The sequence below is a fragment of the Hippopotamus amphibius genome, chromosome 2 (genome assembly GCF_030028045.1).
Source record: "Hippopotamus amphibius kiboko isolate mHipAmp2 chromosome 2, mHipAmp2.hap2, whole genome shotgun sequence".
Taxonomy (NCBI): domain Eukaryota; kingdom Metazoa; phylum Chordata; class Mammalia; order Artiodactyla; family Hippopotamidae; genus Hippopotamus; species Hippopotamus amphibius.
This window is the reverse complement of record NC_080187.1, coordinates 62,508,931-62,653,109: the sequence shown is the minus strand read 5'-3', so window position 1 is coordinate 62,653,109 and position 144,179 is coordinate 62,508,931. Positions and strand designations below refer to the sequence as shown.

Genomic DNA, 144,179 nt, shown 5'->3' with positions numbered 1-144,179 from the left:
TGGGTCTTAGCTGTGGCACGCGGGATCTCCTTTGTGGTACACAGGCTTCTCTCTAGTTGTGGTGCAGGCTCTGTAGTTGTGGCATACAGGCTCAGTAGTTATGGAGCACGGGCTTAGTTCCCCATGGCATGTGGGATCTTAGCTCCCCGACCAGGGATCGAACCCACATCCCCTGCATTGGAAGGTAGATTCTTTACCACTGGAGCACCAGGGGTGTCCCTGTTCCCTGTAGAGGGTGGCTACCTTCTCATGTACAGTACCTGCCTGGTCCTAGAAGCATTTGAGTGTGTGATTCCATCACCTGTAGAAGACTTTCTGTGGTCAGTGTAAAATCGACTGAAATAGTAATGACATTACAGTAAGATTTCTACCATGCTGGGCAAATCTACTTATTGATTTCTTTCATCTATCAGATAACACCTAAAAAATAGATTAGGCACTATTCTTGGCACTGGGAATACAATTTGAGCAAATACACCTGTCCTTATGGAGGCTACTGCCTAGTGAGAAATGGGAGATGTGAATCACACAAGTAAGTAAAAAGAATAATTATGCTCAGTCTTACAAATGAGAGGTCATGGTGCTAAGAAGATAAAAAGGGGAGTTAGGGAAGGCCAAGAATGAGGGATGAGGGATTTACCTAGACAAAGGAAAGAGAAAATCCATGCATAAGAAACAGTATGTACAAACGTCCTGGGGCTGGAGGGACCATTATATGTAGTGAGAGTAAAGGAAGAAGCATGTCGTTGAAGTGGGAGGAAAGTGCGGTAGAAAATGAAGGAGAGAGGCAGCAACCGGACCACGCAGAACCTTGTCAACCGTGCTGAGTTTGTTTTTATCCTAAGAGCAATGGGAAGTTGTTAACACGTTTAAAGAAACAGAGTATGCGACATCCCTGGCAATACAGTGGTTAAGAATCCATCTTCCAGTGCAGCAGACGTGAGTTCTATCCCTGGTCAGGGAACTAAGATCCCACATGCCGAGGGGCAACTAAGCCTGTGTGCTGCAACTACTGAGCACACGAGCACAACTAGAGAGCCCATGTAACACAACTACAGAGCCCACACACTGCAGCTACTGAGAGCTTCGCATCACAGCTAGAAAGAGAACCCCACGCGTCGCAATGAAGGGCCCAAGTGCCACAACTAAGACCCAACACAGCCAAAAATATAAAAACAAATAAATATTTTTTTTAAAAAGAGTATGTTCAGATTTGCCTTATTAAGGAGATTACCCTGGATGCAATTTGTAAAATGGATTTAAGGGGTGTGAGGGTAGATGGGGGCAGGCCAATTAAGAGGGTTCTGCTAAAATCTAAGTGAGAAGTGATGGTATTTGGGATTAAGGATGTCTGATGGAGATGGAGAAATATGGCTAGATTTGAGAGAGGAGGTAAAATTTTGGTGATGGTTTGAAAATGGGGAGCTAGGAGAGCTAGGGAGAAGGAAGAGTCCAGGGTAAGTCCTAGGTCCAGGAAGTATAAATAGATGCTGTTGTCTGAGGTAGGGAGCACTGGTCTGAAATGGGGAAGGAGAGGCAAGCATCTGATTTGCTTTAGGACTTGTTGGACTCAAGGTGCCGCTGAAACACTCAAGAGGAGGTATTGAAATGGGGGATGGTGATTTGAGTCTGGAGCTCAGAGAAGTTTTGTTAAATTAGATCACATGAAATGCTTAGCTCAGGGACTTCCCTGGTGGTCCAGTTGTTAGGACTCTGTGCTCCCAGTGTAGGAGGCACGGGTTCGATTCCTGGTCAGGGAACTAAGATCCCTCATGCCACGTAGCGTGGCCCAAAAGAAAAAAAAAAATTGCTTAGCTCAGCATCTGTTTATAAGTGCTAGCCAATGCTTATTATTTTCCTATAATATCTTTATTGTGGTTGAAACGAACATGATAAAATGTATATGATTAAATGGGTTAGCACATTTTAAAGTACTTAAAACAATGCCTAGCACATAGGAAGAGTTTAATCAAAGTTAGGGAGGAAAGAGAAGAGATCATATCTCTGAAAATGCTTTTGATTTCTGTGCATCAGTATAAGAAATCATGATGTATTCAAAGTTTGACCCAGGTTTGGGAACTTCACAGAAAAGGGATGAGTATCTATTCTCATTACTTAGAAAAGCTTATTTCGCTTTTCAGATAGAAATTTCACATTTCTGAAAGCGGCCCTTCATACCTTTGCCAGTAAAAGCACTGAAGAGAGACAGGTGACCTGTTCTAATTCTTAGCCCAACTTTCCCTACTTGTGTGACCTCCCTTAGGCATCCTGAAGGAATTGTATCAAATGGCCCTTTTCAGTTCTAAAATTCCATATCTGATTTCTAAACCTCTTTGCAAAAGACTGCCTCTCACCTCCTGGGATGGGGAGCCCACAGGAGGGTCACAGAGAAACTGGAGCCCAGCAGAGAGCCTGGCCCTCGTGCTCTGTTACTACATCTGCAACTGGATGGTCATACAGAGCAGGCGTGATCATTGGATTAACAGGCATCTCGGCAGCCTGGCTCAGGATTTCCTTTTAAGTTAAAGGTCAATGATTTCCCCACTTTCTGCCCCTGAGACAGACAGAGGAAGACAAGAAACACAGAAGCAGCAGGGTTCAGGACGCTGGTGCCTGGAGACACATCAGTTTAGGGAGCAAAGACGTGGGTGTATTGAGTTTCTAAACCCTTGGGACCCTTGAGCCCTGGGAAACAGAGGAGGCAGCTGAGTGAACTGCTGAACACAGATCTAACTGAAGATCACCCCCACAGGAAGACCCTTTCCAAGAAAAAGCAAACACTTAGAAAGATGCTGTGAGCAGTTGCTCCGAGCAACTACTGTGTTTTAGGGCAAAGTTGTAGGTCACAGAACTTAGGAGAGACGAAAAATCTGTTTGAGGAGGAGGTGAGTTTAAACCCCGGCTCCGCCACCAAGTCTGTGGCCGTAGACAAGTCGCTTTCTGAGCCTTAGCTTCCTCATCTGTAAAATCTTCATTACTTACCTGACCTACCTCACGGGATTGTCATAAACACATTACAGGTGAGAGAACAAAGCACAATACCTAGCACACAGTATGGACAAATTTCTCAATGTACTTTCTAGGTTCTTCCCAAAGCAGACATAAACCAGGTTTTGCCCCGTTGCACTCAACAAGAAACTTCACCATGGAAGGGGAAGCGGAGACGAAGCAAGAGAGTAGCACAGACATATATATACTACCAACTGTAAAGTAGATAGTCAGTGGGAAGTTGTTGTATAACAAAGGGAGTTCAACTCGAGGATGGAAGATGCCTTAGAGGACTGGGAGGGGGAGGGTGGGGGGGACTCGAGGGAGGGTGGCGGGGCAGTCGAGGGAGGGAGAGAATACGGGGATATGTGTATAAAAACAGATGATTGAACTTGGCGTACCCCCCCAAAAATAATAAATAAATAAATAAAATTAAAACAAACAAACAAACAAAAAAAACAGATGATTGAACTTGGTGTACCCCCCCAAAAAAAATAAATAAATAAATAAAATAAAATAAAAAAGAAAGTAAAAAAAGCTGGGGTTGAATTTCAATGCTATTAGTTTTAACTTCTGTGAACCTCAATCTCCTTGCCATTAAAGTGGGCATAACAAATCCTTTCCTAACAGCAATGTTCTGAGAAAGAAGTGATGACACTTATGCCCTGAACGAGGTGACTAATTACATGTGTAAGCCTATCCAGCTGCATGCCTAGTGAATAAATCTTAGAAATTTTAGAACATAAAGGTATTTAAAAAAAAAGAAAAGAAAAGAAACTTCACCGTGTGAGGCACTCATCAGAGCGAATGTAGGACACGTTCTTCTCATGGTCCTCATTCCCATAAAGTGATCCTCTCACGGAATCCTGCTGGGATCAATTATGGAAAAGGAAGAAAGGAAAGAGGCAGAGAGAGACAAGTTCTGAACCAGTAAACCCCAAACTCAGGAGAACTCAAAATATTTGAGCTCAGTGGAAAGTTTCTTTGTGTGTTCTGCTTGTGTTTTCAGCCAAGCAGAGCCCCAGAAATGTTTTCTGAATCATGGGTCTTTGGGAATGGTTTCGTAGGAAACTTTTTGCTCTACACAGAGCTAGTCTGAGATGGTGCCAAATCACAGAATCTGTCCAGGGCCCCAAGAGATTCAGGAAAATATATCTGATGGGTAAACAGTGATTTTGTCAATTGCATATAATCTTTGAAGACAATTTCTTACGCTGATACACATGGGGGAAAAAAGTGTTTTCAAAGACATCTATTAAAAAAATTTTCTCCTTAACCTTGATTAGGCTCTTAGTATGTGCAAGGTACTGTTTTAAGTACCTTAAATGTGTTATGTATTCATCAAGTACATTAAATCCTGTCTGTTTTCATAACCATACTCCCTCTCCCATTATTATTCAAGGAAAAGGGTGAAATATTTCCACTTTCCTCACGTCCTCTGCTGGTTGATCTGATGGAGAGCACTCCTCAAGCTCCCTGAACTTCCCTTGCCAACCTCACAGCTGTGAGAGCGGCTTAGGGAAAGATCTAGAGAGCTCCGTCCACTTCTTTCAAGACCCCCACTCCCTCCCCAGCACCCACAGCCAAAAGATCACCAGAGCTAATCTCCTCACAGCTCATATGGTCAGCCTGCAAAAATGCCGAATCACTTCTCACCACCATACCCCATGTCCAGATGACCCTCACACCCCCAGTCTGGCCCAATGCCCTCTGCAGCTGGCTGTCACGCATGAGAAAGATGCCATTTAATCTTCAGCCCCTCCTGAACTTTCCTTTTACTTTCTTGATTTTACTCAGTGGTTTTCATCCCTGACTCCACATTAGAATTGCCTGTAAAGGGTAAAAACAAAAAAAATCTAATTTAAAAATCCATGCTTTCTTCCCCAATAATTAAGTCAAAATTGGTGAGGGGTTGGGATGAGGTGGAATTAAGGCATTTTTTTAAAGTTCAAACAGGAAGGGGTTTATCAACAAATATTAGGTAGTATACAGGGCCTCTAGGAGAGTGATATAATATAGCTTATATGTGGAATCTAAAAAATGATACAAATGAACTTATTTACAAAACAGATGCAGACTCACAGACTTTGAAAACAAACGTATGGTTACCAAAGGGGAAAGGTGCTGGGGAGGGATATATTAGGAGGTTGGGATTAACATATCCACACTACAATATATAAAACAGATAATCAACAAGGACCTACTGTATAGCACAGGGAACCCTACTCAATATTCTGTAATAACCTAAATGGGAAAATAATCTGAAAAAGAACAGATACATGTGTATGTATAACTGAATCACTTTGCTGTACACCAGAAACTAACACAACATTGTAAATCAACTATACTGCAATGTAAAATAAAAATTTTTAAAAAAAGATCTATTGTATAGTACATGGAACTATATTTAATATCTTGTAATAGCTTATAATGGAAAAAAAGCTGAAAAAGAATATATATGCATATATATATATACACATGCATATTATAACTGAATCACTTTGCTGTATACCAGAAACTAACACAGCACTGTAAATCAACTACACTTTAATAAAAAAAAGTTCCCCCCCCTCCAAAAAAAAACATACTCTTTTTCCAAACAATTAACTCAGAATTGGTGGGGGGTGAGGTGGGATGGAGTTAATGCTTTTATTTAAGGTCAAACAGGAAGGAGTTTATTAACAAATATTTGGTAATGTACAGGGTCTCTAGGAGAGGCAGAAGACCAGCTGGGTCAGCTGAGCAGCCAGAATAAACCTCAACCCTCCTTCCAGGGGGCTGTCCTGGATAGAGGGATGTCTCCACTGCCACTTTTACTAGAAAATGGTGTCTGTTCACCACACATTTCCCCATGTGGTCTTCACTACCAGTAAGAGGTTTCTGTTTTGTTTTTGATAATTAACCTACAGTAAAATTGGCTTTTCTATTATGTACAATTGTATGTGTTTAACACATATAGCAGAACTGCTCCATCACTCCATATAACTCAGGCATCCCTCTATAGTCAAACCCTCCTCTCACAGCCACCACTGGCAACCAGTCATCTGCTCCCCATCACTGTAATTTTGCCTTTGGGACAATGTGATGTGAATGGAATAATACAACATGTAACATCTTGAGACTGGAGTTTTTCACTCAGCCTAATGCCCTTGAGATCAAACCAAGTCAATGTATCTACAGTTTGTTCCTTTTCTGGTTGAGTAGTGGTCCACTGTATGCATGGACCAGTTTATATATCTACTTGTCTGTTGAAGGGATATTTGGATTGTTTCTGGTCTTTGGTTCCAGTAATGGAACTGCTATGTCTAGGTTTCAGTGTGAAGATAGATTTTTCCTTCTCTTGGGTCAATACCTTGGAGTGTTTGCTGATTTTCCAAAGTGGCTGTCCAATCTCACCAGCCGTGTGTGCTAGTTTCTATTGTTCTACATTCTCTCCAGAACTTGGTATTGTCATTATGTTTCATCTTAGCCGTTCTCACAAGTGTGTAGTTGTATCTTTTTGTGGTCTTAATTTGCATTTCTCATTGTTATTTATTATTAGTATTATTATTTATTTTTTTTTTTGACCATGCTGTGTTGCTTGCGGATCTTAGTTCCCTGACCGGGGATTGAACCCAGGTCCTAGACAGTGAAATCACGGAGTCCAAACCACTGGACTGCTAGGGAATTCTCTCATTGGTATTTTATAATGTCCCTATATGACTCTAATAAGTAGTTAGAGTTGCAAACCATTGAAAAAACTGAAGCTTGGCTACCCAACAAGGCCAGGCCTCTGCCACTAAGTCTACTAATGTATCTGCATATAGATGCTGTGTTTCCAGCTAACCTCCATGGTCGCACCAACTGTTCTATCTGTGTTCTGATTCCACACTGCATTTTGCCCCCTCTTCCCTTCCCACTGGAATTATTTGTGGAATTTGTTCCTTCTCTTTCTTGGCATCATTATTTTTCCTTCCACTGGATCATATTATCAACACCATACAAATATGCTGTAGTAAAAAAAAAAAAAAAATCCCTTTAGCACACATCCTTCTCTAGCTATCACCATTTCTCTGCTCCTCCTTCAACAAAAATCTTGAAAAGCTGTCTATGTTTACTATCTCCACATCCTTCACCCTCTGCATCTTTTCACCTCCCCATCTTCTTTTATATTTACTTCAATCAGACTTTCACCTTCACCAGTCCATGAACACTGTCCTTGTCAAATTCACCAATTGGCTTCGCATGTCAAATCCAAATCCACTATAATCCACAGAATTGATCACTACCTCGCTTTCTTAATTTTCTTTTGACCTAGCCTCAAGGTTATCCTCCCACCTCCGAAGCTACTCTGTCTCAGCTTCCCTTGCTGGCTCCTCCTCATCTTTCTGATTCTACAACTTGGAGTGGTCCTGGGCTCTGTCCTCAGATGAATTCTTTTTACGCTCACTTCCTGCATGACCTTATTCTATTCTAGAGCCCCAAATACCATCTACAGATTAGTGACTTCCAGCTTTCTACCTTTAGGCTAGCCCTCTCTACTAAACTCCAGACTCTTCTGCAAACTTTCCACTTGTGCTCTGCATTTGCAAGTCTAATAGGCATCGAAAACCATGTGTGCATAACTGAATGCTTGAATAATCTCCCAATTATCTGTTACCCATCTGATCTTCTTCTCAGAAAACAGCAATCCCATTCTTCCAGCTCTTTAGGCTAAAAACCTTGGAATCATGTTTGATTTCTCTTTCTCTCAGACCCTATGTCCATTCAACCAGCAAGTCTTGTTGGCTGTTTCTTTGAATATATCCAGAAGGCAAATAATGCCCTCAGTTTCCGCTGTTACAAACTAATACAAGTCACAGTCAACTCTCATTGAATTATTGCAATATCTTCTAAATGTCTCCCTGCTCCCACCTTCCACCAGTTTATTCTTCACACAGCTCAAGAGTAAATATTTAAAGTGTTCAAACTTAGAAAAACATTAAAATTTATCACTCCTCTGCTTAAGAAGCTCCAGTGGCTCTCCCACCTCATTGTGAAAAAAAATTTGAAGCCTTTTATGGTGACATTTCCATTGATCTTTCCCTGATTGCCTGGCTGACCTCATTTTTAAAAAAAAATTATTAAAGTATTGCTGATTTATGATGTTGTGTTTAATTTCTGCTGTACAGCAAAGTAACTCAGTTTTATACACATACAGATATATATATATATATATATATATTATATATATATATATATATATTCTTTTCCACATTCTTTTCCATTATGGTTTATCACAGGATATTGAATACAATTCCATGTGCTTCACAATAGGACCTTATTGTTTATCCATTCTACATAGAATAGTTTGAATCTGCTAATCCCAAACTCTCAATCAATCCCTCCCCCACCCCACCGCCTTGGCAACCACAAGTCTGTTCTCTATGTCTGTGAGTCTGTTTCTGTTTCGTAGATGTGTTCATTTGTGTCATATTTTACATTCCACATATAAGTGATATCATATGGTATTTGTCTTTGTCTTTCTGACTTACTTCAGTTAGTATGATAATCTCTGGGTCCACCCATGTTGCTGCAAATGGCATTATTTCATTCTTTTCACGGCTGAGTAATAGTCAATTTTATATATATACACCGCATCTTCTTTACTCATTCATCTGCTTGCTGACCTCATTTCTGCCTTTCATCCACCTTGTGCTCATCCCGCACCACTCATAAGCAATTACTATGGCTGGTAGCTTACAACAGACAGAACTGAGTGGAGTTCTTAGCAGGCTTGATTTGGGAGAGCAGGCATGAAATTAGTGTAGTCATTGGCCATTCGGAGCAAGCTCCCACTTTGGAGGCCCTACCCTCGTTCTTCCCTCTGCCCAGATGCCCTTCCTTTGGACATCTGCTTGACCCTCCCTCCCTTTATCCAGGTCTCTGCTACTCTTTCTAAAATAGCATCTCTCCCTGTCACTGTCACCCAGCTTAATTTTTCTTCAAGTCACATGTCACCACCTAACATAGAAACAACTCATTTATTTATTGCAGGTTCCCCCCTCCACTTCACACTGGAACGTGAGACCCATGAGGCAGGATCTTTCACTGTATTCCTTGATGTATCCGTGTCGCCAGAGTAGTGCCTATAGCACATGGAAGGGGTTCAATAGGGGTTGAATGAATAAATAAATAAATCTTCCCTCACATAGACATTAGTGACAATTTTTTCGTCCTAAAGCTTTCCAATGTATCTTTTGAGCTGGGTTTCCTCTGGATAATAACCCTTGGAGGGCCCCAGTATGATGTGTTTTTCCTAACCACATTTCCTAGCGATGACTCGGAGACCATGAGGGCCTCTAGGGATGCCCTGCTCTAAATCAGTTTACACTGGCATCACTTCAAAGGAGAATCCTGTTTGGAAAAGTCATGCGAGTGGAATTTAACTGTAGTGGAGTGCCCTGGGGAAAAGGTTCACACACAAACGTATACATAAATATTCACACACACTTGCGTGCACCCATACAAAATTACACACACTCAAACATAAACAATTTGGCTTCTTTCGTATATTTTCTCACCAACTCAAAAATATGTTCTATTTATCTTCTGGAACCTGTCTTTTAGCTTTTAAAATGTTTTAAATCAAAGCCAAAAAAGTTCAACTCTGTAGGGTTCCTCACTGCTGATGTTTTCCTTCGATCTTTAAAACTAGTTCATCCACAGTGTAGAAATGACTAAACACAAAATAAAACAGGACAAGACCCAAAATGTATGCATCTGTGTAACAAATTTGTAAGTTTAGGATATAACGATAAAATTTTCATTATCTTGATTTTTAAAATTTTCAAAGTCCTAAGATGATGTTACAAGTTTAAAGTTTCGAACATACGGTATGTAGGTAACAACGCCATAACTCAACTGATGCTATCATTTTGACATATTTCTACATGGAGTGATATTTTATAAACCAAACCCATCTTGGAACTCCTCATTTACTCCATCACTCAGGGAGTTTATTCCAGATATAATCATAGTTGTGTCTATAGTAAATATTTATGTTTTAGAAGAATGGAGGTAAAAGTAAATTCACGTGAACATTTACACTTCTGAGTTTTTTGGTTTTTTTTTTTTTGCTAAATTGTTAAAGTGTCCTTAATTAAGACTTTGACACCATTCCAATAACTTTATTCCTTCCTGCGGCCACTCAACAAATATTTATTGAAGACCTACTATGTATCCACCCTAGGAGTTTAGGATACATCAGGAAACATAACCAGAAAAGATCTCTGCCCTTATGGAACTTGCTTTTTGTTAGGGCGAAACACATAATAAAGTGTCCACATTTCCTACTGTTGAGTAACAAATAGCACAAATTTAGCAGCTTAAGCCGCACACATTTATTATCTCACCACTTCTGTGTCTCAGGAGTCATGCATAGTCCTTGTTTTTTAGATTTCAATCTAGCTGCAGAAAAGAGACACGTGAAAAGATTACTAACTATTCAAGACATTATATACTGAAAACAACAACTGAGAAAAAACCTAAAAACTTTAAAAAATAGGTATGTTAACTTAACGTCATTTAATTTTAGTCTAGGGACAAAAAGATCATCTCTATAATTTCAAAGTACTTCCTCAGGCCCTGACTGGAATCACTGTTGACACAGCAACTTACCAGGATGGATATTTCTGGTGACAATCGTTCGTTATAGGAAAAAGGTCAAGGGTGTTTCATGTAGTCTGTACAAAAGACTGCAAAGATATATTTTAAGTTAATTTCTAACACATTTTATAGAATGTGTTCATATTTTGGTGTTTAAATGTACACTCACTCACTTATTAAAATAAAAATCGGCCCTCAGAAATGGCTAGTTTCCAGACGGAAGGGATAAATTAGGAGCTTGGGATTAACAGATACACAGGACTGTCTATGAAATAGATAACCAGCAAGGACCTACTGTGTAGCACAAGGAACTATACTCAATATCTTGTAATAATCTATAAAGGAAAAGAATCAAAAAAAGTATATTACATATATGTATATATAACTGAATATATATAACTGAATGTATATAACTGAATTACTTTGCCATACACAAAGCTCATACAACATTGTAAATCAACTACACCTTAATAAAAAAAAGGAAAAAAATACCTAGATTACGAAAGAAAAGAAATGGCTAATTTCCTAATGTTCTTAGGAAATACTAAATACTTGAGTATTAAATATTTAGCTACACTTTGAAATTGGGGAGGAAAGGCCCTGAAAGTGTCCTTGGAGGAATGAACAGAGGGGAATTTCCTCCAGTTCAGGTAATCCTGATCAAGTTTAGCCTGTCACCTCTGTCCCAGTTTCTGATGGGCGTGTATAGGTTCGAGGCACTACTTCCTCTTTTCTCCTTAAATTCTTTGTCACCTTTTTTTTTTGTAAGACAAGTGGTAGCATGACTCATGCAATTATTTCTTCCTCCCACAATGTCTTAGAAAAGGCCTTCTAGATGAGAAAAAAATGCTTCCTACAGCAATTTAGTGACAGGCCAGAATTAGCTTGCTGACTTGCAAAACTTTCCCCTTCTCCTCTTCATTCCATGTTTTTACTCTAAAATGGAAACAAGTGGGTGGAATTTATGTAAGCATTTATATTCTGCTACATATCCACCCCCAATTGTTTTCCTTCCTTGTGACTTAACACAGTTTTATCCAGTGTTACTGTGATGAGTGGCAACTTTAATTAGGATGTGGATATTCTAGCATTTGTAAAATATTTTCCTTTCTAACTGCTGAAAATGAATAATGATCATGAGTTAGACTGAAAAAGAGAAAAAGATATATCAATAGTAAAAGAAATGTTGGATGTCCATCAACAGATGAATGGATAAAGAAGATGTGGTACATATACACAATGGAATATTACTCAGCCGTAAAAAAGTAATGAAATAATGCCATTTGTAGTATCACGGATGGGCTGAGAGATTATCATACTAAGTGAAGTAAGTCAGAGAGAGAAAGACAAATATCATGTGATATCCTTATACATGGAATCTAAAAACATGATACAAATGAATTTACTTACAAAACAGAAATAGACTCACAGATATAGAAAACAAACTTATGGTTACCAAAGGGGAAAGGTGAGGAGGAGGAATAAGTAGTAGTTTGAGATTAAAATGTGCACACTACTATATATAAAACAGATAACCAACAAATACCTACTATATAGCACAGGGAACTACAGTCAATATCTTGTAATAACCTACATGGGCAAATAATCTAAAAAAGAACATATATATGTGTGTATGTAAGTATATGTATGTATGTATAACTGAATCACTTTGCTGTACACCTGAAACTAAAACAACATTGTAAATCAACTATATTTCAATAATAATTTTAAGAAAGACATAATGCCCCCCCAATAAACAATATTGAACAACAACAACAAAAGAAATGTTGGAGCTCAGAAATATTACTCTATGATTAAGGGAAAGTCACCTAAACTCAGTGAGTTTCCTCATCAGTAAATTTTTTACAGGCTTATTTTGAGGGTGGAGTGAAAAGTATTTTTAAGGGTTCTTTATAAGAATTACTTTAGTTGTTTATTTAAAAAAATTCTGATTACCCAGATTCCTGTTTTTTTCAGAGAAGTAAATAATTCTTATCAGCAGATAAGTTTGGGAAACAGTGAGATAACATAAATAGATATACTCTACAAGCTAGAGGAGATTAAAGAAATATAGGACAATTGCTTTTCTGTTAGTATCTTACACAATTTTAAAAATCCTTTTAAAATTATTTTGTTATATATTATTTTTAAATTATTTTTCTTTGTCTATCTTTTCAGAGTAGAGATTGGTTTGCTGCTGTTATTGTTGTTGTTTGAGACCTGGGTCCTAGTCATAACCCTACTACTAACTAGTTGAGTAATTTGGGTAACTTGTTTATTTTCCCTGGGACTCAGTTTTTTATCTGCAAAGTGATGAGATGGTTTCCATGTCTGGTGTTCTATTTCTCCTTGATAATCTTTTTAATTCCAAGTATCTAGTATTGCGAGGTATTTGAGTACTTTAGAGTTTATCATCTTTATTAATAAGGGGTCATAATCTGTCAAACATCTCATTTCAGGAATTATTTTGAAGAGTCTACATCAGTATCACAGAGAATGGAAAGGAGTTAAAGACATTCAACAATTTAACTGGGGAGAATAGAGGTGTATAACTAATTATATGTGAAGTCACAAGAGGACACTTGCTTATTAAAATTGAGAGATGTAAGTGAATGTGCTATAAACACAGAAGAGAGAGGCACCACCTTGGGCAAAAGCAGTCACAAAAAGCTTTATAAAGGTTTTATTTTCATTCTTTTTTAATTATGTTTAATGACAAAAGTTTTATTATTTTAAAGAAAATAAAACATGCGTATTTTAAAAATCAATAGAACCCAAGAGTAAGCAATGAAAAGTGAATTTTCCTCCCCTACTAGATTCCTAATCATTCTTTTTCTAGAAGTCAACTTAGTGAAAATCCTGCAGCTCATTTTTCAGAAACATTCTATGCGCACAAGTGCACACACATATGCAAACACACATACACACAGGTGAATGCTCTATGCTTTCCTTTTTCCTTAATATATTTCATTAATATATCTTGTAAATCAACCCATTTCAGCACAAATAAACTACATTGTATTTGACATCTGTAGAGTCTTCCATACTGTTATACCATGATTTACTTTATCATCCCTCATACTGATGAACATTTGGAGATCTCTTGAGTTTTTTGGTTTTGTTTTTTGTTTTTGGACATTCTAGGTGACATGTAAGATCTTAGTTCCCAGACCAGGGAGCAAACTCGTGACACCTGCAGTGGAAGCTCAGAATTTTAACCACTGGACCGCCAGGGAAGTCCCAGTCTCTTGGTTTTCGCTATTGACTAATCACTAAACAGTTCTTCAGTGACTATCCTTGCACAGATGTCTTTGCTTGTATCATATGTGTTATCTGTCGAATAAGTTCCTGTAAATGAAATGACTGGGTATGTGCACAAAATTTTAAAAAATATTGCCAAATTGTTCTCCCTTGAAGTTGTAGCAAGGTAAGCGTGTGCTATGTCCCTACGCTCACAAAAATTCTATTTATTCACGACCTTTTGACTATTGACATTTTGGTAGATAAAAATGGAGCCTCGCTGTTTTCCTTCATGTTTCTTATAATAAGGCTGATTTTTTGAAACTGTTCTGAGATTTTTACTTCCTTGTTTTCTGCAATTCAAGCCTATTGGTCATTTTTCTATTTGATTTGATTCTTATTTAATCATAAACTCCATATTTTAAGGAATTAACCCTTTGTTCAAGCACACGCCTTACAAGTATCACTGCTGGGTTTTGTTTTGTTTTGTTTTTAAGGCTTCACCATGTGGCTTGCGGGATCTTAGTTCCCCGCCCAGGGATTGAACCTCCGCCCCCTGCAGTGGAAGCACTGAGTCTTCACCACTGGACAACCAGGAAAGTCCCACTACTGGTAGTATTTGTCTTTTAACTTTGTTATGTTGTTTTTTGGTGAAGCACAAAACTTTAATAAATAAAATTACCAATATGTTTCTTTCATGACTCTTGGGTTTTGCTTCTTACTTAGAAATTCCTAACAAAACAATAGTATTTTTTTCTTAGATGTCTATGGGTGTTTTTTTTAATGCTTACATTTATGAACTACCTGGGAAATAATTTAAGGTAAGAAGTAAGGTAGAGATTTATTTTTTCCAGATGGTTAGCTTGTTGCCCCTAAACCATTTATTGAATAATCCATCATTCCTCCAATGACTTGAAATGCCTTCTTTATCAAATATTAAATTCACACTTATACTTGGTGATATTTCTGGAATATCTTTATTATTTTACTTTATTATTTTATTAACTCTTCTGTAATTATACATCACACCATAATTGTTTCAATTGCTATAACTTTATATTATATTTTAATAACTAGTAGAATTTGTACCTCGACATTCTTCAAAATTTTTCTAGTTATTCTCATGTTTATTTTCAACACTGAAATTTAGAAAAAGCTAGTCTAGCTTCTCAAAATATTTCTCTTGGCATTTTTACTGAGATCATATTAATTATAAATTGTCTTAAAGAGACCTGATCTCTACAATATTGAGTTTTTCTATCTAAAACCAGGTTATATCTTTCCACTTATTAAAATCTTTCTTGGGTGGTTGTGATCTTGGGTGACCTTGGCCTTCTGTGGCTTGAAGCAGGATTTCGGGTCCTGGCCAGAGGTTGAAGTCAGGCCACAGCAATGACAGCACTGAATCCTAGCATTAGACCACTAGGGACCAGTGGCCAGTGGCCAGTAACAAGGCCCTGGCCTGTCAGCCATGTAGAAGTGAATTTCCACATAGAGATGGAAAATAGTGAAGCAAGTAAAGCATTTATTAGGAGGAAAAGGAGTACAGTACATATGGATAGACACACGGGCAGGCTCAGAAGGAGAGTCGCACCCTCGTGGTAGTTTGAATCGCTTTTATGAGGCATTTATTCTGGGTTTCCGCTGAGCAATTGTCTTGCTTTGCCTGGTTTATCTCAGGGTCCTCCCATGTGTGCGTGCGCATCTCTTAGCCAAGGTGGATTCTGGCAAAGAGTCCTATGGGTAGCTGACATCAATTACTATGGGGTGGCGCCCACTTCCTTTTGGACCTCCAAGGAGCCTTTCTGCACATGTGTAGTCAGGAAGATCTCCTTGACTTCGAGAATGAGGAATATGTGGTTTTTTATCGCTTATCTGGGCAGGGCCCAACCGCCTCTCTCTCTCCTGCTGTTATGGAGTTTCTGTCCACAGGGAAGAAACTTCAGCTGTTCAGCCTGGGGCCCATCTATCTCTTGCCTCAGTTGGATTGGAGAGAAATGGAAATTTAAGGACAGAAAAGTGGTAAGATTGAAGAACCATGAAGCAAACACTTTGGGAACCCTGGGCAGATACATCGGCGTCAAAGGGAAGGTGAGTAAGACTAGGAGGTGTAGGGGGAGTCAGGCTGTTGAAATCTTGAGAACTATGTTAAAGAATGTGTATTCAGGCTGTAAAATACTTGCTTCAGCAAGAATCTTAAGGGCTATCAGTGGTCCTTAACCAGGGGTAATTTTGCACCCAGGGGACATTGACAACTTCTGTAGACATTTTTGTCAGAATTGGGTAGGGGAGGTGGGGGGGTGCTCCTGGCATCCAGTGAGTATTGGTCAGGAATGCTGCTCAGCACCTTACAATTCACAGGACAGCGGCCACAGCAAAGAATTATCTGACCCCAAAAGCCGATAGTGCCAAAGCTGAGAATCCTTTCACTAGAAGGTTTGAAGGGCAAAGAGGCCACAGTCAAGGAAACAATGTAAGAGGCCAGCATAGGCACAGTGGACCCTGAGCATGCCTTAATGTAGCTCCAGTTGTCTCCCCTCCCAGCATCTGCTGTGCAAAAGCAGAATGAAGCCAGTGAAGCCCACTGGGTCCTGAGTTGGCTTTCATACCCCCTCCTTGCAAAGGAATTGTTATTTAGTGGTTTGCATACATCATACTTGACTACATTACTTAAAACAAGCATGTAGAAAAACCTCAATCCTCTCATCCAGAAAATATTTTGAGAAATTCTCCTGCAAAAATTTCTTTGAACATAAAATCTTGTTTAGTAGTTAAATGGTCAGAATTACGGAAACCACATTGTGCTGATTTTAGAAAAGCCATAATTCAAGTGAATATGGATGCCTTTTCTTCTCTTGAGAAAAACGAACAGCATTTCCTTCCGAGGAACCACATCCCTGAAAATGTTATATCTCCCACTTCTGCAAGTGGTCTCTGTCCCTGGGCATCTGAAGCAACACTCGGCATAATGCCTGCAAATAGTAAGCGCTCCATAAATAAAAGTAAGTGAATACATAGTAAGGGGAAAGTAACATGTAACTATTTTATTTGAAGTAACTTAATAATATGTGTGAATAACCACAACAGCTAACATTTATTTTGCACTTAATGTGTGCAAACGCTCAGAATGGATTACCACATTGACTCCTCAAGATAATGAGGTGGTGAGGCAGGTGTTATCAATACACATAAGGAAATAAGGCCCAGAGGTAAGTGGGTTGCCCATGGCCACCCAGCTAGTAAGTGGACAGCACCGATTCAGGCAGTCAGTTACAGAACCCGTCATTTTAACCCATCATGTTGATGCTGCTACTCCTTTTACTAAAGATACACAATTTCCATCCTCTATCTTATTTAATCCTCACAATGACCTTGGGGTATAAGCATAGTGAACCCCATTTTGTAGCCGTGGAATTTGAGGCTCAGAGAGTGGGACATGCCTGGAGCCCCATGGCCAGTGAGTCGCAGTGCTGGATCTAGAGCCCGATAGTTCTTGTAATATGTCAAGGTCTGTGTCAGCTATCAATTTATGGCCTCAGCTCAAAATCCACCCCTCATTGCTCTGTGTAAATGGAGCTGGATCCCATACATCTTTCTCTTCTGCCTGCTGGCACAATGTTAAGCTTTGTTAGTAGAGAATGCTGGAGGGACGCTGACAGGGGAAGGGTTTTTCTCCTTCTGGTTCCAGAGCACTCACTTCTCCAGGCTCAGGCAGTGCATGGTCTATCCAACACCCGACTCCTGCAGTGAACGGCCTCTGCAGCCTCTGCAGGGCCCAGTGACCAGCTTTGTTCCTTAGGAAGCTTTACAGTGAGTTCTGAGGCCTAGTACCTCCCTGTGAACGGCTCTCCCCAGCCTCCTTGAGGGCAGGTTTCTAGCAAGTTCTGCCAGTTACCTAGCAACTTCAGAGCCATCCAGTCAGCCATGACTGTGCCCTCCAGGAGATCCAGAGCTCAGCCTTAGGGGAGGTGCCTGCTCTCCGTATCTGTAAATCCTATACTTTCTAGGGCCCTCTTTCCTCCTTACTAACCAATTCCCCATAATTTGTGTCCTGCTATAAGTAACTATTCTTTATTTTAAACTTTTCCTGTTCACATGACTTTGTGGTTTTCTGTCTCCTGGTTGATCCCTGACTGATACAATTTGCTTCCCTTCAGAGCACCTTACTGAAGGAATTAAAACTTGAAAATTACCTGACACCCCATAAACACAAGCAAGAGAATCCTGAAGCTAAGAGCCAAGGGAAATTTGCTCCAATCTTCTTTTCTTTGTCTGTTATCTAAGTTCTGTGGAATGTAGGAGGAAATGATCAACTGTATTGCACTTTTTATAAGTGATAGCTACTAAATACACAAATGTTGTTTTACATTCTAAAAACCAGTCAAAAGGTTCTTTTAAATTTCTAAGTTAGGTTTCAAACATATGTCTAAGATCTTAATCATCTTTAATGTCAGTATGTTCCCTCTTTTAGGAATAAGTGTATTTGATCATCAGCTCTCATGATGAAGACATCTCCTCACATGCCACAGTAGCTTCACACGTTAGTTCATTAAAACATCAAAGCAGCTCCTGGGGCATCTACACCAAGTTTACTGTCCTTTTAGACAAGCAAAACCTGTCACTGGAAGAGTTAAATGACTCTCAAAAAAGGCAAGTGAGGGTCTTCCTAGGTGGCACAGTGGTTAGGAATCCACCTGCCAATGCAGGGGATATGGGTTCGATCCCTGCTCCGGGAAGATCCCACATGCTGCGAAGCAACTAAGCCCATGCGCCACAACTATTGAGCCTGCACTCTAGAGCCCGTGAGCCACAACTATTGAGCCCATGTGCCACAACTACTGAAGCCCACGAACCTAGAGCCCTGTTCTGCAACAAGAGAAGCCACTGCAACGAGGAGCCTGTGCACCACAATGAAGAGTAGCCCCCGCTTGCCACAACTAGAAAAAGCCCATGTACAGCAACAAAGACCCAACACAGCCAATAAATAAATAAATAAACAAATAAATTTATTTTTTTAAAAAAAGGCAAGTGATAGATAGCAAAGCTGCAAGTTAAGACTAAAATCCAAATCTTCCAAGTTCATTTTTCTTTTTCCATTGCTTCTCCCATGTCTCTGTTTCCTGGACAGAAGATTTATCACCTGCTAAGGAATTTCTAAGATCAGCAAATAGTGTGTGGGGGACTGTTTGGGGGACATCAGAGCTCTTCTAGCACCTCTCATATCACTGTTGAGCAGAAGGCATCTCACGCACAGAACTAGCTCCACTCTTAGCCCAAAACAGAGGCAGGAACTGAGGGTAGTCAGGGCTGGGTGTGGGAGGGACCATGGAAATGCTGTTGCACAATCTGACAAAAGGACTCACTTATAAGACCCTTCCCCAGCAAGAAGCCACAGCTGCACAGAGAGGGAAGTGTGTGTGCAGGGGCAGGAGGAAGGGAGTATGTGTGTTGACATTCTGTCCGTACTGCTCGGATGCTAGCAAAGCTCTGTGGGCGAGGTTGTCTGCCATCTGAGGGTGGGTGTGTGCTGGTGGCCCTCACATGGTGGCTGATGACTTGTACACTAGCAGAGAACTAACCCCACAGCATCCCTTTATAGATAAGGCGGTGTGTCATGCTTTGCACCAGGCTAACTAGGTTCATGCCTACTCTAGAGCAATCAATTTCTGCTAATTATTTTAGCACCTCTTTCACTGTCAAAGTTAATGATATGGTCATCTTTTTTAGGTCTACTACAGACAACAGACACTGGAACACAGGACTGAGGGCCATCTAATGATGCCTCCACTTTGAATGTGAATGTTTGTTCTGTGTAGAGAAGCACATTTTGGGTAGTATGAGTTGATGTTCTTTGAGTTTCCCTCATTTTGTGGAAAAATTCTCTCCTCCTCTAATCTAGTAAGAACTCACTAACGTAACTTTCTGGTCCAAGATCCAGTCCAGGATCACATATTTCATTTTGTTGTCATTTCTCCTTAGTCACCTTTAATCTGACCCAATTCCTCAGTCTCTCTTTGACTTTCACTATCCTGGTATCTTTGAAGGGTACTGCTTTTATACAGTGTTCCTCAGTTTGGGGTTATCTGATGTTTCCTCATGAATTAAGTTCAGGTTACACATCTGGGGCAAGAACAGCACAGAGTGATGCTGTGTTCTTCTCAGTGCATCATATCAGGTGGTACATGATGGCATTTGTCCCTCCACAGGTGATGTTAACTTCGACTGCTTACTAAGGTGGTTAGTTTCTCCATAGTAAAGTTACTATTCTTCCTTTTGTGCTTAATACGCATTTTGTGGGGAGATACTTTGAGAACATGTAAACACCACGCTTTCATCACACCTTTGCCAATTAAGTTTAGCCCACATTGATGGTTCTTGCCTGTAGCAATAGCCATTACTGTGTGTGCCAAATGGCAATGTTCTATTTCTAGTAGCCCTTTAACATTTATTAGTTGAAATTCTACACGAAGAAAAAGTTTTCTCTTCTCTCCCATTTATTAAATGATTCTTTATATCAGTGTGGACTCAGGATTCTTATTTTATTCCAGTGGTTCTAATCATCTCAGGTTTCGACATTGGGAACCCTTTCAAGTTGGCTCCAATAGGTTCAAGTTCTCTCGAGATTGTTTCCATGTGGAGGTCTGTGTCTGAGAAGCCACTTTTGGCAGGAGGCCCTGGGCCATGCTGCTACCTGAAAATACTACTTCTCAAAGTCTGCATGCTGCTGCCGGCTCCTGCTCCTGCTCCTGCTGCTTTGCTTGTCTTCTGAGGGCCGCTGGCTGCTCTGTGTTCCAGGGCAACAAAGAGACATTGCTCAGCTCTGTGTGCTCCTGTGTCAGCTGGCCTCCAGCAGCACTGCCCATACGTAACCCAGACTCACACATCAAATGTGTGTGTTTTCATCGAGTGACTTTCTCTAGTTTCTAACTTTTCTATCTTGTGCAGAGAATTTTAGGAGTCCTACGAGGAAAGAATGTGGTAAGTCTGGGGACTTTGGAACAGCTGACTGCCACAGACAAGAATCATAGAAAATTGAGTAATAAACTGTGGTGGAGGGATAGTCTCCAAAATCAGATATATTAGGACCCTCTATTGGAGAAGTAATCATTTTATCAGTATCTTTCTAGTAGAGCAACAGTAAGCATCCCTGATACCATGTGTATATAATTTTTCCCCTCAAAGAGCCCCTCAAATACCTTTTACATCCATTATCTATCTTGATCTCAATGGGCAAAAAGTAAAATAGGTGTGTGATTGTTTTTAAATCCAATTCTTAGATGAGAAAACTCAGGCCATTTTTTTTTTTTTAATTTGGCTGCATTGGGTCTTAGTTGCAGCACACGGGATCTTCTTTGAGGCATGTGGGATCTTTTGTTGCACCATGCAGGCTTCTCTTTAGTTCTGGCATGCAGGCTCCAGAGCACACGGACTCAGTTGTTGTGGTGTGCAGCCTCTAGTTGCAGTGCTTAGATGCCCTGCAACATGTGGGTTCTTAGTTCCCCGATCAGGGATTGCACCCGCATCCCCTGCATTGAAAGGTGCGTTCTTAACCACTGGACCACCAGGGAAGTCCCCGAGAAAACTCAGGCCTTTATAAGGTCATACTGGGTAATGTGAGCATCTGTACCTGATTCAAGTGTCTGATTTTCCAATTGAGGTCTCTCTTGGCTCACACTGCACACCAAGTCAGTTTCCTTCTCTTGGTTGGTTTCCTTTACTATACAAAGCTGTGCTTGGATTAGGAATTGTGTTATTCTGAGAGGCATATCAAAATTGGTGGGGAGATGATGATATGAGATTTGAAAACAAAGTGAAACGTTGACCTATTGCTTTGTTTGGTTTTGGTTTTTTAATATGTTTTCAATGACAACACTTTTTAAATTTCAACGAACATAGACTCAGGCTATGAGATCTTTATGTTTGTGAAAAGGGATCTGGACAGAAAATACTGTGTCACGTTAGACCAGCTAGTCTGCAAGCTCTTATTCAGCTCTGCTGGTCACTGATTCTAATTCCATTTACTTAGTAGAACCAGCTAGAATTTCATTTGCATATTTTGACCCACATTCCCAACAACACTCAGAAATGTTTGTTAGATTTTCTAAAATTTCATTTGTGTGTGTATGTACGTGCACATATGTACATATCAATGCTAAGATAACTCAAAAAAGAGGGTTACATGATTCAAGAGAGAATCTAGTCCAGAGGTAAAATGATTTGAAGATTTTATGAGGTTCTTCCCACTGTAGATTCTAAAAAAATAATAGATACCCCCCACCCCCGCCAAATACAGTGTTATTGTGACAATCTAGAATATCTATGGTTTGTTTGGTAGAAGTTCATTCTAAAGAATGTGTTGCTAGAACTGTATTTCCAGGCTGGAAATGGAGCAGAGCCTCTCTGCAGAGAACTGGTAAGAGAAACAAATTCTATGAACTCTGTAAGAGAAATAAAAAGCATGGCTATGCATTCTACCTGCCAGCCCCTTCTTCCTCCAGTCTCTGGGATGTTGAGGGGGCATGTGAGTCAGCTTTATTTAGGTAAACGATTTAGGGATGGTTCCAGGTATGATTTGAACGTTTGAGGTAAATATATGGGAGTCGAAGGATAATTATGATAGAAAATAGAACAGTAAAGTAATGAAAGAGCTTGGCTACACTCAGAGCTTCTCTTCTTTCCTTCCTCTCCTGCCAGCATTGAAAGGAGCAGAAAATCTGGTGGTTCTTTTAGTCATAAATGATGATTGTCAACCAGATAAAAATCAGGTTAAACATTTATTATAAATGACTTATAACCACCATTGTTACAGATCATCTACTCAGAAAATGAAATAGGTTCACTTTATAGAGCCTTTTTGTTACTGTTCAGAAAGCCCTGTGGACAGAAGTCGAGAGACCTAGATTCGCCTTCTGACTCTGCCATCCACTTGTTAAGTGACCTGGGCATGACACTGAACCGCACGTAATGTCTGTGTCTCCACCTACCAAGCAGAGCGAATAATACCTGCCCTATTCATATAGGATCAAATGAGGGGATTTCTATACTTTGTAAGATGCCATGTAAATTTAAGATGATATTATTATTATTACTATTATTTACCATTAGGGGCTTTCACCTATATATCCTATGCTAAGTTTTCATCTCTCCCAAGACCAGAGGAGATCCTTTCTGTGGTTTCAAGTTTGTCTCAGACCCACGAGGAGGTAGGTGGTTGCCATAATGTGCTATGTCTACCCCCCACCACACACCCCAGACTGAACGTGCTGTGTGGATTAAGACACTTCAGCAGAGATGGCCAGAAACAGAACCTGTGATCGGTCTGAACACAGCTTGACACATGATAGGACATAATATTGTAATGTTCTTTCTCTGACAGACCCAGTTTCAGGCCAGGTGGCTTGTCAGCCGACTTCCTGTCCTGCGGCTCTGCAGAGCAAGGCTGATTTGATCACCGATCACACTCTCCAGGAGCCACTAGGTTTAGTGGCAGGAATGATGGTAACTTTTTTTTTCTTTAATCTTCATTCAGGGTTTTTATCGGTTTATTTTTTTATTGGAGTATAATTGCTTTTCAATGTTGTGTTAGTTTCTGTTGTATAATGAAGTGAATCAGTTATATGCATACATATATCCTCTCCCTCTTGGACTTCCTTCGCACACCCCCTGTCCCATCCCACCCAGCTAGGTTGTCACAGAGCACCAAGCTGAGCTTCCTGTGCTTTATAGCATGTTCCCGCTAGCTATCTATTCCATGCATGGCAGTGCATATATGTCAATCCCAATCTCCAAATTCACCCCACCCTCCCCTTCCACTCTGTGTCCACATGTCCATTCTCTACATCTACGTCTCTATTCCTGCCCTGTGAATAGGTTCATCTGTATCATTTTTCTAGGACACATGTACCCCAATGTTCATCACAGCACTATTTACAACAGCCAGGACATGGAAACAACCTAAATGTCCAATGACAAATGAATGGATAAAGAAGATGTGGTACATATACACAATGGAATATTACTCAGCCATAAAAAGGAACGAAATTGGGTCATTTGTAGGGATGTGGATGGACCTGGAATCTGTCATACAGAATGAAGTAAGCCAGAAAGAGAGAAAGGAAAGACAGTATCTTGACCATACCCAGGGCACTGAAGTAATAGACTCGTGGGATCAATCCAGGCAGATACTGCACGCTGTTGGCTTGGAATTTTTCCTTGATTTGAGCTTATGGACCTTCATGGAGAATCTGACTGATACAGTTTTATCATGTTCTCTTTCCCCTAAAAGGATATGTCTCTAGCTTCTTTTTGCCAAATATAATGAAATTCCTATACCAGGTCTCTCAGGGGAGAAATGCTCATATACTTTAGGAGCATTTGACCCAGCAATGTGAATTGTGAAATGATTTTCAGAGAACTATTCAGTGATATCATGTTTGGATAGAAACTGAATATCTGTTGTTGCATTGGGTCTTTTTCATTGTTATTTTTTAGAGGAAAAGTGAATCTTACAAAATCAGGCCTATTCCCTGTGCCTTCTCTAGTTCACTTCCGCTGTGCATAGGGGAGAAGGCATAGGAATACTGTGTGTCTTTGTGCTTCCTAATGGACACGAGAAAATAGATTTTTACCCATGAGTGCTTTGACGTGTGATCCCACAGTAATCCCTCTAATTCAACATATCTCATCAGGATGGCATGTCTCTAACAACTTGAAGTATTTGCTCACGGTGTCTCCGGGCTGGAATATTCTTCTTGGCACTGCTCCCTCTCATTTCCTTCGTCCAAATAAGACAAAGATTTTGAAAGTCCCTTGAGCTTCTGCACACTCCATCAGATTGTGCAAGCTCATAACTTTGATAGAGCCAGGAATCGCCAGCGGCAACACGGCAAGAGGAATGCAAGGCCCGAGACCCTGGTTCAGGCTCTGCACCTCTCAGGTTTGGGGCACTCCTGCAGCCTCCTCACCAGCCTGCCTGTCATCTGTTGCCCCTGCCACCAACCCTGCACAGCCCGGCCAGAGTCTTCCTCCTGGATCACCATTTGCATTGAACCCCCTTCTCTACTACCAGGAAGATGAAAGCCGGCTCCCCCAACCTAGCCTCTGAGGTTCCTTGTAACCCGGGCCCAGGGGGCCTCTGTTTCTTTGCTCTCATTTCTGCTGAACATGAAACGGCTTTCCTATCCCACAGTCACTGTGCTTTGCTCAAGGTGTCTGTTTCTGAGCTTCTTTGCCCAGCTGACCATCAGCTCCTTCTCTGGAGCGCAGCTCAAACTTTACAGCTGCCGCCACCTCCCCTCACACATAGTGTTCTCTCCCTCCTTAGAACTGCTTCAGGAATTCTCTGTATTTTTCATTTTAATCAGTTCATCTTCCACGAATGTGATCTTCAATAATGTTATGACTGAATGTTTGTGTCCCTCCAAAATTCATATGTTGAAGACTTAACCCTCGATGTGATGGTATGTGGAGTTGGAGCCTTGGGAAATAATTAGGGTTAGATGAGTTCACAGAGGCAGAGGCCCTGGTCTGATGAGATTAGTGCCCTTATAAGATAAGACACCAGAGCATTCTCTCTCTCTCTCTCTCTCTCTCTCTCTCTCTCTATCTCTCTCTCTCTCCCTCCACACAGGCAGGCATTGAGCAAGGGCCATGTGAGAACAAGGAGAGATGGTGACCATCAGAAAACCAAGGAGAGAACCCTCATCAGAACCCAACCACACTGGCACCCTGATCTCAGACTTCCAGCCTCCAGAACTGTGAGAAAATAAATGTCCACTGTTTAAGCCACCTGGTTTATAGTATTTTGTTATGGCAGCTTGAGTTGACTAAGATAGATAATATTTTAGGTCTTTTGCTGGGTAATTTTTCTTTCTTGTGTTACTTTCTACCTTCCCAACAGGTTAGCTCACCTTCCTGGAGATTAAGGTCTTAAACACCTCAGCATCCCCTCAGGGCTTGATAGTCAAAATATAAAAGAGTCTCATTTGAATTCAATTTAGCTGTTCAGGTCACTTGAAGAAAGATGTGTCAACATTTATGGAAGTATGTCTTTTGGAAATAAATCAAGAGATCCAGTGTTTATATCTTCAAGATCATATGCTCACTAACAAAATGCTTCCTAAAAATATTGTTCAAGAGAACGCCTTTTGAGAGAGTTAATATAAATAGATTTTTTTGATTCCCTTACTAATTGGATAAATGGGTATTCCTTACTCTTAACAAAGCTTAAAATTAATTTTTCATCCTCTTGACATAGTTTGAACCCCCAGCCTGCCATCTCGTTGACATGATTTCTTCACAGCAAGAGCCTTTTCTTTGTAACTTTCTTTATAATCATTTACCTTTACAAGGTAAATGTCAGCCTATCCTTCACCCTGGAAAATCGTTGTTGATTTTCCGGGAAGCCAAATCAGCATTGGTGAGGTTTAACAATATATGCATTTTATAAACTAAGTTCTCTCCTTCAATCAGTCCACATTTTGCAAAGACTTTATCTTTTCTTAGCGCACTCACTACTATGTGGGGAAGAAAAAAAAAAGCCAAAAAAAAGAAGTTTCTGAGGACTGATTTCCTACTTCTCCCCTACATCTGAGATGGGGTTCTGACTCTTTCTCTGAAATGTGTCCTGAACAGTTCTAAGAAGAGCAGGAAGGAGGGACTAACTTCTGGGACCTCACTCCACCTCCATCTAGAAATTAAGGAAGGCTGCATGGCCCAGAGATCACAGCAGCTGATGATGGGTGGTGTGTGAACCTGTTACACAAGGGACGTATTCAGTAGGGCTGCTGTATCCTCATAGGGAAAAAAAGGATCACTGTACATTTCCTGTTCTCAGGTGGACGTTAGTTTGTCAGATATTATCCATAGAAAGTGTATTATTAACACATAGTCTATTAACCCCAAGGAGCCTGGCTGGATTAGGAGTGCTCGCTCGTTCTTCCGGCTCCATTGCAGTGGCTGCTCTCTGGTTATCCTGTTTCCTGCTTCATCCTCTCTGACTAGTGCTCCCTCCTGTCCCTGGAGTAATTGACCCCAAAGGACTGTGCTCAGAATCCCTGTTCAGAAACATTCCGTGGTCCCCTACATGGCGACAACGTTAATTCCAAATATCTCTAGAATAATATTAAAAGTGCTCCACAACTTCTCTTCTTTCTAAACTTTTCAGCTCTCTCCCTTATTACCACTTTTCATGCATGATATTCATAGCCCCTGTGGGTCTGAACATACTCTGGTGCTTCCTTCCTTTGCTCAAACTCTTCCCCTCCTTTGCCACGTGATCTCCCCTCCTTCCCAACCTGGCCAGTGCTGAGCTGTGTCAAGCCACACTGGAGCTGAGGCTAAAGGAAAACTACACGCCTCCATATACACTTATCAAAATATGCTCTTGTATTTGGAATCACATGTAAAAGTTAATAAAAACTCTCCAATCAAAAAACATGATTATCTATAAAGCTCTGTGTTAGGGGACTTCCCTGGTGGTCCAGTGGCTAAGACTCCACGCTCCCAATGCAGGGGTCCTGGGTTCTATCCCTGATCAGGGAACTAGATCCCACATGCTACAGCTAAGAGTTTGCATACCACAACTAAAATTCCTGCATGTTGCAACTAAAAAAGATCCCACATGCCACAACTAAAAAAAAAAAAAAAGTTCCCACTCCCCCCAACCCCCCCTAAAAAGCTCTGTGTTGCTCAGTCTGTTCTCAGCTCACTGTCAACCCTCATAAACTCTCCTGAAAGGGGACTAGGAACTGAGAACTGATTGAAAACAACTGTTCCCATTGTACAAGAATGCAGGGTCACGAGACAAACATCCTGTCTTTGTCGAAATTCTATGTTCTGTTCACCATAGGCCTTTTTTTGAGTTTACTTTTATTTTTAAAGCTATTTCATTAAAATATTAATTAATATTTATATCAATATGATTATCAATACATTAATGTCAATGCATTAATACATTAATGTTAACCGTGGGTATAACTATTTATTTATTATTTATTATATTAATATTAATGTCTTGATTACTGAGGGGTTTTTTAAGCACTTTTTTACATTTTGCATCTTTGTCAAAAGCCTCACTTGCCTCACCCTCACCCCTGCCCTGAATCTGGCAAAACAGCATGTTGAGAGTCCTGTTTAAATGCTATTTCCTCTAAGCCTTAACAGATCTCCCTAATTAGGTCGATCTCTCCATGTCTCCTACATCCACAGCATACTGCTTCGGCTGGACCTTGGTCTTAACTACTCTGCTCTTTACCAGGGTATTGATGTGTGAGTCTTGCGGTTTTACCAGTTGAGGGCTCCTGGGGAGCAAGGTTCATACCTCCTTCCTCTCCATGTTCCTTGCCGTGCTTAGCACAGTGCTCTGCATCCACAAATGTGCCACGAGGTATTGGTTCAACGAGTCTTGGCTTGACTGCATGACAGTTCAAAGCCCCCGCCACTCACTCAGATGTTATTTGTTGTAAAATAAAACAGGACAAATTCTTCTATTGCCTCTGGGGGCGGTTTGGTTCTTGGAGTTCTGAGGGTACTAGTTAAAAAGGAGCCCATTATATGGAGGCTGGAGTGCAGACATACAGCACTGAAATGCCTCAAAGCCTGTCATCAGTGACCTCCTGATCTTCTCCTTCAGTGTCTCTTTCAAATGAGCCTCTTCCCGTTTCCGCTGTTGGATCAGCGAGCACTTCCCCCACAAATTCCTTACCCTCCTTGATATAGGACCAGGCATGGGGTTCAATGCTTCCAATGTTTCTCATATTAACACTTATGCCTGACTCTTCCCATCAATCTCTCTCTTTCCGGGCAATACATCTCGTGTGGGTTAGGCCACTGTCTCCACAGATCACTGAGGAAAAAGGGAGTTCCTGATAGTTCTTACTGAGGCTCATTGAGCTTCTGCCTGGAACTCACTCTGCTGCAGAAAGGGCTCTGGGTTCCTAATGATGGGACTTGGGTCTACTGACATTTTCCCTTGGTAATTTGAAGACATTTCTCCATGCATTTAATGGCACACTTTTATTGATACATGTTCAAAGAAAGCTGCTATATGTAAGAATTAAAGCAACTCGTAACAGTGAGAACAAATTTCTAACCCAGGAGGATGAATTAACAACTGAGAAAGTCAACACCAAGAGACCTCAGTGACCTCTCTACCTCCTTGAGGGTAAAATATTCCTAGATTCTGGGAAGGAAAGGAAGGGAAAGTGGGCCCTGTTCTTTCCAGGGTACAGGGCTTTGCAGCTACTTCTGAAAAATCTCAATGGGTCAAGGCTACAGAAGAACAAAATTGAGGATGAATTCCCCAAAATCAGGGACTCTGACTGGCCTGATTCTCCTGGGAGCCCAAGAAGCCCACTAGCTCTTTGGATGCTCCTTCTAAACTCCGGGACCTGTTTGCAGCAGACACTTACCACAGACTCTCTTCACTGCATGGCACAGCTTCCTGGCGGCCTCCACTGATCCAGAGCCCAAACATGCAAGCCAGCCCACTGAGCTGAGCCTGGAAATGTCTCAAGGAAGACAAACCACAGCCCCATAAATGGATTACAGTAGCTTTTGACTTGAGTTAACACCATACTTGCTCTATTCAACCTTTGCAACAGTCAATTCTGTAGACTCCCAAAGCCTGTCACCAGGATGCTCTCATTCTTATTCTGGGTTTATGTGTCCCAGCTGAGCGAGCCTGAGGGGTGGTTTTGCTAGAATAATTCCCTATGGCCTCTTCAAGCCAGAGACAGTCCCTGCAAGAATTCTCTCTAGGAAATGATTTTCTCAGTAGTCTAAAATCCACTTTTCCCGCATTGTGTTAACAGGTGTGGAATGAAAGTAACACAGACATTTGGAATTCTATGTGGTTGTGCATGTCAGCTTCCAAGGCTGACGGGCTTTAAGGACATACCAAAACATACATGCTGGCCCACATGCTCATCCTTCCCTGCCCCCAGCACTGTGGGATCTACCAGTTTACCTCTTTCCAAGCCCATTTCCACTGCAACTCCACGTTCATTTCGGCCTCTTGAGTAAATGAAATCCAGTGTATCATTTCCACACCACACACGTTTTGAGCACCTTCTTTGTCCAAAACACTGACCAGGTGCAGTGAGGAGCTCAGGAATGACCCCCAGAACACCAGAGAGCCCTGCCAGCTGCCACTCTCTCTTCCCTGGCAGCCCCCTCAAGGCCAGTACCCTTCACGTTCAAATCTCCCATTGCCCCTACCCCTAGCCACAATTCCCTGGATGAATTAAGTGTAAGTCTCCAATAGGAAAAGTTTTAGAGACCTTATCCTTATAAGAAGGGTAAAAGCAGGATTCCTAAAATCAGCAGACTGGTATTCTAATTAGGAAAATAAAAGTTCAGGTTAGGGACTTCCCTGGTGGTGCAGCAGTTAAAAACCTGCCTGCCAAAGCAGGGGACACAGGTTTGATCCCTGGTCCGAGAAGATCCCACATGCCGCGGAGCAACTAAGCCCATAAGGCACAACTACTCAACCCACGCGCCCTGGAGCCCGTGCTCTGCAACAAGATAAGTCACCACAATGAGAAGCCCGCGCACCGCAATGAAGAGTAGCCCCTGCTCACCGCAACTAGAGAAAGCCTGTGTGCATCAACAAAGACCCTATGTGGCCAAAAAATTTAAAAATAAACAAATAAAAATAAAACATTAGAAGTTCAGGTGAGTTAAATGCTACTAGGCATCGGGAACTGTATGCAGGCAGAGAAATTATCTGCAGGGCCTGTGCCAGGGGAACTCGCTCCTCAGCTCTTCGTGGGAGGTCAATACAGGCCAATGTACTGACTCACCAGGGTGGGCTTTCTAAGAAAGATGGCAGGGCCAGGAATTCTCTAATAGGACACATGCTATTTTTCCCACAGTTGACTTCCCCAGCTCCTTCTCCTGAGCCTCCTGGATGTAGGAGCTCTTTGGCTGGGTTTTTGAGCTCTCAAACTGTCAAGCTTTGAACAAGATACCAAGCAAACTGCAATAATTGGAAGACCCATTTCCTGGTTGGGAAAAGCCCAGACATTGATGTGTCTAGAGAAGATGCACAGGTACATATAAACTCACAAGCGATCAAATACGGGGGCTGCTGGCAACCCCGAGAAGGAAGAAATCTCATTGTCGGGAACACTTTATTAAGAATAACTGAAAATAGGACTTCCTAGATGGCACAGTGGTTGAGGATCCACCTGCCAGTGCAGGGGACCTGGGTTCGAGCCCTGCTCTGGGAAGATCCCACGTGCTGCAGAGCAGCTAAGCCCAGGTGCCACAACTATTGAGCCCATGTGCCACAACTACTGAAGCCCGCATGCCTAGAGCCTGTGCTCTGCAACAAGAGAAGCCACCACAATGAGGAGCCCATGCACCACAATGAAGAGTAGCCTCTGCTCACCGCAACTAGAGAAAGCCCGTGTGCAGCAACAAAGACACAACACAACCAATAAATAAATAAATAAATAAATAAAAATAAACAAATAAATAAATAAATAGAATTCACTTGCAACTTCTGAGGCAACATTTTGGGTATTTTCCCATGTGTAATACCCTTAAACCTCAGCACAGCCCCGGAAGGCAGATGTTACCCCTGTTTTCCTCAGGAGAAAACTGAGGTGCAGAGGTGATCTCGCTTGCCTAGCGTAACTAATGGCAGGACAGGAATGGGTGCCCAATTCTATCTGATTCCTCCACTCAGGCTTTTCCCAGAAATCAAAGCCTTAGCATAGTCCCCTCCTCTGAGACATGCAAGAGCCAGGGCTGTCCCTTCAGGTAAGGGGGAGACCGCAGCCCACTTGGTAGGATTTTGGGGATGCTGCCAACTGGAAAGTTCCCCTCAATAGCTCTCCAGCAGTGCCTGGAACTCATACCAAAATTGTTCCTCTGGTTGTTTGAATTGTAGGTATATTAACCTGTATTCACTCTCTTCCTTTTTGCTGGCTTCTTCCCCTCCACTGCCACAAAGCATTCAACTCTCTCCAGTCTAAAATTTAAAAAAATCTTTATACACCTCTGCCTCCATATTTGTAGCCTTCTCTTCGATGGTCCAACCCTGGAAGAGAAGCGTCATGGCGCTGATGCATTTCTTCATCCTCCTATAGCCTGTTCCCACATCTGCTAAATCAAGCCTTCCTGAGGGTCCTGGTGATCCCCAGTTGACCCTATAACGGTATCTTTTGAGTCTTCTTCCTGCCTGGCCTTTCCATGGCATTCAGTGCCCCTGACCACCACTTCCTTGAACTGTCTTCTTTCTCAGCTTCAGGAGAACTCTGTTTTTTTCAGGATTCACTTATGTTGCTCTATCTCTCCCTCTTCTTTGCCTGCATGTCCGACTGGCCTTTAATTTAAAGCCCATCCCCCTGTCCTGCTCCTCCTTCTTTATTCCCACTCTTGGCCAAGGGTGTCGCCATAGAAACCATCTCCCAAATGAAGCCATATTTTTAGACACCTCCATCTGTTCTCACTCATGACGTTCATCTTTACAAAGTCCCATAATTCTACTTCCTTTTGCTCATCCTGTCTCCTCCGTTATCTCTGCCACTGCCCCCTTTCTCGTCCTTCCCTTCGATCACGTGTAATGAAGAGACTCCTAAGGGATATTCCTGCTCAGGATACCTCCCCACCTCACAGAACCTCCACACGGCTGTCAGAGAGAGCTTTTAAAAGTATAAACATGGCCATTTCAGTACATCAGTAAAACCCCTCAATAATCCCAACTGAAACAAGTTACTTTCTGAACTCCCTGGTCTGGCCTTTTAAGCCTCTTGACAAAGGAACCCCACAGTGTTTTGCTGGCTGGCCTCCAGCCTCTACCACCATTCACCCAGCCCTCGGGGCCCTTAGAAGAACCCCACACTCCCCAAAGGCGGTGCCCTCCTGTCTCTGCTGCTCGCCTCCCCTTTAGGAGAAACACACTCTTAACTCTCCCTCCAGGGCACTATCATCCTTCTGCTAATAGAGCCCTACTCCAAACCCCTCTTTAATTTGAGTCGCTGAACAGGTAGCAGCCAGGTTTTATGTAACTTTGTTTTTCTAGCACAGTAACTGATAACTAATAGGAGCTTAATAAATGATAGTGGTGGCCATGAAAACATATGGATGAATCAATGAATGAACTGGTGTGTTTAAGTTGTTCTTTCAAGGACTTTCAGGAAGCAGGGAAGGAGAGAGATGGATGTAGACAGAGCGGAAGCAGAGGCAGTAAACAAGGTGGCATAAATTATTTCATTGGATCACCAGCTGTATTTCTTTTTTTATTGGCATGTAGTTGATTTACAATGATGTGTTAGTTTCAGATGTACAGCAAAGTGATTCTGTTACACATATACTTATCTATTCTTTTTCATATTCTTTTCCCTTACAGGTTATTACAAAATATCAAGTAGAGTTCTCTGTGCTATGCAGTAGTCCTTGTTGTTTATCTATTTTATATATAGTAGTGTGCATGTCTTAACCCAAACCCCTAATTTATTCCTCCCTCTTTCCCCTTTGCTAACCAAAAGTTTGTTTTCTATGTCTGTGGGTCTATTTCTGTTTTGTACACAAGTTCGTTTGTACATTGGCTGTATTTAATGAAAGGGCCAGGTAGGTTTTATTTGGTGGATCGCTGGCTGGAAGTTTAGCACTGGGGAGCTTCCTGGGGAACCCCAGGCCAGGTAAGAAGCAGCAGTGAGCACACCCCAGCCTGGACACGGGGAGGGACTGTACCCGGCCTCTGGAAGGCCTGTGCATTCTGAACTGAAAAGGGATAAAAAAGTGATCAAAATTGTGATGTCAGGGACTTCCCTGGTGGTCCATTTGTTAAGACTCTGCGCTCCCAATGCAAGGGGTGTGGGTTCAATCCCTGGTCAGGGAACTAAGATCCCATATGCCGTGAAGCAAAAGAAAAAGAAAATTGCCACTTCACAATTTTCCCTTGAGCCTTTTTGTGCAGTAACAGCTTTCTATGCCTAGAGGAAACTCCCTGAAATTGAAAAAGCTGGGCTCTTCGGAGGAGAGGAGATATGTTTCAACAGTGTGGTGAGGGCGCCGCCTGGTGGATTTATATAAAATGAACAGAGAATCTTTCCTAATTCTCTCCCTCTTACTCATTTATCCAACTTTCTCTCTCATCAATTTTTGTATCTGTATTAGTTTTATACTGATGTGTAACAAACTGTGACAAACAATGGCTTAAAACAGCACAAACATTATCTTATAATCCTATAGGTTAGAAATTCAAAATAAGGCTCATTAAGCTAAAATCAAGGGAAGGGCTGAAAGGGCTGCACCCCTTCTTCAGGCTAGAGGCTCTCAGAGGGAATCCCTTTCCTTGCCTTTTCTACTTTCTAGAGGCCTCCGCATTCCTTGGCTTGTGGCCCCTTCCTCCATCTCCAAAGCCAGAAATGTCTAATCTTTATGACCCTTCTGTTGTCATGTTTCTGGCTGGCTCTGACCCCAGCTGCAAAAAGGTCTCCTCTTCTAAGGATTTATTTGATTCAGCTGGGCCTACCTGAATAATGCAGGATAATCTTTCTACCTCAAGATTCTTATCCTTAATCACATCTGCAAAATCTCCTTTGCCATGGAAGGCAACATATTCACAGGTTCTAGGAATTAGGATTGGACACATTCGATTGGCCTACATCTTCATCCTGGCTTCATTATTTGCCATATTCCTCATGCTAAAGAATGAGTGAAATACTTCTCACCTCATGGAGCTCACACGCTACTGAGCAAAACAGCCTGGTAAACACTCATGGCATTACGGTACCTTTAAGATGCACCAGTCACTATGGGAGCACTGAGGAGGAAGCATCAGCTCTGCTGGAGATGTTAGAGGATTTCAGCTGAGAGATGAATTAAGAGTAGCATTTACTGGATTCCTTATCCAGGTTTAGAGCCTACTCTATCCACTGTTTTTGTTTGTTTGTTTGTTTTTGACTGTGCTGCATGTGGGATCTTAGCTCCCCGACCAGGGATCAAATTTGCACCCCCTGCATTGGAAGCACAGAGTCTTCACCACTGGACCACCAGGGAAGTCCCTCTATCCACTGTTTATAGAACATTTCCCTATTCACTTTCCAGAGAAGAGGGAACAGTATTAAAAGAGCAGGAGATACTTAAATGTTCACAGAAAAGTGTCATTCCTAGGAGGTACTGGAGCCATGGGAAACGTAGGTTTCAATTTCCTTAAATGATGTTTATCCTCAGAAAACCTTATTCAAATGAAATTTTACCTGGATGTCCAATAAGCAAAACAAATGAAAGTAGCACTTCCCTAAATGATGGTCACCCTTGGGCTTAAGTGACTGGGTGGGGCAGGAGGGAGCCTTTTGGGGTGCTGCAATTTCCTTATATCTTGATCTGAGGGTGGCTCCCGGTGTGCATGCATATGTAAAATAACAGCATAAAAACCCTGCTTTGGACCCTCAGACAACACTGTGGAACTTTATGGCCTGGAACATGGTTTGACGTCCACCAGCCTGTTTTGAAACATAAACTTTTGAGAAGGCACCCCATGGAGGGTAAGGAATGGGTCCACATTAAGTGCAGATCCAAGTTCTTTGATGTGATTACATCTAGAAGGGAGAACACAGTCCAATCTCTTCATTCCTTCTATTTATTTATTATTATTTATTTATTTATTCATTCATTATTTATTTTTTATGGGCTGTGTTGGTCTTTGTTGTTGCACGCGGGCTTTCTCTAGGTGAAAATTGCAGAGGCTACTCTTCGTCGCGGTGGCTTCTCTTGTTGTGGAGCATGAGCTGTAGGCACATGGGCTTCAGTAGTTGTGGCTCACAGGCTCTAGACTGCAGGTTCAGTAGTGTGGTGCATGGGCTTACTTGCTCCGCAGCATGTGGGATCTTCCTGGGGCAGGGATCAAACCCGTGTGCCCTGCATTGCCAGCCGGGTTCTTAGCCACTTCGCCACTAGGGAAGTCCCTCCTTATTCCTTCTTAAGTAAACTTCTAAATAAAATACAGTACACATATAGAATAGTGAATAAATCCTAAATGAATGTGCCCATGAATCCACTATCAAAATCAAGAAACAGAGCATCACACCCTCCCCCTCCCCAAGCCATGCCCCTGCCCCAGTTCAGCCACTCCTTCCTCCTAGAGTAACCGCTGACTTCTAACCCCATAAATCAGCTTTGCCTGCTTTTGAAGTTTACATAAACGGGCTCTCACAGAATATATTCTTTTCCATCTGGCTTTTTATTCCCTCAACATTATGCTTTGAGATTCATCTATGTTGTTGAGGATAATGGTAGTTCATTTATTCCTAATGCTGTGTATTTCTTATATAAGAATGTCACTATTGGGCTTCCTAGGTGGCGCAGTGGTTGAGAATCCGCCTGCCAATGCAGGGAACACGGGTTTGATCCCTACTCCAGGAAGATCCCACATGCCACGGAGCAACTAGGCCTGTGCGCCACAACAACTGAGCCTATGCTCTTAAAAAAAAAAAAGAATGTCACTATTTATCTATCTGTTCTACTAATGATTTATATCCTGATTGTTTTCAACTTTTCCATCCCCCCTGAAACCTAGAGAGAGTGATGCTCTTAAGATCATCAAGCAAGTTAAAGAATACATACATATGTGTATATATATATAATTGAGTCACTTTGCTGTACACCTGAGCCTAACACAACATTGTAAAACCCAACTACACTTCAATTAAAAAAATAAATTACAAAAAAAAGCAGGTGGGACTGGAAGCTGTCTTGCATCAGGCTCCCACAGCACCCTCAAGCCATATGACAGTCACAGCACCAAACACAACTTACTGACTTAAGGTAATATTCCCACCTGTGGGTGTGAGTATCCCGCCCTCCCCACCCAGCCTAAGAGCCCCTCAAGGACCAGATCCATCTCTCTCTGTAACACCAGCCCCTAGCACAGTGCTGAGCACCTGTAGACGTTCACAGGTATGTGTGGAAGGAAGGCCTGTTCCCCACTGCTTCCCACGGCAGGCTTAGGACCAACCCCTTTTCCTCCCAACATTCTCCTGCCAATTTGCAAAAAAAAAAAAAAAAATCCAAAAGGAAGCTACATTTCTGTTATTATAATGCAAGGGACTCCAGAAGAGGAAAGGCCCAAAACTGTCTGCAATCCCTTGCATCTCAGTATGAATACTTTTAAAATTTGTTTTATTGAAGTATAGTTGATTTACAATGTTGTGTTAGTTTCTGGTATACAGTAAAGTGATTCAGTTATACATATATATATATTCTTTTTCATATTCTTTTCCCTTTTGGTTTATGACAGGATATTGAATGTAGTCCCCTGTGCTATACAGTAGGACCTTGTTGTTTATCCATTCTCTACACAATAGTGCATCTGCTAATCCCAAATTCACAGTCCGTCCCTCCCCCAGCTCCCTTTCTCCTTGGCAACCACAAATCTGTTATGTCTGTGAATCTGTTTCTGTTTCATAGATAAGTTCATTTGTGTCATATTTTAGATTCTACATATAAGTGATATCATATGGTATTTGTCTTTCTCTGACTTCCTTCACTTAGTACAATAATCTCTAGGTCCATCCATATTGTTGCAAATGGCATTATTTCATTCTTTTTATGGCCAAGCAATATTCCATTGTACATATGTACCACATCTTCTTTATCCATTCATCTGTTGATGGACGTTTAGGTTGTTTCCATGTCTTGGCTATTGTAAATAGTCTCAGCATGAATACTTATCAGAGATCCTTCCTCCCTATGGACAGCTCCTTGAGACCCTCTGGAGAGGCTTTCAGGTTCAGCCCTTGCTCTAATCCAGACCCCGCTATGCCTCAGAGCAGCCACTCTGCTGTTAGACATCCCCTCACTGGTAAAATGAGCCACATCTCTGCCTGGACAGGCAACCTGATCTGGGCAACGTCCATCTCTACTGCTTCCTCCACCATTCCCGTAGGGAAAGTAAGAGGCTCACAGCTGAGCACAGAGACCAGCTAGGGCAGTGGTTCCCAATCTTGTGTCTTTGCTCTTTAAGCAGTATAATCTTTTGTTGAAACAAGATTTTAGGTGAACATTTTGGGAAAACCCCCGACTTTGCCCACCCATCTCTATGGATTGCCTAGAGCTCTGAGAGGCACAGGTAAAAATCTCTGCTTTAGACCAAACAAAAATGTTCACCAAAGCCCAGAGAGTGACTGCTGCTCCTGTGGATGGTACCAAACTTATTCCTCGTGTTAAAGCTTGGGGCGGGACTTCCTAAGTGATGCAGTGTGTAAGAATCCACCTGCCAATGCAGGGGACACAGGTTCGAACCCTGCCCCAGGAAGATACCACATGCTGCAAAGCAACTAAGCCCGTGTGCCACAGCTATTGAGCCCATGTGCTGCAACTACTGAAGCCCATGCTCCTAGAGCCCGTGCTCTGCAACGAGAGAAGCCACCACAATGAGGAGCCCATGCACCGCAACAAAGAGTAGCCCGCTTGCTGCAACTAGAGAAAGCCCATGTGCAACAACAAAGATCCAACACAGACAATAAAAAATTAATTAATTAATTAAATGTATTAAAAAAAAAAAAGCTTGGGGCACATTCGAAGGCTGGACCAGAGGAATGTGTTATGCCTTATGTAACTACACTGAAAAGAAAAGATGCAGAGAACTTAATTCCAGATGACCTTGTTAACAGGCTTTCCCATCAGATTCCCACTGGTGTAGATTAGTGAAATTCCCCTAATTGGAGCTACAGAGAAGTTCAAGATCTTCCACCTCCCCAGAAGGTAGGATGTAAGTCTTGTAAGGGGGAAGAGGAGTGCTCCCCTATGATTCTGAGGGAGCCAACAGCTTCCTTGGACTCAGATCCTCTTCAGAGCTCTGTGGAGGTTAGGGTGCCCCCTGCTAGCTGGACTACCACACAGCACTCTGGGTTTCTCCCAAACAAGAAAGGAGCTGGAAGTGATGAGGTGTATGGTCTTTATAGCCCCAAAGCTTCAAGCTAAGTCCGGAAATTAATTTCCAACCATTGTCAGGAAGGACTCTTTCACTCTTGGTTTATTGTAAAGTGCGTGGATTACAATATTCCTCAGACAGCAGGTCGCACACAGTTGTGGGACAAAGAAGGGGCCTTTGGTGGGTGAAGGGTTTCTAGATGCAAGCCTTCTCTGGTGCACATCATGAATCAACCTCTGGGGACACCTCCGGGTATAACACGGTTCAGGGCACCCATCACTTATTCATAATGGAAATTAATTTAAGAGCTATAAAACAAAAAGATTTATTGGCTGGGACTGGGAATGAAAGTAAGGAAGGGGCTATTTAAATACCAGCTTTACATCTTTTACTTAGAAATCCACCTGTTCTTTTAAACAATTAAATTTTTAACATGCTTTTACTTTGTAAGTTGCTATTACTAACTGCTACATTTGAATGCACTAAAAATATGCATAATTTTTAAAGAGCTTTATGAGTAATGCTGAACTACCAGTAGATGATGATCCTCCTCTTTTTTTAAATTATTTATTTATTTATCATTTATTGGCTGCATTGTATCTTTGTTGCTGTGCACAGTCTTTCTCTAGTTGCAGAGAGCAGGGGCTGCTCTTTACTGCGGTGCATGGGTTTCTTATTGCAATAGCTTCTCTTGTTGTGAAGCAGGGGCTCTAGGCATGTGGGTTTCAGTAGTTGTGGCTTGTGGGCTCAATAGTTGTGGCACAAAGGCTTAGTTGCTCCACGGCATGTGGGATCTTCCGGGACCAGGGCTCAAACCCGTGTCCCCTGTGCTGGCAGGTGGATTCTGAACCACTGTGCCACCAGGGAAACCCCTGATGATCCTCCTCTTACAACTACAGTTCATTCTGAGGGCATCCCCTTCTGTCCTCCTTAGGCAAGAGCTTGTAGCAGAAAGGGATGGGAGGGAGGGAGAGAAGAAGAAAGAAAAGGAGAGAAGTATATGTGCGTCTTTATATATGTAGATGGGTCACAGCAACAAATATTAACTGAGTACACACTATACGCTGGGACCTAGAACATACACTAAGGGTGCAAAGCTGGATAGAAGACCCAGGAATCAGCCTGGAGGAGCTTGGAGTCAAGTGAGGGAGACGGTTTGTAAAAATACAGCAGCTACACTGCATATTCCTGCTGTAACCAAGGCAAGTGCTCAGTGTTGAGGGAATGTGGAGAGAGGAGTGGCTTGGCCTGGATAAATCAGAGAAGACTTCATGGAAGAAGGGTGAAGAGAAGCAGAATATGCCACCCCAAAATATTCCACTTTGGCATATTGATTATTTTGAATTAAAGTTACTTGAGGACTTCCTAGGTTGCATGGTGGTTAAGAATCTGCCTGCCAATGCAGGGGACACGGGTTTGAGCCCTGTTCCAGGAAGATCCCATATGCCTCAGAGCGACTAAGCCCAGGCACCACAACTACCGAACCTGTGCTCTAGAGCCCGTGAACCACAACTATTGAGCCTGTGTGCTGCAACTACTGAAGCCCACTCGCCTAAAGCCCGTGCTCTACAATAAGAGAAGCCACCGCAGTGAGGAGCCCGTGAACCACAATGAAGAGTAGACCCCGCTCACCACAACTAGAGAAAGTCTGTGTACAGCAATGAAGACCCAATGCAGCCAGTAAATAAATAAATAAATAAATAAATAAATAAATAAATAAAATAAAAATTAAAAATAAATAAATAAAGTTACTTGAGAAACAGCTGGTGCCAAAAGGACACTCTAACCCTCCTTTCCCCCCACTGGAAGCAGGAGATAAATTTTCCATGTGAAATGCACCCTCTCTGTACCAGGAAAGTAGAAGGCATTTGTATCACCAGAAACAGAATTTAGGGCTGAGAATACAGTGTAAATAAACCTTGTCACTTCCTCACTAATTTACTCACCCAAGCCCAAACTTCTTTATCTTGTCAATTCTGCACAAATTTATTGTTTCTTTGTCAAAAAGGTGTAAAAGCTGCCTGCTTTGGTCAATTATTTGAGTCTCATATTTTTATGGGCTTCCGTACATACAAAATTAAATTTGTTTTTCTCCTGTTAATTTGTCTAATGTCAATTTCATTATTAAGCCAGCCAAAGAACTGAGAATGGGGGAAGGGAAGACTTTTATGTCCCTACAAGAGACATTTGAGCTAGATCTTGAAGCATGAAAACAAGTTTTCTATCTAGCATAAGGGGATACTCACTTCCATCTGAAGGAACAGTGCAGGCTAAGCGTGCAGGGTGAGGATGAGGGCAGCTGGCCCAGGTAGTTACAGAGCCAGGAAGGATGGGAAAGGCTGCCATTCTATCTCCTCCCCTTGGCAAAAGCCATTAGCACAGATGGGAATGCCAGCTTAGGGGCATCCCAGTTCCCTGGACCAGTGCCCAGCTTTCTTTGATCTTCTTGGATAGTAAATCTTCTCTCAGAGATAAGAAATAGCTTGTTCACTATTAGACTGTCCCACACCAGAATGACTGCACAAGTGGTAGTGAGATCCCCATGAGAGGAGGTATGGAACAAAAGTGACCCCTTGTCCAAGCTGTGGTGGAAGAGAGGTGGGAGGAGGGGGAAGTGGGCGTGACAGACCCCTCAGGTCTCCGCCACGGCTAAGGGTCTGTGATTCTTTAATGAAAGTGGAAGTTTCTGCTCTACTGTGGAGATTGGAAAAACAGACCCAGAGAGTTATGATCTGTGATTTGTCCCAGGTCACACAGGTCTGGTCTCCTCAATTGGATTTTAAGATATCTGAGGCTGGTTCTTATCTTTGCCATCTTTGGTAAAGACACTAGCATTGGATGCCAGCTGGATGACTCATGCATGTGACTCACAGGTTCTGCTTCAGTCCTGCCGGCAGGACCCTGCACAGATGCAAGCATGAAGTGTTTGTGCGGACATGGAGCAGGGCACTGTGAGCTGGGTCTTGACTTCACAACTGCAGGCAGAAGGTCACTGCTAGAAATATTTCACGTGTTTAATGTTCATTGTGTTCCTTGCTTTGTACCAACACATGCTGATCAGATGGGTCAGGCAGAGCTGGCTTCCCCTCTGCCAAGCTGGACTTGTTGTGACCATTCAAGGGGTTTACAGTGATTAGTTCAGCCTTTGAACATGCAGTTTTCCTCCTTCCTGGTCCTTGGGTCCTAAAGCAAGATTCAGATGTTCAATGCCTGCTCCTTTGTTAACACCAGCCAGTGCTAAGAATCGATGTGCTGGCCCTTCTCCTTTTCCTTCCCACGTCATCCCTCCTCTGGGTTAAAATCCGGCACCCATAAGACCCAGCTAAACTCACCAAGACATTCTGAAAAGGGGGAAAGTTTTCCAAAGTTCTCGGGGCCCAAGACATGCCTGTCTCAGGTTCATTACCACTTGGGCAATGCTTTGGAGTGACTTCCCATGCATGACCCTATTTGGCCCCGAGGCTCTGGCTCAAGTGTTAGTCACAGCCCCAGCATCCAGACCAAAAACCCAGACCCTGAAGCTTGGAGCCTTTTCCACACACACCAGATGATTTGTTGAGCAAGACTTGGCTGTCCCTTTGGAAAGGGGTGAGCAGGGCACTTAGGGGCTGGGATCCAGAGACACGAGTTGTGGGATGAGGAAACTCCAGGGCGAGCAGGCCCCACTAGGATGCACTGGGCAGATGATAGCAGATCACAGGGACCAAAACCAAACTTTAGAGCTCACTTTGACTACACTTGGGTGCTGGACCCAAGATGGTAGCTTGTCAGAGTTGAGAGTACGGTTCAGTGTGGGCCATGTCCTATCGCGTGGGTGTGACCCGGCTCTAAGCGGTCCTGACCTGATGTCACCATCCTGGATCTGATGCCAGCAGAGCAGAGCCACAGACACGTGGTCACCCCAGGCAAGGCTGTCAGGGGAACAGAGGCCACAGGGCAGCCACAGGGGCACAAGCAGCCCCCTGACAAGGGGCTAGAAGACAGAAATAAAAAATGGAGTTGAGCTTATAAAAACCACCCAACAGCACCTCACACTGGGCTGAAAATTCGACATCAAATGCTCTGCAAGGCATGTGCCCAGATAATGGCTGAGTCCGACTCCATCTTCCTGTCTGTTCATCCTGTGTGACATAGTCACACCCATTTTCCCCACATGCTTTGACCTTGTAATTCCCTCTCTGATTTCTGGTGCCTGCAGAAGACAGGTCATAGACCCTGGCCTCGTGGCTACCATCTTCTGTCATCTGACCTGGCCAGCTTTCCAGCTTGTCGTCTCCTCCTCCCTGCACTGCAGCCACTCCGCTCCCCCACCCCCGCCGCCATGCTGACCTGCTCACTCTCTGTCCCCCAAGCCAGGCTGACACATAAGACATGAATCTTACACTCGAGGGAATGGGATCCAGTGACGTGAAGCCATCACCTCTCCTGGGTCCCTAGGGGATCCAGAACAGGCCTTGATTCTGAAGCCCAGTCCTGTTCCCTCTATTTAACAGTTATTTTAGAAAATGAACATGCCAGAACTAATCAGTTTTGAGGGTTTTGAAACCCACAAAGTGCGTCCATTACTCTTAATGAAGAATCTCTGACCCTCGCATCTTTAGATGATCTCCTTTGCCCACGGCATTGAACACCATTTCAAGTCTGACCAACAGCGAGGAATTAAATTCTTTAATGGAACAAAGATGATGTGAAACAATGTCATCAACTGTAAGATAGCACTCCATATTAGATTCACAGGACAACACTGTGTCTCATAAACAAAGCTACTTAGCAAGCCATTTGTTTGAACGCAGATTTTTCTTCAATTTAATTTTATGCCAAGGAAAGCTCTGCTGGTGATTGGTTCTTTTCCTTTCAGGAAGCCTTGTTCTCCATTTCTCTCCCGCTTTTGAGTGATGCTGGTTGTAATGCTTCTGCTATTTCTGAAAAGAGAGGCTGAGGCAAAGCAAACTCAGAATTTTCATCCAATGTGGTGAAACCTCCCAGGGATCTCTCCAACCAAACCTCCATGTCCCCCTTTGACTGCTGAGAACGGATCTGATATTGACATGCCCTCCCCCGCCAACTTCCCCCATGAAGTAACTGGCTGGTTTTAGTCACTCAGCATTTCTCTACACAGACCCTAAAAAAGACAAAGCAAGATACAAAGAATTCCAGAATGGCAGGGTTGGTAAGTACCAACCTCCCTGTGTCATGGATGAGGACACTGGGACACACACTGGGGAAGTGCCAGCTAGTATGTGCTCGTGTCAACAAAAAATTAATCAGTAGATCTAGGAAAGAAATGGAAAACTTTATTTGAGCCAAGTTTGAGGATTATTACCTGGGAAGAGCATCTCAGGAAGCTCTGAGAACTATTCCGCCCATTAGAAATCAAGACACAGTTTATATAAATTTTTTGAGACAGAGGGCTGTACATTAAATGAAGTATTACTGACAGTTTACATAATCCAGATCTAAGCGCCATCGTGGTGTGTCATGTGACCACTTATGAGATCAAGAAGGAATGTTATCTTTTAAGGAGTTGTCTTGTTGCTGCAAGGAGAATGTTGCTGTTTATGGTTGAGCAGGTATTCCCGCTGATGGGGGAGGTTTAGTCATTGCATAATGTGGATACACAATGCACAATGAGGGGAGAGAGGAGACCAGAGGGCAGAGAAGAATTTTTGTTTAAATGTCTCTTGTCTTGTCATAAAAATATGACTTTTATTTCACACTAGCAATGGGACTCCCACTCCAAGTTCCAATCAATCAAGATTTTCTAAGCTTATGTACCATGGAAAGTTACAAGAGAGTCAAAAAGTGTGCAGCATGGAAGGATCCTTGAGGAGCCCACAATCTGGCTTGGGTAGATACCATTCATACACTCAGAATAGTAAAGATGAGCACAAGGCAGTAAAGATAATGATCCAGAGAAGTGATGCAGCTGTGAGGACCACAGGACATCAGAGGGAGAAAGGGCCAGTCACTCTCGCAGAGGTTTTTTGTTGTTTTTTTTTAAGATTTTAATACATTTTAATTTTTATATATTAATAAATAGCTTAATGCACATCACAAAGGATTTATCAATAATTTATGTTCCAGACGTGTGCTGAAGATAGAAAACTTTTAAAAGGTTTAATTAAATTAAAAATTAATTTCAGCTTTCTGCCCGTGGACACCACCAAGTAAGCATCGTTGACGTCTCCCCCCCTCCGCTGCCGTCATGTCTAAGTCAGAGTCTCCCAAAGAGCCCGAACAGCTGCGGAAGCTCTTCATCGGAGGTTTGAGCTTTGAAACAACCGATGAGAATCTGAGGAGCCATTTTGAGCCATGGGGAACGCTCACACGCTGTGTGGTAATGAGGGATCCACACACGAAGCGCTCCAGAGGCTTCGGGTGTGTCACCTATGCCACTGTGGAAGAGGCGAATGCGGCCATGAAGGCAAGGCCACACAAGGTGGATGGAAGAGTTGTGGAACCAAAGAGGGCCGTCTCAACAGAAGATTCTCAAAGACCTGGTGCCCACTTAACTGTGAAAAAGATTTTTGTCTGTGGCATTAAAGAAGACACTGAGGAACTTCACTTAAGAGATTATTTTGAACAGTATGGGAAAATTGAAGTGATTGAAATCATGACTGACTGAGGCAGTGGCAAAAAGAGAGGCTTTGCTTTTGTAACCTTTGATGACTATGACTCTGTAGACAAGATTGTCATTCAGAAATATCACACTGTGAATGGCCACAACTGTGAAGTAAGGAAAGCCCTATCTAAGCAAGAGATGGCTAGTGCCTCATCGAATCAGAGAGGTCGAAGTGGTTCTGGAAACTTTGGTGGTGGTCGTGGAGGTGGTTTTGGTGGGAATGACAACTTTGGTCATGGAGGAAACTTCAGTGGTCGAGGTGGCTTTGGTGGCAGCCGCAGTGGTGATGGATATGGTGGCAGTGGGGATGGCTATAATGGATTTGGTAATGATGGAAGCAATTTTGGAGGTGGTGGAAACTACAATGATTTTGGCAATTACAACAATCAATCTTCAAATTTTGGACCCATGAAAGGAGGGAACTTTGGAGGTAGAAGTTCTGGCCCTTATGGCGGTGGAGGCCAATACTTTGCCAAACCATGAAACCAAGGTGGCTATGGCAGTTCCAGCAGCAGCAGTAGCTATGGCAGTGGCAGAAGGTTTTCATTACTGCCAGGAAACAAAGCTTAGCAGGAGAGGAGAGCCAGAGAAGTGACAGGGAAGCTACAGGTTACAACAGATTTGTGAACTCAGCCAAGCACAGTGGTGGCAGGGCCTAGCTGCTACAAAGAAGACATATTTTAGACAATACTCATGTGTATGGGCAAAAAAACCTCGAGGACTGTATTTGTGACTAATTGTATAACAGGTTATTTTAGTTTCTGTTCTGTGGAAAGTGTAAAGCATTCCAACAAAGCGTTTTAATGTAGATTTTTTTTTTTTGCACCCATGCTGTGGATTGCTAAATGTAATAGTCTGATCATGATGCTGAATAAATGTGTCTTTTTTTAAACGTGCTGTGTAAAGTTAGTCTACTCTGAAGCCATTTTGGTAAATTACCCCAACAGTGTGAAGTTAGAATTCCTTCAGAGTGATGCCAGGTTCCATTTGAAATTTATTTACAACCTGCTTTGGTGGAGAAGCTATTGTCTTCAGAAATCGTGGTGTAGTTGAACTGACAGTTACTGTGTTGTGACCTGGAGTTCACCTTTAAAAGGGTCACCCAAGCAAAGTCACGGAATTTTTTTGGTTATTAATATTATGATTGTTGGCACATCCTATGCAATATATCTAAATTGAATTATGGTACCAGATAAAGTTACAGATGGGAATGAAGCTTGTGTATCATCCCTTATCATGTGTAATCAATAAACGATTTAATACCCTCAAAAAAATTAATTTCAAAAGATTAAAAAAAATTTTTTAAAGTTGAAGAAAGACCAATGCTGGCTCACATATTGTAATGGAGTGGGAATTTTTTTTTCATGTTTACTGGAGTATAGTTGATTTACAGTGTTGTGTTAGTTTCAGGTGTACAGCAAAATGAATCAGTTATACATATATCCACTTTTTTTTTAATCATATATATTTTAACCAATTAAATGTTGCTTTTGCACTATATCAGTTCAAGGATCTAGACTGAGGGCTGGCTTTTAGTCCCAAAGAATTGTTTAATCTCTTTATTATCCACTCTTTTTTTTTTTTAATTCTTTTCCCATAATGGCCAAAAAATATGGAACACTTCACAAATTTGTGTGTCATCCTTGTGCAGTGGCCATACTAATCTTCTCTGTATTGTTCCAGTTTTAGTATATGTGCTTGATCTCAGCCCGCAGCAGCTTGCAGTAGGGTTTCAGTTCCCGGCCAGTGATTGAGGTCGGGTCGTGGCAGTAAAAGCACTGAATCCTAGCCACTAGATCAATGGTCAGTGACAAGTCCCCAGCCCTACAGCTTTGTAGAAAAGAACTCCCACAAAGACGGAAAATACTGAAACAAGTAAAGTATTTATTAGGGAATAAAAGGTATATGTGAATAGATACTTGGGCAGACTCAGAGAAAGAGAGTCACCCCTCGTGGCAGTTTGAATCACTTTTATGGGCATTTCTTCCGTGTTTCCTTTGACCACTCATTTTGATTTGCCTGGTTCAGAGTCTGTATTTGGCTTATCTCAGGATTTTCCCATGTGTGTGTGCATCTCTTAGCTAAGATGGATTCCAGCGAAGAGGCCTATGGTTAGACCTAGCATCATTTGGCATCCCTCCCTTTTTGACCTCCAAGGAGCCTTTCACATGTGTAGTCAGGAAGGTCTCCTGACTTTGAGAGTGAGGAACATGTGGTCTCTTATCTCCTATCTGGGCAGGGCCCAGCCTCCTCTCTCAATTGTCCTGCTATTCCTGTCTCGGAGAATCAGTCCACAGGGAACAAACTCAGACTGTTTGCCCCGGGGGCCCATCTGTCTCCTGCCTCATGCTGCCAAAGCAAGCACCCTCACAGAGGTTTGAGTAGAGCAGAAAAAAGGCTCTACCCCACCAACACCAGATAAACAGCAAGTTCAGCACCAAAGTAAGCTCTTAAGTTGCAGAGAGAAATGTCTTCAGCATCTGCGCTGGTCCTCTGAGGTGCCCATCTCCTGCAGACTCTGTTCCATGAACCTGGAACTCACCTGCATGTGCACAGCTGCATGGGGGCCCCCACGGCCTCTGCAGGCACCTGGGCTTAAAAAGCACCTGGCACTTAGTAAAGGCACAATAAGTGCCAGCTATTTTTATTTGTAGTTTTTAAATGTTTGCTTTTAAAAAATTCTCTTCAGATTTGCCCAACACTAACCAGCTGTTGGGCCATGCTTGTTGAACTGGAGTCATCCATTAGCAGTCACGTTGAGGTAAGTCATGAACACAAATTGGCAAACAACTTTCTAGGACTCTCTTTGAAAGAAAACAGAGCCCAATGAAAACAGACTCCTCACTCACTCATTTGGAGCTGAGAGGAGGTCAGAAGCAGGGTGAGTGAGAGGCTTCAATAAAAGAAGGTAAGGGTGTGGACGCATTCAAAGAGAAAAGAGAACAGAATGTAGAAAATAAACTTCACTCGACATTGTAGGTAAACTTTATGCACGCTTTATTGTGTGTGCATACGGTCCACAATAATCAGTAAGTAGTAAATGCTCGGCGAGTCATCTGCCTCAGGTCTCACTGGAATTTGGCTTTAGGCGGTTCAGCTTCTAACCAATTTAGTGTGGACTCTACTGCTCTCTTCTGGAAAGAATGGGGAATTGACTATTACTCTTGGTGTGAGTAGGTCAAAAACACTGGAAACCTGAGGCCAGCTCACCTTGGAAACTTGAGAGAATTTGGTAGGTGTCTCAGGAGAAAGGAAGAAGCAGGTGGGAGCAAATAAAGGTACTGTAGCATATTTCTCAAAATATGCAGGAAAGTTTCTACAGCCCAAACTTTAATAATAATTTACTGCTGTGAAAAAGGGCTCTCTATCAAATTTTGTTCATAAGCAGAAGGTTTTCGTTGCGATATTAGTTTATAGAGGAAAGAGCTCAGGCTTTGGAGGCAGACCAGCGTGAATTTGTATCTGGACTTTGTTGTTTATTCTGTGAGAAAGTGACTATGTGAGCTGAAGCTGATTATTTAACCTCTCAGCCTCAGTTTTCTCCCCTGTAAAATGGGGACAGTAATGCCTAACCCAGGAACAGGAAGTGAGATGCCATATTTAAAAGGCCCAATATAAGTTGTTGTATAACAAAGGGAGTCCAACTCGAGGATGGAAGATGCCTTAGAGGACTGGGGCAGGGAGGGTGGGGGGGAATTGGGGGGGGGCGTCAAGGAAGGGAGGGAATATGGGGATATGTGTATAAAAACAGTTGATTGAACCTGGTGTACCCCCCAAAAAAATAAAATAAAATAATAATAAAAGGCCCAATATGTCATAGATTTCCCTTTAAGAAATTCACTTGAAGGGGGAGGGGCAAGATGGAGTAAAGGATTAAGAGATACAAACTACTATGTATAAAATAAGTGACAAGGATATATTGTACAGCACGGGGAAATATAGTTATTATTTTGTAATAACCTTAAATGGAGTAAAATCTATAAAAATATTGAATCACCATGTTGTACACCTAAAACTAACATAACATTGTAAATCAATTATACTTCAATTAAGAAAAAAAACAAAAAGAAATTTATTTGAAGAAAACTGTAAAATCATAATAAGAAAAGTAAAGAGAAATCTGAGCAAATGGAGAAATACATATGAAGTTCAAGAACAGACAAAAACAACTGATGGGGATAGAAGTCAGAATAGTATTTACCTTTAGCTGGGGGCTGGATATTGCTTGAAGAGGGACAGCCTTTGGGGGTGATGGAAGTGTTCTATATTTTTATCTGAGTGATAGTTACACACTCACACATAAATTTATCCAGCATAGGAGAGGGTGTGGAGAAAAAGGAACCCTCCTACACTGTTGGTGGGAATGTAAACTGGTACAGCCACTGTGGAAAACAGTGTGGAGGTTCCTCAAAAAACTAAAAACAGAGTAACCATATGATCCAGCAATCCCACTCCGGGGCATGTATCCACACAAAACTATAATTCAAATGATACGTGCACCCCAATGTTCATAGCAGCATTATTTACAATTGCCAAGACATGGAAGCAACCTAAATGTCCACCAACAGATGAATGATTAAAGAAGATGTGGTACATATATACACAAAGGAATATTACTCTACCATAAGAATGAAATAATGCCATTTGCAGCAACATGAATGGACCTAGAGATTGTCATACTGAATGAAGTAAGTCAGACAGACAAATACCATGATATCATTTACATGTGGAACCTAAAATATGACACAAATACACTTATCTATAAAACGGAAACAAATTCACAGGCATAGAGGACAGACTTATGGTTGCCAAGGGAGAGGAGAGGTAAGGGAGGGATGGATTGTGAGTTTGGGATTAGCAGATGCAAATTGTTATATACAGAATGGATGGACAGCAAGGGGACTATATTCAATATCCTGTAATAAACCATAATGGAAAAGAGTATGTGTATATATGTGTATAACTGAATTACTTTGCTATACATCAGGAACTAACACAACATTGTAAATCAACTCTCATACTTCAATAAAAAATAAACTTAAAAAACACATAAATAAAAGGAAAAGTTCTCAGAATAAATAAACAAATAAACAAAGAAAGAAAGAAAGAAATTTATCCAGCATACCTTTGTTAGTACATGTATGGCCAGGCCACTCAAGATAGCTGTTCTCTTGCTCTCTGTACACTCCCTGCTCAAGTAGTGCCTGCCTCACCTATCCCCTACTAACACAACTGAAGTTCCTACATACTTGTTTCAGGCTCCAGCTAGTGATTGTTCTTATCAAAGGGGCGGTGAAGGTCGTGCTCCTCTGCTGGTTTCCCTGGTAACCGATGAGCCAACCTGACATCAATTCCCCTATAACTGGTATTTCCTTCTTCCCCTGCCACCATTTCCTGCCCGCTGTCCACTGCACCCGGTGGGGCATCACTCTAGGACCTTACTTCAGATGTGTAACATTCCCCATCCATTAAACCACTGACATCTCTGTTGCCGACTGCAGGCTCTTTCTTTGATTTTAAAGCTGAGCAAGTGCAGGCCTTGCAGGCCTATGGGGTGTAGCCTAATTGTACGATTTACTGTGTATATAACATACATAATTTCTAAAAAGGAGGGAGAAGAGGGGGAGGAAAAAGAAGTGGGGGAAGAAGAAGTAGGAGAAGAAGAAGAAAAGAGAAAAAAAGAATGGGAAGGAAAAGGGGAAAGTGACTAAGAAAACTGCAGTGGAGGTGGGGGGTGGGGAAATCAGAACTCCAGTCAAGATAGTAATCTAAGCATTTTTAACTCTGCCCCAACCCACCCCTCCTAAGGGCCCATTAAATGGCCTGTATCAGTCCTGGAACCTATGAGAAGAGACATCCACCTGCAGAGACTATGAGGAATTTCTGCTGGTAATGATGTAAAGAGATAGAGCAAAGGTAGAATAACCTGTGGTTCAACCAGGTGAAAGGAAAGCCTGTGGGGAGTGGATGGAAGTGATTTCCATAAGAAACCCCTTGTCTCAGAGCAGCAGGGGCTAGAGGCCAAGAAGGACCAAGGGGCAGCCAGAGTAGAGTTGGATGTGTAAAATTTGCTGCTACCACAATGTCTGGAAAGTGCTCTGGATGCAGAGGTCAATACGGAGTGGTGATCCCCCGACATCTTCACCCACAGCCTTGCATGCCAGGCATATCATGCATGCCAAAAACAAGTTCAGCCACGGTTCTGTCCCAGCTAATTGCTAACAAGAATAGTCAGGCCAATTACAGAAATGAAGGACTTAACTTCAGACCACTCCAGCAAATGTGAAAAATAAATGCAGGCACACAGACCAAACTCTCTTCCAAACTATCTCATCTCTGGCTCTTTTCAACATCTTTATAAGCAAATTTAAACTATGAGTAATTTTTCCCCGTTCTTTCTTTAAATGAGCTGGAAAGACTTTAACTCATATAAGCTTGTATAGCTACCCTACGAAATGATTCAGAAGAAAAGATTTGGGAAAAGTAGTTGATACCACATGAGACAGCAAGAATTGTTTGAAAATTGTGGGATGAAAATGTTGGATTAATACAGATAGCCAACAGGCACATGAAAAAAATGCTCACCATCACTAATCATCAGAGAAATGCAAATCAAAACCACAATGAGATATCACCTCACACCGATCATAATGGCTAACATCAAAAAGACCACAAGTGTTGGCAAAGATGTGGAGAAAAGGGATCCCTTTTACACTGTTGGTGGGAATGTAAATTGATGCAGCCACTGTGGAAAACAGTATGGAAGTTCCTTAAAAAACTAAAAACAGAACTACCATGATCCAGCAACTCCACACCAAAGTATATATCTAAAGAAAATGAAAACCCTAATTTGAAAAGATACATGCACCTCAATGTTCATAGCAGCGTTATTTACAATAGCCAAGATATGAAAGCAACCTAAAGGCCCATCAACAAATGAATGGATAAAGACGATGTAGTATAAATATACTATGGAATACTACTCAGCCATAAGAAAAAATGAAATTTTGCCATTTGCAATAACATGGATAGACTTGGAGGGTATTATGCTTAGTGAAGTAAGTCAGATAAAGATAGACAAATACTGTATGTTATCACTTATATGTGAAATCTAAAAAAATAAAACAAACTAGTGAATATAACAAAAAGGAAATAGACACAGATATAGAGAACAAACTAATGGTTACCAGTGGGGAGAGGGAAAGGAGGAGGGGCAATACAGGGGGAGGGGATTAAGAGGTACAAACTACTATGCATGAAACAAACAAGGTAAGCTGTGTACAACACAGGGAATACAGCCAACATTTTATAATAATTATAAATGGAGTGCAATCTATAAAAATTTTGAATCACTATGTTGTACACCTGAAACTAATATAATACTGTAAATCAACTGTACCTCAATTTAAAAAAAAACAAAAAACTCAGTTAATGCTGGCAAATACCACTTTATCCAAGTGATCACAGTTAAAATTACCAATAATAAGAGATATTATGTATTCCCTGATGTGATGCATTGGGAAGAGCATATCATCTCTCTAGTATATTTCTCAAAAAAGCAAAACCTCAATCAAATCATAAGAAGACATCATAAAAAAAAATTAAAGGAGATTCTAAAAAATACCTGACCAATTCTCTTCAAAAGTGTCAAGAACATGAAAGACAAGGAATACTGAGAAACTGTCACAGTTTAGAGCAGACTAAGGAGACATGACAACTAAATGCAATATGGGATCCTGGAACAGAAAAGGGACATTATTTAAAAACTAGTAAAAATCTAAATAAAATACGTAGTATAGTTTTAAAAAAATGAATAAGAGGAAATAGAAAAAAATTAATCAATCCAGGAAGCACAGAGCCAATACACAGTATTTCCAGAAAGAAAGCAAAAGGCAAAAAATGAAAAAAAAAAAAAAATCAAAGAGATAGCACAATAAAATCCCCAGAACAAAAGAACATGATTTTCTAGATTGAAATGGTCCATTGGGTGTGCATCACAACGAATTAAGAGAAGACTTCCACAAACCTAAATGTCCACTGATGAATGAATGGATAAAGAGAATGTGCTATATACACACAATGAAATATTACTCAGCCATGAAAAACAATAAAACTCTGCCATTTGTGACAATATAGATGGACCTTGAAGGTATTGTGCTAAGTGAAAAGTCAGGTGAAGAAAGATAAATACCATATGATATCACTCATCTGTGAAATCTAAAAATCAAAACAAAACAAAATGAACAAACAAAATAAAACAAAAACAAACTCATAGACACAGAGATCAAATTAGTGGTTACCAGAGGGAAAGGGGGTTTGGGGATGGGTTAAATGGGTGAAGGGGGTCGACTGTATGGTGGTGGATGATAAGTAGACTTGTGGTGTTGGTCACTTTGCAGTGTATATAGGTGTTGAATTATGCTGTATACTTGAAACATATATACACACACACACATATATATGTATACATATGAAATTTATAATCTAAGGGCAAAGACAATCATGTAAACAGCATATCATAAAATAAAATGAATTTAACAATTCTTTCAATAACAACAGCAATAACAAAAAGACCTCCACAAAGACTCACTATCATGAAATTTCAGACCTAGAATAAGATTGTAAAATCCAAAAGCAACAGGAAACAAATCAAGCTGATAGATGACCTGCTATGCTCAGAAATTAGAGTCAGAGAGGTTTTGTCTATTTGTTGGAGGACTTGAGAAGAATGAGAGCAATCTGGAAAACTAAGTGAGCAAAGCAGGTATTATCAACTTCAGGAAAAACAAAATGTTGTAGAAAAAAGGAATGAAACAGAATACCATTCTTGATTCAGCAGTGAGCAATGCTAATTTGATCATAAAATGCAAATACTTATTATTAATTTAATAAGTTGTGATGTTAGAGGGCAGGAAAGGGGTATTTTTTTGGTAAAAATACCAAATCCCCATCTACCATTAAAAGGAGATAATGTCAAAAGATTAAATCAAGAAAGAGCTGAGTAAGTAGGTTTCTTAGACATAAAAATGATAGGTGATAGATGATAGATAGAGAGATGATAGATAAAATAGATAAAAATTTGAAAGTGCAGGATAGGAGTCAGGGGTGAAGAAGGATGAAGCAAAAGACTGCTGCTTTTTTCTCATACAGCACTGAGGAATTATTCATTTTTTAATCTATCTGATTTTATAACTCACTACACAGTTACATTAAATAAGACAGTGAGATTCTGGCATAAGGACTAACAAATAAATTAATGGAATAGAATTGGGAGCTCAGAAATAAATCCTTACATTTACAGTCAACTGGCTTTCTGAAAGGGTGCTGGGAAAATTCAATGGGAAAAGGATAGTCTTTTCAATAAATGGTGCGCAGACAGCTAAATATCCACACAAAAACAATGAAGTGGGACCCCTATCTCACACCACATACAGAAGTTAACTTAAAATATATCAAAGATCTAAATGTGAGAGCTAAACCTAAAAACTATTTGAAGAAAACATAGGTATAAATCTTCATGACCATGGAGTAAGCAATCGTTTCTTAACTATGATGCCAAAGCACAAGCAACAAATTAAAAATAGACACATGGGTTTCATCACACTTACTAGCATTTGTGCTCCAAAAGATATCATCAAGAGAGTGAAAAGACAAACCACAGAATGGGAGAAAAATATTTGTAAATCATGTATCTGAGAAGGATGTAGACTGTGTTCCATTCTAGTGTATGATCTTAGGAAGCTCACATTCCTTTGTTGGACCTTAGTTTCCTCTTCTGTGAGATAAGAGCTGGACTAACTAATAAGAGAAAATAGCACTTGGATAGGACTTTATGATTGATAAAGTGCATTCTTATTTCATTTATTATTATCTCACTTAATCTTCATCACAACACTGTTACTAAAGTATTGGTATTTTTTTTCCACTTTACAAATAAAGAAGTTTTCATTGTCACATTGCTTCTATGTAGTGGAGTTCTGCCACCTGCTTTCCTCCATAATACTGCTGCCCTGTCCCTAGATCCCTGACACCCCATGATCTCATGGTAGATCTAGGTGAGCACCAGGCCATCTGCACATTGCCATATTGCTGTATTGCACTACACCTGTACACACAGAGTTTCTTGTTTTCCTACGAAGATTTGCTCAGCAAACAGTTGTAGCATCCACTCTGTCTAGCTGTTCTTCAGCACACCCTGGATCTTGCAATTCTCCCTTTAAGAATAGTTGTCAGTTACTGACCTGGGCCAAGAGTCTGAGTAACCAAAACAAGCAAGATGCGACCCAATAACCTCGATTTTCTCCCTTGTGACTTCGGGAGACTGTATGTTGACTCAATTGGGAGGATAAATGCAAACAGACCTTGATCAGGCCTTTTGCCTCTGCTTACACTGTGCTCTTCACCCTTCAGAAGAAGAAGAACAAAGAGGAAAAGGGGAAAGGGGAGGAGAAGCAAGTAGGGAAGAAAGATAAGGAGGAAAAAAAGGAAGAGGAGGAAGAAGGAGCAGATTTTATTTCCAACAATTTCCTGAATAGAGGAAATCAAGCTTCAAGTCACATTTGTATTTCTGAGGTGCGCTGGAGCATTGGATGGACTTCTCATCTTTGACTTAGGCTCTTCACACAGGCCCTGCCCCTGGCGCTCACTGAAGGCAGCCGCCAAATGAGCCAGTGGCAGGATGGAACCACAGAAAACCAGATCTACGGGGTGTGGGGGAGGATGATGCTAAAGCCCTGAGGTGTGAAATGACCCGTCCTAGGACACACAGCTGGTCCGTGGCAGAGCAGGACTAGGATTAGGTCTGCTTACCCTTGATTTGGTCCTCCTTCTAACACCTTATGACCTCAGCATTCCTCTCTTAAGATCCTCACAGCAAAGGGGGGAGAGTGCCGTGTGCCAAAGCCACCTTGTTCCAATCCTCCCTTGTTCCAGAGAAAGTTTTCCTCCTATCTACAGACAAGATGGTAGGGGTGAACTCAGTGGGACCAAGTTGTGTGACACAGCTACCTTGGTGCATCATCCATGACACTCAGTCTACAGGTGGAAGACAAGCAGATATTAGAGACAACGGAGGTAGACTTAGCCGCGTTACATCCAGAGCCATCCAGGGATGCTCTGTGGAAGGACTATGCTGCTTCGTGTCAACCTCTGAGGACAGACTTACATGAGCATTATAGAGCTGCCTCCAGGAATAGGATCACATTTTCTTAGAAAACATTTTTTTTTTTCAGTTTGGGCTATATCTTGGAATAATGATACTCCACAGGTAAGGCAACACAGCAGGAGATAACATTCCCTAATATTGACCCCTGCTCTAGCTCTGTGGTGCTTTCAGAGTAGCTCTTACTGTCAGTGGACACCAAGACCGGGCCTTTCCTAAAGGTTTTAGCTGTTCTACTCATACCCCCTTGGGTTTGGGTCCCTCCCTAGAAGAATGGTCCTGTCTCTCTCCACACAGCTCCCCCTGCCACCCATTTATCATCGTGTGCTCCCTCTGCATTTCCCCTGACTCCGCAGTCACTGCCTTAATTTCTGGTAGTCGGCCTTCCACCCCAGGTTTTGTACTTTGGAAATAAAATGTCTTCTGGTTTGTTTCCAACACTCTGAGAATGCCCAGTATTTTTCTGGCCTGTTGAGCACACAACAGCTCATGAGCTCCACTGTTTCCTTTGCTGCATCTCATTGGTAGTTCAGGGCCTCTCATTCTATAAACGTTTACAGTTTCTGCAGCTCCTCCCTTTCATAAGGGGAAAATGCATATCTTCAGCTTTGCCACAGTAGAGACCATCTGACACGTTATGCTACCTTTACCAAAACAAAAACAAAAGCCAAAAACAAAAACAAAAACACTTCTTGTGGCTCACTTTTGCTGGGTTGGTATTTTCATTTTTAGAAGAACTTAGTGTCATCTGTGAATGTAGGAAGTTTACCATGAATTCTTTATTGTCTGTAAAACCATTAATAAAGACTAATTTATTTTCTATTTTTATGATATTTCTTTTTAAAATAATCTTCTATATACAGGTTATGTTTATGACCTATTTCTGATCTATAATTTAAAAAAAATGGGTCCTGACTTAATTTGTAGTATTTGGTGTTGACTTCAATCAACAGTATTTTGAAAGGCTGAATAAATTATATCCATTGCTTCTCCTTAAATATATGTTTTAAATTGTTCAGTGTTAACTGGCAAGTTAAAGATGAATTACTCCTTTCAAAATTCTTCCTATTTTTTTTAATGTGTGAACAGTTTCCGTAATAAGCCCGTCCTTTATTATAAATCCTCCTCCATGTGGATGTGGGAATCGGCAGGGTACTGTTATTGGTGTCCCTGACCCCTCCACAACCTACCTTACCCAACTCCCACCTCGTATAGGAGTCACAGTGGCCATACACTCAGTCTAAATTTGTAGTCACAACTTTCATATTTTAACAAATTATTTCCTAATTTTATCTTTGAGCTCCTTTAAAATCTGAGACAATATCATCCTGACTAAATGATGATATAAGTACATAGAGTTTTGCAAATCAGGTAAGTCTAGTTAATGTCAACCCCCTAAAAACATACCCATAAATCAGATACCCATTGTCCAAGTGATAGGAATTCAGAGGTTCAGCTTAAAGGTGTTCTGATGATTCAGGGCTTGCACTGCACCCACCAAACTCTTGCAGAGGAATGCAATAATCAGAGCCAGGCACCATTCCAGAGCAAAGTCTGAACACCCTGATCTAATATCCAGGAACCCCAAGTCTGTGCCTGTGGGTCTTTCCATTCCTGCCTCTGCCTCCATCCCACCCAGACCACGAGCATCTCTGCCTCTTTATACTTTTTCTAACATATGATTTTTAAAAATTATTTATTTATTTAATTTATTGGCTGTGTTGGGTCTTCACTACTGCATATGGACTTTCTGTAGTTGTGTAGAGTGGGGGCTACTCTTCACTGCAGTGCACAGGCTTCTTATTGCGGTGGCTTCTCTTGTTGTGGAGCACGGGCTCTAGGTGCGCAGGCTTCAGTAGCTGCAGTGTGTGGGCTCAATAGTTGTGACTCTTGGGCTCTAGAGTGCAGACTCAGTAGTTGTGGTGCACAGGCTTAGCTGCTCCACGGCATGTGGGATCTTCCCGGACCAGGGCTCGAACCCGTGTCGCCTGCATTGGCAGGTGGATTCTTAACCACTGCGCCACCAGGGAAGCCCTGCCTCTTTATACTTGAACACAAAGTTATATACAAACTTGCGGTATTGATCATTTTTATTTGGTGTACATACAGTTTGCCCAAATAGACGAAAAACTATTTAAGGGTACGTGCGGTGTCTCCCATCTCTTGGAAACCCCACCTCTTAGTAACTATTTCAAAAAGGTAGAAAAATGTCAAAATATTTATCGTACCTACTGTCCCTGCCCACACACTCTCTTTTGCTATAAAAGAGCATCTAGTTTTCCATGTCTGAATTAGGGAACAACTTATTCTTTAGCAAATGTGGACAATGCCTCCTTATAATCCTCCTGTTAGAAAACCCACATTGGAAGGGATTTCAGGACAGTTGCTTTACCCATGTTCCCATGAAATCTCAGAGTTAATAGACTGTGTTTTCTGTCCTCCTACATTTATTTCTAAGAATTTAAGAACGTCAAGGAAAAGTAGACAAAACCCACAGGGGAAATCATGAGAATGTCAGAAACTCAAGCATAAGAGAGACAGGCTCTTTCCCTTTCCATTTGGTAATGAGGAAAAGAGGAGCCCTCCTTCCACTGCGGGCAGACTCACTTCAGCAGCTGTAGGTCTGGCCGCAGAGAAAACACTCAGCTTATAAAACCCAGGCAAAACATGTCCCAAATGGGCAAGGTGGCAGCAATGTAATGTTGAGGACACTCTCTCAACTCATCGGGGAAAACTCAGAGAGGACCACGTTCAGGAACAGAGAACAAAACTCTAACAGTCTGTTGGGAAGGTGCCAAAGAAAATCAGATAACAGATGAAATGAGGTTTGTCAGCCACCCCACGGGTTTCAGGGAAGACGGTGCTCACTGCCGCCTCCGTGAAGTGAGTCACCCCTCGTAGAACCCGTCACCGGTTTACAGACGCCGAGGAGGAAGCATCACTCTGTCCTCCCACAAAAGGTGGGCCAGCTGAGGCATCAAAGCTTAGAGGGACAGCTGTGAGCGACACAGGTGAGGAGAGAACCGGGGAACAGCATTCATGGGAGGGGAGGAAAGGAGACACCAGGTGAGAGGGAAGTGAAGCCTGTTGAACAGCCCTTGGTGACCTGGGTCCAGGGAATGAGCTGGTCACTGAAGTCTGAGCCTCACATGACAAGGTCCAGGGACCAGTTTCTGCTGCTACTCCTCACAGCCAGGCTCCTCATCGCTGTCCTCCCCCAGAGGAAATTCCCTCGTGTGCTTCTCGGCTGCATACTTCCGGGTCTCCATGGGGCAGTCCTGGCTCAGAATTGCCTGTGGCAGGCAAGATGTAGAAGAGAAATCACTGCACATCACTCACCGGCTTCCCCATCCGCTTCCCCATCCCCTTCCCCAATTAGCTCATCCAAGTCTAGTGCTCTTCAGAAAAAGACTCAAGGAACCAGAAAAGGACCCTCTTTTTGCTTCAGGTATGTGCACAGGCCACCCAAGGCACTGAGATATAGCCACCCTATTGAAGACAATCATCTGATATGCTTTTAATTGAATCCTAACAGCAGTACTACAGGCTATAGCACGGAGCCAGCTGAAATGGGCACCACCCCCCATCAGACTTTCCTGCCTTCTTTTGTTCCTTTAAGCAGCCTCTATATCCATCCCTAACCCACACAGCCCCTGCTCATGCTGCAGTGAGAGGAAAGTATCTTATTAACTAAAATCATACGTTGTGGTTCTCTCTCCTGGGATGTTTAAAGCCCCCTGTGGTACTTTAAGAAAAGACCTGGTAAGGATAATGACAGGTCTGAGTGAATGAATGGATGAATGTTCTGCTCATTTTGGGCAGACGACTTGGTAATTCACACTTCGCAGGTAACTACAGCAAGTACAGGATGCCTTTGATGGTCCTCGACCCCAACACTTTACAAGCTTCCCATTTTCCCTCTGTACCTAGGACCCTTCCGAACAGACCAGTGCAAGAGAGGAAGTGATTGTGCAGAGAAGGGAAACTAAGGAAGGGGCACAAATGAAAGACAGAGATAGAAGGGGCATCAGAAAACATGGCAAAGCAGGGAGCCTATCAGAGAGGGAGGGAATAAAAGCACAGGATAAAAAGGAGTGAGAGAGACAGGGAAAGAAACGGAGGGTTATCATTTTTTCCGCAGTAGTCAGAGCCCCTTACGAGCTTCTCCTCCTTGGCCGGGGGGTTCCTCAGGTAGTAGCAGAGAGGAGCGTAGATGATGTTGACGACCCCGATGATGACCATGAGCCAGGGGAAGTCAATGGCCCGCACAATGGCACCCCCAGTGGATGGGCCTGCGAGGAAAAGAGCAAATCTACCAGTGTGCATTGAGTCTCGATCACACGGAGCACACACGAGGGGTAGCAGTTGATCCCGCATATGCCCCAGGGTCAGGTATCTCCAGAACCCTAGGAGGATCAGCCTCTTGGCTCCACTTTCAGCCAGTAAACAGTGCATAAAGGGAGATGTGGGTACCAGGTCCTCGTACTCCCTTATCCCTCCGTCAACATACCTATAGCAAACCCCAGGCAAAAAGCCACGTCGGCGATGGCATAGACACTCCCGTACACGGGGGCATGACGCAGGTCCACCAGGTGTCCCATGATGGGCATCATAGAGGAATCCACCATGCCTGTGGTCAGAGCAAGCAGGACACCGCTGTCAGCCCTCCCCACCATCCCCCTCCTTGTCTGTGGCATCCTCCCTTCCCCTCCCCCCTTTAGTCCACTGCCTTTGCCTGCTGTCTGTCCTCCCCTCAGCACTGACACCCATTCCTACCAGCCGTTACAAGCCCATCTCTCCACAGCCCTGCCAGCTGCCCTCCTGCTCCTTCTGCCTTTCCATATATCCCCGCTGATCTGACCCAAAACCAACATTCAAGGGTTTATCTCCTTTAAGGGCACTTCTTACCTATGGAAAAGCCAAGCCCTGCATTGGGGCCAATGAGACCAAAAATATTATGAGCCAGAGGAACCTGCAGCAGGAAAGGAGGAAGAGTTCATCAGGAGTCCAGCTGGGTCAGGTGAGAGTAGCACAAAAACAAAGGGTTTTCCTGCAAAACACATTATCAACCAGGTTCTACATGCCACAGACATTATCTATTTGAATTCTTATACCTCCTGATGAAAAAGAATTTTCACTTGCATTTAAAGATAAGAAAACTAGATTGGTGCCATCTGGGTTAAATCTCCTATCGAGAGTTATAGAATGTAAGTGGTAAGATCAAGGATGACCCTCTGATTTGACTCTATGAAAGCATAACAATGGCCTTTTTCTGCTGCATGAACTTTTCCTCCCCTTGCTCTGCCCCCACCATCTAGACACACACTTCCGTCCTCATTTTTCACTGAGTGGAGTTTCCTCTCTTTCTATTTGCAACATCATCCAGAGGTTTTAGTTAAACCCTAACCTGGGAGCCAGTGGAGCAAGAAGACAAAAAAAGAGACGCCAACAAGCAATTACCTATAAGCTAGCGGGACAGGTGGCGCGGCTTGTGTTGATGCTTCAGCAAGCTTGTGAAACTCATTCTCTTGCCCTCCCCATCCCCCACAGAAGCCTTCTTTTCCTCTTTTGCTGGTTCCTTACCTCCCCCCCACCGGCACCTGTCACTCAAACTTGCTACACCAGCACACTCACCCCTTAGAGGTGTCACATACCATTTAGACGTCAGCGACTAAAGACAATCTTAGGGATGAATCCTCAAGGGGTATTTCTATTTTGTCGCTAGTACTGGTTAAGATTCACTGTGGCCAGACACTGCTGCAGTTGGTGTGGGTCACCCTGCGAGGTGCTATGAGAATCCTCTCTACACAGATGAGGAGCCTGAGCAAAGGGAGGTGATGTAACGAGCTCAGAGTCACACGAGGAGCAAGTGGCAAAGCGGGGACTGAACCTGGAGCTTCAGCTCCCGATCAGGACCTCCAGCCTTTCTTGAGCACTGTATTCAAGCCTAGGAGGCAAGTGTGCTTCTGATCCCCATGGTGGAGAGGAGAAGATGAAGGCTCAGAGAGCTTGAAGGGGACTCCTGAAAATGGGAAAGCCCTTCTTTGTTTCTTCCTCTACCAAATACTCTGGTGTTAGAGATAGAGGCATAGATGGTAGCTCACGGGGTCCTGTCAGGGTGAGATGAGTAAACAGAGGCATACAATGTACCATTTGACAGACCTCAGAAATAGACACCAACATGTATTGCTTCATGTGCCCATCCATAAAGCCTCAGACCTCTGTCTCCAGCTGCCCCACTGCCCTCTCCCTCTCCTTCCCCACCACCTTTCAGTGGGATGACTGGCAGCATCTCCCCCAGTGCTAAATCCCTACCTACACAGAAACAGTCTTTCTGACAGTCCTTGCCAAGTCAACCCTCTGCTCATTTCAAAGGAAACTGGTCTTTAAATATCCAGGTTTCTCTCTCTCTCAACAAGACCTCATTGTACTTACACAAAGCAAGCTGGTACCTACTACCGCCATCCCAATTAGGGAGCACAGCCACCTGGAAGAAGAGAGTCATCATCGGACGGTGCTGAGGGTTGAGATCCCTTCCACCTGCCACCCCATCACCAACACACTGGCCAGTCCTACCCCCCTATCTCCAGGAACCCTGTAGGATGTGAGAAGACAAACGCATCCCTACATGACCCATTTGTACGCAGGGGAGCCCTTGCCCTGTCCCTTCCCCACCCCTCATCGCTTCCCTGGCTCCACACCTCTTTCCATAGCAGAAGCAGATGAGGAGCAATGGGACGTATTCCTCCCTCCCTGACTCAGAAGGTACCTGCCCCTTGGGGATAACCCTCAAACTTAATTTATGCTATTTCCCAATGCACCTGACCTCTCACCTATTCATATTTTATCTGATCTTCAGGGTCCATCTCAAAAGCCACAAAACACACCAAACTTCTTTCCTCCTCTGATTTCCTATGGTCATGGTTTTTAAACTTATTTCTAAAATCTTCATGCTACACTCCAAAGGTAAAATTAAAGCTGTTCTCACTGTAGTGGAGGAACAGAATCCAGACTCATACCTCTCAGCCCCCAACCCTTTCGACTTGGTGGACTCTGAGGACCTCTGTAGAGCTCCCTGGGGCTCCATGGGACACAGTTTGACAACCCCTGCCCCAAGGTACTGTTTTCTTCATACCTGTTCTCTGTGGTGTCATTTTATCTCTTCAGCTGAACAACAAACAACTGGAAAGCAGAAGTTGTCCCTCATATATTCACTGCCTCTTCCATAGCAACCACCTCAGGACCATCCTTTCCCCATACTGTCCTCACCCCCTACCCATCCCCATCCTCCCAGTGGGCAGCTTTTATCGTGTGTGTACTGGTCCTAAATTTGCAATCTCAGAGAAGCTATTATTCTTCATCCCAGGTGTAGGCAACACCTCAGAAGACTCTCCCACCTGGCTTTTCCCGGATCCCCAGGCTACATACCGACCCATCTTGTTGGCCAACACGCCAAAGAGGTTGGTGCCAATGAGGTAGGATACACTGGCAGGCAAGAAAGCTAGACCTGTAGAAAGACACAGGCCCTCGCCTTAGATCATGCTGGCTACTCTAAACCACGTTGTTCTTTTCAGGACAGTGAAGCCCCCCTGCTACCTTCAAGGATCCCAAATCACTTTGTTCTGTGGGTAGGATATCCTGTGCAAACCCAGAGCAGATGACAGAGGGCTGCACGCCTCTGCTGTCCTCAAGAGCAGCACTGTGTTCAGTGTCAACACATTTAGCATGCTTCTACTTCCCCTCTTGGGCTTCCTGATGAATGGCTTTGATGAGCCAGCCTCATGTATTAAATACCCGTGATTATCAGCATGAGAGCATGAGCTTTAGAGAAAGACATACATACTTCCGGGGAAGTAAGATTCCTGCCTTGCTATTTACCCACCCCGCTACTGCTCTGACAGTGACTCTGGATAAGTTACTAAACCTTTCTGAGCTTTGGTTTCCATATCTGGAGAAAACAAAGATGTGATTCTATCATACCAGAATACACTAAGGAGCCAATTAGATAAATGTATGTAAAAGGATTTTGTAAACTGAGGCTCTTGTCACATTTTTTTTTGGTGTGTGACAGTAGAGTCAAGCACCCTGGAGCATGGGCTTTGGTGCTGGGTTTAAACCGTGGCTTGACCACTTGTTAGCTCTGTGACCATGGGGAATTTAACCTTTCTGAGTCTCATTGATTCGTTCTTTCATTTATGCATTCATTCAGTATTTTTAATGAGCTTTTACTATGTACCAGGAATTCTAGGGACCAGGATTAGAAGGGTGAATAAAACAGACAAAATCCTAGCTTCCAGGGAGCTCACATTCCAAGGGAGCGAGATAGACAATAAACAAGTAAACAAATAAATGAAAATGATAATTTTGACAAGTGATAAAGTTCTGTGAATAAACTTTAATGTGGTGATACAGAAGAGGGACCAGGAATAAGGGCTAACTTAGATTGAGGGGGTCAAGGAAGGCTTCTTTGAGGAGGTAACATTTAAGTTGAGAACTGAATAAGCAAAACAGAAGGTTTTTAGCAAGAAAAACAAACAAACAATCAAAAACACCTAATGCAAATAGGAAGGCCTATTGAGTGGATAAGCCTAGAGTTCCAAGGAGAGATCCTACACACAGACATAAAGGTTTGACTAATCGGTTTACCAATTAGTTCTTAAAGCCATGGGAATGGCTGGCATCACCCCTGAAAGATCTTAGAAGGAAGAACAGATATCCAGGGGCTGAGCCCTTAGGAACTCCTACCTTTAAAAGTTAACAAAAGAGGAGGAGATAGCAAAGGTGATAAGGAATAGCCAATGAAGTAGATAAGAGGAGAGGAAATCCAGAAGGAAAAAGAAAAAGAAGAGAAAAGAAAAAAGAAGTTTGGCCTCTGAAGGAGCTGGGATGTTTCAATCATAAAGAGAAGGCAGAGGGAAGTAAGTATATGTAGTGATGAGAACATGTGAGGTCCCTTCTCATTGCTTCTATCTTCTCAACGACTAGGAGTTGAGAATGATGAAGGTGAAGGGATGAGGGTATGTAGGAGGTCTGAATGGAGACATGCAAACCAGTCCTTTTGGAAAGTAGGAAGAACATAACTAGGGACTTAAAAAAAGATTGTTGGACAGTGTGAAAACCCACTTTAGATTTGTGGCCATAAACATAAAGTGAGACCAACAGCCTACCTAGTGTGTGTTTTCCTACAGCCCCATTTCACTGCTCAGGTGCATGTAAGGAGCAGACAACCAGATAGGCTGAACCAGAGTTAAGGCCTCCCAGGTGACAATTCCAGAGGGAGAGCTGGTGGGGCAAAGAAATTAACAATGCTTTCAAAGGAGTGAGGTTAACAATGGATGTGGATTCATCATGATGGACTCCAAGCTGAATAAAGAAAGAAGTGAGGACATGAGTAGTGATGGGAACAGAAAAAGAACAGGATGGACTGGCGATTTCAGTGTAGCCAAAATGTGTTAATACAGGGGTATTAGAATACCTGAGCAGGGAATATATAAGGTGATAACTGGTCTGCTTGGAATTGAAATTTCAGATGTGCCACAATTAATGGTGATGTCAAGGTCAATATTAAATAAAGGTTTGATTGATTAAGGTGGAGGGGAGAAGAAGATCACTGCAAGAGAGCAGATTAAGGAATGGGCCAAGATGGTGGTAGAGTTATCCACCTGGATACTGAAGTCACCAAAAGTGGTGACAGGAGTAAAAGTGAAAAGAATATGAGCCAGGTGTTGGTGGATTTAACGAATGAGAAGGGATAACTCAGGGTTTAGTAGATAATTGCAATGAAGAAGGGTGGGGTGGTATAATCTAATGACATGATCTTCAAGGGAGTCGAGGCCTTTGAAGGAGAATGAAGAAATGATTCAGAAGCAGCGAAAGAAAGCAAAGTCTGAAGAAATATGAACTTCCATCAAGAGGGCTGTGGGAAAACAGTGTTCTCAGAAAACACTCATTTCTCAGGCCAAGAAAATGAAAGTGTTCAGAGAAAAGAGACTGAGGGCATAGGGACACTTGCCAATGGCAGGGACTTCCACAAGGCCCAGGATTTGGGAAACTGGGTCAGATTAAGAAATTTCTGAAATATGGGAATAATAATAATTCCCACCAGATAGGCTGGTCATAGGCTTAAATGAGATAATGCCTAGCAACCATTCTGCAAGGCATCTGGCACAGAATAAGTGCCCTCTGAGCATCAGCCTTAACTATTATCATCATAACCAGTGAGTAACAGGGTCAAGACTTGGACCTCCAGCTCCAGATGTTTCCACCACCCACACCAGCAGTGTGGCAGCACAGATGGCTCTGGTGTAAAGAACTGCATGGAATCGGCAGGGTGCGTTTTCTTGGGTCTCACCAGCCTCTCTTTGCCTCTCTGTACGGAGAGGAAGCAGTGCTGCCTCATAGAAACTGTTGTGACAATTACAATTAAACCCAAAGTCAACAGTTCACTAGTTACTGGCTGAGGTCTTGTTTGCTTTTAATATTCTCTTCTATGGGCTGGAGGAGAAACACACCTTAGTATATTTATCTAGTCTGTCTGTACAGGTGGCAATCTGTTTCAAACTGTAAGCATGTGTTTACGTTTAATTGCTTTAAAAAATTAATAGTATAGCTACTCCATTGTTTACCTGGTATCTGGAAATGGGCACCTGTAGGAAGCCCACAGGCCTCCTAGATACATCTCCTTGACCTCGTTTTAAGTGATGTGGGGTTTCCTGAATGAGATTTTCCTCAGTCATTGTGGCTTGTTCTTTAGGATCTGAGCATAGCTTGCAATTCAGTAGCATTTTGTGCAAACGAAGTATTCCAGACTATATGTCTACAGACACATACATATTCCACAGCGTATCTTCAGGGGGTGGGGAGTTACACATAGCTGTGACTGCCAAAGTGATTTCAACAAAAGCAATGATGAAAACAGTAATGATTTTTATTTCCTGCATATATCCTGTATTCCAGGAACTGTGCCAGTGCCTTTAGAATACATACATCTAGCTAACCCTGAAAACAACTAGAAAAGGGTCTCCATTTCTACAAATGAAAAAAAAGTGGAGTGTGAAAGTGTTAAGCAACGTATCCAAGGACACAACCAGTAAGTGGCCGGGTCAGGATTCCAACCCAGGTGGGCTTGTTTCCAAAGCCTGAGCTCCTTCCTCCACTGGGTGAGAGTAGTAGGCACACAATAGGTCACCTGGAGAGTGTTCAGTCACAGACTACAAGTTGCTCCTCCCAACAGCTTAGAGAGGGTTATGCACTGAGGGCAGTATTTTTCAGTGTGGTCGCTGAGGCCCTATCAGCATCACTGGGAAACTCACCAGGATTGCAAATTTGTTCTACTGAATTACCGGATGAGGCCCGGCAATCTGAATTTTAACATTGTCTCCAAGTGAGAAGCACTGAAGTTAGACTTAAGGGATGGTGGAGGACAAGTCCTTCCCAGTCTCTCACTGAATCTCCTGAAGGCTTTCCACTGCAGCCTCGCCTGCACAAGGCACTGTGTGGCATCAGGCCTGTGAGTTTCTTGTGTCTCACCAGCCTCTCTCTGCTTCTCTGTATCCCGAGAGGAAACAGTGCTGCCCAACAGAAACTGTCAGGATGACTACAATTAAACCCAAAGTCAACAATTCACCAGCTACTGGCTGACAGCTGGCTTGCTTTTAATCTTCCTGTGGGGTGAGGAAGGGCTGGGGAGGGGCCATTCTGAGCTGTGGTTGGTAGCCCATCTGCCCCAAGAGCAGGAGCAGCCGGAACCTTGTGGCAGGGGATGTTTATTTGCACCAAGCACCAACTAACTCAATTAACTGTCACGGCCACAGGCAGCTGCAGCCCAGAAAAATTCAATTTGGGGCGAGGAGTGCAGCTGGGAGCCTTGCTTAGCATGGTCCCCTAAAAAATTAGATTTAGTGCTTTTCATGGCATATTAAGCTATATCAGTTTCCCCTCCGGCCACATAAGCCTCTCTTCCCCACAGTGACTGAGCGATCTGCACGTAACTTTCTCTGTCCCCTTTCCTCAGACTTCCTGCAAAGGTCCAGAGCCTCCCCTCTAAGCTCAAACGGGTCATGAGGACATCTCTCCATGGAGCAGAACAATGTACTCCATTAGCACCTTTTTAGAGGTAACGGAGTAAAACGGTAATCTGGGGGACTGGGAGTGGGAAAGAGGAATGTATCAATGATGGTAATGGTGGTGCCTGTTAATATTCAACAGGTGCAAAGCATTTCCACACATTATGTCATTTATTCCTCAGATTTACTCTCTGAACTAGATAGTATTCTGATGGCCATTTTAGAGATGAGAAGTTGTGATTTGCACAAGTTTGCATAGCAAATCAATGGAGTGGAAATGAAAACACAAGGTCTTCTGACTAGAAGTCATTCATCCACACAGCTAGGTATGTCCCCCCCTCCCCCCCACACCCCCGTTGCCCCCGTCAACTCCCCAACTCTGCCCTTCTCGGCCTGCTTCTTTATTTTCTTCTTCTTCTTTTTTTTTTTAAGTTGTGAGTTATGTTTTATTCAGTGGAAATTTTGGGGACTTCAAGCCCAGGAGGCAGCATCTCAAGTATCTCTGAGAGAATTGCTCCTCAGCCTCCTTCCTGAAGGGACCGCCCACCCAATCAGGCTTGATTCACAGGTGTGGACTGGGAAGGTAATTCTATGAAGGAAGCACACTGTCCCTCTTTGACTCTGAAGACCTGGCCCTGATGATGCTTGCCAATTACCTGAGAAAGAGGAATGGCACCTCTACCCAAGCCCAAGTTGGGGACCAAGGTCACTTACCTAGCTGCCACTCAGGGGCACACATGGTCTGCATCATCCAGATGGGCAGTGTGGGCTCCAGCATGGCCACCCCCATGTTGGCAAAGCAGAGGGCGCCTGGGGAGATGGTTCAGTGAGCCTCTGAGGCTGCCCTGAAGCTCACAATCTCCCAGCCCAAAGGGAGGCAATGTTGGCTTACCTGCGGCCACCAGGATATAAGGGTCTCTGAGAAGAGTGAGGAGTGGAGTCCCCTTGGCATTCTGAGAACATGGACGACAAAAAACTTCATTTGTACAGTGTACACATCTCTCCTGTCTTCACAGAATCTGGGAACGTGCAGGCAGGACCTCAGAGACCATCTACGTCAGCTCCTTACTGGAGAGACCAGACACCCACATCACAGAAGAGGAAGTGACTTGTCCAATGTCACAGAGTGAGCTGGTGGCTGCATAGTCCCCCTGTGCAAGGCAGTCACGAAGAGTGGGACAACATATTCCAGACATGATCCCTGCCTTCTAGTGACCATCAACCAGATCAGAGTGGACTGTCTGCAAGACCGACATTAGACAACAGGTGTCTGGACTCCTGGCCTCGGGCCTCTCCACTAGAGCTCGCCAGCACTGATATTAGTCCAGGATGGACCACAGGCAGAGCACTGAATCCTAAAGTGAGCCTAGAGGTGGCAACTCAGAAAGCCACTCAAACTTTCCAAATGTGGAGCCATACTGACTGGTGTGGCCGAAGGAGCCTGAACACCTAAATTAAAATGTCAGCCTAAATGTCCAATTATAGCATCCCCTCTCCCTCAAAAAACTTCATTCCAATGAAACTTAGTCATCTACCTTCCTTCCATGCATATAAGCAGGCCCTCGGTCGTCATGGTTACATTTTCCTAAACTCCCTTGCTTCTCCTCTCCATAGGTCCAAACTTCACCCATTCTTCAAGGTCAAGCTTAAATGGCTCCTTCTTATCCAGTGTTCCCTGACTCAGTAGCTGGAACTTTTCTCTCTTTCAAACTTCCTGAGCACTGTGTCCTAATTCTATCCACATTCTATCTTGTAATAGATTCAATTGTTCTGATATGATAACCCTCACTGCATACACATAGGATGGATTACAATATTCAGAGATATTAAAACTAAAAAGATCATGCCCACTTCCATATATAATTCAAGTAAAGAGACAGATCTAAATCATAACATGTACATAAAGAAGTCCAATAAACCCTTTGACCCTACAATTTCACTTTTTGTTTTTGTTTTTGTTTTCGTTTTGGCCATGCCATTTGGCTTGTGGGATCTTAGTTCTCTGACCAGGAAACTTGGGCCCTCGGCAGTGAAAGTGTGGAGTCCTAACCACAGGACCACCAGGGAATTCCCGACAATTTCATTTTTTGAAATTTACTCCAAAGATTACCTCCAACTCTATAACAGTGCATATACACAAGGTTATTCATTGCAGCACTATTTGTAGTTGCAAAATATTGGAAACTACCTAAATGCCCAAATATAGAAGATTGAATAAAATATGGTACGCATACATTGGTATGCCAGTCAGAAAAGAAAAATACTTTTTTGAATAGGTAGAACATTACCATCTAAAAATCAAAATTATTCACAAAGCTACTAAAGGAAAATCATTTCTCTACTCACAATACTTCTTGATACCAAATGGATGGGCTTTTCACACCAAGCCATTCTCCAGTTCTCTGTGGACCAACTGGGTGTCCCTACAATTTAGTTCAATTCTAACACTAATTACTTGGAGCTAGCACAGACCCCACAAGGCTACCCCCCACTTCAGACACCAATCACAAGTAGCACACCCCCAGGATATCAACACTACTGTCTGACTTGGCAACAAAATCAAGGTCTTTCAATCAAATTTTCCCATATCGTCTGTATTTTCTTATCTTTCTTCATGGCTTGATAAAGATTTCCCAGAGCCATCTTTGTCTTAGAGTCAGACAAATACCAACTCTGATATTTAACTGCTACAGAATGGCAGTCTGTAAGGATGTTTTGGGGGTAGAGATTGTTTGGATGGCCTCCAAAGCCTTCTTTAGCTCTGAGATGTTATAACTAAGAATACTCAGGTCCCAACATCATTGACATCCTGGTTCTGAGTTATAACTCAGAAAGGTTTCTTTGATTCTTTAAAAGGCCCTTCCTCCATCTTGGTCCAACATCAAACCAGACTCCCTCCCCATCCCCCACACCATTCTAAACGTGACTGTATTGGGAATTTCATACAGTTCTTGCTTTCTCCAACTCCCCTCCCCTTTCTCCTTATGGTTTGACAGGGATGGTCTAGGCAGGCTGGGTCACTGCACTTAGCCATTCTATTGCTCTCTCACCAATGGAGCTTGCTATCCACTTACCTCAGGAGAGATTTTGGAAGGCTGTAGGATGCAAAGCTGAAGTGCTAAGAAAGAAAGAGGGTGTGAGAAATAGTTCAGTGTATCCACTGATTAGCTGGAGGATCCAATAACAGCCACATTGTTAGTACCCTGTCCCTTGCAGATCTAATTCCCTGAGCTTCCTCCCTCTTTCTTACGATGGGGAAAATCCACCCAAATATGTCAACACGGACACCACAGCATAATGCATTCTTGCCAGGCAGGCAAAAGCCCAGACCTGGGCTCTCGCCTGCCTGGTGGCCTTTTACGGTGACTTACCTCCATCCAGTAGTGCCAGGAAGGCCAAGATGAGGAAGGGCACAACCTTCCCGAAAAACACATACATCACACTTCCGAAGGGAGCTCCCACTGGAAGAGCAAAACAGGCATGGGTTCCAGATGTGGGGGGCTGATTCCCAGCCAGCGTGACTTGTCCTCCTATACTCAGTGAGCATTTCCTGAGGGCCTACGAGGGACTGAGCCCTGAGGTTTTGAGGATTCAGAGACGAAGAAGACCTGCTTCCAAGGGGCTCCCTTGCTAGTGGAAGGAATATATGTGTGGGCGTGGGGGGACCCAAATAATAAGAACATGGTGAAAAGTAAATGTTCCATCCACAAAGTGCTATGTAATCACAACAGAGTGAGTTCAGGTGGCCACAGGGGTTTGGTCAACGGGGTAATACTGGTGGGGAAGAAACGTGTGAAGAACACAGAGGTGTCAGAAAAGAGAGTGTGGATGGAGAAGAAACAGAAGTCCCTGTTACTAGCATAGGAGCATTTGGGAGATGAGGAGAGGTGGGGGAGGTTGAGACCAAGTAGCCACAGGCCCCCACATATCCAGATAAAGCATGCACTTGGCCTTGTGGGCTAGGGAGAAACAGCAGTGCTTTTTTGGCAGGGGAGAAACACCACCAGCTCTGGACACAGGAAGCTCCTTCTGGTGGCACCTTGGAGGAAGAAGGGAACGTGCAGATCAGGCAGGAGGCTGGTGCCATGTCCAACTGAGGTGCGATGGGGAGCTGGCCCTGAGCAAGTGGCTGTACAGGGTATAATGGACTTATTCATTTGGGAGTGAGAGGTGATAAAGGAGACAAGGATGCACCAAAGTTTTAGCTCGGGTGTTTGGAGATGTAGATACTAACAGAGAGCACAGCTTTGGTTCCCTCTCCTCGCCATGGTGATAGACAGCGGGGTGGAGGCCAGGAGTTTTCTTCTCAATTAGCTTATAAACTCCCAGAGGGCAGGAACCACGTCTGAGGCCTCTGACCTATATCCCCTCTGTGCTAGCTTGTGCTCGGCACGTAATACGTACTCAGTAAAAGTGTGGGGCTTGTTGAACTACTTAAAGTGTGGGGCTTGTTGAACTACTCAAACCAGATTTTGGATAAACCTCAAAGAAAAGTATAACCTTATGGTTTGGAGTTTGGGATTCGAGCCCAGAAAATCTGAGTCTGTATCCTGGCTCTGGCATTTCCTGGCCATGTGACCTTGGATAGCTATGAACCTTTCTTATCCCCATCTCTGTAATGGGGGCAATCATTCCTCCTTCACAGTGTCATGGTGAGGATTAAAGGAGATTATGTATTGATTTTGCACAAAATCTGACAAAGAGCATGTTCTCATGTTGAAAGCACTGGTGACGTATAGAAGCAGAGATGAGGCAGCGGCTGCTAACACTCGGAGATTCACTCCCTTGAATAGACGAGGTTTCTGGACCACTCTCCTGCCCTTACAGGCTATTCAGCTTCTTAAAGGGAAAGAGATTCTGTTTTTCCTGGACAGAATTTCAGAAGGATTCAAAACATGGTTGGACAGACAAGGAAGGAAGATGTTGTCTTCCATGACCTTAGAAACACCTGCCTCCTGGAGCCATCTGCCAACAGTCTGCTGTACCTCACCCTCCTGAACCCAGACCTGGGGCCAGGTGCCACTTACCCAGCACTCCCAAGGCCAGGCCCCCCAAGGCAATTCCCATGGCCCACCCCCTCTCATGGTCATCAGTGTAGACACTTGCCAGCATCCCAAGACCTGAAAGGAGAGAGGCAGACAGAGTTAGCAGAGTCTCTGCCTCTCTCACTGAGTCCTTGGTCTTGGTCCTATTATATCTTCAGGGGTCATCTAAGGTAGAGTTTCAATTTGAGGGGGTTTTATAGAACCTAACCCATAGTATTTTGCAAATACTGCCACCCACAGGTCCCCCAAATACTCACATTGCTTACTCCTTCTGTTCAGAATATTATTGGAAGTGCAAAAGTCTCTGGGAAGGGTAATGCAGAATACCACTGTCCAATGATCCTGCATTTCACATCATTTTATCATTTCCTAGTATATTTCCCTGACTCCATGGATATGGAGTAGGTCAAGGAATGGAAAACCTACAGACACAGAGCACTGCTCTGTTTGATGGGGGTGCTCACAGAAGAGTATGAAAGCACCTGGGAGAGAGTGTGGGCTGGACGCTTATGTCCATTTACTCATATGTAAAACGGCATAAAATCTCTACTTTGTAGGATTACATTAAATATTGTATTTGATAATACTTTGCAAACTGGGATGGTATTACCAATAGTATTAACATTACTATTTCTATAAAATGGTGGGGGGACAGAGAAAAGACCATAGAGTGGCATTAAATTAAAACCTGGCCTACTTCACAGTTTCACCTTGAGCTTGGTCTGACCTGAGCTAGCTGCGTCTATTAAAATATTATCAGAGAAAGCTATGGCAGGCTTAGGGATTTATAGGCACTGCTAGCAACTCTACAGTTATCTCATTTTTAAATCACAATTTCTGCTTACTATGATGATATTTTCCTTAATTTCTTCATATAAATCTTATAGGGTCTAAAGGTAGTAAGAGGTGTGTGTGTGTGTAAAATGTTGACATTACCTGCAACAGATGAAAATGAAGATCCAATGCCTTGAAGAGTTCGGGCCACAAAGAGCATGGTATAGGTACTAGAAAAAGCAAACACTGGGCAAAGAGAATAGCAAGAATGCTCCAGTTAGCAAACTGCCTTTGATTCCCTGGCCACCAGAAAATGGGCTCATGATATTAGACATGAGCCATTATGCATATGTTTCAATAAAGCATGATCACTGCTCCCTGTTTTCAGAGTTGTCTTTCTAATCCCTCCCCCCTAATTAGGATCACATTTTAACTGGTATGAAGACTGAGAAACCAAAGAAGTATGAACCGATTCACCACACAGTGGATAGAAGTCTGAGTGTCCACATTTCCTGCTTAAAGCCCACCATCCTGTCCACTGGAGTAGGGCTATACATGAAACCCAATGCCCTGGGCTGAGAACTGGTCCCTAGACCCTACTTCTGGATCCTCCATATGCAACACCCAGATTTGATATTTGCCATTGTTGGGTTCCATTGGGCCATCGGGAGCATGGGAAGGACCACAGGCATGGGGTAGAAATGCAAACATCTTGCGATCCAATCAGATCCTTCCCCTTATACTGGAGACTCTTTTAGCCAAATCAGATCAGTGAATATTTATTAAGTAATACTGACCATGCAGCTGTGCTGGACTCTGAAGCAGATGTGAAATAAAGAGAACATCCAGTTCATGCCCTTGAAGAGATTCAGTCTACTAGAGACTAACATACATGAAACTGAGAACCAAACAGGAATATGTTATCAACAACTAAATCACAGGGCGTTGGCGGCATGGTTGGTGAGTCCAGACATGTCTCACCTCCAATTCTAGGACAACACCACAGAAAGAGAGAAGACTCCCTCCCAAAGTGTCTGAATCAGCAGAATCTGAATCCCTTTGCCCATTCATTACAGATGTCTTTGGTTGTGCTTATAATCTTTTGCCATTACTTCCCGACATGATCACACCGTCTCCCAAACATGCAAATACTTGGTATCTCCTTGCCAGGCCTCCAATGCTCTCTCCAAGGCTTTCTGATTTCCAATCTGTTCAAGGTGAGCTACGGTGTAACCAACTCGTCTCTGTTTGCCCAGGACCTTTGTGGTTTAAAATCAAAAGTCTCACATCCCGGGAAGCCTCTCAATTCCAGGCAAACTAGGATAGTTGGTCCCCCTACTTAGGAAGACCACCCCTAACATGGGCCACCACTTAGCTCCTAATTACCTTATGCATGTTTCCCAGCTGGAGGCCCTAGGAGGCGTGATGGACATCGGCAGCCTCAGTTCAGTATTTAAAACCCTGAAGGAATGCTACACATAATCCCCTAAACCCCAAACGTTTTCTAGAGTCAGGCCAGCTCAGTACAGCGACACTGGTGATGGCATGGAAACAATAATTATTATTTGATACATACAGTTTGGTAGATAAAAAAAGCTTTCAAAACATGAGTTCTTGGCAGAGAATCAGGTAAGGATCTTATGCTAAAAAGTTTGGGATCCACCAGGACATTGCATTATCTTATTTTGCAGGGTGTTTGTCATGTCTCCCAGGGAAGCATCAAGCACTCCTGGGTAGACAGAGCCACGCCTTTTCATTCTTTACATTCGCTCAGTGACTTTTCACCATCAAGCATCATACCTGTGCACCATAAAGGTTTGTGAAATGAATTCTGTCTCATTTGATGAAACAGAGTGTCTTAACTAGTTTTTAATTTATTATTTGGCATGGGCTGAACTCCTAGAAGTTCAATGAAGATTTTTAACTTTCATTTCTTCATTTTCTTTGGTTTGACCAGAATGTCACAAGTAAGGTGAAGTTCTCAGACAGAACGTCACACATCGAGCTCCTGCACTTTGCACCTTCCAGCCATGAACGGAACAAATTCCTGTTAAGCACTGGTTGATCGGAATCAAGTCCTATGCTGGAAGGGAAGAGAATGTGAGGAGGAGCAATAGAAAAAGTAGAAAAGTAATAGAAAGGTGATAAGAAAAACGAGAGGGAGACGGAGGTGTGTTATTCGGAGCAGAGAGGCAGCAGAGGCATCAGGGTGCCTTCCCCTTTATTAACCTCTCCCCGCCCCCACCCCACAGTCATTATTTCTCATTTTCTCAGGGTCAATTTCCACATGTATTTCATTTCACTTACTGTTCTTATTCCATCTCCATTTTATTGGGACAGTTATCTGATACTGGGTAGACTCTCTGCTTTTCTTTTTCTTGTTTCCTTAGCAAATTTATTTTCCCAAGCGATAACCTTTAATGGCCTTCATTGAAGGCAGTAAACTTTTTGGAATTTTCCAGTTGCCACTGCCCAATTTAGATTCTTTGTTAGTTACCCTTTACCTTTGCATATCAAAATACTATGACCTCTTCTCAAAGATGGGAGGTTTGTAGTAAACTCATTCAAGGAGTTACTGATAGATACGCACACACACACACACACACACATGCACACACACACACACCCCACACTATAGCATACGTATTAAAACAGTTTTCACAATTTTCCCCTGCTGAAGGCAGTGAAGTATTTGTTCTTTTATAGCATAATATACAAACACCAACTAAACAGAGTTGCCTTTAACTGCTCTAGTCCCCATAAAGAAAACTGTAAAGCATTTAAATCAGTGTCAGAGGACACTTAGATGACTAATTAGCTAACTTGACCCTGCTCCCTTCCTGGTAATGCATGTGATAAAATAAAAGTTAATCAATGAAGGGAAGAAAAGAGGAAGCAAATTACTTACTAACTGTGGAGATAAACATGATAACAAAGCCAGCAAACATGGGAATGTGATATCCAATCCTGAAACGGAATTTTAAAAAAGATACAATTCCAACAGGCATCTATATACTTGTACTATATTTTTTCATGTAATTGGGAACAAAAATGCAGTTGAGTGAATGGCAAAACATGTCTCCGAATGCAGGTATAGGGAATGAATATGACATGTGAATGCATATAAACAAACATGCAAATTTACCTGTCGGCTAGGGCCCAAATCCTCTTTTCCAGAAAGGATAACCCAGTCAGAGTGCATATCTTTTTGAAACGTCGGGATAATCCCAAACACAAGTACTAAGAAGCCAGTGCTCTAGACTGTAAGAGGCCTGTCCTAGTTCCACCCTTACCCCATTCAAGCCATGTTCCAGGGCACTGATATAACACCAATAGGATACTTCTGTCCACTGGTTCTCTTCTTGGTACTCCATAGTCATTACATCAGTAAGAAAATCTGAAGCCCAAGTTATTTTATCAATATCACATTATCCTTCCCGAACAGCTGACTGCCCTGGGGTGCAGACAAGTGAGTTTTCCTTCTTTATCCCTTCTAACCACCTTTATAATACCTCAGCCCATCCTCTTATCTCTGAGCCCCTGAGTACCCTGTGGGGCCCTGCACCCATTGACATACCTGTTGGTGAGAGGCCCCACGAATGGGTTAATCAGAAGTTGCATCAGAGCCTTGGATGCAAACAGAAGCCCAACCCATATGTTCTCTTCCTTCAAGTACTCTGTGCCTTGAAAGCAGTTATTTCCATGCGCTGGGGTGGCTTTGGTGAGTGGAGGGGGGATGGTGCCTGAAGTGCCACTTGTCCATGCTGTGTCACTGGGCACACCTTCTTCAATAGCCAGGGTGTTGTTCTCAAAGAAGGAGAAGAGGGTGGAAAAGGCGGAAGTGAGGGCAGGTTGGGAAGTCATGGTGGGGCCGAGGTAAAGAGAAGTGTTGACTTCTTTGAACTCTGTGGCATATAGGTAGGTGGGCACAATGGGCACTGAAAGTTAAGAAGAACCAGTAATGAGGGCTAAGGACAGATTGTCTTTTGACCGCGAGTCAGTTCAGGGATATTACTGTGAGGTCCGGACTCATGCTCATGAAGGCGTCTAAGTGACATGATCTGAAGCCTATTCAAAGACTGTGCCTGCCCAAATTATCCTATTAGTTCAAGTACCTGAATTCCAACCATCATACAATTGGTCCTCATTATTCATGGATTCCAGATTGGCGAATTCGCCTATTGGCTAACATTTATTTGTAATCACAAAAATCAGGGTTCACAGAGCCATCATGGTTTTTCGTGGACATACACACAGAGAGTGGAAAAAACATTGAGTCACTAGATGCTCACTTTTGCAGCTGAGGTTGAACAAGGTGGGCTCTGCCTTCTTGTTTCGCTCTCACACGGAGATGCAGAGCATGGGGCGGGGAAGGGCAGTGAGTGCAAGAAGTTCCAGCTCTGGGGCCAGTTGGGCAGAGATAGAATCCCAGCTCAGCACCTGTTAAAGGGGCAGCCTCAGGCAAGCCATTAACTCTTCTGAATTTTGTTTTCTCTTTTGTAAAGAAAATACAATCTACCAGGATGTGTTGTTTTTAAGATTATAATCTATATGGTGTGTGTGTGTGCACATGTGTGGGTGTGGGTGTGTGTGTGTGTGTGTGTGTGTGTTTCCCCGAGGAGGAATTATTTAGTATTGACTAAATCCAGTGTTTACAGAAACTTGATAGAGCATAACACCATGAATAATGAGACCTGATTGTATCGGATTTACAATTTATCTCAGGAAGATTCTTATTTAAAAGCATATATTTTACCCAGAAGGGGAAACATGTTGGCACCCATTTATATACCAGCACTGAATGTAAAATTAATAGACTACCAACTAAAACAGAAGGACTGGGAGGAAACGAACCATAGGAAAGGTAGGTTTTGATAAGGAGCTGGATATCCATGTAAAGTGTGTTATTCTGACACAGCAGACAAAGGCTAAACAGTGAGAAGATGCTCACTATCCCAGAGTCACCTCAGAAAGATAGTATAGGGAGGAAGAAAAGTATTGCCAGTTCTGGCCCCGGGGCAGCCTCTTTGATTCAGTCAGATGCTCTCTGAACCTCCTTCTCTTTGAACCTCTGGGGTCTTTCAGCAAAGGTTGGAAACCTTCATTTCCTGCCATTTCCTCCGATCCACAGCAATCTTTGTGTTCTTAAGTATAAAAAGAAAAATTCTCTATAGATGTTTCTTGCAAAACTAAAAATAGAGTTACCATATGACCCAGCAGTCCTACTACTGGGCATATACCCAGAGAACACCATAATTCAAAAAGACACATGCACCGCAATGTTCATTGCAACACTATTTACAATAGCCAGGACATGGAAGCAACCTAAATGCCCATCAACAGATGAATGGAAAGAAGATGTGGTACATATATACAATGGAATATTACTCAGCTGTAAAAAGGAATGAAACTGGGACATTTGTAGAGACATGGGTGGACCTAGAGACTGTCATACAGAGTGAAGTGAGTCAGAAAGAGAAAAACAAATATCATATATTAACACATATATGCAGAATATAGAAAAATGGTACAAATCAACCAGTTTGCAAGGCAGAAATAGATACACAGATGTAGAGAACAAACATATGGACACCAAGTGGGGAAAGCAGGGAGGGTTGGGGGGAAATGGATTGGGAGATTGGGATTGCCATATATACATTACTAATGAGAAAAAAATACAAAATTGTACACTCTAAATATATGCAGTTTCTTGTCTGTTAAAAAATAATAATAATAATGAAGGCAAGCTGTTCCACCTTCAAAAAAAGAAAAAGAAAAATTCTCCAGTCCATTCACTGTTCAATTCTACCAGGGCATGTGTCCTCTGGGGCCCAGAGAAAATTAACCCTCGGCACCAAGGCCCCCACACGTACCCACCACAGTGAGCAGCACGTTGTCCAAGAGCAGAGCCACAAACACCACCAGCAGCACCAGCTTCCGGGACTCCCTCCCCTGCTTCAGCAACCGCTGAGGAGCGTCCCAAGCTGCCCTGAGCATGGTGAGGGCTGGGCTGGGGCCGGCTTCTCTGCTGGGCCCTTACGGATGACTGCAGTTACAGGCTTTACAGGAGAGCAGGGAAATTCTGCCCAGACAAGTGAAACTCACTATTAAAATGAGAAGTACAAAGAGTTGCAAGTGATAGGATGGTATTTTTGTCTATTTTGTTTTTTTTATATTTTATTAAAGTATAGTTGATTTACAGTGTTCTGTTAATTTCTGCTGTACGGCAAAGTGATTCAGTTATACAGATATATATTCTTTTTCATACTCTTTTCCATTATGGTTTATCACAGGATATTGAATATAGTTCCCTGTGCTATACAGTAGGGCCTTGTTGTTTATCCATCCTATGTGTACTAGTTTGCACCTGTTAATCCTGAACTCCCAATGATAGGATGGTATTTGAACCTTTTCCATGCCTGTGTCTCTGTTACTTCTTACACATCTCCATAACTCTAGCTCATTCTCAGAATGCCTTCCAAGGAAGCATTTTATTTTATTTTAATTTTTAAATTCTTTATTGGAATAAAATTGCTTTACACTCCTGTGCCAGTTTTTGAGGTACACCAAATTGAATCAACTGTATTTATACATATATCCCCATATCCCCTCCCTCGTGCTACTCCCTCTCACCCTTCTTATCCTGGCCCTCTAAGTCATCACCCATCATCGAATTTATCTCCCTATGTTATGCAGCAATTTCCTACTAGCTATCTATTTTACATTTGGTAGCAAGGAAGCATTTTATATCTGGAATTCTACCTCATACATTAAGCAGGCTCTATAGAGATCACCTAGCTCTATATTTCTCAAACATCAGACATTTGCCCATCACCTCGGTAGTTTATGTCATATCTGAGGACTATTTGTATTGTTATTTACTTAATATTTTCCTCTAAATCCACTCTTTTTAAAAATTGAAACACTATTGTTTAAAAATGTAACTTTATGTGCCATGCCAAAAAAAAATTATGTCTATGTACCACGCTAAAATATCTCATGTGCCACAAGTGCTACTTGTGCTGCCCACTAAGAAACACTGACCTAGACCAACCCTTTTATCTCACAGATGAGAAATCTGAGATTCAAGAAGCTAAGAGATGTGTTGCAGGTCACACAATTCGTGTCAAACCAGAAAAAAAATCCCAAGTTTTTTTTAACTTGCAGAAATGTACCCCCCCACCCCCCGGCCCCGCATCTTCCTTTGCTCTATGTTACTAGAAACATGCCTATTCTTTTGTTTAACCTATAAACCCCTGCTCAGAAAACTGTGCTACTCTGTGTAAGTAAAATACTAACTTCGATGATTTATTTTCTACGGATTTCATGTCATTAGTCAGCCTTAAGTCACAGTATTTTGTTAAACTTCAGGAAAGAATTTCATTTTCCTTTCTGTTGTTTCTGTTGTAGTATTAACAATTCCAATCTTATAAATTTTAAAATAGATTACTGTCATGAAATATCAGGCTCTAAAAATTGTATACCCTTTGATTTGGAACCTATCTTAAGGAAAAAATCAGAAATGCAGCCAAAGATTTATGTGTAAAATTAATAATTGTTAAAGTATTTATGTTAGTGAAAAAATGATACATTTTAATGATAGAATATAAGTGGCTCTTAAAAACAATGTTTTCAAATAATTCTGATGACAGAAAATACTCAGTATATTAAGGAAAAAGAAGGATATTAGACTGTATTTACAGCTTGACCTCAATTATATAAAAAATAAATATATGTGCACCATTTTAAAAGACTAGAAAGATACACCCACAAGTGTCAGTCATTATAATTAATGACAGATTATCTTCTTTTTCCTTTTCTGTAATGTTGAGGTATTCTGTAATTATTCTATAATTAACTATTTTTATAATACAAGAAGTAAAAAATTTTAAATGATTATCACTGGGGTTCAACAGTCAGCCTCACATGTTGGAAGTATCCCAGCACTGAGCTACTCTGTTCCAAGGCAAGGGCTGGGAGAAGAACATAGTCCATGCTAAAGTTCCAAGTGACCAAAGTGTGCCCACAGAACCCAATTTCCAGATCAGTTTTAACCAGAAAATGCATGCAAACCATTTAAGACCGTTCATTTCTTTGTATATAAGGAAAAGCCATATCTAAATACATATAGGATATGGAAGACTTCGGATATACAAGAAATGCATACATGAGAAACTAAGAAGAGACTAAAAGAAAAGCAATGGAAAACTAAAAGATGTAAAATGGAATAAAATAAGTTCTCTGAGGACAGACCAAAAATATTCAAGCAAACCAAACCAAACCAAAACAACAAACAAACAAAACCAGGAATTTGTCAACGAATCAGTAGTAAACTTTAAAGTCAGAATTTTCTGCTGAGAGACGCAAATTACAAGGAAGGATTAAATGTGTCCAGAGAGAGAAACATCTTACCTTAGAGCTCACCTTGTGTGAGGTACTCTGAGCTATTGGCAGCTGTTCGCAGTTCAGCAGGGACTCTTCTCTGAAAGTGGATGTGCTGATGGATTTATTGCCACCTGTTATCTGAGGATGCCATGTGTGCCCTTTGTCCACAAAGATTTAATTGGAAACTTAGCTCCCTGCGTCACAGGCAGGAAAGCAGCACTGAAGAGGATAAAGAGAGGGGAGAAATTATCCTAACAAAGATGCACTGGGCTACGCTGTTTTTCGTCTGTGCTTATCTATCATCAAACACATTAACTTTTGTGTGGGTCTGAATATAAATTGGAAGACACAACGGAACCAGGGTACAGTTCCTCTCCCTTGTTACTCAGTCAAAGAGGCTCCATGTACCCAATCGCTTTCTGGAAAGAAATAAATCTTAGAACACCCGAAGGACCAAAAACAAAACAAACAAACAAAAACTATGCATACTGTTCTCAAGTATAAAAACCCAACACCTCTGGCCTCTGTGGAGGTATAGATTGTGCACTTCCATCTTTATATCCCAATACTAGCTCAATACCTGGCACGTGGAAGCCTCCAGGAAATATTTCTTGTATGAATGACTGGATGGATGCCTACAGGAGAGAACATGGCTCATTGTGGAATCTTGGAGTGGCCCTATAGAGCTATGCTTTTATGACATTAAGAGTCATCAGTGGGGCAAAGAACATAAATAAATTACAAAAGAGCAAATACAACAAATGAGCAGAATAGCAGTGGAGATTTCTTAATTGTGGAATTTGTAGCCCCTCCTAATTGTCTTAATGAACTTGGGAACTTTCAATTTAGGGCAAAAAAAAAAAAAAAAAAAAAAAAAAAGGAAAGAGATTTAACGGAGACCTGGAAAGATAAATAGGGAGAAAACAATAGAAATAGGAGGAGGTGTCTGCTATTGCTGATGTAGCAAATAACCACAAACTTAATGGCTTATAAGAACACAAGCCTATTATCTTAGAGTTCTGGATTCCAAAATAGGTCTTATTGGGCCAAAACTCAAGGATTTGGCAGAATTGCAATTCTTCTGGAGACTCTAGGAAAGAATCTGTTACCTTGCCTTTTCCAACCTCCAGAGGCCACCTGCATCTCTTGACCCCTTCCACCTTCAAAGTCAGCAGCACAGCATTAACTCTCTCTGTCTCTGTCTCTCTCTTCCTTTTAACTCTCCATCTCTCTCCCTCTTAGCCTCTTATCTCCCTTCTTCACTTAAAAGAACTTGCAACCAAAGGTGGGGTCCGGCTGCTCACTGCTCACAAGCCAATACAGAGGCCAGGTTGGTGGAAAGAAAAGTTTGCTTTATTTTGGATGCTGGCAATTGGCGGGGGAGGGCGGACGCCTGTCCAAAGGCCAACTTCCCCACCCCCTGACAATCAGGGGGCAAGAGCTTTTATAGACAGAAGGAGGGGGCAACATGCAGAAACAATACAGTCAGCTCTGACAGTCATCTTGAAATTGGTCATCGGTGATCTGACCAGTGTCATCTTGATTGTTTTAGGTACAGTTAATCTTCAGTTCCAGGGTCAGTTTGTTTCCATTTCCTTGAGGTCAGTTCTCAGAATTGTGGCAGGTTATGTCATGGCTACAGCCTGGTCATCATGTAGTTAACTTTTCCACCTGGTGGGGGTTTCAGCATCTGTAAGACAGCTCACAGGATATGGTTCAGAATATTATCTACAGCCCTTGAGAAGGAACTAAAGGCCCTTGACTAGGCTTAATGACTATATTATTATTTGGTCTCCTTTGATTGTTTTCCTTTGTTTCTGCATTTTCTCCCTTCTCTGATTAAACTTACTCTTTGGCTAAAGTTTTTCCATAGTTAAAAGGCAGGCTGAGGACACAGGTGTGGGGCAAGGACCATTAGGTCCTGCTCCGTTTCAAACTCACATGATGACATTGGCCCATTGTCAGATAATCCAAGATAATCTCCCCATCTCAAGATCCTGAATTTAATCACATCCACAAAGGCCCTTTACCATGAAAGGTAACATACTCACAGGTTCCAAGAGTACGGTGTGGACATCCGGAGCGGGGGAGGGAGGGGCATTATTCTGCCCACTGGAGGGGGCATGGCATACCGGCTCCCTTACACTCCCCATTGCCTAAGCCTCTCTGAAAAGAGGGCATTAGGGCCAAAATATAGAGAAGCATATTAATAATAAAGACATTTACAAGATTCTGGGCATAAAGCAACGTTATGCTTGAGCCTGGATGACATGTCCACCATGATGCCCTCCACCCTAAGTATAGCTTTGGTACTCTGAGGTCTCAGGGCAGCCACCAGCAAAGCAAAGCTGTATGTAGAGAGCATTAGCAGCAAAGAACTTGTGTAGAGCACCTCCACAGGGAAGAATAAACTGTTTTGAGAGACCACCAAACTGCAGATGCCCCATGTAGTTGGAAAACTATGGTTTAGAGGAGCTGAGGGCCTGAGGGAGCAGGTACCGGCTAAGAATCATCATACTTTGGGCATTAATGGAAACAACAGCACCCACAATAACAACTGTCATTTCTTGAGCCCCACTACACATGGCATGTTTCTACTCTATACATATATTATACATTATATATATAACCATGGTTACATATATAATGTATATATGTAATCATGCTATACTCATAGGCTAGCCAAGTTTGGAGTGTTCTCATAAACGCCCATCACTGTCAATAATCAGAGTGTTGTGTATCAGACAGAAATGAACTCTTGGGATTTCCCTGGTGGTTCAGGGACTGAGACGCCACGCTCCCAATGCAGGGGGCTTGGGTTTGATCCCTGGCCAGGGAAATACATCCTGCATGCCACAACTAAGAAGTCCGCATGTCGCAACTAAAGATCCCACATGCCGCCATGAAGACCCCGTGTGCTGCAGCTAAGACCCGGTGCAACCAAATAAATAAATAAATAAGAAAGAAAGAATAAAAAGAAGTGAGCTTTCTTCCTCTTGTTTAATTTTCTAATGTAATAAATAAATAAATAAATAAATAAATAAATAAATAAATAAATAAATAGGGACTTCCCTGGCAGTGCAGTGGTTAAGACTCCATGCTTCCACTGGGGGTTGGGGGGGTTGGGTAGGTTCAACCCCTGATTGGGGAACTAAGATCCTGCATGCTGTGCAGTGTATCCAAAAAAAATAAAAAATAAAAAATAAAGCTGGTGTGAATATGGAGAAATGTAAATTCACATATACTATTAGTGTGCAAATACATACAATTCTTTTTTTTTTTAAATAAACTTTATTTATTGGTTGCATTGGGTCTTCGTGGCTGTGTGGGCTTTCTCTAGTTGCGGAGAGCAGGGGCTACTCTTCCTTGCGGTGCGTGGGCTTCGGATTGTGGTGGGTTTTTTTTTTTTTCCTTGTGGTGGAGCATGGGCTCTAGGCACGAGGGCTTCAGTAGTTGAGGCACTTGAGCTCAGCAGTTGTGGCTCATGGGCCCTACAGCAAAGGCTCAGTAACTGTGGCGCACATGCTTTGTTGCTCCGTGGCATGTGGGATCTTCCTGGAGCAGGGATTGAACCCGTGTCCCCAGCATTGGCAGGCTGATTCTCAGCCATTGTGCCACCAGGGAAGCTCAATACAATTTTTTTAGAAAGCAATTTGGCTTTCTATCTCTCGCCTTTCTTTTTTTCTTCCCTTTGGAAGAGGTATTTTTTTTTTTTATTAAAGTGTTAAAGTGTACAGCAAAATGATTCATATATATATGTATATATATGTGTGTATATAAATATACATACAATTTTTCAGATTCTTTTTCATTATAGGTTATTACAAAACAACTGTGCTATACAGGTCCTTGTTTTTTACCTATTTTATATAAAGTAGTGTGTATATGTTAATCCCAAATGCCAGGCGTGCACCGAGTGTCGCGGGAGCAGCACCTTGGTCCCCTGCTCCCGCGACATGGCCTTCAACTTTGAGGCTCCCTCGGGCACCTCGGGTACCGCTGCAGCCACCACGGCCCCCGCGGGTGGGTTTAGTGGATTTGGGACAACGTCTACAACGGCAGGTTCTGCATTCAGCTTTTCTGCTCCAACTAACACAGACACTACTGGATTCTTTGGTAGTACTCAAAACAAAGGTTTTGGATTTGGTACTGGTTTTGGTACGACAGCTGGAACTAGTACTGGTTTAGGTACTGGTTTGGGAACTGGACTTGGATTTGGAGGATTTAATACACAGCAGCAGCAGCAGCAGCAGCAACAGACTACATTAGGTAGTCTCTTCAATCAGCCTACACAAGCTCCTGCCCAGTCCAACCAACTGATAAATACTGCAAGTGCTCTTTCTGCTCCAACACTACTGGGAGATGAGAGAGATGCTATTTTGGCAAAATGGAATCAACTACAGGCCTTTTGGGGAACAGGAAAAGGATGTTTCAACAGTAACATTCCACCAGTGGAATTCACACAAGAAAATCCTTTTTGCCGATTTAAGGCAGTAGGTTATAGTTGTATGCCCAATAATAAAGATGAAGATGGGCTAGTGGTTTTAGTTTTCAACAAAAAAGAAACAGATATTCGAAGCCAGCAACAGCAGTTGGTAGAATCATTGCATAACGTTTTGGGAGGAAGCCAGACCCTTACTGTAAATGTAGAGGGTATTAAAACATTGCCAGATGATCAGACAGAAGTCGTCATTTATGTTGTTGAGCGTTCTCCAAATGGTACTTCAAGAAGAGTTCCAGCTACAACACTATATGCCCATTTTGAACAAACCAATATAAAAACACAATTGCAGCAACTTGGTGTAACCCTTTCTATGACTAGAACAGAACTTTCTCCTGCACAGATCAAACAGCTTTTACAGAATCCTCCTGCTGGTGTTGATCCAATTATCTGGGAACAAGCCAAGGTGGATAACCCTGATTCTGAAAAGTTAATTCCTGTACCAATGGTGGGTTTCAAAGAACTTCTTCGAAGACTGAAGGTTCAAGATCAGATGACTAAACAGCATCAGACCAGATTAGATATCATTTCTGAAGATATTGGTGAATTACAAAAGAATCAAACTACAACTATGGCCAAAATTGCACAATACAAGAGGAAGCTCATGGACCTTTCCCATAGAACTTTACAGGTCCTAATTAAACGGGAAATTCAGAGGAAGAGTGGGTATGCCATCCAAGCTGATGAAGAGCAGTTGTGAGTTCAGCTAGATACAATTCAGTGTGAACTAAATGCCCCTACTCAGTTTAAGGGCCGACTAAATGAACTGATGTCCCAAATCAGGATGCAGAATCATTTTGGAGCAGTCAAATCTGAAGAAAGATACTACATAGATGCAGATCTGTTACGAGAAATCAAGCAGCATTTGAAACAACAACAGGAAGGCCTTAGCCACTTGATTAGCATCATAAAAGATGACTTAGAAGATATAAAGTTGGTAGAACATGGATTGAATGAAACCATCCACATCAGAGGTGGTGTCTTCAGTTGACAGTTCACAAACTTGAAAGCTTTGTGAAATATATTTTCTTGTTACATCAGGCCTTCCTAAGAAGGAAACTGACCACATGGAGGGGGCAAGAAGGGAAACAGTCCTCTCTCCTGACTTGGTTTTTGAGAAGGTTACTGACAAATTATTATTCATCAAATCTGAAATAATTGTCACTTCACTGCTCTTCAGATAGCCTTTGAAAGATTTGCATCTAAAAGCTGTAATTACTTTAAAACAGTACATAATTACCAAAAATATTTACTATTGTACACTTTTACAACAGCATTCTTAAAAATAATCAGTGTTTAATGATTACTCTCCATTGAGCCTGTACTCTGTTTTCCATAGCAAGTGAATATGAAATGTCTACTTTGCACATAACAAAATAAACTATAATTACTTGGCTGTCAGAGATTTGTACTTCAGAATGTAAATGTATGTCAGTTTTTATATTTGTGAATTCATCTGTGGGAGGAGTAAAGAAAATCCAAGAGTATTTAATGATCGTGGTTTTCTTTTCATTCTATAAAGATATGAAAATATATTTTTATATTATTTTACTTATTTGGAATTTACAGAACCCACCTAAGCAATTAGGATATAACAAAAACCATTTTATCATTTTTGCAACTTTTTTGTTTTTTAAACCTATTTCTAAAAAAGATGAAAACTTATAAATTCTTGATTATAGTTACTTTTTATATAAAAAAAAAATCCCAAATGCCTAATTTATCTCCTCCCTATCTCTTATCTTTCAAGTTATAAAATATCCATTTCTTTTAAACCTAGTAACTTCATGTTGTAGGAATCTACGAATATAAGCTAAAATATAGGCGGAACATTATAGGTACAAAATTTTTATCAGCAGTGAAGGAAAAACTGGAAACTCTCAAATGTCCAACTGTAGAAAAAGATTTAAGCATATGGGTTTCAAGGACTGCCATGTTGCTGTTAAAACAGAGAAGAAAAGATTATGATGTAGGCTATATATCAACCTGGAAAAAATTATATATGTTTCTACCTGGATATTACAATGAGAAGTAAAAAGGTAGGTATAAAACTTCATGTAAATTCATAGCAACATTGTGCACGATTGGCAAAAGGTGGAAGCAACCCAAATGTTCACTGATGGACGAATGGATGAACAAAGTGTGATATTTGCATACAGTAGAATATTATTCAGCCTTAAAAAGGAAGGAAATTCTGACACATGCTACATGGATAAACCCTGAGGATATTATGCTAAGTTTAATAAGCCAGTCACAAGAAGACAAATATTGTTTGATTTCACTTATTGAGCTAACTAAGAGCAGTCAAATTCATAGAATCAGAAAGTAGAAAGGTGGTTTCCAGGGTCTGGAGGGAAGAGGAAGTGAGTTTTGGTTTTGCAAGCTGAAAAACTTCCAGACATTGGTCAGTTGCACAACAGCGTGAATATACTTAATGCAACTGAACTGTCAGTTTAAAACGGCTAGGATAATAAATTTTGTGTTATGTATGATTAATTTTTTAAACTTTATGTGCATTGCAATTATATATCTATAAAAATTCCATATACATGAGATAAATACACCTAAGTTATATTAGTGGTTATGCTAAAAGGCAAAAAGTATAGGAGATTTTTTATTTATTATCCAAGTCATAGTGGAAAAGTTAAAAATAAAAAATCACCAGTAAAAGTAAGAGCTCTGTTTGTGTATAATTAGACTGACAGATTCTGAGTCGCCAGGACTAATGATTTCTAGCCAGAGCAGCCTGTTGAGAACCATCTAGAACTGAAATGGAACTCAGAGGCTCTTTCACAGTGGTTCTGTCATCACTCCAGTTAAAGTGGCTGGAACACAGCATCCTCAGACAGAAAGCTTTTTTCTGCAGACCAAATAGCACGTATAACTTAATTATACTTACATTTGGCTGCAGCAGATGTGGCCTGCCAGAGTAGTTGGTCCTGTGACTCGGACATGGAGAGTGCTTTTGTTTCTCATTGCTTCCTCTTTCTCTTGCAGTTCAAATATTTAACAATCAGTTCATACTTCCTCTTATGCAAGCATATGTCAGTGCTCCAGCCTCAGACTGGAGAGGTTTGGTTCCTGTCACAGGCTTCTAAAAAGGCCAGGGGATTGTTACTTTATGGTTATGATCTACATGGCACTGTGGGCCCTGAAAGAGGGATCTATGTCCAAAAACCTGGGAATTGCTGTGTCCCATAAATCAAGGAAGGAGCTTGTTTCAGATAAAGGGAAACAAGGTGCTTTAAAGACCAAATTCAAAATGACCTGGAACCTCACTGATAGAGAACTGGTGGCAAACTCAGCAATAAATAAGTAGACTGGAGACAGGGAAATTCAGGCACCTCCCCACCAGCCAACCAGCATCCATTCACCCTCAGGGCTCTTGAGGAGATATAGCCTTGCTTACGGAGGCGGCTGACTCAGTAACATTTAAAGCCAAAGAAGATACAGAATCTGCCCCCTGAGAAACCAGCTTCCTTATCCCTAGAGTCAGCTCCCTTTAAACTCAGCCTGGATTTCTTTTGGCCAGGGCCACCAAGGGGAGCCTGCAGCTGTCCTATTACAATGTGGAACTTGGTAGGAGGATACCCTGGTAGGAGTCTTCTGGCTGTTGCTTCTCATCTGTTACCCCAGTCTTTTTCTTTGACTCTTCAGTACAGACCTAAGCCTCATGTCCACATACCTGGTTATCTGGAAATCTCTACCTGCTATCAACACTCTTTTATCTTTTCTTCCCTGGTGAGGGCCCTCCTTTCTAATTCTTTACTGCCTCTCATTATGTCATTTCAAAATACTCCCTCAACTGTAAAGTTTCAGCCTGGCCATGTTCCCCTGATCATCAGAGGGTACCATCTCTGCCTAGTTTGACTCAAGCCTGCTTTGCTCAGGACACACAGCCCCAGCTATTATTACCAGTCAGCGCCTCCACCTCCTTTCCTTTAGTGCCCATTGCATCTATGCAGGAATTGGTTAAGAACAAAACTGGCCAATATAGGGGTGGGGGGAAAAAAGGATTATTATGGGATCATAATCATCTGTGTTCAATTTCTGAAACTTGTAAAGGACTATAGAATTTAAAGAATCTTTCATTCAATAAATAAAAATAGGGACTTCCCTGGTGGTCCAGGGGTTAAGACTCCGAGCTCCCAATGCAGGGGGCCTGGGTTCGATCCCTGGTTAGGAAACCACATCCCACGCGCCGCAACTAAAGATCCTACATGCAGCAATGAAGACCCAGCACCGCCAAATAAATAATTAAATAAATTAAAAAATTAAATTAATTAAATGTTAAACAAACAAACAAAATACTCCAAACAAAACAAAATAAACAAAAAGAACAAGACTGGCCAAAAGCCAGATGTAGAGATATAATATTTTATGACACTTGTGACATTTTTCCTTGAATTAGAGTTATCTGCTTCTAGACTGTAAGCTACTTAAGGGCAGGTTTTTATCTTAGCCATCTTTGTATTCCACACAGCACCTGGCATCTTGCCCAGTAGAGATGCTCTGTAACTATTTGTTACTGTTATCTATGATGATAATACATTCTCACCTCTCTAAGCATAAGTAAGACCGGCTGTGGTTGGAAGCCAGGAAGGAGATGTACTTTCCCAGAGCCTCACTGCTTACGAATGGGAATAAGGAAATTCAACCTTCCATTTGGAATTCAGCTCCCAAACTTACCCATCCTTGACTATGTGAGCAGAATTCCACAAGCAGGACTGAGGGTTTTAAAGTCTACCACTAATCCTTAGAATCTTAGCCTCAGTCATGGCTTCTTATTAACTTTAATTCATAAGACCAGAGTTGGAAAATCTACCATCCCACAAACCATTTATCAGAGAGCCTGTGGACGTGTCCATGACTTAAGTGAGATATGAAAGGCCAGTGGTAACTTCTCACAGGAACAAAGGCCATGTTTTCTATAAATATCCTTCTATAAATACCAGGAAGCAGAGAAGAAGCACCTGAATTAGCAGGGTTTGGGTCCTGGTTCTGCCATTTACTAGCTGTGAGACTTTGGAGAAACTAGCCAATTTTTCTGTGCCTCAACTTATAGACTTTTTGCTAACTTTGCTAATGCACAATGCTTTGCTAATTTATAGAGTTCCTAGGAAGATTTAGTGAGTAAATTAACAACAAGCACTTAGAAGAAAGCCTGTCACATCATAGGTGCATAATATTAGATCCTATGCACTTATCAGAAAAACAGTAACACATTGATTCTGCTCTGGTTGAATTCCTCTGTTTGTGGGGGGAGCTTCCAAACACTAAGTTCCCTAAAATAAATTCCTCTTCGAAATGTACTATCCACCATGAACTGCTTCAGAGCTATTATCTAACCACGAGAATTTGTATGTCTTACTCCAGATTCACATGGGACGTGCACTATTGCTCCTCCAATCCAAATTTGCCCCAAATTCTGCCTTCCTGTGGAGACTAATCTGACCTTGGTAAATCCTAGCTGACCTTTCTCTTACCAGTTAGGCAATCTAGCATGTCATCCCATGCTGTTTTACATGTTCTCTCTGTCAAATCATGTGTGTTAATCTTGACTCTGCAATTTAGCTCCTTAGTAATATATTTTACAGTAATGCCACCCTCGCTTTAAAGATGTGACACAGGCGCAGAGACACTGTCTGCCTGAGGACACAGAGCTCGGCCCAATGTACTTACTACTTGAGATCAAGAACATGTCCTCTGGTTCTTCTGAGGTTTTCCAGTGCCTAGCACGATGCTGAGAGCATTATCAGTGCTCATTCAACTTGCATTTCTTGATAAAAAATGTCATTTAAGCTTTACTGCACCTTCCCAATGAGTACATCATAAATAAGCCAGGAAATAAGGCCTTTGTCTAGCAACAGACAGGCTGACGTTGAGACAGTACAGGCACATTACCATGACAACTGATGGAAAAGTGGAAATGATCCAAATTAGAATAAATCCCCAGAATTTTTCCTGAGAATCGTAGGTCTAGCTTGTCCCCAGGTCATCTTTGCAAGTTAAGAAGGGGCTTCCGACAGATACCAGATCAAAGCCTGGGTCTTGGGTTCTCATTTCAAATCATCAGAAGGCTCCACCTGTCTTCGAAATAATTTGGTCTTCCAAAGTTCCCCTACATGGGGATAGAACAGCTCATCTCTAACTAGCCTGCATCAGAGGGACTCTTCCAGACTCATCCCAATGTGTACACAGGCGACAGAGCCAGAACTGTGCAGCTTTGGAGGCTATGGAGCAAAAAAACACTGTCTAAAGTCTAGGAAGGTTAGATTGTCTTCCTAGCCCTGCTAATACCTTGTCTCTGGAACTTGGGAAATCACTTTACTTTCCTGAGCTCAGTCTCCTCGTTTGTAAATTGGAGAGTTAGACCTAGTTGATCCCCAAGGTCTATTCTAGGTCTAACAATCATAACCTATCATAAACTAGTCTTAGAGGTAAAACAATGAGTTCTCATCAAATACTGATGCTGTGAGGACTTCCCTCTTGGTCCAGTGGCTAAGAGTCCACACTTCCAATGCAGCGGGCCAGAGTTCGATCCCTGGGTAGGGAGCTAGATCCCACATGCTGCAACTAAGAGTGCACATGGAGCAACTAAGAGTTCACATGCCGCAACAACAACAAAAAACAAAAGATCCCAAATGCCATAATGAAGATCCCGCATGCCATGACTAAGACTCGGCACAGCCAAATGAATAAATAAATAAATAATTTTAAAAAATATATTGACACTGTGTCATCCTTCACTACTTTCTTTGCCCCAAATTCCTTTCAGGTCTCTACAATACAGAACTTTTCATTTGCCTGATCACTCACCTATTTTACCACTAGTCGAAACTGCTGCCTGTTAAAACGAAAACTGTAACACTTTAAACAGAAAGACCTTAATATTCCTACTTTTATTTCTGATATAAAAGAGTAATGTAGGATCATATCAATAAAATGACAAATATAAAGAGTGCAAAAATCCCATAATTCAGAGATAGTCACTGTTGACATCTATATATCTACTTCCAATATTTTCTCTAAGGGTATACGCACACCTATAGATAATAGAGATTATACTGTGTATGACATTTCCTATAGAATTTCTACTCAGTATTGTGTTGTGAAAATTTTCCCCATGTTTAAGATATTTTTCTATCTGTCCTAGAGTCTGAATAATATTTCATCAAATAGATGCATCATCATTTATTCAACTGATTCTTTTTTTTTTTTTTTAGAACATTTGGGATGAGAAAGGGCTGTCTTGATCTGACAACAAAAGAAAGTCTTTGACAAAGGGCACCCGGAGTTTCAAGGACACTTTTTCCCACTACCAGACAATGATACAGCCAGCATCTGGTAAGAGAACTCCCAGCCACTGGCCTCTGCTTGGGTTTATATGTTTAAATATTGCACTGTTTACCCTTAAGCAGCCATGTTCTGATCATAGGGGGCCCTCTGCTGTCCCCTTTCTTTCCATAACACATCAGCAACCCTAGTGACAATGAAAGTAACATGAAATAGAACAAGAGATCTCAGTTTCCAGGAGGTTAAAGTATAGTTTTCAGCCTATAAAGCTCACTCTGTGTCTGCTGGTCAGAATTAGAAAATACCCAACACAGAAAGAAATGTATATATTCATATTCATATGAATGATATATTATTCATATATATAGATGAATTAATTAGCTTCCTCTCCCATCTCATGCTGAAAATTTTATATTGATGATCTTAACACTGGTTTATGCCTTGTTACATGGAAATGTATAGACCTAGTGATTTGATTTGCTGTGGCTTGTCTTCATAATGTTTTCCTTGATCAGGATTTTCCAGCAAATGAAGAGAGACACACATTATATGGGGAAAATTAGGTCACTGGCATGAGCTTTTCTTCCCCTGCCCTTCTATAATTTTTTTTTCCCCTTAATCATTTGTGAAAAAGAATGTGTTTGCATTTCTGTTTGCCCTGTTGATTTCTAGAAGCCTTCTTTTAAATCCTTGAGAACTGTGACATGAAATGTTCCCAACTGACATATGGAGACTTAGAGACAAAAGGAATTGAGTATCGGCCCAGGGTCACACTGTGCTTAAGGGGACAGTCAACACTGAGACTGGGGCTGGTGACTCTGAGTCTCATGTTCCAACCACATTCCCTGCTGCTAATTCTCTGCATTCCTTGGGATAAAATAAGGATAGGATTTCAACAATAATAAGAGGACAGTAACCAGCATACAATCTGATGGGGTGAGTGTTCCTTAGGAAAAACCCTCCAAATAGAAATGGAGAACTGTTCATCCTTAGGGAAGGAGAAACCCATTTGCATTCACCTACTAGATATTTATTATGTATTATATGCAAACTACCTTGCTAAGTACTATAGCGAGGAGACACAAGATATTTATAAGACATAGTCCCTGCTTAATACAAACTAGTCAGGGAGATATGCCATTTATAAAGCTCTTAGAAAACAGCCTGTTATATAGTAATTAATATGTACATGATTGATCAAAGTATAAATAATAATGCTAGTTAAAACATACTTAGCTCTTACTATTTGCCAAACCTTTTGCAGCAATCTCTTTTAATGCTTATTACAAGTTTACGAAGAAGGTAGTATTACGATCCTCAGTTTGCAAATGAGACCTAGAGACAACAAATAAACACATAAATTTTTGTTCAAGATCATAGAACTAAGAAAACCAGGACTTCAACTAAGTTGTCTGGCTCCAGAGCCTCTTAAACATAATACTGTATTGCACCCCTCCTCCAGGTGATGCTCTCTGTGTGAGTGTATGTGACTTTGAACATTTAACATTCTAGAAAAAAAAAATAGGCACCGCCCCCCCCACTACAAAGCCCTGCCATATGAATTATTTATATCACTGCCCTCTGTCTTCTGATTTTCAGCAGTGTACAAACGTGCTGCAATTGGTCTATGTCTGTTCTAGCTCTTTTCACTCACTATTATTTTATATAAATAGTTCCATATACTTAAATTCCACTAGCTTATACATCATATGCATGCCAATAGCCATTAAATATAGAATCCTTGTCTAGTTCACTACTGCTAGATATTTAGGTTACTACTTCATTTTCACTATGGTGAATAACCATATTGCCATAACAAGCTATAAACATATTCCTTTGGTTAATAATCCCATTATTGAGGTTGAGAAAACAAATTATTGGATCGAACGCTATGAACAGTGTTGTGGTCCCCAACACATACCACGTTGTTCTCCAGAAGGACTGGACAGTTTACAAAGCCAGGAGAAATGTGTTGGTGCATCCCTTAGCCCCTAATTCTGCCAATGCTTAAAAAAGAATCACTGGGTTAGTTTTGCTCATTTAACAAACACAGTAGAACCTCATGGTGTTCCAGTTTGAATTTCTTCATTATTAGGGAAACTAAGATTGTTCCATAATTTCCTGCCTATATTTTTCTATGTGTAGGATATTTGTTTTATCCTTTGTCTTTCTTATAGATTAAGGAAATACTTTTTTAAAAATCATGAGGAACAGTATAAATATCAATGCTCTAAATAACTGAGAAATTCTCAGATTCAATTTCACTTGATTAATATTTTTTAATTACCTGAATTCTACACAGATACTATCATAAGACCCTAAGAAATTATAAAATAAAAATAACTGTAATTATCTAAAAAGTTGTAGATGGTGCCAAGTGCTACCAGATATCTGACACTACCATTTAGAAATATGATTCTATAAATGGAAATACCACTTTTCCGATTACTCAGTGATGCTCAGCTATTTTGTTTTCTTTAAGAGTTTCAGGCTCCTGTGAGAATCTGACAGAAACCTACTGGTCATTCCCATGAAAGATACCCATATGCATACATTTTGCACAACGTCTCATAGATTTCCATGGGTCCCCAGTTAATGATTCCTGTTACAGCAGTATTACCTCTATCACTTTTTTCTTCAAAATGTTTCTCCTAACTACCTTCTTCTCTACATCCCATTGCCAATCCCCTTGGTCTGCATCTGAAGTTACAGAGATGAACAGCATGAGAAAAAAATATAAATGGACACTTACCGATGATGCTGCCATCACAGCAATGAGATCTGTGATGGAGGAAAGGCCAGCGTGCTGTGGAGATGTGCTGGAGGACACCCATCACTCTAGTTTGACTCATCACTGCTCACCTCAGACAATTACAACAGCTTCCTAATTGGTCTCAATCTCTTCTTTGTCTTCTGCCCCAATTCACTTTTTCTTAGCAGAACAAGGTGTCTTTTTAAAGCCTAACCAGATCATATCATCCCCTCACAAAACTCTCTGATCAAACTAAAAATAAAATTCAAACCCCTATCCATAGCTTCCAAGGTTCTATCTGACATGGCCCAGTCCTCTCTCATGCTGTTCTCTGCTAAGCCAAATCCATCCTAGCCCCACTTTCCTTTTGCCTCAGGACTTTTGCACTTTTCTCTCTACCTGAATCGCATGTCCCCTGGAGCTTCCATGACTTACTTTCTCTCTTTGTTTAGATCTCAGATGGCTGAGAGGCACATTCTCTGACCACACTATCTAAAATCTTCTCTCCACCTTGATCATTCTTTTACTGTTCACTCTGTTTTATAATTTTTCATTACACTTGTCACTACCAGGCACTTTATTAATAAACCATTTGTTTCTGACTTATCCACTCTTATAAGCACCGCCATAAGGACAAGGACTTTGTTTAGGTTACTGGTGTATCTCTAGGACTCACAACAGTACCCAGTACACATAATAAGTTGTTTCAATATTTGTTAAATAAATTTTGAGAATAATACTTTGTTTATGCACTACAGACCATAACTGATTCCTGCTCACAGAGTAAAAAGTTAAAGAAAATGTTTTAAAAAGTTAAAATCTTGAACTACTCCTAAAATAAAAGGATAAAAGGTTTAGTGATAGCTAACAGTCTGGTATTCATATCTGAAACTTACCTACTATTGTGAAAAATTAGCATAAGAAGACCAGATCTGAAATTTTTATAAAAAAAGAAAGTTGTCATACATTGTATTTGAAAAAAAATCAGTTGCAAACATATTAAAGGATTAAAACTACATAGAAAGCTTATTAAATTAAAAGTAGAATTCACTCTCATATTCATATTCATATATATATACATATATATACTTAAAATGTATACAAATTATTCTACACACTATTTTGCAGTTGCTTTAAAAAAGCTTTAATTTACCTTGGAGGATTTTTAAAATTACAACACTTAAGGCTAAACTAATTCTTCAAAATTTGAGGAATACATTTGACTGGATAGGCCATAACTTATGAATACACATTCAATTTACATTATTTCTACAGTTTTGCTATTTCAAAAATGTTTCAATAAATATCCGTATATATACATGTATAAATACAGATTAACATATTTCTTGTTTCAGTGATTTGGTTCAAAAGGGTTATGGGCATTTATACCAAAGGGCATGGAAATGAGATGCCCCTAAAATAGACTTTAAATAACTAGGTAGTGATCACTTCATTTGTAATATAACACCATTACACACAGTTAACCCCTACAACTTTCACCTATGTAAAGAAGTTTATTGTTCTCCATTAAACATCTATTTTCCCATTATATCGCAGTGGTCTTCTAATGACCAAACAAAATGGATACTTGTAGTACTCCAATAACTTGTCTTCTCTTCAGTTTCTGGAATTAACAGCACAGTAATCCCTCCTTAAGATTTTCTCTTCGTTTTGCTTCTAGGACATGTGCTCTGGTTTCTCTCCAACTCTAATATAACTCCAAGTTTGATTACAAGATACTCTTCCTCGGTACACTCCCTAATCTTAGTGATCTCTTAAATGTTGGCCTTTAGCATCTTCCACCGCACACCACACACTCTCTGGCTTATCTCTTCTACTTTCATACTACTAACATGGTGATAAGTTATAAATTTTGATCTCGGTTTAGCCCAGATATCTTCTCCTGGGATAGTTACCTATTTAGTTGAATAGAAATCTCATTCTGAATATTCCACAGGAAACTTAACTAAACAGATCCCCAAACAATCAGCTTTTCTCTTTTCCTCCTCCACCAGCAGCAAAGTTCCTCACCTCCTTCTCTATGTTCTATGCAGTAAACAGCAACACAATCCATCCATCACTCAGGGCCCAAGCCTGGACTGACACATTGCACAGCCAGCTAGTCATTCTTGCATTGGTTCTATCCCTTCAATAGTTTTCAAATACATCCCACTTTGTCATTCACACCTCTACCACCCTAAAACAGTCCAATATATGTGTTTTGAATGGACACCTGAGTGAATTCGTTGGAAAGGAAGATAATAAAGCGAGAGAAATGATGGCACGTAGTGCCCTATGTTAATATTCATTGGAATAGGGTTTATATTCTGCTTCTCAAAGTGTTCTTTTAGAACTTGAGTTCTCCTTCATTCAGTGACATGAAATGCTGTTGACTTTTTCCTGTACGAAGCCTTTCTTCCCTCTGCCTCCTTTCTTCTGCTTCTCCCTTAATGCTTGCCTTTCTCTGGGTCCCTCTCCCTGGCCTGGCGCCCTCCTCCCAGCACGCTGGTCAGCTCCTCTCGCGGACGCGCGGGTTTAGCCCCGCCCACGGGGCGCCCAAGTCTAGAGGCCGCGGGCGGGGCACAGTCAAGGGGGCGGGGCCTCCGCAGCGCGCATGGGCAGAGAGGGGCGCGGGCCGCCCCGGCTATATCTGCGCCTGCGCGGCGACGCTGCGGGGCCAGTCGGAACCGAGGAGACAAGATGGCGCTGCGGGCGATGCGGGGGATCGTGAACGGGGCCGCGCCTGAGCTACCCGTACCCACCAGTGGGCCCGTGGCAGGGTCTCGAGAGCAGGCGCTGGCAGTTAGCCGGAACTACCTCTCCCAGCCTCGTCTCAGTGAGTACGAGAACAAGATGAATCGTGTCTTTGCTCTTAGCCCAGCCCCTTGCTCCCACTCACCTGCTTAGCCAGGGGGCGGGGGGGTTGTGTTTCCCTCGCGCGTCCCCCTACCCCGACCCGCACGTCTTCTTCTAGAAGGAGAGTTGAGTGCACCCTGATTTCCGTGCCAGAGGTGGGCTGAGGGGAAGAGCACCAACGGGAACTTTTCCCTGGGTTGGTGGTCTCCCGGCTGTTGCCCCGCCCTCTCCAGCTTCCCGAGGCTGGAGCATGCTCAGGCGCTTGCTTCCTGTCTCTGAGGGAGGGCCGCTTCTTGCCGCCCTTATCCTAATCTTCGGCTGGCCTCCTTTGGATCTGCAGGGGTCGAGGGAACGCCCCTCCCCTTCCCCCTGCCTCGGGTGTGGACCTCAGGGCAGGTCCTGAGATCCTGCCGAGGGAGACGGTGTAGTGTCATCGCTGACGTGGTCAGGCCTTTCGTGGATGGAGGTCGGCCCACAGCCAGAGGGAGATGTTGGTCGGTGGAGAGGCTGCTCCGCAGGAGGACACCTAGATATCGGAGAAAGCTAGAGCTGAAAAGTACTCTGCGGGTCATCTAGTCTAACCCTCTCATTCTCATTTTACAGTGAGAAGCCTAAGGTTCTGAGAGGGACAGCGCTTGCCAGGCTTTAGACACCTAATTATTGACAAAGCAGGAAAATTCCAGGTTTATTAATTCTTGCTGGACCTTTTTCTCCCATTAACTTGAGTGCAAGGCTATCTTGGGGAAGACAGACAACTTTGCCCATGTTAAGTAGCATATATGCATAGCATATGCATAGGCATATTTAAGTGTTGTGATTATAAAAAGACCTTAATAAACCAGGCCTAAGTGGCCTGCTCAGCAGTTCTGAAAGAAATAGTTCTTGATTACTAAACAATACAATTGTGTAGCACCAGACCTCTTCACAGCCTCTTTAAGAACTTGGGAGGAGCCCTGGAAGTACTCTTTAAAACTTAAGAAAGCAGCTGATGTTTCCCAAGGTGGTGAGATTATATTTGCACTGGTTAATTGACGGAGTGCCTTTTTGTGGGTGGCTCATTGGTTAAAAAGAATTTCAGATGAAGGGTTTCAGTCTGGGCGCTGACTAATCCCATCTTTATCAGTCACTGGGTCATGTGACAGCACTGCAGTGTGAGGAAGAAGGAAAAAGACTTGATTGTATGGTTTGCGGAGATGTACTTTTTTTTTTAATTGAAATATAGTTGATTTATAATGTGTTAGTTTCAGGTGTGTACAGCAAACTGATTCATTTAGTGTGTATGTGTATATATACATATTCTTTTAGATTCTTTCCCATTAGAGGTTTACAAGATATTGAATGTAGCTCCCTGTGCTATACAGTAGGTCCCTGTTGGCTGTCTATTTTATATATAGATAGTGTATATATTTTAATCCCAAATTCCTAATTTATCCCCTCCTCCAAGTGCTTTTTACAATGGGAATTATTTGCATTAGAGAGTGCCTGTTGGGAGTTTATATGAGCTGAAGTAGATGTTGCATTCTTACGACAATAAATTTGTACCTAACAATTACAAATAGTCTTTTACGAATTGCATTTGTGTGCTTTGCTGTTCTTTGAGTAGAACAGATAGACATTAGTGGTGCTTCTAGGAAAAGATTATAAGGGACAGTAGTCATTTTTCCATATAATTATTCACTCAGTCTCAACTCAGAGTATCAACTGAAATGATAACATAGTTTAAAGAGTATTCCATGATAAAGGTTGTAAACCCTTAAGGAAAATGAATATGATTTCTCAACATTCTTGTGTGTGCTTAGCCAGTGACTGAAAAACTGGCTAAGATGAGATTCCTCCTGACAAGATTATTGCGACATAATGCTTAAAACTGAAACTTTAGGGTTCAGGAATCCTTTTTGTATCCTCAGTGCCTAGAACAGTTTGACACATAGAAGCACTGTAGTTTGTAATTGTATAACTTGCGTTTAAACCCCTTGTTCTAGTAGTTTAGTATATGGATCCATAATGTGGGTGGAACCAGAGTAGGGAGTTGGGGTACTTGGTCTGAGTTTCCCTTCTGTGTCTGGGTTATTCTAAAAAGCACAGATGATATATTTAGGTTATTAGCTAACCACATTTGAATGTCATCTTTTTCCTATATTGCCACGTTCTTGATTTTAGTTAACACTTTTAATTGCTTCTAAATAAATATTGATTAATTTCTTAATTTTTCTAATTAAAGATCGATGTTACCATCCTAGGTGAAAAGTTATAGTTATTTAATGTGTGCTTTTTGAATCAAGGAATGGAATATTGGCAGTTACACTGTACAAATTGGATCCTGGTTTTAAAAAATTTCAGGATTATGGGGCTGTTAACAGAGATGGAAAATGAGATATTCAGGCTTGAAATAATCCTGAGCACGTTAGTTGAATTTCTGAAGTCACAAGGCAGGAAAACTTGATTTCCTTTAAACTTTGAGCAAGGTTCAACAATATATGTAGAGTTTTTGGATGTTAAACATTTTGGATTAGATAATCTCCTTTGTTCTTAAGATCCTAGATCAACTAACCTTACGTTTCTTATGTCATAAAGCAGAGTTAGCCTCAGTGAAAAGTCCAGTAAAGGAATCGTTGCCCTGCCTTTTTCTAGAACCTCTCTCTCCTTGCTCACTGCAAGGTGTAGGTCTTTTCTTGCACAATAGAAGATGGTTGTTCTGATTTTGTTTTGATAATAAGGTGGAGGCTGAAGGACTAGATCGTTTATTGTGCAATGGCTGTCAAATTTTCTCTTTGAAAGTTTCACAATCATTAAGTAGTGTTCTGTTGAACAATCTCATATCCTGTAAGAGGAAGAGGATGTCATCTGACAAAATACCTGCTTCTAAAAACCTTTGTAGATTTGGGGTTTTAAATGTTACTCCGTAAATATTTATTGCCTCTGTAAATATTCAGGATCAAAGATGTAAACGAGTGTCTGCTGTGTTGTCAGAAGTTCTGATCATCTCCTGCACACCCAAGTTCTTGTTCATTTGGAATTTTCAGGAGAAGAGAGATCATTATTATTTCTAAACATAGAAGTATTTATGTGATTTATGAATGGGTTTTGATTTTTTTTTCTTTTTTGAAGAGAGCTTAATGTCTTTGGCTGGCAGCTTTAAACTGTTGTCTCTGCTATGGGCTGTTAATAGTAATGGTGCGAAAAGCTGGGTGAATATTGTTGAGAGAGAAAAGGTGGTAATTGATATTATTTTGTCTGCTTGTCCCCTTCTCCCCCAATAGTTTTATTATTGTGGAAAGGAGCTATAGTCTGTATATAGACTGTCTTCTACTCCCTATTTGTAGTCCAAGTGCTAGGAACTGTGTTATCTCCATATTTTTAAATTATAATAGAGGCTAAGGGTCATAGAGTACAAACTTAGAATGCGGGTCTTGGGGGGGGAGTGCACAAACAAAAATAATTTTAATCCTGGCTCTTCCATTTAGTAACAGATTTCTCAGAGATGTAGTTTAAGTGTGGAATGAGTGTATCAGCCTTACCTACCTCCCATTGTTTTGTGAAACTGAAAAGGTAACCTGTCTGAAGATGCTCTGTAAAGTGTGAAGCAGTTTGGTTTGGTAATTTTTTTAATTTAGTTTGGATTATAAAATTTATTAGTTTAGTTTGCATCCCATTTAATTTAAACCAAGCATGTTGCTTAACCTCTGGTTTGTATTGGAAGTGGTCTCCTAATGCTTTCCAGTGAGAGAAAACTGCTGAAGCATCTCCATTAGTTTCTCCCTTTTCTGCTTTAACTTTTCTAGTGGCTACACTCCACTGGAGAAAGATCGTTTTTCAGTTATGATACAGGAGTGTCCCAGACAACAAAAAATGACCAGTTCAGTTTTAGAATTTGAGCTGCAGTGCAGAGTTAAAGAAAAAGTGACTGCAGGCAGACTGTATAAGTTCAGATCTTTAGGCAAGTTACTCAATTCCTGAGAATCATTTTTCTCTTGTAAAGCTTGGAATAATATTAGTTAACTTACAGACCTGTTATAGAGATTAAAAAAGAATTCCTGACAAGTACTTATTAAATGTGTACTGGTAATTTTGTATTAATCAATTAATTCGAATGGTTACTAGCTTTTTAAAAGGCTTCATGCATTGTTGCAAATTTAGAGACTGCTTTTGGTGAAGCAGAATCTTGTCTTCTATAGTAGAAATGAACTTGATTCACTGTTTCCAGGAAGAGCAATGACTAGCTTCCCTCCCCCACCCCCTTGGTCATGCTTTTGCCTTGTGACTGGCAAAACTTCATAATTTTGAATGAGCTTGAATTTAAACATGAGATTCTAAAGGATCATTGTTGTAGAGGTTACAAGTTCAAAGGAGATGCAGATCTGGTCCAGAAAGTAAGGAGAATTTCAGAACCTGAGGCATTTTACTGATGTTATATTTTATTCAAAGCAGTTGCCTATAAGTCTCAAAACTGAATTCCTGCACCTCCCCTGGCCCACTCCCTCCTCCCATTCCCACCTGTTTAGGTTTTGAAAAGGTCTGTGTTTCTATAGTCTTAAAAGCTGGGTGCTAAGAAAACAAGTTTCTAACGTAGTTCACTTTGCATATCCACATAGCAATTTTAGAAAGTCATTGAAAAACTATATTTGGACTCTTTTAAAATGAGAACAGTGAGGGAATTCCCTGGCTGTCCAGTGGTTAGGACCTGGTGCTTTCACTGCCATGGCCTAGGTTTAATCCCCAGTGGGGGAACTAAGATCCCATAAGTCATGTGGCACAGCCAAAAATAAAAATAAAAATAAAATAAAGTAAAATGAGAACAATGAAGAAACTGTTTTAGGGGTAGGAATTATTTTTAAGAGTATTAGATTATTTTAAAATAATGGGGAGGATTAACATAAAACTAGCAGAATATACGACAACGGGGATCTTTCTAATAATCTTGGAGGCACGATTAATTTGTTTACATTGCTATCCATTCAAGTAACTTAACATTTAAAATTTGTGACTTGCTTTTTATCAAAAGTTGAAAAAAAAAGAATAATTAGGGCCTCTGTTGATCATTACAGTTTCAAGTGTACTCAAGCAAATATGTGGTGTCAAGATTTAAATGTCCTCAGTATGAAACACGAGGGTTCCTGATAGTGCTTGCCTGCTCTCAGTGTTTCTACCAGGGAACTTGCTTTCAGGCTAAAGAAATTGTGTGTTTAAATTCTGAAGCTCCTTGAATGGGCAGACTGGTTATTAAATGGTTTTCTCATTCTTGGGAGTCTACAATTGTGCCAGAATTTCTGTCCAAGACCTCATAAGAAATCAAGCAAGTGAAAAATTCCCAATTGTTTCACAGCTTCTTATAAATTATTTTAGGCCTTGTAAACACTTATTTCTTTTTTTTTTTTGTCAGCTTTTCTGATTATGAAATTTAGTTAATTCTAAATTACACTTGGCATGTATGTAGGTGTAATACAATTTAGTGATAGCTACCTCTTTTCTAAAATGAGAGATTTGTGGGACTTCCTCAGTGGTCTAGTGGTTAAGAAGCCACCTTCCAATGCAGGGGACATGGGTTCAATCCCTGCCCTGGGAACTAAGATCCCACATGCCATGGGGCAAGTAAGCCTACGCACCGCAACTACAGAGCCCGTAAGCTCTGGAGCCTGCAAGCCGCAACTAGAGAGCCTGGGGCCACAAAGAAGAGCCTGTGTGCCGCAATGGAAGGTCCCGTATGCTGCAGTTAACACCCGACACAGTCAAATAAATAAATAAAATAAAAATTTAAGAAAAATAAAATAAAATGAGGCATTTGTGTAGTTTGCTGCTAGGGCATAATTTGCAGTAGAAAATGTGGGCTTCTACAATGTCAGTAACGTTTGACCTTTTTTATTGATTTAATTATAGATTTTAATGCAGTTTTTTAAAATTTATTTTATTTTTATTTATTGGCTGTGTTGGGTCTTTGTTACTGTGCGTGGGCTTTCTCTAGTTGCAAAGAGCGGGGCCTACTCTTTGTTGTGGTGTGCAGGCTTCTGATTGCAGTGGCTTCTCTTGTTGCAGAGCACAGGCTCAATAGTTGGGGCACACGGGCTTAGTTGCTCCGCGGCTTGTGAGATCTTCCCAGCCCAGGGCTCGAACCCATGTCCCCTGCATTGGCAGGCGGATTCTTAACCACTGTGCTACCAGGGAAGCCCAACTTTTTTTTAAAAGGATACTTCTATGATCTCTGGCCTTTCCTTCCATCCCCCTTCATAAACTCTTTTTTTCGTACTTTTAATGGTACCATTTAATCATGTTTTTTTATCTTTTTCTTTCTTTTTTTTTTTTTTTAATTGGCTGTGTTGGGTCTTCATTGCTGTCTGCAGGCTTTCTCTAGTTTCGGAGAGCAGGGGCTACTCTTCATTGTGGAGAGCGGGCTTCTCATTGTGGTGGCTTCTCTTGTTATGGAGCACGGGCTCTAGGCACACGGGCTTCAGTATTTGTGGCACATGGGCTCAGTAGTTTCAGGTAACAAGCTCTAGAGCTCAGGCTCAGTAGCTGTGGCACATGGGCTTAGTTGCTCTGTGGCATGTGGGATCTTCCCAGCCCAGGGATTGAACCCATGGCCCTTGCATTCGCAGGCAGATTCTTGACCAGTGTGCCACCAGGGAAGCCCCTCATGACTTTTTATCTTAACAGAGTACATTTTCTCAAATTTCTTTTGTGAGTTTTATCACTTCTGCTTAAAGTTAAGGATTCCATTCCCCTTCTCTATCTACTTTGCTAAGTGCCACCTTTTCTATAAAGCTTTTTCTCTTCTAAGTAAGAACCACTGCAAGGTCTTTCCTGTGCTCCCACAGACCCTCAGCACACCTCTGCTCTTAACTCCCCCTTCTCCATATAAAATTGTGAACTTTTGTGGGAACTCTTCCTCTTTGCCTTTGTTTTTGTGTCCTGGGTCCTTAAAACAATGTGACTTATAGTAAGAATTTAAAATGTTTTGGGTTTGATGAAGGGGGATTATGAGAAGTTTTACAGATGCGGGCATATTTTATAAATTCAATGAAAAATTTCATACTTGCTGAGTGCTCCATATAATAATCGATGTGATAGAGAGATGTTTTCAGTAATACTAGAGAGATCATTTAGACTGTTGTCCTATTTGACTAGAACTGACTTTTTTGTGTTTCTTTCCAGCATACAAGACAGTATCAGGAGTTAATGGTCCACTAGTGATCTTAGATCATGTTAAGGTAATACCACTGTCATTATTGTCTAACCATTTATGAAGTTAAAAGCATAGTATTAAGTGCTGTTTAGTACACTTTAAATTTTTTGTTATGATTTTTTTATGCCATTCCTTGGTCTCAATGTCAGTGCTGTATAGGAGACAAGAATTTTAGATCAGAAGTCAGAAGATGGGATTCTGGTACTGGATCTATTGTGGATTCTGTTAAGAAAACAACAGTAATATTTGTGATTGTGTTTTATGACTTGTAGGATTTTTTTTAGATATACAGTATCTTGTGACTCTTGTCATAGACTACCATGTGTTATAAGTACTTGTTATACGTTTGTCTTACCTTCTCTACTAAATTTGAAGGTCTTTGAGTGAATAAAAATACTACTTTTGTCTTTGAGGGCCTGACACTGGTATTCAAGTAGTGAGTAAACAACAGATTATCTCAACAGTGACTAAACCCATAAAGCCAGAGAATACTTTTTACTTATTCACTTTGTTGACAGGTTCTTCACAGTTTTTTTTTTTACCCACACCTATACATAAGAATTATCTTAGAAAAAGAGACATAGAATATACTTTATAATTGAATAGACTTCACCCTGGGTGAAGCCTTCTGCCTGAGTTCTGTAATTAAAATATCTTTGGAGGAGATAATTTGTATAATATGCTCTGTAGAACAGTAATTCTGCATTGGTTGTTGGGAGTGGATCGGGGGAAAGGTACACAGTTATGTTTGTTGAGAGAAGTAATGACGGAAGTCTATTTGGCATTTGACACCTCTGGAAGCAGAAAATAAATGGAAAAACATTTTGTAAAAGAAAAGGCAAAGTGCATTGTCTCTTCAGCTTTATCACTAAGATAATATTTTTGTGCATGACAAGGTACCTATACAAATTAATCACAAGATTAAGTATATAGCTTACTCCTGGCCACAGTTTCATACTAGTCTGCAGTTTAATTCAAAGCCTCAGTATATAGTACTCAAGTTGTACAAGGTTTAGGCAGGTCCCCATTAATGTTTTGTGAAGGGATGAAACATTCATTTTTATTTTTTGAGGACATATTGGAAGCATTATTTGCTTCTTTGTCCTTTATGTCTTCTTTTTTATATACTTTTTATTAGATAAAACGACTCATTTTAAAAATATGAAGCTTTTGTATTAGTAAATGTTTTCAAAAATAGTTAAAAATATTCACGTTTCAACTATGTTACATGCTGAAAATATACAATACAAATATATGTGTCTGATTGGTAAGTGCTGTGAAGGGTGAGTGCAGGATGCTATGAGAGTCAATATCTGGACGGACTTAGAAAACATCTTGGAGGAAGTAATTCTGAGAAAGCTGAGAAAGTTTCACTGAATGTTTGGAGTATAACTCCAACTGAGGAAAAACTGGTAAAGTTTGTGTAGTTGTAAGAATGGCTTTATACCACCAGATTTAGAGTATTTTTTGTTTGTTTTCAGTTTTTGGCTTTTCTTTTTAACTTAAAGCATATACATAAGATCAAGGAATAGATAATTTTATACAAATTGTATCAGAATAGATGATGATGGAGACTGCTATCTAATGCATTTTGTGAAGGTAACACATCTTTGATTTCCAAACCAGAGAAAGGATAGTATCAGGAAAGAAACGTTGCTATTCTCACTTACAAGTGCAGATTCCAAAATTCTTAATAAAAATGTGCTTACATAATTGGATATTAGCAAAAATATACTTTAAGAAAATCGACAGAATCATAACAAAGTAGAATTTATCCCAGTAATATAAAGATAATTTGATACTAGAAAATGTCAGTATAATTCAGGTCATTCATAGATGAAGCTAGAAAAAGTTTATGCTCTTCTCAATAAATACTGAAAATGAATGTACCTGATATAATTACTTGGTGTTTTGTTTGTTTGTTTTTTAAAAGAAAGAAGGTGGTCTTAAAAATAAGGGATAGGACAAACTTTTAAAACCTCTTAAAGGATATCCACCATAACCTACAGCAAACAGCATACTTAAGGAGACACTCTAGAAACATTCCCATTTAAATCAAGAATGAGATGAGGATACCTGTTTTCACCACCACTTTCCATCTTTGTTCCATCTTTGCTCTTGGACCCTAACCAGTGCTGTGGGAAAAAAGAAATTAGGGGGTAAAGGAATTAAAAAAGAAAAGGCACAGCTGTCAGCATTTCTTGGTATACAGTTAAACAGAAAACAAAAGTCATTCAGTGGACAAACTATTAGAAACTATGCTGTAAAACGGTGTTGCTGGATACAGAGGATCAGTCTATAGAAATTAGTAGTGTTTTTATGCCAGAAGTAACTACTAGAATAATTAGTAACTTTTTACAGAAAACTGTGAAACTTTATTGAAAGACATAAAAGAAGACTTCAAATAAGTGGAGATTCCACATTAATGAATGAAAAGACTCAGTAAAAATGCTGATTCTCTCAAGGTAACAAAATCAGTTACAAATAGTGTAACTAAGAATAAAGATTTGGTGTGGAAATAAGCAATATTTCAGTGGAGCAAAATTGATTGTTAAAATCAGCTCTTCTCACACCTGAGATAATATAAGATTGGCAAAGATGTAGGGAAAAGATACTCTTCTGTACTGTTAGGAAGACTGTAAAGTAAAAGATTCCTTTGCAAAGCAATTTCACAGAAACATGGACGTAGCCGACAGCCCACCACTAGGTAACCAAATACTTTAAGGAAACTCAGACCCACCTGCATGAAGAGCCACAGGTGAGGATGTTCATTGCAACATGTTTGTAGTAGTATAAATTTGGAACAACCTTAAACATCAGTGGTTGAAGAACAGCTGACTAAAATGTAGTGTCACTTGATTTTATTTTAACTATATCTGTTCTAACATTGATTCTGGATGCCCATTTATTCATATAAGCATCTCCAGAATCAAGTGTCCTACAATCAGTGTTGCATCACAGATGCATTGGCAGTTGTTTTCCTTCACATCACACAAAATAGTGATGCATTTTTCAAAAGATTATGTTAATAAATTAAGGTAAATATTACCATGGCAGATCCAAAACATACGGTCAAGTGGGAAAAAAAACAAGTTGCAGGATGATGTATTTAATATGTTACCATTTAGGTAAATGAAACACTACAGTATATTTTTGGAAACATGCAGTTTAAATTATTAAAAATGGAGTAGAGGAATACATTTCTGGTTAGGAGAATTAGATTGAGGAGGGAATATTAGTATTATTTATTACAATAGTAATTATTTTATTGTTTAGTTGCATTTTATTCCTGTCCTCCCAAAACACAAGGTGATTACACAGCCCAGAAGCAAACATCATTTCTGTGTAGTGGGAACATAGTTAGTTTTTTAATTTTCTGTAGTCTCATAACTTAAAAACATATACACAGAAGAAACACATTTAATTGTAGACTTAAGATCCTTCTCTCTGTACCTTATGCTGTGTTTGCCAGTATAAGTACTAGTGATAAGTGTTTTAAGAACTTAAGGATATTCTAAACTGTTGATATGTACCTGTGTGTATTGGGGAGATGTGGGGATTGTACATGCATACATGCTGTGAAAAAGGTAGAGCATATAAAGTATTTTGAGAAGCTTTTAAAATGTCGGTTATTGAGCCTTTATTTTTTTCCTGTTTAGTTTCCCAGATATGCTGAGATTGTGCACTTAACACTACCTGATGGCACGAAGAGGAGTGGGCAGGTTCTAGAAGTTAGTGGTTCCAAAGCAGTGGTTCAGGTAAGCGTCAGTTTCAAAACCTGGCCAGTTGAACATTTTTCTAATCACAAAAAGCATAAGAATGCCAATAGTTTTTTCTAGTGATTATCACATAAGTATACAGATCTTCCTCAACTTACAGGTGGGGTGACATCTTGATAAACCCATCATAAGTTGAAAATATCATAAGTTGAAAATGCATTTAGTACACAGAACCTACCGAACCTCATAGCTTAGCTTAGTTTACATTAAAGGTGCTCAGAACACTTATATGAGCATACAATTGCACAAAACTAACACAAAGCCTATTTTATAATAAAATGTTAAATATCTTATGTGATTGTTTTGAAGTAATGGTTTCTACCAAGTGTGTAATTGCTTTTGTACCGTCGTGAAGGCGGAAAATCTTAAGCCAGGGACCCTCTGTTTAGAGACTGATTAGTGGCTTTGAGGGAAGAAAATTATTTTTTCATGTTTTCTTGCCCAATGCCAGCCACCTATATCAATTCTAGTCCAATAGCTCCACTGGTAAAATGGCTTTTTTTGTTTGTTTGTTAATGGATAAAATGAAGCAGATAGTCACATAGAAGGAGAAGGATGAAAAGTAGAAATAACAGCTTATGGGCTGAAACCGAAACAAGATCTGAGTCTGTTTCTTTAACTTGTCTCTGCGAATTCCTAGTTTTTAATGTTGCTGATTATAGGAAGTGCCAGTTTTCTCCAATAACATATTGCCCTAAAAAGTAATCTAGAACAGAGGTCAGAAGAATTTCTGTAAGGGGCCAGATAGTAAATTTTTTAGGCTTTGTGGGGGTTTCACCTAAGGTCTCTAATGTATGTTCTTATGTTTTCTTTTCCTTCCTTCCTTCCTTTTTTCTTTCTTTCTTTCTTTTTTTTCTTAAACAACCCTTTAAAAATGTAAAAAACATTCTTAGCTTGCTTGATGAATTTGATCTGCAGGCATGACCCTGGTTAAGAGTTTGGTTCATCATCCACCATAAACACTTTTTCATTTGTGATGCTAGAAGTGTATATACATTTATGTATTTCACTTCATAAGGGCTGTTTAACAGACAGATTTTAAGCACTTATGATCTAAATTTCTCTTACCCTTCTGTTTACTTTTCTTTCTTGATAGGTATTTGAAGGGACTTCAGGTATAGATGCCAAGAAAACGTCCTGTGAGTTTACTGGGGATATTCTCCGAACGCCAGTGTCTGAGGATATGCTTGGTAAACGGATATTATTATTCATTCTGAGCAGAGACCTGTTTCCTTTTTAATGTATTTCCATGAAGTCTTTAAAGAGGATGAATATTTGAGTCATTGTCCACCCTGTACTGTCTTCTTACTGTTTAACAGGTCGGGTATTCAATGGATCAGGAAAACCCATCGACAGAGGGCCTGTTGTACTGGCTGAAGACTTCCTTGATATCATGGGTAGGGACAGAAAATGGATTTCTATGTTTTGGGGAAAATAGCATCTATCTATCTTATACTTTTGTCAGATAAAGGGTGATTTTTATGATACTTTAAGTAGATAATCAGCATACTCCATATTTATTTTGTTATTTAATAAATTTATTTTTCCTAGTGGTTGCTTAAAATTTTATATTTTATTTATTGTAAAATGTCACTAGAGTATATCTGAAATGTAAATAGTAGAGCCATAATGGCTTTGAAATTAGGATTTCTCTCCTATTTGCTATACCTTATATTTCACTTTACTACCATATAATTTGTGAATCTATAAAAGATTAATGGAAAAAATATTTAAACAGTTTCAGATTTCAAAAGTAACTGATTTTTTTAAGAGTAGAAAGAAATGCTTTATATGCTTTATATGGTTGTAGTCTTAATGTACAGACATATTAAAATTTTCCCTTTTGGAAATGCATTAGGCCAGCCAATCAATCCTCAGTGTCGAATCTATCCAGAGGAGATGATTCAGACCGGCATTTCGGCCATAGATGGCATGAACAGTATTGCTAGGGGGCAGAAAATTCCCATCTTCTCTGCTGCTGGCTTACCGCACAATGAGGTAAGAACTAGAATCTGTCTGGTATGAAATTTAAGAAGAAAGAATTTCCAAATGCTTCACCATTAGTGAGAAACCAAATATCGGATTTTCAAGGTAAATGCCCAATGTTACTGTTTATATAATCCAATTACATTGACTCTTTATCCATACGTATCTGACTTCTTGCTTACTGTCAAGAATCTTTGCGAAAATTACAAAGTAGTTTTGTTGGGTAAAGCACTTTAAGACATCCCAGTTTCATTTATGATTACAATTCCCCAAAGTTTAGAATAAAAGTTATTTTGTTGTAGAAATATTATTTTAGATTTTAACATAGTTCTTTTGTACTCCTCATCAGATTGCAGCTCAAATCTGTCGCCAGGCTGGCTTGGTAAAAAAATCCAAAGATGTAGTGGACTACAGTGAGGAAAACTTTGCGATTGTATTTGCTGCTATGGGTGTAAGTGTAATCTTTTTCTGTTTTAGTATGAAATGTAAAATTGCTTATGTTTTTAGAACAATGGAGAAAATTACACATATATAATTCAGTTTATCTCTAGGCAGAGAAGCTGCAACTTGGCATTTTGTGCAAACCATGGATTAGTATTTAGCAGTTGACTGTGGAGCGTAAGAATGATTCCCTTTGTGCCCAAAGCAAGCTGTTTACTCTGTTGGCTTTTGTGAACGTTTTTGGGGTACTTGAAAGTTTAAAAGAAGGAGCAATGCAGGTCTTTAGCTTGGGCTTCATCAGAAATAAATATTGGGGGAGGAAAAAAAAAAGAAATATTTGAGAATTTTTGTCCCCCCAGCACTGATAAAATCATTGCCATTTAGGTAAACATGGAAACTGCCCGGTTCTTCAAATCTGACTTTGAAGAAAATGGCTCAATGGACAATGTCTGCCTCTTTTTGAACTTGGCTAATGACCCAACGTAAGTAAACAAATAGAGCTATTTCCCTCTGTTCATGCAGGCTTCTGGTCAAAAATGTTGCCTTAGACTAAGGAGGTAAAACATTACAAAGAAAGGTACATGGGCCTAGGGATGAGATAACTGTATTTAAATTCCAGCTCTGCTTCTTGCAAGTTAAAGTTACTCGGTTTTGGGCAAGGCGCTTAGGCTCTGAAGCTCAGTTTCTTCTTTCATAAAATGTGATAAATAATGCTTGTCTCACAGGGTTGTTGTGCGTATTAAAGGAGATGATAGCACCCGGTCCATACTCAGTAAATGACCTTTTCCTCTTACATGCAAAATCTGATCCCTACTTTCCTCCCTTTCTCCCTCTCTCTCTCTTCCTTTCTTGTTCAGTTTTGAGAACTATAGAGTTCTGAGGAATTATGGGACATTTATAAAATAAATCAATTTATCTGTGTAGCAGTAAGTAATTCTTACTATGTAAATATATAAAAGAACTCAGCCTTAAGAACTTTTAAAGTAATAATTGCTTAACCTTCCTCAATTTATGTAAAACTTTAAAAGGGAGACTGTACTGTTATTTCCGGAGTCATTTTGTTTTGTTTTTGGCCTTTTTGTTTGAGTGACATAGGATTTAATGTTTCATTTCAGTATTGAGCGAATTATCACTCCTCGCCTGGCTTTAACCACGGCCGAGTTTCTGGCCTATCAGTGTGAGAAACATGTATTGGTTATCCTAACAGACATGAGTTCTTATGCTGAAGCACTTCGAGAGGTAACTTTTTTCCTAATTAAAATGGTTTATCTTGTCAGGGTTATCTTGTCCTTCTGCAAGTTTTCATTTTTTCTTAGTCATGTTTTTTCAAATTCATTGCTTATATATTAGTAGAATACTTTAATCAGAAAAGAAAATATTACTTTTGTCAACCTAGTTGAAATGATTAGAGGACAAGATTTAAATTCTTAGACTGTCATACTCTCATTGTCTCCATTGATTAAGATTGGATTCTTACAGAGAGTAAATGATGCAAGCTATTTAATCAGTTACTCTCCCAGGAAGTTCTGTCTGTGTCCAGACTGACAGTTTTTAGTTAGTCCTTTTCAAGAATTTCATTTTTAATGATGTAAATTTTTGTTTGTTTGCATAAATAAAGACTATAGTCTGGCAGAACCCTCTTCAGAACTTTTTTTTCCTTCAGAAAACTCAGTGTTTATTTAGAAACAATATAAGATTCTAGCAGTAACCATCCAGAAGTGTGGGGTGTTTGTTCTAATGCAAGTTACTGAAATTTTGAGTGAGTTGCTCTTTTAAGTGTGCAGAAAAAGGGAAAAAGACTTCTGAGGAGACATGCTATGTAATATCTAGCTTCTTAAAATTCCCTAAGATCCATCATCATATCTCATTCTGCTACAGTGCTTTTTCATCAAAGGACTTTTTTTCTCCCATCCATCACAAATACATTTCTAAAAGGCAGTAAAAATAAAAATAAGTATCAGAAAAGTGAAAATTTTTTAAAAAGACAATTTACAAGCCCTGTTATTATTATTATTAGATTCAACAGAGAGAGAGTTATTCTGTCAAATTGCCACTAAAGTTTTCTATGTGTTTATCTTGCTTTCTGCATCATCTCCTTACCCATTGCTAAAAGCTGGTCTGCAGGCCACACTTTGAGTAGCACTGCTGGAGCATACTCTTGGAAGACCAAAGTAGCACTTAAAAGTTGGGCTTAATGTTTTATGGTTCTTGTTGGCTGTAGATTAAGATGTATGCCTATATTCTAGTGTGCATGTCTCTAAGAGAAAAACCATTTATTACTATTTTATCTTGTGTGGTGATCCAAGGAAATTATCTGGCCCTTGATTCCAATTGTAATTTGGGGTTAATAACATTAACTTCCTCATAGGGTTGTTGTGAGGATTAAATTAAGTAATGTATGTAAAGTGCATCAAATGATTTCTGATATATATATTTCCTTCCCTTTTGATCTTTTTAGGATTAGCTTATGTAAATCTGGCAAGATCCATAACATGAAGTAAATCTTTGTGAACTGAGAATGTTCTCTTAGTTTTGAAATGTACTACCTTTGATTTATAAAATTGCAAGCAGGTTTTCTTCTAGCAAGCTATTGGAAGATTTGTGTTATGGCAATATGATTTTAACAAAAAACTTCTGGTCCCCAATTGTCAACATTTTTGTTGCAGAGTAATCCGAATTTATGTTGCTAGGTTGTTCTAAATCATTTCTTAGAGATGATATTTAAAATGAACAAGATGGTATTTCCAACTTTATAATTTGGCACGTTCAAACAAATGTGTTCTAACCAAACTTTAATTTTCATTTTCTGGTATGTGATATTATTCTCCTTGATTTACCATCAGGTTTCAGCAGCCAGGGAAGAGGTTCCTGGTCGACGAGGTTTCCCTGGTTACATGTATACAGATTTAGCTACAATATATGAACGCGCTGGTCGAGTGGAAGGTAGAAATGGCTCTATTACTCAAATTCCTATTCTCACCATGCCCAATGATGGTAAGTTTTGGGTCTCTGGATTATAGGAGCTCTAATCGTTTTAAGGACTTTGATTTTAAGATTGAAGACCATTTATCTTTTTGAGTTGAGATTCTTTTGAGAGTTTATCCTCCAGGAGTTTACCTTACCTAGTGATTTGTTTCTAATAAAATTTTTTGTTTCAAAACTACCCATAATAATTATTCTTTTGTTGGAAAAAATTTTCTTGTAATTTTAATTTTTAATTGTCATTTATTAGCTAGTATTTAGTGTCTACTGTTTGCAGACTGGTCTAGATGTAAGGGTTTTTTTTTTAATTTATGGGCTCTACTTAATGCAAGCTACTTATTCTAGTTGGATATATTTTTATGTATGTGTACCAGTAATTTAAGGTAGCTTAAGTGCCAGATAAAGAGCACAAATAGTAAATGCCACAGACTCTAGAGATAGAACAATCACCAAAGGCTTGTTAAAAATTACTTGGATCAGAAAGAGAAGGACAAATATTGTATGCTAACTCACATATACGGAATATAAAAATGGTACTGATGAACTCAGTGACAAGAACAAGGATGCAGATACAGAGAATGGACTGGAGAACTCGAGGTATGGGAGGGGGCGGGGGGTGAAGGGGAAACTGAGACGAAGCGAGAGAGTAGCACAGACATATATATACTACCAACTGTAAAATAGTCAGTGGGAAGTTGTTATATAACAAAGGGAGTCCAACTCGAGGATGGAAGATGCCATAGAGGACTGGGGCGGGGAGGGTGGGGGGGACTCGAGGTGGGGGAGTCAAGGAAGGGAGGGAATACGGGGATATGTGTATAAAAACAGATGATTGAACCTGGTGTACCCCCAAAAAAAAAAAAAAAAAAAAAAAACTAGAAAAAAAAATAAAAGTTTATAAAGGAAAGAATGTAAAAAAAAAAAAAAAATTACTTGGATTTATCATGTGTGTGTAAGTGCACAGTGCAGTGCCTGCCTGGTTGTATGCCCAGCAGCTCCCGGGTGAGACTTTCAGCATTCCCCTTATGTTAGTGTCTTTTTGTCTTTATCTCACTTTTTTAAAAACACTTTTACAAGATATTTTCAGAAACAGTAATAATTCACTATAATTGAGCACTGTTCTAAGTGTTTGGTAAGTATTGACTCATTTGATCTTCATAGTGACTTTTGAGATGCTCATGTGAGGCACAGGGAGGTAAAGTGTCGTAGGAAGTGGTGGCTTTAGAACCCAGGCAGTCTGAATACTGCCTCTGACATGAAAATGATTTGTTCTAAGAAAGTAGCTACAAAATTACTCTATGTAATTTAACAGATTTAGAGATGTCTTGCTCTGTAGGACCTGTTTGGTGCTGCCTGTGTAGTGTTGCTTTACTTGTTTAGCCTCTCTGTATTTTCCGTGAAATGTTGCATATCCATCTGGGCTGGCTTATGGACTAAGAATGTTCTCTCAGTATACATCAAATTGGCAAATCTCTGCAAATGAACTTTGTGTTTAAAATGGAACTTTATTTGTATTTGGGGGAGAGATAACTAGGAGAAATAGTACTTTTTATGAATGTAGTTAATTTAACTTGTGTCAACACATGTCTAACTGTGCTGCAACCAAATAAGTTAAACTGACTAATTTGGTAACCTCTAGTCACATTTGGCTGTTTATATTCTAAAGTTTATTAAAATCAGATAAAGTTTAAAATAAAGTTTTTCAGTCACATTAGCCACATTTCACATGTTCAGTAGCCACATTTGACCAGTGACTGCCATATTGGACAGCACAGATAAAGAACTTTTCCATCATCACAGAAAATTATTTTATATAGCACTGTTTTAAGTAGTGCAGATTGACTTCCTGTGGTTTTGTTTATATGAGATGGACACTTTAACTAACATCATATGTCTTCCTCTGGTAGATATCACTCACCCCATCCCTGACTTGACTGGATATATTACAGAGGGGCAGATCTATGTGGACAGACAACTACACAACAGACAGGTATTTGACATTTGAGCGATGCTATAAGCTTACAGATCTATTCTTCAGTTACTCTTTAATGACTCTGACTTTGCTCTTAGGAATTATTTATTTAGAAAATATCAACTTGAATTGTTTTTAATATGGCTATAAAATTGTCGTTTCTGTAATACTAAAATCCTGGTGTGGAAAAGAGTGTAAGAATTAAGAATTAAATTTCCACTTTCTTTATTATGCCTTAAAGTGGAGTCAGTTGTCTCAGAGAACTTTTTTGGGTCTTCTGTTCTGTAATGGTATAACCTACCAATTTTGTTATTAATACAGGAACAGATTTTTCAGATTTTGTTTTATTAAAAAAAATTTTTAATTGAGCTATAATTGACATTACATTAGTTACAGGGGTACAGTGTAATGATTTGATATTTGTATATGTTGCAAAATGATCACCACAATAAGTCCACTTATCACATAGTTACAAATTTTTTTTTCTTCTTATAACTTTGAAGATCCACTCTTGTAGCTACCTTTAAATTTGTAATACAGTATTATTAACTTATATAGTCACCATGCTGAAAGTTCCCTCCCCATAACTTACTCATTTTATAACTGGAAGTTTGTATCTTTGGACCTCCCTCACCCATTTTGCCCACTCCTCATCTCCTGCCTCAGGCAGCCACCAGTCTGTTCTCTATCTGTAAGCTTGACATTTTTTTTATTTGTTTTTTAAGATCTCTTATATGTAAGATTATACAGTATTTATCTTTTTCTGTCTGACTTATTTCAGTTAGCATAGTGCCCTCAAGGTCCATCCATATTGTTGCAAATGGCAAGATTTCATTCTTTTTTATGACTAAATAATCAAAAACAGATTTTTTTTATTGGCTCTTTACTAGATGCCAGCTTCTAATATCAGCTTTTAAGTGAAATTATTGTTAATCTTTTTATGTATGATTTTATGAGTCATTTCAGAAGACCATTTGGATTTGATATCATAGGCAGATGTTGAAAATTCAGTTTTTTAGTATAATCTTGTACTGTTTTGTAGATTTACTTTTTGGATTTGATTCTCAAAAGAAATCTTAACCTGTAAAATGTTTCTTCCTTTTCTTACCAGGAAAAGATATTAGGACTCATCTAGGAAACAAATGCAGCAGTTTTATGCAATTTAAGCAATAAAAAGGAGTTTCAGAATCCTCCTTTACTACCGGTAAAGCTTGAATTTTGTATTTAAATATAATATTTTCCCCCCTTCCCATTTTATCCAAGATTTACCCGCCAATTAATGTGCTGCCCTCGTTGTCACGGTTAATGAAGTCTGCTATTGGAGAAGGTATGACCAGAAAGGATCATGCTGACGTATCTAACCAGCTGGTATGTATGTTCTCTCCAGGATGGTGTTTAAAGAAATGAATACTTTTTAGTTCATTCTTTCACCTCTTGTCTTTCTTCCATATCACTTTCTTCTCCCCCATCAAAGTAGAATTTTAATACAGAATATATAATATACAGTAGTGGAATACAGAAATTCATTAGAGATGAGCAGTCTTTTTCATAAGAATAAATGCTTATGACAAAGATTAAAAGTCACATACTTAAAACCCACCTCTAATGCTATATGATGTAGTTTTTAAATAAAAAATCAAGGCATAAGACGTAAGTTTTTATTAGTAACCTTAATAATAATTATAGAGTACTTCTGAAAGAATATTCTAACTTATTTTTTGTTTAACGTATTAAGCAATCACCAGGACACTAAGGGATATAACTTTATATGATCTATGAAATCCTTGGTTTCTATAGTCCTGAGATTGTATACCAAGCATAATTAGAGAAAAATACATTTGACCTTAAAGTGGAAATGATATATATATACAATGGAATATTACTCAGCTATAAAAAGGGATGAGATGGAGCTATATGTAATGAGGTGAATAGAACTACAATCTGTCATACATAGTGAAGTAAGTCAGAAAGAGAAGGACAAATATTGTATGCTAACTCACATATACGGAATCTAAAAATGGTACTGATGAACTCAGTGACAAGAACAAGGATGCAGATACAGAGAATGGACTGGAGAACTCGAGGTATGGGAGGGGGCGGGGGGTGAAGGGGAAACTGAGACGAAGCGAGAGAGTAGCACGGACATATAAATACTACCAACTGTAAAATAGTCAGTGGGAAGTTGTTGTATAACAAAGGGAGCCCAACTCGAGGGTGGAAGATGCCTTAGAGGACTGGGGCGGGGAGGGTGGGGGGGACTCGAGGGGGGGGAGTCAAGGAAGAGGGAATACAGGGATATGTGTATAAAAACAGATGATTGAACCTGGTGTACCCCCAAAAAAAAAAATTAAAAAAAAACTAAAAAAAAAAAAAGTGGAAATGATAAACCTACTGATATCACAAATATTTTTTGAATAGAATTTAGAGATGGATTTCTCCCACTGTACAAGTTGTGATTTTTAAATGCACTACAAAATGTAAGCTAATTGATATATTGAGGGCGTGTATTTTTTGTAGAGTGTTAGTAATGTCTGTGTGTTGCATGCCTGAAGATTTCTTTCTGAATGAGACTACTGTAAAATAGTCTTTCTGATACTTGCATATGAACTTTATGTGAATTATGTTTGGAAATAATGTGAAATAATGTGAAATCCTATGAAAATAGCTACAGCAATACACCTATATAGCACAGAGTACTGTTACCATTTATGAAACCTTATCTCTGTCCATATAAACTTTTTTTCTCTTTAGTATGCATGCTATGCTATTGGTAAGGATGTGCAGGCAATGAAAGCTGTAGTTGGAGAAGAAGCCCTTACCTCAGATGATCTTCTTTACTTGGAATTTCTGCAGAAGTTTGAGAGGAACTTTATTGCTCAGGGTAAGGTGATTATTTTCCTATGAATCTAAACAGCATCATGTGTAATTTTGAGGACTTCTTTCCTAGTCTGAGAGAATTTACATTGGTCTCCATACAGTTTTCCTTCTAATTAGAGAAGAGGTTCTTCCAGCCACCTGCCATGTCTTTGTTCTTAGTCCTCTGGTTCCTTCCCCTCTGCCTTCAATTCCTTTATCCAGTTATTTAGCTCCTGCCTTATTTTTCCTATTTCTTACAACCGGCCTTCTGCTCTGCTACCTCCATTGCCACTCTCCCTCTTAACCCCTCTGCAATGTTCTCCTCTGGCTTTGGGAGTTTCGGACTTTTCTGATCCATGTCTTTTCATTTTCCTGATTTCTTATCTTCCTGCGTCTTAATTGTTAATGTTTCCAAACCCTATTCTTTCTGTGCTTTTTTTCACCTGTGCTGATGACTAACTTCCTGTGTATGAGCCTTTACCCTTTTTCAGGAGCTCTAATCCCACATCTCCAACTAGGAAACCTTTGTTTATGCTGCCATCCTCTCAGGCACAGTGAGAACCAAAGTATTTTCCCAACTGACCACCGGTCTAGCAATTCCCTTTTCAGTTTCTGTCTGCCTCTGGAGTGACCATTATCCTAGTTAGCCCAAGCTCAGGAATTGGGCATTCTTAACCTTCATTTATTCTCCAGTCATCAAATATTTGCTAATTTGCATTGTTCTCCTTTAAAACATCTTACCCTTTTCTGTTTTCATTCCTATTACAATAACTTAGGCCAGTGTTTCTCAAAATTGAATATGCTTTTGAATCTACTGGGGGTCTTGTTCAAATACAGATTCTGATTTGGTAGATTGGGGTGAAGCCACAGAGCCTGTATTTTGACAAGTTCCTGGGTGATGTTGAAGCTACTGATCTCTGACCACTCTTTGAGTCCCAAGACCTAGTCCAGACCTTTGTCCCATCATCCTTGGCCGTTGGTGCCTGCATCTTTACCAGTCTCCCTGACTCTCTATATACCGTTGCCAGGGTAAATTTAGTATTAATTTTATTGATTGTCCTTCTGTTAAAAAGTCTGTAATGGTTTTTATTACATAGCATGTGTTGGACTTTCACGCTCTTTTGTTTGGTCTCTCCCCTGCCATCCCGCTAATGTTGGTAAACTATTTTTTTACCTCAGTGATGCTTACGAAAGATGTGTTTATTTTGGAATAATGCATCAGCTACACACTTAGGATTTGTGCACTTTTCTATTTATGTGATACATTTTTTAATTAACATTAAAATCCCCAAAACGTATGATTGTTGGGTTTTCTAAAAAAAGTAAAAAAAAAAATTATGCAGAACCTTAATATCTTAAAAAGATAAAACTTACTCTGGTAGAGAAAAGAATGCAGAACTCTAACCACCCTAACTCCTTAGTTAGAAAATGAGATTTATTTGCAGGATAAGGATGATTCTGCTAGAAGAATGGTACCGATGAACCTAGTGGCAAGGCAGGAATAAAGACGCAGATGTAGAGAACAGACTTGAGGACACAGCGGGGGAAGGGGAAGCTGGGAAGTAGTGAGAGAGTAGCATGACATATATACACTACCAAATGTAAAATAGCTAGTGGGAAGCTGCTGCATAACACAGGGAGATCAGCTCGATGCTTTGTGACAACCTAGAGGGGTGGGATAGGGAAGATAGGAGGGAGGCTTAAAAGGGAGGGGATGTGGGGATATATGTATACACATGGCTGATTCACTTTGTTGTACAACAGAAACTAACACATTGTAAAGCAATTATACTCCAGTTTAAAAAGATTCTGCTATTAAAAATAGTAACAGCAGTAGCAAGTTTGAAAACCACTCACCTATTCAGATGCTTAATTGACATTTAAGGCCTTCTCAGTATCTGTACTAGCCTTCTTCAGATCGGCCTTTGTTCCTGGGAAACTGCTTTTCTCACTACTCTCTGGACAAAACCCCGGGTCTAGTTTCCATTACTCAGGAATGTGTTTAGATCCCACCCACTTGTCAAAAAAAGCTGCACGCGCGCGCGCACACACACACACACACACACACACACACACACAGCTGCCCTATGTCTGTACCCTGTGGGACATGTCTCTGATTCCCAGAGGTACTTATTGTCTAGCCCCTCATTTCCACATTCAGTCACATTCAGTCCTGGGAGACCTAACTGCTTTGTTTCTCTTTTTTATACTTCATGCTCACAGTGCTATTCCCGTAACAGAGTAAATTTTGAACAACACTGATAAATTGGAAGTAGTTGCCTTTATTCATCTAATCTCAATTTTTTGTAAGGTCCTTATGAAAACCGCACTGTCTATGAGACTTTGGACATTGGCTGGCAACTGCTCCGAATCTTCCCCAAAGAAATGCTGAAGAGAATCCCTCAGAGCACCTTGAGCGAATTCTACCCTCGAGACTCTGCAAAGCATTAGCTGCTACTTCATCGCTGGCTCGATGCTCTTGTGAAATACTAGTTCTGTTTCCTTTATTCCTTTTGCACTCCCCCATCCCCACCGTTGTGTTGGAGTTTACTGTGTTACCCATAATTAAAAACAAAGAATAGGTAACATGTTGTGCCAGTGTTGCAATGTTTTAAACTGCTAACAGACTTTAAAATATCCCCTATTCAGAAAACCTGGATCTTCAATGCTTTGTTTAAAGTAGCTGAGGGTTGGAGGTGAAGTTTTCTTACTGATGTGTGTATTTGTACATAGTGGTGTAGTTAGCTGCCTAGTGTCCTCATTATTTGGGTCTCTCAGACCTTCCCTCTCCAGCCCCTCAAGAGTATCACTATCTGAAGTTAGAATGCTTTGATCTCCAAACTAGAGACAAGATAGACTCTTGAAAGATGCTTCCTCTCAGAGCCAAGAGGCTTTCCTGGGTACTTGTTCTTAGATTTTGGTGTGCCTCTGGGTCTGTGCTGCTGCTCTAAGCAGATGGTTTTTACTGTCCACCTGCTGTTTCCTATTTAATGAATAGATTTAAAAAGGAGTTTCCTTTTGCTCGCTTGTCTTACTGTTCTCCCCACCTCTGACGAAAGCAGAATCATGCAGCTTTTGCCCAGCCGGCATTGATCTGATAGTAGTGAGATGCCCTGTCTTGATGATCCTTACTGGGTTTCCATGCAAAGGAATCATAATTAAAATAATTAATAGAATTGTTGCTTAAGAAGAGTTGGGATACAGTTTTCTAGAAAAACCTATATCCGTTCTACATTTGGACATGCCAACAGTGGTTTTAAGTTTCTAAAGTGTTTACCAGATGCTAAAGGCAAGGTGGGGAAGAGAAAGCTCTTCTGTGTATGGAATTTTTTTTTTTTTAATGTATGGATATTTTAAACTCTGTTAGATAGTAGCCTTTGGAAAATCCCCTGTTTGGTCCTGCTTTCTGACCTATCTGCCTTTTCAGGGTAATCTTGTGGCACAAGTGATAGCATTTAAAAGCTTTAGCCTTTTAATTCCTCCTCCTTCCTGCTGCAAGCCCTGAGCTGTCTTCTATGCACTTCTGACATGTCTACTGTTTGGTCTCTCTGTGTTCTTTGTTACTTGGGTGCAATAGCAACTTCTCTTTGCATTCCATCTTTCTTCCAAGTTGTGTAAAGTTCTTCACTTTTTTCTCTGAGGGGGTGGGGGTGGGGGAAGGCAGCATGATTATATTTTAATGTAGAAAATGTGACCTGGATATAAAATGAAAATAAATATTAAATTAAATGGAAGTTACCTAAAGTGACTGTGTATCTTCTCATCAGAAAAGCATTAGCAACAAGCAAATATAGAATAATGTACCTCTCTGATTCACAGTTTTGAAGGTCATAACCAGTATTGTGAACCAGCCTCCTGGTTCACACTATTACGAACCACGTCCCCCTTACAGGGACATGGCCCGTGTTTTGTACCCTTCTGCCTTTTCAAGCTCTTTTCAGTAATATCTCTTGCCGCATATTGTAGTTTGAGCCAAGATTGAGAGTTACCGAGGTGTTTATAGCATTCTTTGTTTCAAACATTCTTAGGACATCTAGAGCCCATCTGCCATGAAGGAAAGAGGGTTGTAAATAGAAAATGACAAACATACTGAAACAAGCCAAAACTTGCTTCAAATAAAACCTGAAGTAGATGTCCAGTGTACGAAGAAAACATACGCGTTAAAGCACGAGGATGTGGCGTCATGGTGGCCTCCCATTTCTTTCCCCTCTTCAACTCAGAGCCACATTTAGGAGATGCAGAGGAAAAGGCTCAGTCATAGCAAGAATAGGTAGACCTGTGTTCTGATTCTGGTGCTGCCACTCACAGTATAGTCCTGCTTAGTCATTTAACAGATTTGTGTTCCTTTTAGGATTTTTATAAGGACGAGAGATTTTTGTATGTAAAACACTAGAACAGTGCCTGGTCCATGGTAGGCACTCATCTAGTAGGCTACTTTTAATAACAAAGCTTTATTAAGGCAGATTGGACTTACTATTCTTAAATAATACTTAGGATTAGTTACTTAGCATTCTTGTTCGTTTGTTATTTTTAGTGAAAACATTTTCTTAGTGTACCTTTTTGTGCCAGTGATAAGACTAGTTAAAGTTAGGCTTTAACATGGACTCTTGCTATGCTCAAAGTTTTTAAAAAGAAAAAGTTTTCATTTCAGTTGACTTAAAATACCCGGGAGAAGAAGAGTCTCTTCAAAGTTCAGCTAACTAAATAAGTCAGTAAGCATTTATTGCTTGCAGTTAGTTGACTGTCACTTCAGTCTGTAAGATTTCGCATAAGTGAAAAAATGTTTTCAGATTAATGTAATAAATGCCTCACTAAGATGTTTTGTTCTCAGCAAGTATGGATGGTGTACAGTGTCTGGGGTCAACAAAGCATTATCTGCTTTTGAAATTTTCTCTTATACTAGTAATGGAAAGTTAGCTTAGTCCAATATTAGGGAATAACAAGAAATAGTTCCCCAGACAGAACTGAAAATACCATTTAGCAACAAGAAGAAAAACTTAGCAAGGCAATTCTTGAAGGACAGTTATCTTTTATGGAAAACTTAAGTACAAAGGAATGGGGTTTTTTGTTTGTTATAATGAAAATCATGTTCCTTACTCAGCTACCAATGGTGGTTTTATTCCAAACTTTTTCCAGTCTGGAGTTGAATACCTGCCTAGTAATCAGGCAAACTATGTGGTGTCCTCAGCTGCCCCTTCCTCCTTGTGAAGCCCTGCAGGAGCAACAGTGAGCAGGCGCCTGGTGTTTAGAAACAATGAGAAATCTCTTCCACTGACTAATCAGTCACGCGCTTTGTATCCTCAGCAAGAGTAGCACAACCTGCCCAGAAAACTTGATAAATGTTTTCAGACAGCTGGGCAGACCTTGTGGAGGAAAGAACAGCCTCCACCTGTGGCCGTCTCTGAGGCTAAAGGCACAGATGAAAGAGGCCTGGGCTTAGCCAGTCCCCCTGGTAGAGCAAAGGGTCCTCAGCCTCGAGTAGAACACAGGGTGGTTTGCTGTGATTAGCAGCAGTAGGTAGTACACATACGACAGACCACTTTTCTCCAAAGGATTTCCTCTCCAAACTCCAGAGCATTTTATACATTTAATAAATGTGTGACTTGTTCAGGGTCACGTAAGAGTGGCAGAACATGAGCTGGAACCTGGGTCTTTAAACTTAGTTTAGAGCTCTTTCCAGAACACTGTTAACAGCCGAGGGTCACTCTATCACTGAAACAGGCATCCCCTAATTCTGGCCACTCTCTGGAAACCAGGATTTCATGTTGTGGCTAAAGTTTCAGTATTTTTATGGGATATAATGGTACCGTGAACGTAAACAAAAGGCCTTGATGGGATAGGGTCAAGAAACTTAGGGGCTCACACCGAAAAGCTAAGCTCTTTTGGGGAAGCAAGTTGAGACAGTAGCCTCAAAAAGCTACTAGGTTACTTTCGAGGCAGTTGTATTCTTCATTTCCACAAGAGGGCAGCATCTCCTCAACAGCCAGCCACTGGCTCAACATTTGCGATCCAGAAACGGAGACACTTCAGCTGCACCAGAGGGGTCGTCATGGTTCACTGAATCAAATGGTGGGTTTTTTGGAGCTACATGTTAGCCTGGGGGCTATAAGGGAACATACTCTGATAAAAATAAACCAAAACAAACCAAAATTGGTACAAAGAGGCCTGGACTGTAGAATCAGGAGATCTGAGTTAGAAGGATCATAGAGATTATCTGGCCCAACTCTCCTGGTAACTAAAGGCCCTTCTAAGCCTCGAAATGGTGAGATCCAGCTTCTGGTGAATCTGGCACTGTCTCAGGAGGCAGTCCACCCCAGGGATGGCCCTCTCTGATGGTTGAAATGTTCTAAGTCAAGGTAAAACCTATCTCCCTGTAAAGTCACATAGTGGCATCCCTGGCCCTTCCCCCAGGGCTCCTCCATTTGATAACCCACCACCACGTTGAAGATAGTTGCCGCTTCTACATCTTCAGTCTAAATATTTTTAGTTCCCTCAACCATCCCTCACTTAATGGGATTATTCATCCCTTCGGTAACTGAATAGGATTAGGACCCAGATCTAACCTTCTAGAACAGGGGTCTTTGTACTTCAGTTCTTAGATTTATGCTGTCCATAGAAGGTCTCCAAGACGTAGAGTCTTAGCCCATGGATATCTATCCCAAGCGGGAAGCTGAAAGTGAAGTCATGGAAACTGTGGTCTTCAGGACCAACTCTCATTGAACCCAGGACTGTGATTCAAGCTTAGGTTACTAGAAACCTCAGTATGCTCAGAGCTAAGACGTTCTGTTCTCTGGTTCTACTGTACTTTTCCGAGATCTGCCAGTCAGCAGCAATCGGGTCTAACCCAAGCACTAAGAAAGTTTCATTAACGGTTTACTTAATAAATACAATACTCATTGTACAGAGAAGACTCAAGTACAGATAAGTACAAAGAAATAAGAACCCCATAATCCTACCACTCAGTGGAAAATGTTAACATTTTGTCATATAGAATCCCTTAACAATCATGGCTTTGCCAACTGTGGCTTTGTCCACCCATCTTTTTAAGCCAAAGCCCATGGCAATTATGGCTTCTTTCTCCCACAGACCATGTATACGAGATTGTGGGACTCATGTCAAGAAGAGATGTGTTTAAGCTATAAACTCTCAATTCGTGTGGTTTAATCAGAGTGCTGTCGGAATTAAAACAATACAGCTCATGAATTTCTCAAACTACCATGAAGGGAATTACAGTCCCCTACCAGTACTTCTTAAAAGCCCTTTCTTCTCATCGGCAAACTACTTCTGTCTTCAGCTGTTTTGGTCGAATCCTCAGGGAGGGTTGAGGAAACCATTCTCCATCATACTTCTTCCTGTGCTTCCCTCCCTTTTTCCCATCTTGAGATCTCAGGAACTGGAGTGGAGAGGGTGAACCCTAGGGCAGGGGGCAAGGAGATGAGGCTGAAGTGTGGATCAAGCTAGAAGCCCCCCATCCCCATGCAAAGGCAGGGTCAGGGTAAAGGCTGAAAAGTTTGTGTGTTCATTTCCGGGCCATCCAGAGAGAGACTCAGCCCAGGAAATGTACCCCTAAGTGCTTTAACAACCTGTAAAACACCCAGCCGTTATCTGCATTTTGCCAAGGATTCTGAAAGATACAAGAATATGGGTGTGAAAGATGTTTTAAGCCAGTAAGCACTGGCATGAAGAAATATAATCACAGGAGTTCTCTGGTGGCCTGGTGGTGAGGATTCTGTGCTTTCACTGCCATGCCCCGGGTTCAGTCCCTAGTCAGGAAACTGAGATCCCTGAAGCCATGTAGTGAGGCAAAAAAAAAAAAGAGAGAGAAATGTAATTACATCTTCATTCTGTGTGCCATCGTTTCCAGGAGAATCTGTTTGGCAAATCATGACCTGAAGCACTGAATGTGCCCTGTAACATTGCAGGTCATGCAGGAGAGTGGTTATTACTGTGTGGATTTTTTTTTAAATAGCAGCTTTATTGAGGTATCAGTTACACATGATACCATTCATCCATTTAAAGTGTGCCTTTCATGGCTTCCCTGGTGGCACAGTGGTTAAGAATCTGCCTGCCAATGCAGGGGACACAGGTTTGATCCCTGGGCTGGGAGCAGCTAAGCCCATGTACCACAACTACTGAGCCTGTGCTCTAGAGCCCACAAACCACAACTACTGAGCCCACATGCTGCAACTACTGAAGCCCGTGGGCCTAGAGCCACAACAAGAGAAGCCACTACAATGAGAAGCCCATGCACCACAACGAAGAGTGACCCCTGCTCGCCACAACTAGAGAAAGCCTGTGCGCAGCAACAAAGACCCAACGCAGCCAAAAGAAATAAATAATAAAATAAATCTTTAAAATAAATGTGCCTTTCATTGTTTTTTAGTGTAGTTATGGAGTTGTGCAACTGTCACCACAATCAATTTTATAACATTTTGATATTTTCCCTCTCCCTGGAAAACAAACCCATTAGAAGTTACTCCCATGTCCCGCAACCCTCTTAGTCCTAGGCAACCACTAACCTATCTGTCCCTGTGGTTCTATCTATTCTGGACATTTCATATAAATGGATTCATACAATATGTAGTCCTCTAGGGACTGCTTCTTTCAATTAGCCTAATGCTTTTAAGGTTTATCCATGTCAAAGCATGTATCCCTACTTCATTTCTTTTTATTACCGAACAATATTCCATCCTGTGGATATACCACATTTAGTTTATCCATTCATTGGTTGATGGACATTTGGTTTGCTTCCACTTTGGGGCTATTACGAATATTACTGCTATGGACATTCATGTACAAGTTTTTATGTGGATATATGTTTTCATTTCTCTTGGGCATGTACCTAGGAGTGGAACCACCAGGCCATGTGACAAGTCTATGTTTAACCTTCTGAGCAAGTGTCTGACTACCAAAGCAGCTGCATCATTGTACATTCCCATCCGCAGTGTGCAAGAGTGGGGTTTTTTTTTTTTTTTTCCTGAGGGACTAGAGAGATGGCCTCTCCATCAAGAGTGGGTTTTTTAATGCCAAAGAATTTAGTTTGCTTGGGGAGCAAGTTACTTCTAGAACTAATTTACTGTACATTTAAGATATTCTTAATGCCTTTTTTAAAATTAGAACTTTATTTACTATAAGACCAAGTCCTTTAATACAGTTGAAACTAAAGATACATAAATTTTGCATCCTGCCTTTTTACTTAATTGCATAGGAAGCTGCGCTTTATTAAGCATATGGGCAGTTTAATGACTGTCTAATACTTTATCATATATATATCATATTTCTTCCATTGTTAACATTTAGGCTATTTTCAACTTTTTACTTATGCTGTGATGAATTTGTTGGTATATAAGTATGTTTCTCTATTTTGAGATACTAAGTGATTTCCACTAGTATAGGACAAAGAATATGAACACTACCAAAGATTTTGACTTATACTGGCCAGCTGCTTTAAAAAAATACTTATGACAACTTATGGTCCCACTATCAGTATATGAGCGTTCATTTCATTGTGCCTTCTCTAGCACTGGGTGTTCTTTCTTGTTAAAAAACAAAATCAAAACCAAAACCTTAACTCTATGAAAAATGTTCTATTAAAGTAACATAGAAAATTACACAAATCATTAATGTCTATACAGCTTGATGAATTTTCACAAAGTGAAAACACATGAGTAAACAGACCCACCTCAGCAGACAGGACATTTCAGCACCTCAGAGGTCAGCATCACACCCTCTTCTAGTGACCAACTGTCCCCACCCCTCCCCCAGGAAAGCCGCTGTCCTAACTCCTAATACCATAGGGGAAAAAGCCTTGACAATCTACTGCATAAAAATGTATATTATGTTAAAGTAAACCAAGTTACCACAAAATTCTTAACCCTTTTCACCATGTGTTTCTTCTGGTAATCCAGAGCCTATACTTTACAAAGGTAGGTTTCTTTATTTCAGTGTCCCCAACTGGGTGGAAAAAGAGGGAACCCACCTGATTTCTAATCCCAGGGTCTTAGATTTGACCTCAGCTGTATGCCATGCTGGTACCCAGTACAGTATCTTTCTTGGGAACCTATGGGACTTCTCTCTTCCTGTGTTACTTAGGGAATGATGGACTTTTTTCTGCCCTTCATAAATTATCAAACCAAACTCTAGAGAATGCCACTCTAGGATTCTAAGCCAGTGACAGAACTTTCACACAAAGAGTAAACCATTTTACTCAAGGGAAGACCACTGCTAAACCCATGGCTCTACTCCTGATCAATTTTTCTGTAGGAGATGATCTCTTTCTAGAACAGGAGACAACAAGTACCTTAGGAAGCCATTGCTCTTTTCCCCACATACCTGGCAGAAGCCTGGAATGAAGGAACTCTTGTTTTTCCAGGCCTGGAAGCACAGGACATTTTTCTCCCGCCTGCCTGGTCAGTTTTGTTCCCTGGTCTTCCCCTTACATTGAAACCTAAGAATGTATATACAGGAGGTGATGCCACCAGAAATTCAAGGGACTGTAGCTTTTAGGGAGCACTTTGTTCTCTGCTGCTGCCACGTGAAGAGCAGGAATGTGAAACAGGGTCTTTCCCGGAGTCTCTTGGAAGATTCCAGCTGTGCTGCTGTTCTCAGCCCCATCCCCCAACCTCACCTCAACCCAGCATATTATGTTATTTACAACCATCCCAAGATAGGGTGGGGTAACATTGTTACCCTTCACCCGAGAATCATGGTGGTCAAGTAGTTGACCTGGACTTGATGGCAGAACTGGGACTGGAACTCGGGGGATCCTGAAACCGAGCGGTGTCATTTTGTACCTCTATCATGGATAGAAGCCTTCAGACAGTGGTATCCTATGTGGAAAATCATGGGCTTTGGGGAACAATAGGCCCAACGTGAAATCTATGCTCTACCACTAAACTATGAGAATTTAGGCAATTTATTTACCAACTGTGAATCCGTTTATCATATAAATGGAGGCAACACCTACTCTAAACTGTTAAAGATTAAGTGAAAACACTACAAAATACCCAGCAGAGTACCTAGGTTTGAATCCTGACTTTGCCTCTTTCTGATTGTATGAGAAAATGGTTTAATCTGTGGACCCCCATTTCTATTTATTGTAATAATATATCTATTATTTTAAAAAAAAGCAAAAATCCTCCTTATTTTACCGATGATAAACTGATCACAGTTATGGAGAAATTCAATGCCTGCACCTCAATGACTAAGTCATTTAAACTTGGTTTCCTCATCGGTAGAACAATCTGAGCAGGAACCATCATTATACTGTCGGGTGGTGTTAGAAATCAGAAGTCATCGAGAACCATTTTAAAAATCATGATCTCAAAACGAGGAGGAACTAAGACTCCGTGTTTCTTAAAAGACTTTGTGATCTTAAGAAGCCTTAAGTGTCCAGGGGAAGCTACATTGTATTGTGTCTCTTATGTGTCTGGTGAGATACTGTCCATTTTGTTAACGTCAGTAAATAACTTGGCTGAGGTCACAGAGATAGTATGATTGACCTGCCTCTGACTCACAGCTTGTTCTTCAAAGATAGTGTTTTTTTCCGGATGAGAAGGTCATGACCAGGACCTTAAGTCTTGTCAGAGAAATGAGACCTCTGGCCATAAAGATGGGTCACACAGAGTCTTGAAATGGCACCATGGGGCTACTAGGAATATATTCATAAGCAAATCTGAGGGAGGATGGGCTCAAGCCCGACATCTTTTTCAGAAGAGCAAAACACAAAGAGCAAACCCTAGCGACACTCTACTACCTTCTCTCCTCACCCACCATCACTGCTCCCAACTGGATCAGAAGAGAGGTCTCCAGAGAGCTGGTGCGAGGCCAGTCACCCGGCAGCTGGGAGGTCCCATCCTTCTTGCCCCATGAGAGCACCTCTCATTTCTGCTACGTGGTATCCACCAAGAAGCAGGTCTCAGAGGACAGGGTGGCAGTGACTAGGGAGCCCTTGCAGCCTCAGGGCAAGACAGGCTCCTGTGCCTCCAAGAAGGCAAGGAACAGGGATCAGCTCCAGGAAGCTGTTGCCCTGCAGGCTTTGGAGTCTCGGTGACACAGACCTGTCCCATTCAAAAGAGGCGCCCTTCCCCAAGGAGAAGCTCAGGAAGACATCCTTGGCATCACCCCCGGGCAGCAGCTGAGTGCAGAGAGGCATCCTTAGACGCCCCCCCCATCCTCCCCAGGCTCAGCCACCACTGCTCATGGCTTCGCCACGTCAAGGGAGTATGCCCTCCAAGAAAGCTGAAGTATTCCTGAACTCAATGCCCCAGAAGAGGAGGAGAGGGCTTGCATTCCACCCCCCACCCCTTGGGACCCCGACACGTTTTACTGAGATTGTAGTTGCCATATAACGCATAAGTTTAAGGTGTACAAAGTGATGATTTATGTATCTATTGCAAAATGATTGCCACAATAAGATCCATCACCTCACAGAGTTACAACTTTGTTTTCCTTATGATGAGAGATTTTGAGATCTATTCTTTTAGCAACTTTCTTTTTTCCTTGTTTTTATTAGCAACTTTCAAATGTAGTGTTGTTACCTACAGTCATCATGTTGCCCATGACACCCCCAGGTCTCCTTTCATAAGTGGAAGTTTGAACCTTTTGAGCACCTAACCCCAATTCTCCCTTCCCTCAGCCCCTACCTCTGGCAGCCACCAGTCTTGTCTCTTCTTTGTACAAGTTCAATTTGGTTTTTGTTTTTTTGTTTTTGTTTTGATTCCACATATAAGTGAGATCATATATTGTTTGTCTTTGTCTTAGTGTTGCAAAAAGAGCCTGGAATTCAATTCCAAGAGAGCTGGCTGACACCACCACAGTATCCCCAGGGAATGCTACCTGGTGCGAGGATTTCTAGAAGGGGTCAGCTATGTCCTTCTCAGGCTGTTCTCTCCTCTCTGGCTCTCTGCTCCCCTCCTGTCCCCTTCCCCCCGGGTCTGCACCCTCAGGGTCTCACACTGACAGTTGTGGCCGGTGCGTGCTGCAGCCTCGGAACTGCCCCTTCAGCCAGGGTTTCTTTTGCTAGTTGGAGGGCATGAGGTGAGGAATATCATATCAGGCAGGCTGCTGAACCATCTACTCTAGAGACCTTTCGAGGGCATGGAAAGCGCTGACTCTTTTCTGAGGCCTGCCCTGGGCTGGCCTGGCCCCAAGTAGAAAGAAGAGGCTCCCCGCTGCAAACCCACCAACAACCGTGACTTGAACTCCTCTTCGGTGCGGGGTCCATGTCGGTCATTCAGCGAGTTAGCTGAGGAAACAGACTAGCTAATATTCTATTAGCAGAAGTGTCTGCGTGTCCGAGGTGGTGCGGTGTTTTTAATACTGTTACAGAAATGAAAGTGAAAAAAAAAAAAAAAAAAAGGCCTTGTGATTCTCGCTGCGTTTCCAGTACTCACCACAAGGTGGCAGTGGGCTACAGGAAAAGAGGGGGCTCAGGCGCAGGGTGTGCTCCTCAGCCCGTCTGTCCCTGATCCCGTGATGAGGGGCCCTCCTCCGCCTTCATGTCCCCCTCCCCTAGTGGGAATCATCCCAGGCACCTCTTTTCCCCTCCCTGCCCTCCTTCCACGGCCGGGTCCAACCGTAGTCCCAGAGCTCCCTTCTGTGTTCCTTCAGGGACGCATCCCCTCTCCTGGGACTGGAGAACAGTGGCTGGAGTTGATATATTTGCAATGTGCCAGGCAGAGACCTAAACATTTACACGAATCATTTGATTTAATTGTCAAAACAACACTATGATGCAGGCACAACGAGTCACCCTGTTGGACAGATGAAGTGGGCGAACGGAGATTAAGAGCGGTTTTCTTAGTCACGTGGATCCGAAGCCCTGGGCTCAGGCTTTCCCTGAGGCCGTTTCCCCAGAGGCATTGCCACAGCCACGTGGTGATCCACCTCCTTCCACGAACTCTTTAGTCACTCACAGCAAAACTCCCAGGAGCTCCCAGTTACCACACAACAAAGCCCAAACACAGGCTGGCCTCCCATCCCTCCCCAGGAGGCAGCCGGCAGGCAGACGTGAGGCAGGGACTGTTCTGGGAGCCGCCTCCGTCCCACCTCCCGGGCCTTCTCCCAAATAAGATACCTCCAGGCTCTCTTGTCTTGGCTTTTACCATATCAGGGAGATGATCCTTATCTGGTCAAGATCCTTTTCTACCCTCAAGTCCTATTATGGGATGAATGAGGTCCCCTCAAAAATTCATATAGTGAAGTCCTCACCCCCAGAACCTCAGAACATGACCTTATTTGGAAATAGGGTCATTGCAGATGTAATCAGTTAGATGAGGTCATACTGGAGTGGGGTGGGGGTGAGGGAGGCCGGTCCTAATCCAATATGAGTGGTTCTTACAGAGAGAATGCCATGTGACAACTGGAGTGATACAGGCCAAGGAACAGCAAAGACAGCCATCAAACCACCAGGATCTGGGAGAGATACACCAAACAGATGTTCCCACACAGCCCTCAGAAAGAACCAACCCTGCGAATACTGTGATTTGGGACATGGTTTTCAGACCTCCAGAACTGTGAGGCTATACATGTCTGTTAAGACACACAGCTTGCGGTAATTTGTTGCAGCAGCCCTGGGAAATGAATACAGGACCCAAATCCAATACAACCTCTTCAGAGCCTGCAGGGGCTTCCCCTGCTGTGGGTCAGGACTAATGTCCCTGGGGGCCCAGGAAGGCAGAGAGCAGGTATCAGCTGCAGGAAGCCTTTACCCTGCAGGCTCCAGAGTCTCAGTGGCACAGACCTGTCCTCTCCAAGAGAGGTGCCCTACAAGAAGATGCCTTGGCATCACCCCCAGGTAGCAGCTGGCTATGCCCATGAGAGGGAGCCCAACTTCCTGGCTCTGGCTGGGTCCTTAGAGCACAGGCCAGCCACCATTGCTCGTGGCTTGGTCCTCAGTGATGTCAAATGTGGGAGGGCTTTGCATTTCAGCTGATGCCTGTCTCCCTTCAGGCTGAGAACTGTTCAATGACAGTGTCCTGTTAATTTCAGTCAAGATGGATTCAAACTGGGGACATGAATAAGGCAGGGGACCCTGAGAAGTGGTAAAGTGACCAGGGCCAAGAAGGGCCAGATAAATGGGATGGAAGGAGGTAGAAGGAAGGGAGCAATCATTTCTCACTTGGCATCCACACCAAGGATGGCCCTGAGGTTGTTGGGTCTGCTGTTCTGCACTTACCTGCCTCCCAGGGGACAGAGCTAGGACTCAGTCTTTCCTGAGGCCCCTTGGGTCCTAGTGGGCAAAAAGCCTGTTCAGTATTATTGATCTGAGCTTTACGTTCACATTCTCATGCCCACCCCTAATGATCGATCCAGGAGATATTGTGATTCCTATTTTACAGATGAGGAAACTGAGGCTTGCGTTTCATAACTTGACCAAAGCCTCGAGGAGCCTGGCCCAGCAGCAGTCACCCTATCTGCTCTATCTGATTCTCAAGCCCCGGCTTTCAGAGCAGAACAAACCCACCCCCGCCTTGTGTTAGGTGCAGACTGTGGCTCTGGGGTTTGAGGTAGAGGCTCCCTCACTGATTCTCATCAAAACCACCAAACGCCCTGTCCCTGTCCCTGGGCTGCCTGGACGTCAGCTGCCTTGAAACAAAGGGCCACTCGTGGCCTTCCTCCCCTCCCCCGTCACACAGTCCAGCAGGGACAGCAGGTATCTAAGCAAATGGGGAAACAGGACCGCAGCTGCCGCCCAGCCCCGGCAACACTCGGCTTTCTTAATTCCCTTTCCTGCTAAGTGGTGATTACCACGACTGCCTGGGGCCTGATCCTTCCAGCCACCTGACTTCAGCCAGGGGGCCACTGGGAGAGCGGGAGCAGCTGGCGGGGGCACTTCCGGTGGGGGCAGAGCGGCAGCGGCAGATGCCAGGCCCTGATTATCCTGGGAGGGCTGCAGAGGGGCTGCATTTGCACTTCAAAGGGGGTCGGGGCCCCAGTGGCCCCCCTCTTGGGACCTGGGTCTATTCTGGGGAAAATCAAGTTGCTTTGAGTGAGTTCCCCACCCAGGTCCACCCCCTTCTTAAACGAGGGCGGATTTAAACAACACTGGGAGGAGTTACAGCCAGCTCACCGGGCCCGGCCAGGGACCCTCTGTCCAGCAGCTCTCCTTCTCGTGGGGTCTGTTCCAGTCTGAGGGGCTCTGGCATTTAGCCTCCGCTCTATTTCAATGCCCTTTCACCTCAGTCCCCGCAACACCCCTCCTTAGGGGGTGAATCATGCCCCCCAAAATCTCGACCTCCTAACCCCCGGGACCTGGGAACATGGACCTGGGAACATGCACCTGGGAACAAGAAGAGGAGAGACACAGAGAGGGATGCCAGGTGAAGACATGGAGACACAGGGGAGCAGACGGCCAGGGGAAGATGCAGGCAGAGATGGAGGGATGCTGCCACCAGCCAGGGGTCCCCCCGGGGCAGCAGAAGCTGGGAGTGGGAAAGAGCAGGTCCCCTAGAGCCTTCCGAGGGAGCACGGTCTTGCCAACACCTTGATTTTGGGCTTCTAGCTTCCAGAACTCTGAGACCATAGATTTCTGCCCTAAGCCACCCTGTTTGTGGTACTTGTTAGGCAACTCCAGGACACTAGGAGACCCCTGAAAAGTAGGTGGTATTTTCCTCTGTGTAAGCAAAGAGGAAACAGGCCTGGAGAACTGCGGTTCACAGGCCACCCTTGTCTGCAAAGAGTCACGAGGACCTCGCTGTAACACCTGGGCAGTGTTCTGGGGCTGGGGGCCACCAGCCTGAGTCCCCTACCCCATCATGAAGTCCCATTGTAATTCAGGTTGTGACCAGGACCCCGAAACCACACAATGAAATGGAAAGAAGACTGGACTAGAAGCAGAATCACGCCTCCTCCACCCAACTCCACCCTCTCTCCCTCCCAGGGCTCCTGTGCTCTTCGCACAGGCTGCCTTGTCATCACTCAGGTCTGTGTCTCCTCGGCCAGGAACGGGGTGCACCCTGCTCCCCAGCTCCTCCGCTCTGCTTAGTAAGTGCAACCGGCTTTGGCTTCTCTCCTGCTGGGTGGTGGCTAGGGGGTTGAAAGGAATTAGCGCCCTTAAGGAGCTCAAGCTCTGGAGGAAACTGTGGAGGAAGATGTGTTCAACTCCTTCCAGGCCTGTGGGTAGCGGGGAGGCAGTGGTACCAAGGCCTGGCCTGGCACAGACCCTGGGGTCAGTTCTGTCCCCTCTGCTAAGAAGCCACTGTCCTGGTTAGCCTCTGTGAAATGGGGCTGTAACAGCCATGCCAACCTCAGGTGCCAGAGTCTTTGCATGCTGTCAATGCTGTTGTAAGCAGATAGGATGGGGAGGTCCCTGAAGAAAGAGAAGTAGGCATGGCTTTCTTGACATAAGAGAGGCCATTTTGGGCCTAAGTCATTTTGTGGTCTCAGTCTGGCCACAGTGCTTGCACTTGAACAGGTCTCAGTAATTAATGCTCTTCAGGGAAGTGAGGCAAAGCAGGAACAAAGGAAAAGTAGTCAGGAAACAACAGTTCGGTGATAAAACAGAGTCCTAGTTTCTCCTCAAAGAATACACATACGAGTCTGATGCGTATCTTTGAGTTCTGTGGGAACCAAGGCCCCCACCCAGGCGGAGGCTGGAATCGTGCTGTGGACCCTCCAGACTTCAGTCCACAAAAGCTTGGACTCAGCTCACCTTTGCCCCAATCCTGTAAGGAATTCTCCTCTGCTCAAGCCCCTTCATGAATATGCATGTACCCTTCGCTTAAAACGTCCCCAATTTTGCTGTTCAGGGAGATATTGCTTTGGGAGCGATCCCCGGTGTTCTCCTTACTCGCTGCAAGTAATAAATCCTCCCGTTTCCTGCTGTTTGCCTTGGTCGTCTTTGGGCTTGACACCCAGCGAGAGGCGAACCCAGGTTTCGGGTAACACCGTGTCCTGCAAGACCTCACCCCACCCCGGCAGATAACCTAACAGGTGGGGTTGCCCCCTCACCCACCACCCAGGCCCCCCAGTCATGACAGAATCGCCCTCCGCCTGGTCCTCCCCTTCCAGAGACACTGGCCATCAGCTTTCCAGGACATGGCTAGTCCAACCATCCCCTCTCCACCTCCCCCCCCCCACCCCAGGCCTGCGGATGCTGCTAGCATCTTTTTGTTTGTTTGTTTGTTTTTAATTTTCTTCATTTATTTATTACTTTTTGGGGGGTACACCAAGTTCAATCATCTGTTTTTATACACGTATCCCCGTATTCCCTCCCTCCCTCGAGTGCCCCCCACCCTCCCTCGAGTCCCCCCCACCCTCCCCGCCCCAGTCCTCTAAGGCAAACTCCATCCTCGAGTTGAACTCCCTTTGTTATACAGCAACTCCCCACTGGCTAGCTATTTTACAGTTGGTAGTATATGTATGTCTGTGCTACTCTCACTTCGTCTCAGCTTCCCCTTCTTGACAGGGCAGAAGGGGAAGCTGGAGAGGTAATGGTTCTCCTTGCCTGTCCCACCGGCCTCAGGAGGTACAGACTGGAGCGGTGAGAGGGAAACACAGACAGGTGGGAACCAAGCGTTGTTCCAGCTGTCACTCGCCATGTGGGTGACCCTCGTCAGGGCGCCCGTGAAGTGGGGATGGCGTATCTCACAGCACAGGGTTACCATGGGTCCCGGGAATATGGACCTGCAGCCGTGTAATCAGTGTGCTTTCCCCACAGGGTCTGGAGTCTTTGGCCTCTTGCTCCCAAGAGAAAGGAGGGCCAGTTACTGTACCTGACCTATGGGGACCCGAAGCAGGGAATCCAGCCGCAGCCTCCTTGCCAGGACACTGCTGCAGACTTAATGATCTCTGCTGGCCTCATGAGGCTGTGAATGGACAGTCTCCGCCCTCCCCATTGTCTGACCATTTGTCTCCGGCCTTTTCCCTCTCCTCCGTGGACAGCACAATAGCCTGGAAATGGCCACTTCCTCTGTTATTTAGTGCCTGGGACAGCCTCACCAGGCAGTCTCAGGGTGAGAACCTTCGCCGAGTACCTTCCAGATCACCACAGCCAAGGAGGTGGGGGCCTTGGACCCTCAGAGGTTAAGGGGTTTGCTCAAGGTCGTTTGGGAGAACTGGCAGTGGAGCCTATAGGAAGTCTGACCCCCAACCAGAGCCCTCTGCTGAGCACCCACTGTGGCTGAGGAGGTGCCTGGCCAGCTTCAGGGGCTCCTGCCCGGAGGTCAAATACAGCTGAACTGGTGGGCTGGCTCTTGGGCCACCCTCAGGAGGCACAGCACAGCAGAGCCCGCCCCAACCCCCTTCCCTGGCCGGCCCCAGTTCCTCCACATGCCTAAAGTCCCACCCCTGGAGATCTGCTGAGGACGTTGCAGGAGTCTTAAAAGTGCCCATCATCGGACACGTCGGACATATTCAACCAATGTTCCTTCTCTTCTCCATAATTGGCCCAAATATGGTTCTCGGCAGTGAGCGTCACTGAGCATCTACAGAATCGTATTTTGGAGGTGGGAAGAGGGGAGCTGTGGATGTAACCTGCACTCGAGCTTCGCCCAGGACTCTTGGCTTGATCTTGGTGGCATCCATGAGGGTTCGGAGGCTGCAGTGGAAAGAGTTAGGATGGAGGCCCCCACCCTATCTGGTGGGTGGTCCCGGGTTCCCAGGTGAGGGCAGGCAATAACGAGGATAAAGAGAGAAGAGGGGAGAAGAGAGAGAGTAGGGAGCCTGGTGACACAGTGGACGCCACGGTGGGCGGCCCAGGTCCCCCCTGCAGGAGCAGACCGTCCCCCCACCTGTCCAGAGTGCAGTGGCTGCAACCCTCAGCTGAGTCCCTCTCTGAGTCCTGCCTCCTGGTCCCAGGAGTGGGAACAGGTGCAAAGGCCCGGGCCTCTTGCCCCACCCTGCGTGAGGATGAGTGGAGCCTCACGGTGAAGTCTCCCTATGTGCAATCCTGCTGGCGTCCTTCCCTGCCGTGCGGCTGGGACGGATTCCTCTAGAGAGACCTGCATGTCTCTGTTTCAGAGTCGGCCCCCCGGGGAACCTCACCTGTGTCGGAGGCGCTTTCTGGAGGTTGCGCTGTCCCCTGATGAGGGGTAGGGGTGCGATGGGAGACATGCAGTGCCTCTCCCCATTTAGAAGCCCCTCCAGCCCCGTCCCACCCACATCCACATCCACATACCTCTTGGGCCCTAATTTTCAACATCAACGTTAAAAACGTCTAGAAACTAGAGAAAAGGAGCACAGTTTTGCTGGTTTACCTTCTGTGTGTGTGTGTGTGTGTGTGTGTGTGTGTGTGTGTGTGTGTGTAAGAAAAGTAACTTAGTTTAATAGGCTTTTTCCTTTTCTGATAGAGTCATGCCCTTTGGGAATCTGCAGGGGGAAATAGCCTGTGAAACTAAGACATGTGAAAGATGGCAGTGTGACATTGAGCCTGAGAGTGTTTTGCTTTTCTCGGGCTCAGGAAGCAGGAGGAGGAGGTGGTAAGCAGATTGGGAAAGACAGGCTTTGGGCTGGGGGGAGTTTCCTTAGGTTTTCCTGTAGCTGTGTCTTTCTGCGATGCCAGCTCTCACGGGGAGCTGGCTAGTTGGCATCACTGGGGCCCCTCCCGCTTTCCAAGTATAGTCTTTGAGGCCCAGCCAGCTGGAAGCCAGAGCCAGAATTTCCCTGGAAAGCATTTGCTTTCACAGGGGCCGGGTTGGGGAAGCTGGTGCAGGAGGCTGGTGGGACTGGATGCAGGCAAAGGTGCTCAGACCTCTCCTGTTTCTCATTTCCTGGGGTGGGCCTGGCTCCCTCGGGCTCCCTGTGTGGATGGGTGGTCCTGAGGCTCCTTCCAGGCTGAACTCTGGGTGGGCAGCCCTCTCTTCCAATCTGTTGGTGACCAAAGCGGGGAACGGAGCGAGCTGAGCTCCAGGCTGCTCTGACGGGCGTTTGCAGGGGCTGGGGATCAGCTGACCCCCCAAGAGCCTGAGCCACGAGACAGGAGTGGGGGAGAAAGGCAAGGTGGCCTGGCAGCTGACTCCCTTGCTGCACCCACACCCGGCTCTCCCCACCCTGGGGCCCAGCAGTCTCACGTGACCTCACTTTTCTGTAGCTTGGGAAACACTTCAGAAACCAATTCACTTCCTCCAGGGTCACTTCTCCCAGGATAGCTATACTTCTGAAAGCTCAGCCCAAGGACGTGCATTGCTAACAGCGGAATTTCAGGACTCTGTGAAGGAAGGGCCTGTCTGAGGGGAGGTGGGGTAGAGGAGCTCAGAACACAGCCTTTTATGGCTCAGCCAGCGACCTGTCCGCTGGATGGGGGACCGGATGAGGGGCCGGATGGGGGGCCGGATGAGGGGCCGGATCGACCTGTCCGCTGGATGAGGGGCCGGTCGTAAGGGTGGAAGCAAGAGGCAACCTCATGTCAGAGTGAGAAGCTGGGCAGTGGCCACAGTCAGGCTCACGCGCTGGGGGGCCCGGCCTTTCTGGGTCAAAGTTCCTTCATACTTAAAACGCAGGGTTGCTGTGAAAGGCACATGTACTGTGGATTTGGGAAGTCACCCAGCCCCAGCCCAGGAACTGATAACTTCCCTTCTAGGGGTGGACAGCCTTCCCTGGTCCTCACCCAGTGGCCTGCTCTGCTGTGCCCACCTTCCAGCCTAGAAGAACCAATCAAGCCAAGAGAACCCTGGGCCTTGAACCCTGGGGCTACGTACTGCCTTGCTCTCAGCCTCACGGGCCAAGAGGGTGCCACCAGGGAATGGATCCTAGCAGGAAAATCGTCCTGCTATTTTTGGTGCAGGGAATTTAATTTGCCTTACCTGTCACCAGCGACAAAAGCTGTCGTGAACCTACTTACCGCTCAATTAGCCATAACTGAGGCAGTGGGGGACGGGGAGAGCAGGAGGGAGGATGCAGTGAGGACTCTGAGTGTATGTATGTGGGCACACGTCGTGCATGCATGTGTGCAGGGCGGAAAGAGGGGAGGGGCCATGAGAGCCGAGAGGCTGCATGCGGGACGTGGTGAAGTGGGTTCTAATTGGCTCCCTTCAGGCATGGGGTTTGGTCATTGCCGCAGGCTGGCTCCAGCCCAGGCCTCCTCCACCCCCCCTCCCACCCCCCCAGCAAATCCCTCTTTGTTCCTTTCTTCCCCCAGCTGCGCCCTTTCTCCCAGGAGCTTCCCCCCACAAGCCAGCCTTCTGGAGTTGAGAGCTGGGGAGAAAAAGCTGGGGGTGGTGGGGAGACAGCTGACCAGAATAAAATCAGTCGTTCCCCAAGGCAGGGAGCTTCGCTGAGGCTGCTGGAGCCTGGGCCACCACTGTAGTTTATCACAGCTTGAAGCAGTGACATTATGTGAACAAATAATAATAATTATGGTAACAATAAATTATGATAGCAGTAATAAAAATAATAGCAACAATCGAGCTAACTTTAATCAGGCATCATCTCGAATTGTCAAAACCACCCTCTGAGGCACAGAGAGGTTAAGTCACTTATGCAACATCACACAGCTCAGCAGCAGTGGAGTCTGGAGGTGAACTCAGCTAGCTCTGAGTCTGCACTTGACCCCTTGCCATGCTGCTTCCCATTGAGGCTCCCGCGGTCGGGTCTCAGAGTAGAACACAGGACTGGGCAGCAGAGTGGGATTTTTTTTCATAAAGATTGTGACTGATGAGAAATGTCTTTGTGTTTGTCGAGCTTATGTTGATGGTAGTTGTGATGTCTGAGGGACTGTGCTTTGACTTGTGATTAGTCAGGTTTGCTGAGATGGTTGTTAGAACCATAAAATGCAGACTTGAAGCCGGTTAAGGGGACTGAAGTTTATTCTGAGGTTAGAGGGGAGGCCCTAAACCTTTAGAGCAAAGGA

At 42.0% G+C, this 144,179-nt stretch overlaps 4 protein-coding genes and 1 non-coding gene across 7 annotated transcripts; 3 read left to right on the top strand and 2 right to left on the bottom strand.

Moving 5' to 3' along the window:
• The first annotated feature begins 44,945 nt into the window (after positions 1-44,945).
• On the top strand, positions 44,946-45,845 carry LOC130846161 (heterogeneous nuclear ribonucleoprotein A1-like). Its single transcript, XM_057724218.1, has 2 exons — positions 44,946-45,254; positions 45,441-45,845. Exons 1-2 carry the CDS (start codon positions 44,946-44,948, stop codon positions 45,843-45,845), a joined length of 714 nt encoding a protein of 237 aa, XP_057580201.1.
• A 1,123-nt stretch (positions 45,846-46,968) lies between these two features.
• LOC130847190 (U6 spliceosomal RNA) lies at positions 46,969-47,073 on the bottom strand. Its single transcript, XR_009051982.1, has one exon. It is a non-coding gene; the product is annotated as a U6 spliceosomal RNA (small nuclear RNA).
• A 12,143-nt stretch (positions 47,074-59,216) lies between these two features.
• Positions 59,217-90,705, bottom strand: SLC18A1 (solute carrier family 18 member A1). 3 transcript variants are annotated; one of them, XM_057724713.1, is made up of 17 exons: positions 90,193-90,705; positions 82,820-83,011; positions 80,281-80,489; positions 77,985-78,345; positions 77,316-77,374; positions 74,570-74,653; positions 73,616-73,708; positions 71,960-72,049; positions 71,663-71,706; positions 69,481-69,541; positions 69,303-69,398; positions 63,952-64,030; positions 62,959-63,010; positions 61,432-61,495; positions 61,034-61,153; positions 60,682-60,815; positions 59,217-59,816 (listed from the first exon to the last, which is right to left on the bottom strand). In XM_057724713.1, exons 3-17 carry the CDS (start codon positions 80,402-80,404, stop codon positions 59,703-59,705), a joined length of 1,575 nt encoding a protein of 524 aa, XP_057580696.1. In that variant the 5' UTR covers positions 80,405-80,489; positions 82,820-83,011; positions 90,193-90,705; the 3' UTR covers positions 59,217-59,702. The 3 variants fall into 3 exon arrangements, with proteins under 3 accessions (XP_057580696.1, XP_057580698.1, XP_057580697.1); XM_057724715.1 differs by lacking the exons at positions 60,682-60,815; positions 82,820-83,011; positions 90,193-90,705 and having other exon boundaries at positions 80,281-80,404; XM_057724714.1 differs by lacking the exons at positions 69,303-69,398; positions 82,820-83,011; positions 90,193-90,705 and having other exon boundaries at positions 80,281-80,404.
• On the top strand, positions 86,721-88,526 carry LOC130846451 (nucleoporin p54-like). The gene is given in 1 exon segment (XM_057724716.1): positions 86,721-88,526. A coding segment is annotated over 1 exon segment (1,536 nt). The 5' UTR covers positions 86,721-86,748; the 3' UTR covers positions 88,285-88,526.
• A 9,298-nt stretch (positions 90,706-100,003) lies between the features above and the next one.
• Positions 100,004-125,128, top strand: ATP6V1B2 (ATPase H+ transporting V1 subunit B2). Its single transcript, XM_057722050.1, has 14 exons — positions 100,004-100,177; positions 107,344-107,399; positions 111,034-111,132; positions 112,250-112,343; positions 112,473-112,550; positions 113,012-113,151; positions 113,489-113,590; positions 113,965-114,062; positions 114,696-114,819; positions 116,424-116,574; positions 118,470-118,552; positions 119,798-119,902; positions 121,286-121,415; positions 123,702-125,128. Exons 1-14 carry the CDS (start codon positions 100,042-100,044, stop codon positions 123,839-123,841), a joined length of 1,536 nt encoding a protein of 511 aa, XP_057578033.1. The 5' UTR covers positions 100,004-100,041; the 3' UTR covers positions 123,842-125,128.
• The last annotated feature ends 19,051 nt before the right edge of the window (positions 125,129-144,179 follow it).

Coding starts and splice junctions, on each gene's coding strand:
- LOC130846161 (XM_057724218.1), top strand. CDS start 44,946: ATGTCTAAGTCAGAGTCTCCCAAAGAGCCCGAACAGCTGCGGAAGCTC. Junction 45,255..45,440: donor GACCTGGTGCCCACTTAACT/GTGAAAAAGATT, acceptor ATTGTCATTCAG/AAATATCACACTGTGAATGG.
- ATP6V1B2 (XM_057722050.1), top strand. CDS start 100,042: ATGGCGCTGCGGGCGATGCGGGGGATCGTGAACGGGGCCGCGCCTGAG. Junction 113,152..113,488: donor CTGGCTTACCGCACAATGAG/GTAAGAACTAGA, acceptor ACTCCTCATCAG/ATTGCAGCTCAAATCTGTCG. Junction 118,553..119,797: donor GACAACTACACAACAGACAG/GTATTTGACATT, acceptor ATTTTATCCAAG/ATTTACCCGCCAATTAATGT.
- SLC18A1 (XM_057724713.1), bottom strand. CDS start 80,404: ATGCTCAGGGCAGCTTGGGACGCTCCTCAGCGGTTGCTGAAGCAGGGG. Junction 77,375..77,984: donor GTGGGGCCTCTCACCAACAG/GTATGTCAATGG, acceptor ATTCCGTTTCAG/GATTGGATATCACATTCCCA. Junction 72,050..73,615: donor CCTGGCCTTGGGAGTGCTGG/GTAAGTGGCACC, acceptor TTGCTCTTCCAG/TGGGAGCTCCCTTCGGAAGT.